At 42.0% G+C, this 143,170-nt stretch overlaps 6 protein-coding genes, 1 non-coding gene and 1 pseudogene across 13 annotated transcripts in view; 5 read left to right on the top strand and 3 right to left on the bottom strand.

Moving 5' to 3' along the window:
• Positions 1–25,077: 25,077 nt before the first annotated feature.
• On the top strand, positions 25,078–28,953 carry Lrat (lecithin retinol acyltransferase). The gene is made up of 2 exons (XM_048333698.1): positions 25,078–25,617; positions 28,801–28,953. The coding sequence occupies exons 1-2, from the start codon at positions 25,078–25,080 to the stop codon at positions 28,951–28,953; spliced, it is 693 nt and encodes a 230-aa protein (XP_048189655.1).
• Positions 28,954–37,598: 8,645 nt separating this feature from the next.
• On the top strand, positions 37,599–61,496 carry Rbm46 (RNA binding motif protein 46). 2 transcript variants are annotated; one of them, XM_048333573.1, is made up of 5 exons: positions 37,599–37,718; positions 41,980–42,141; positions 43,302–43,769; positions 44,184–44,966; positions 61,159–61,496. In XM_048333573.1, exons 2-5 carry the CDS (start codon positions 41,991–41,993, stop codon positions 61,356–61,358), a joined length of 1,602 nt encoding a protein of 533 aa, XP_048189530.1. In that variant the 5' UTR covers positions 37,599–37,718; positions 41,980–41,990; the 3' UTR covers positions 61,359–61,496. The 2 variants fall into 2 exon arrangements, with proteins under 2 accessions (XP_048189530.1, XP_048189531.1); XM_048333574.1 differs by lacking the exon at positions 61,159–61,496 and adding an exon at positions 53,182–53,243.
• Positions 61,497–67,417: 5,921 nt separating this feature from the next.
• Herc5 (HECT and RLD domain containing E3 ubiquitin protein ligase 5) lies at positions 67,418–101,691 on the top strand. 2 transcript variants are annotated; one of them, XM_048333638.1, is made up of 23 exons: positions 67,418–67,766; positions 69,786–69,906; positions 70,753–70,829; positions 73,180–73,401; positions 74,909–75,000; positions 75,212–75,342; positions 77,698–77,843; positions 78,712–78,788; positions 79,784–79,887; positions 81,406–81,465; positions 83,833–83,926; positions 85,434–85,623; positions 86,421–86,575; positions 90,093–90,206; positions 90,655–90,765; positions 91,380–91,550; positions 93,263–93,406; positions 94,430–94,596; positions 95,322–95,388; positions 96,754–96,824; positions 99,178–99,361; positions 99,449–99,551; positions 101,435–101,691. In XM_048333638.1, exons 1-23 carry the CDS (start codon positions 67,460–67,462, stop codon positions 101,638–101,640), a joined length of 3,114 nt encoding a protein of 1,037 aa, XP_048189595.1. In that variant the 5' UTR covers positions 67,418–67,459; the 3' UTR covers positions 101,641–101,691. The 2 variants fall into 2 exon arrangements, with proteins under 2 accessions (XP_048189595.1, XP_048189596.1); XM_048333639.1 differs by lacking the exon at positions 99,449–99,551.
• Positions 101,692–105,524: 3,833 nt separating this feature from the next.
• Positions 105,525–105,925, top strand: LOC125341492 (annotated as a pseudogene).
• A 739-nt stretch (positions 105,926–106,664) lies between these two features.
• Positions 106,665–107,351, bottom strand: Pigy (phosphatidylinositol glycan anchor biosynthesis class Y). The gene has a single exon (XM_048333665.1). It carries the CDS (start codon positions 107,349–107,351, stop codon positions 107,136–107,138), a length of 216 nt encoding a protein of 71 aa, XP_048189622.1. The 3' UTR covers positions 106,665–107,135.
• A 91-nt stretch (positions 107,352–107,442) lies between these two features.
• Positions 107,443–109,053, bottom strand: Pyurf (PIGY upstream open reading frame). The gene is made up of 2 exons (XM_048333664.1): positions 108,815–109,053; positions 107,443–107,584 (listed from the first exon to the last, which is right to left on the bottom strand). Exons 1-2 carry the CDS (start codon positions 109,018–109,020, stop codon positions 107,443–107,445), a joined length of 348 nt encoding a protein of 115 aa, XP_048189621.1. The 5' UTR covers positions 109,021–109,053.
• A 6,247-nt stretch (positions 109,054–115,300) lies between these two features.
• Positions 115,301–115,404, bottom strand: LOC125341726. Its single transcript, XR_007209065.1, has one exon. It is a non-coding gene; the product is annotated as a U6 spliceosomal RNA (small nuclear RNA).
• Positions 115,405–135,995: 20,591 nt separating this feature from the next.
• Herc3 (HECT and RLD domain containing E3 ubiquitin protein ligase 3) overlaps positions 135,996–143,170 on the top strand; it is a 79,851-nt gene continuing 72,676 nt past the window's right edge. For 3 of the 5 annotated variants that reach the window (XM_048333831.1, XM_048333834.1, XM_048333835.1), the window contains exons 1-2: positions 136,026–136,123; positions 138,275–138,332. The gene's annotated coding sequence lies outside the window, so the exon portion shown is untranslated. Of the gene's footprint in view, positions 136,141–138,274; positions 138,333–143,170 lie in introns of all 5 variants that reach the window. The other 2 variants (XM_048333832.1, XM_048333833.1) reach the window with 2 other exon arrangements.

The raw sequence follows: 143,170 nt of genomic DNA, 5'->3' as shown, positions 1-143,170 counted from the left end.
ATTTTAGAATAAATATAATGCTAATACATTGAACTCATGGTTTAAAAAAAATAACTTTTTAGCCATTATAGAATAATAGCAGAAGACATAAAATTTAGATAGATGTGCTAAGAAAGTACATATGTCTAAGCACGTGTGCCTAAATATAATAATGCATAATACAATACATATAAATATTATACATAATGCAAATTTTATCCAGTTTTCTTGCTTTAACAAATGCTACTGGAGGATGTATAGAGACATTATTTCTATTAATAAAATGCTAGTGTTTAAAACAATAAAAGAGGGGCTTGGAATATGGCTTAGCAGTAAAGTGCTTGCCAGCATGCACGAAGCCTTGGGTTTGAGTCCTTAATAGCACATAAACAGAAAAAGCCAGAAGTGGCGCTGTGGCTCAAGGGGTAGAGTGCTAGCCTTGAGCAAAAAGAAGCTAGGGACAGTGTTCAGGTCCTGAATCCAAGCCCCAAGACTAGCTAAACAAGTACATACATACAGACAGACATGATTTTAAAAAGAACCATATAATTTCAGGTTTCTGCAAAGCTTAAAACCAAATTAGCATGATGTACACATCATAAGAAAGGGATAAGCTAGGTTATTACCCGCTCTTTAATCACAGCATGATGCTATTATTATTTATTTATGCTATTTAGCATAAATGTGCCCTTAGAAGAGACAGATACTGTACTGCAACACTATTCTACTTAGTGGTAAGTCGGTTTTTCCCTTATAAGGTCATTATTTTTTAGTGTTTAATATCAACATTTTATCCTGTAATAGAAGTCAAAGTACATAGATTGCATTATTTAGTATGTTTTCATCAAAGATAGAAAAATGTCTGGAAATTAAGGATGGAGATAGTACCAATTACAATTAACACTAGTTGAAAGATCAGCATATGACAAGCTCGGCCATAAGGTGCTTTATTATTTAGACAATTCAGAGTCTGCAATAACTTTTTTTTGGGGGGGGGGGCAGTCCTGGGCCTTGGACTCAGGGCCCAAGCACTGTCCCTGGCTTCTTTTTGCTCAAGGCTAGCACTCTACCACTTGAGCTACAGCGCCACTTCTGGCCATTTTCTGTATATGTGGTGCTGGGGAATCGAACCCAGGGCTTCATGTATACGAGGCAAGCACTCTTGCCACTAGGCCATATTCCAAGCCCCCCCCCCCCGCCGCAATAACTTTTTTAGGTGAGTTTTGTTAGTGCTATATTTTCACTGAAAGAAAACTGAAGCACAATAATTTTCCTACGGTCACACAGCCAATGAAGGCGGAGCCATATTTCACTCTTCAGTCTAGCACCATCATGTGTAATATTAACCAGCAAACTCAAAGAGGTTCATTTAGTATAGAGAGTCAATTAGAAAGAGACCAGAATTGTAAAAACTTGCAGAACATAAAAGAAAACGTCCGGAATTTTGAAAGAGAATAAAGAAGTATTTGTTGAGAGTAATAAAGTAATAATCGCAGGGAACCATGGAAAGGGTGACATTGATCAAGATGTATCTATCCTACTCATAAACTAATATGTTGAATTCTAACCCCTCTGTACTTTTCTTAAGATAATAAAATTAGCCAGGCATAACAGCTCATGCCTGTTTAATCCTACCTACTCAGGAGAATGAGATCTGAGGATTGCAGTTCAAAGCCAGCTCATGCAGGAAAGTCTGTGGAGACGCTTATCTCCAATAAACTACTCAGAGAAAACCAGAAGTGGTGCTGTGGCTCAAGTGGTAGAGTGCTAGCCTTGATCAAAAGAGCTCAGGGACAGACCCAGGTCCAGATTTCAAGCCCCTGGACTGGCTAAATAAATAAATAAGAAAAATAAAAATAAATCAAGTTTCTGTATTCTCATCTTTATTGGGATTTTTTTTTTTTTTGGTCAGTCATGAGGGTTGAACGCAGGGCCTAGAGTGCTGTCCCTAAGCTTTTAGTCCAAGACTAGCACTCTACCACTTTAAGCCACAGCTCCATTTCCTTTATTTTTGGTGGTTAATTGGAGATAAGAGTCTCATGAACTTTCCTGCCTGGGCTGACTTTGAACCATGATCCTCAGGTCTTGGTTATTTAGATATTTTCTATGTAGCAAATCTCTCTTCCATATGAAATAGTAAGTTCATCAGGATATTGGCCAAATATGTTATTTTGAGTACTTTTTCAAGAAAGAATTCTTGGTTTCATTATGTTCATATTATTATTCATTTTATTTTATAAATCCCAAATAGTGACCAGAACTTCTTATGTTTTATTTTGTAGACTAATGTGTGATAAGGTCAGATATAACTTAGGGGGATATTTAGAATTATAAAGAAAATTTTAGATGCTTGATAAAATTTGAAGAGAGACATTTTGCTATACATAGACAATGTGTTCTATTAGTTGCTATATTAGTTGTATTAGTTGCTTTATTCGGCGTTATATCCAGGATGTTAGTCCATGAATTAGAATTAATGTATATAAAACTTAAAATGGAAGGTTATTGTGAAAGAAGGTTATTGTGAAAGTAGTTTATAGTCTGTTATTTCCAAGGGATCTTTATTACAAGATGTTTTAAAATAGCATATTTCATGGTATGACCATGAGAATCAATTTAGTCATGTAATTAAATTATCAAATGGGTTCATTATGTTGGTTTTTGAGAGAGAAGCTGATAGTAAATATGATGAGAAAGGTAGAAAGTCACTTTAATTGTTGGCCTTATTAAAAGTAATTACATCTAGCATTTGTATTTAAAGAAGTGTTTCACATCTAATGTCCTAGTTTTCCTTCATAACAGCACTAAGAACTAGTTAGGGGGCTGATATGATCTATACTCTACTAAGAAGGAAAATTAAGTTATGAAGAAATACATTGACTTAATTAAGGACAGGCAGGTGTTTGGACTAAGGTGCAGAATTAGACCTTGGATTTCTACTCCTTTGACTCTCTCTAAATGTTTGCCCGTTTCAAAGATCATTTGTGAATTATAAAAGTTTTGAAAAAGGACATTTTAATTACCTACTTTTAATTCTGTTTCAAATTTAGAAGAATTGATTCATCCTATTAAAATCTATCCATTGGAGATAAACCATTCTGCAGACACACTTTAGAAAAAGTTGAAGTATAGGGAAATAAGTTGAACTATCTCAATTATGCACACTTAATTTTGAACCACTAGTCATTCGAAGAAAACATTGGGTATCATTAAATAAAACAGGAGAAATGGGGGAAAAAAACAAAGGAATTTGACAAGTACAATTTTGGCAATTTTTCTAAGCCCCTGTCATCATCTACCAAATTATGTTCCTAAGACAAAATTATTAATTTATGTAAAACTAAAAGGGTTTTCTGCTATTTTTAGTAAACTGTGTATTTTATATGTACATATGTGGCAGAGTTACAAAATGTATAATAACTTTGTTGTAGTTAATCATGTAAACCAGACATATATATGTGATAGCAGGCAAACGCAGATTGGTGCCTTATTTTCAAGCAAGTATTTGTTATGCATTTCAAGAAGATGCTTCCTGCCCTTTGATATACCATAAATGAAAGGTGGTGGTAGAAATTAATTCTACAGAAATTATACTGAAGATGGGAGAAAAATGAGGGAGGGAGGGGTAACAAGTTTGACAAGAAATGTACTCACTACCTTACGTAGGTAACTGTATATCACCTTGACAATAAAATTAAATTATAGAAAAAGAAATTATACCAGAAGAGACTAGTATGATACCTACACATATATTTTCATTCCCAGCTCTCAGAATGCTTACTTTCTCATCATCATCATCAATTACAGTATTAGTTAATTAGCTTTTCTATATTTGGTAATGTTTGCTAAGCTACTGGGTTTATGCAGTTTTCACTACCTTCTGCCTTTAAGTGTTTTAACAGGAATTTGTTAATATGACCTTTCATATAATATTTGTCTCTGTTTATCAAAGTGTTAAAATTCTGGCATATAACCATTATAACCAGGGGTATTTATATTCTGTGCATGTCAAAGAGTGAAAACGTTTAGTCAAGTTCACTCTGCTCCTGCCACCATCCTTGACCTGTGTTACGGTTCCCCCAACATTAGACACCCCCTTATGTCCCTACAATGGCCTCTTAACCTCCTCACTGAAAAGATTCATGTTGTCTTGGGCCTTGAAGCCCCCAAACACTACAATTGAAACAGACCTGCTCGCAATTCAATCACTAAAGGCCCGGGTCAAAGGTTTCACTTCCACTAACCAAATGAACTTTTTTTTTTCCAGAGAGATATAAAATTTCATATATCTTGTGTGCTATACATTCCCATAGGGAGAAATTGAGTCTCAGGCAGGTGAGCTAGAAAAATGAGACTTGTCTCCTACAGCTCCAGGAAGAAGGTAAAAAATTCCAGAAAGGTTACCATCGTGTGGAATTTTTCTGTTGCTCCCACCTTTTCTCTCTTCTTCTACCTATGATTACAAATGGAATGGCTCATATAACTGTGGCTTTGTCAGACCTAGGTTTTAAAATTAAAACAAGAAACCCATCGCAGAAAAAAAACAGAGACTTATACACCACCAAGTGAACGCTGCTTTAACATCAGGACTCTTCTTAGTATGAACTCTCCAAGACTACCATTAGGATCCTGTTTTTAAGAATAAGATATTTGAACTGCTGTTTCGTAAGGCCACAATCCCTCACTACCTTGTCTCTCCTTCCCCAAACTCTTACACTGAACTTCTTCACACTCGGCTGATTCTGCGCAAACTCAGCTCCCCCAAGACACCCCTAGTAGCTTACACCCCAATGTACTCCAAATCCCAAATTCTATAGAAGTGCAAGTGTTTGGTGTATAAGAAGGTAGTTCTTGGCATACGTGTTCTTTAATTATAAATGCAAACAGCTGTTGTATTTAAACATACAGAGACAGTTATGAGGTGATGGTTTCTAGAGGCCTCACAGAATTCAGGAGAGCCATTGAAGTTGTTTTGGATGTTACTCCCAGCCAGAAGAAACCATAAACACAGGAAGTGGTGGTGAGGGCTGGCGCTGCACTGGGCAGGCAGAATGCTATGGAAGATCCAGAAGATTGAAACTGCCTCTCCTTGCTCACTTCATGGAAGTCCTGGGAAGGCGTCTCTGCTGGCCAGCAACCCAGGCCGCATGCCTGTGGTAAGTTGTTAGTTTCCACCTCTGGAGTGCAGTGCAGCAAGGCAGCAAAGGAGCCAGTGTTAGTGCAGGGGGGAGCACCCCACCCACCCTGCTGAAGTCTGCAGCTACCGGGCACATTCACCGAGGGACTTGGCAGGATACTTAACCTCTTTAATTAATCCATGTTCCTAATACCCAGCCGGAGGATTTTGGGCCCTTTGAATGCCAAGCGTCCTTAGCATAATACAGTCGTTGGTCTGTACTTAGAATTCTGGCTTCTGGTGATGGGATCCTTACATGAACTCGGGAAAGGAAGTGGTGGGATTTATTGGCTGTCATAACTCAACTGTGGGAAGACCAAGGGGGAAGCTGGCATTCGGGGCGTCTGGCTCATCTGGGTTCTCACTATCTCCCCAGCCTGTTTTCTCTGAATGTGGACTAGAGAGCCCAGCTTCTCTCTGGAGTGTGGGGGCAGTCCCCCACCCCCCCAGAGCTGTAGAATGTCCACAGAGCTCCGAGATGCCAGAATGAAGAGCTCCCCTTTCCCAGGATAGCTTCCCATGGGCCCACAAGCTCCAGGAGGTAGCCAAGCTTGCTGACTGACCCCACACTCTAACCAGAGAGAGGGGAGTCATACAGGTCCCCAGAGAATCGTTGTGATGGAGTCAGCAAGGGTGATCTGTGGTAAGTGCAAATCTAAAATCTAGTGTGCCACAAAGTGTGATGTGGCTTCACGGTGGAAATTTCTGTGGAAATTCACAGATGAAAATGCCATGATGACCTGCATGCAGAGATAAAATTTTAATTCTAGGTAAAAAATAAGCAAATACAGAAGGATGGGGTTCCATGGGGGAAATAGGCTATGGAATGGTTTTAGGGGAAGATCTGAGTCCAAAAACAAAGAAATAACAGAGTTGCCTGCAGTGTTTGCCAGGCTTTGTATCCCAAATAAAATCATTAGTAAAGCACAAGCCTATCTTTTTTTGGAGCTGTGTGTGTGTGTGTGTGTGTGTGTGTGTGTGTGTGTGTGCGCGCTCTCTCTCACACACACACACCTGCCAATAATGTTGTGTTGCATTATACAACTTTTTTCTTTAGAAAGTTACTTTATTGCACTCAAATATAGTTTGCTGTAGGCAGTAAATATGTAATCCCAAACTTTACGAACTTTATCTTGAATAAAAAGAGTAAAAAGTCTACTATTTCTCCCAATCAAGGAATAGGGAGCTCACCCTGAAGTTTATCCGGACTGCAGATAGCATTTTGCATATTAAATCTTGTTTCATAGGTTGTTGGAAATGGGGGAGACGTTTCAGCCAATCTGTGTTTCAGACATTGCTTCCACATGCAAATGTGCTTCTTAGTTTTTATAATCTGAAGCACATGCATATTAAGTAGAGGAAACTAACTGCAATAAATCCTGACTATAATCTTGAAGCTTCAATAATGTCACATTGTGATTTCTGAACATACTTAGAACACGGTTACATAAGGGTTTATTTTTAACTTGTTTTTAAGACTTGTTGGCCTCTGCTTCTCTGATAATTACTAAAAAGTAGATGATTCACTTTGATTGTATAATAATCAAATCAAGGCTTTTGAGTACAGTTCATACCTTTGAACATCATTGTCGACGAAATAAAGTGTTTTATACTACTTGTGTGGCAATATTATATACAATATGACATATAATAATATATTGAATAAAATATATTATATAATTTTATAATATATAATATATGTTATATAATATTATATAATTTATATAATATTTTATATAATTATGTTACATAATAATACTATATATTATATATCTGCAGCAGAGAGATAATGGGGTCAGTCGAGAGAAAGGTACTGGGCAGCTGATGGCTTCTAGACACCAGCAAGACTAGTGAATGGGCAGGTTCAAGAGACGCTCGGGAGATAGAATTTGCAGGTCTTTCTGATCGATTAGATTTGAGAACTGTGCGAGAAGATCATCAAGAGTCACTCTGGATGTTTTAGACTGGATGTGGTGCTGCTCACGGAGAAACAGAGCATAGAAGAAGCAGGGAGGGGAAGGACATCTTAAGACATCCAGTAAGGAGCCTCTGGGGACCCAAAGATGAGGAGACATCAACCTCTAGACGCTAGTGTCATACTGTCATGCAAAGGATTTGCAAAAGAAGATCCCTCAAAGAAGGCTAAGAGAAGAAATGGCTAAAAGAGAAAACGCTAAGAGAATTTTTTTTAACTTCATGAAAAGAATGAATTTCAAGGCAGATTGAACGGTCAGGTCATGATGTCAAATGCTACAAAGAGGTCAAGCAAGATAAAAACGGACAACTTCCCATTGGGTTTTGCAATAAGGATGTTGCTGGTGACCTTGGCATGAACCTTCCGGTCAAGTGGCCAGTGCTCAATCCATTTGGTGGAGGAAGGAGTAGGAAATAAGGAATTAGAGACAGTGGATGTGGACAGAGCCTTTAAGAAGAATGTTGGTGAAAAGCAGGATAAAGATAAGGGAATCACTAGAGAAAGATGGGTGGCTTAGGCCAGTTTCATTTTTTATTTACTAGGAGAGAGATCTGAGTGTGCTTAATGATTATGTGAAATAAACCTCAGGAGAGCAAAAGGTTGCAGATATTGAGGGGACTGAGGGAAGGTTGCAATGAATGCAGTACAATTGCTGTTCTCCATGCTACACTGTTCACCAAGACAAAGCGATTGCCCTGTTCAGTACTTTTCACATTTCAGTCTGTATAGGAAATTCATATTGTTCATTCTACATGTAGAACATGAGCTACTTGATTTGTTCTAGGAGTGTCTTTTAGATTTCTATAATGAAGAAGATCCCTATAGCTATGCAAATCTGTACAAATGTCAGTTTATGTATGTACAAGTGTGTATTCATGTGGTTGTTATTGTGTAGCTCTTTTTGGGTGGAGGTGTCACTGTGGGCCAGTGTTCTACCACTGAGCCATACCTCCATCCTTGCATGGTATTTATTTTGAAAAATAAATTTCATTTTATATAGAAACCTTTATAAAGGAGCAGACCTAAGCTATTAGTACTGAAATTCACAAACACTTTTCTGTGTTTTCCATCCATTGTCTTTCTTTATCTGTCTCCTCTGCCTCTCTGTGTTCTCCAGCACACACACACACACACACACACACACACACACACACACACACATTCCCTTAAGCCCTACAAACTTTAAAGTGTAAACAGTAAGATACAGCCCTATATATTTCTGCATAGTTCTCTTACTAAATGTAACACTCTCCTATGTGACTACAATCCCATAACCGTGCCCCTGGAGAATTAACATCAACATAATCTTTAGTCCTGGGGCTTGAACTCAGGGCCTGAGCACTGTCCCTGGCTTCTTTTTGCTCAGGACTAACACTCTACCACTTGAACCACAGCGCCACTTCTGGCTTTTTCTACGTATGTGGTGCTGAGGAATAACCCAAGGCTATCAGGTATGCAAGGCAAGCACTTTACCACTGGACCATACTCCCAGCCCCAGATCTCAGCCTCTTGAGCAGCATGAGACCCTGGTGCCTGACTCTTTTGCAAAAATGAATTGAACAAGTTTGACATCAGTGGCTCATGCCTGTAATCCTAATTACTCAGGGAGACTAAGATCTGAGGGCCACCTTAGTTTAAAGCCAGCTTGGGTAGGAAAGTCAATAGAACAGTCATGGCCAATTAACTCCCCAAAAGCCAGAAATAGAGGTGTGATTCCAGTGGTAGAACATCAGTCTTGGGGGAGAAAAATCTAAGCAACTGGGCCCAGGCCCTGAGTTCAAGTCCTATTATTTACACAAAATAATAACAATAGAACAGAATTTGAAATACTTTTGAGCAGCAGGGCTTAATGTTGAAATGTGTGCCAAGACTTTTGCAATCTTTCTAGGCTTTCACCTAAGATGTACACAGAATTGCACGTATATACGTATGGCAAAGACTTACATTTCCATCCACTTTTACCTTTAGCAGCACCATCTTCCTTCTTTCATGGATGACCAACCTTTCCATCCTCAATAGTTTTCCTCTGGGTGAGTATTATGGGGTAGTTTTAAGGCACCTAACATTACCTGCTCTACAAACCAATGAAAGCCTATACTTGAATTTAGGTTATAAACTATTTCATATTCATATTTGCCTAACTAGAGTCGCTATTTTATGGGCATATTATAACTGTTTATTAATGAACTAGAACATGGTGATTGCGATGAAGGGGTTGTGTACAGAAATGAAAATGATGCAGAATTGACACTGCTTGTCCTTAATGTTCCCTGGGTGGGGAGGATACTGTAGGAAATATAACAGAACTCCTTATCAAGGCACTGGGATGCTGAAATAACACAGAAAGGGACATGTAAATAAAAGACCAGATAAAGAACTGGAGCATTTACACTGAGGCAATTTGCCAAACGCGAGGGTAGGATTGAGGATATTTCAATGAGAACAAGTTTCTTGAAGATTTATATTATTTCATTTAATGTTCATGCTGACTTCATTTGCTGAGAGGGTGATTACGGATTTAGTCATTTTATGGGTGTGATCACAATCACACAGAAAACCCAGATTGTCACATGCGGTGCTTTTTGTTCTTGCCAGAAGGCCAAGCTGCCTTCTGTGATGTCCTGGTCTGTGCCTGCGTGTGGCTCGTGACGCATCCCATCACCCCTTGCTTGTGGCCCTTGGGGCTGAGGGCACACATGTTCACTGTAGTTGAACCCAAGATGTCTGCCAACTGTAGTCTGTATCCAGCAGCCAAGCCAGGCTGGAGAAAAGCATGATGATCCTCTAAATTTGATTAAATTTACCACTGACATGGCTCTCCAAACCAGCCACTCACCTATGGGACCAGGTCCATTTGTGTGTGTGTGTGTGCGTGCGTGCGTGTGTGTGTGTGTGTGTTATACCTGAGTGCTGGGGCTTGAATGAAGGCCCTAATGTCCTTTAGCTTTTCTTGCTCATGGCTGACACACTATGACTCAATCCATAGCTCCACTTCCGGTTTTCTGGTGGTTAATCGGAAATAAGAGTCTCATGGACTTCCCTGCCTGGGCTGGCTTTGAACTGTGATCCTCGGATCTCAGCCTCCTGAGTAGCTAGGATTACATTACAGGCGCCCAGCGTGGCACAATTTTCCATTTGCCTTCTGTCTCCCTGCCTTCAATCTCAGTGGACAGTGTTGCTTCATGAGGAAATAGCAATGGCAGAGAATTCCTTGGAGTCCTTCCTAAACTGCATTGATCCAATGTGGTGCCGTTGGCTGTGTCAACACATAGGACCACTGCTCACTAGCTCCAGACCATTCAAGTGTTTAGTTGTCTCCTGCCAGTACTTATGGCTCCCATCTCTCCCCACCTCATCCCTAACCCCCCACATACGTGTCCTCATGTGTGCATGTATGTGCATACACATACACACATACCGCACACACCATCTATCAGCAAAACAACAGCCAAGTGATCTTATGAAGACACATTAGTAAGAATCTACTTCTTTCCTCTTCCACTTAAAGGCCATAAGCCCCATGATTTGGCCCTCCACCCCTGGCTGCTGATTTAAGTTCCACCACACACTCCTCATCTTGCTTTCCCACATCAAGCATGCTGCCCCTACAGGACTGACCTTGGTTCAGGGACACAGCACTCTCTCTGAATGACTTGCTCCCCCAACTAGAGTAGTAGTTCTCACTACTCTAGACCTTCTTCTAAGACTTCTTCGCTGCCTGACATTTTACTAATTAATTTATCCATGCAGCCGGGGGGTTGGGGGGAGGGGAGTGTTGATCGCTGCTGTCTCCCCAATGTCTAGCACCTGTGAGTGTCAATAAATACCAGTTCTTATTCTTCAACATCTCTAGATGAAGATTATAATGTCTTTTAAAAAATAAAATATTCAAGACCAGAAGAGTAGCTCCCATGGTAGAGCACTTGCCTAGCAAGCCTGAGGTGCTAAATTCAAACCCAAGTACCAACAGAAAAGACAAAGATGTTCACACTCCAATTTTTAAAATTGGAGCTGTAAATATACACACTTTAAAATGTAATAAAGCCCAGCTCAAATACATGATTTCCATGTAGAATTTTTTCCATCAGTTTTGTAATTACTAGAGCCATGATATGAACTTTGAGAAATTATGAAGCTGATATTCTGTGACATACTAATCAGGTTTCAAGGTAAAGATGTGCTGTAAACACTCAAAATGGAAGGAAAACGTTTAGCATGATCAGTCCACGGCTATTTTAGAAGTCTAGGCTCGGGCTGGGGATATAGCCTAGTGGCAAGAGTGCCTGCCTCGGATACACGAGGCCCTAGGTTCGATTCCCCAGCACCACATATACAGAAAACGGCCAGAAGCGGCGCTGTGGCTCAAGTGGCAGAGTGCTAGCCTTGAGCGGGAAGAAGCCAGGGACAGTGCTCAGGCCCTGAGTCCAAGGCCCAGGACTGGCCAAAAAAAAAAAAAAAAAGAAGTCTAGGCTACTGGCAGAATTATACTGTGTCAGTAAAATTTTATTTTGCTCATCCTGAAAGTTTATTCATCCTGAATTTCTTGTAAACCTAAACTATGACTTGCTGTTTTGACACGCGTGTACAATAATGACAGCATCAATGGTCATTTTCAATACTGCACATACACAAGCTATACTTTCTCCGAGTCTACTCAGCAAGCTGTAGGGACAGCAGGTACTAGGTCCCATCCCGCTGTGATCCACTCCAGTCCTCACTTTTTGCAATCCTCTGCTGTCAGTCAGTGAAGTGCTTTAGAAAGGCAAGATTATATACAGCATTGTAAGCTCTTAGGACCTCAGCTTCAGTGAAAGCTGCCTGAGTGTGAGAAATATCAAGCCTCCTCTCTCCCCTGGGTAGAGTGCTCTCAGCACTGCCTCCTAGCCTAACCATGCTGTACCGCAACCATGCTGATGAATGCAAGTCTAGCTCAGTCTCCTCTCCCGCATCGCAGTCTTGAGAACAGCTGTCACTCCTCAGGGCACCACAAAGCCTCATCCTGAACAGCCTGCCCAATCATGGCGCCGCTTTCTCCCTCTCACCCCTCATTCACTCCATCTTCCTGCTCCTAGAACATGCCACGCTCATGAAAAAGCAGAGCTCCTTAAAAATCTGTTCTGACGCCCCTTCATGGTTTGAACATCAACTGAGATGGGGCCTCCCCAGAGACGCCTTCCTCCATCGGCACAACCAAGGTGGACCCAACCACTGTCCAGCCTGCTAACTTACTCCTTTTAGTTTTATTGCTTCACCCCCCTACTTACTCCTTTTAGTTTTATTGCTTCACCCCCCTACCACCACAGCTTGGTATTTTCGTGTCTATGTAGCTACTGCCTGTCCTTTCTCTCTAAGTTCTCTGAGCTTAAGTGACTGTTTCCATTATTAATGTCTTTCCAGCGTGAAGCATAGGCCCACAGTAAATACCAACAGCTTTCTTTTCATTGAGTAAGGAAGCCAGGTAGCAGAGATACTGAGAGAATGTATCACTCCGAGCGTCTAATGCTCAGCTAAAGGGAACGGAATGGATGTCTTGAAATACTGTTCCTCATGTGGAGTGCTTTTTGTGCAGCATTATCATCCTTTCCCCTTCCCCGAGTACTGGGGTTTTAACTCTGGGCCTCCCACTTGCAAAGCATTCTACTGCTTACGCCATGCCTGCAGCCCTTTTGCTGGGGTCATTCTTGTACTTTTGTGCCTGAAGTTTAGTCCCCTATTTATTCTTCCTAGAGAGCTAGGGTTACAGCTACACAGCCTCACACTCAGCTTTTTTTTTGTTTGTTTGTTTAGATGACATCTCACACCAACTTTTTTTGTCCAGGCTGCCTTCCCAATCTCGCCTCTCAAGTCGCTAGGATTACAGGTATGAGCCACCATCGCCCAGTACGATGCATAACTCGTGTAATGGTTCTGGTTGGGCATGGAGATAAATCATCTGTAACCCTAGCATTCAAAAGGCTGCCATCTTGTTTAAGATCACTAGAGTGGAACTGGACTCATGAACATACTGGAAATCAATCTTTGCTATATGACTTTAATAATGAATGCCCAACATATAGGCAGCACCAGATTGCATATGTATTTGGTTGTTGACAATACTTTAGATAGGAAGTTGACACTCTTCTCTGTATTTTGCTTGAGAACAGCCATAAAATGCTCTTGGCGCTACTAATGAGACTATGCAATAGGGACTCTGTTGCAAATCTAAGCAGAGTCAGTAGCAGGCAAGAAGACAAACCCTCTGTTGACCTCTGTTTCACATTAAAATGACCGGAATTTGACACCAAAATGACAGCTGGCTAAAGCAGCTTGAGATTTCAAAGTGCCTAAGTGCAAGTAAATATTATGACTGAGCTTCTAAGTGTGTTGGAAGACATTTTAAGAAAGGTCCTGAGTTTAACAGTTGGCTACATTCCGCCTTTTGGATTGAAAGGATACATCACACAAATTTTATCTTCTGAATTTAGAAGAAAGAATAATTAAGATCATGTAGTTTACACTCAACAGAAACAAGGTAGGAGGTTAACACTGAATGCAAATTGCAACTGTAGACACTTTCCTAGGAGGTCACCCCAAATGACCCATATTGCTCCAGATGAACCTCAGGTAGCAATAGCACAGTATAGGCAAAATGGATGTTTTCTTCCTCTTTTTCTACTAGGGCAAGCTAGAAAAGGTGGGGCTTGCAGGGGTCAAAGGTTCACCATGCCCAACTCACTCCTGTACTGGGGTTCAACTACTTTCTCACCTTGATCCTTTAAAAGTATCTCAATTTTATTTTTGAAAGCTCATTTATATTACTTTTCTTTTATATCAAGACATTATCTTTTGAGTCTTTGGTGTAGTTTTCCATGGCCAAGAAAGATTTGGGCTGGCTGAGCAGAAAGAATGAGAAGCTAGCATGATAAACAAAAGTCACAAGGACATAATTTGTTATTCGAAGGACTAGATTAAAATTATCAGCATCACAGAGTTCAAGTAGAAGCTTTCCCATGCGGCTTGGAATGCTTCTTGAAGGCATTAGCATCAATTAGGGAAGAAATAATTCGGAAAGGGAGAGGTTGACTAGGGCCACGCAGGCAAGCACTGAGTTCAGATCTTGGGGTAGAAGTTGCACAGCAGACAAACGATTCCTCTCCAGCAGGCAAAGGGTACAGGCAAATGGAGCAAGGTGAAAGGTTTTATTCCTATGTTTGCTTTCTCATTTTTAAGTAACTTTAAAAAATTATCATTAAAAAGTTCTACAAAGAGGTTCCAATTCAACCTGTCAATTTTGTTGTACAAGCCAGGCGCCAAGGAAGCACACCTGAGATCCTAGTTACTTAGAAGGCTTGAGATCTAAGGATTAGTTTGAAGCCCAAACAGAAAAGTCTGTAAGACTCTTATCTCCAATTAACCACCAAAAAGCTGGGAGTGGAGAAATGGCTCAAGTAGTAGCGTGCTAGAGATCATAGACCTGGACCACTGAGCCCATCCACAAACTGAATATTTTAATGGGAAGAATAGATGACACAAATATTATGTGATTCACTAAGTGTGATGAAAATTGTTTACCCTCTTGGGTTTTAAGTTTTCTCAGTTATAATCATAATTTGTCCCCTCAGAGATTTCATTAGTGAATTGTTCCTCTCCTTAGTAGTTCCTGCCTACGAACTGTGGACACTTCGTGGTTTTCAAAAATCCTTCCTAATTTAGCAAATTCATATTGTAAAAAGAAAATGGTCTTATATATTTTTCTTCACGGCAGCTGGAGGGCATCCAAAACAAGGAGTTTTCTGACAATAAACATAAAGCCAATCTTCTGTAGCGAGTTCCCTTTTGCTTTGCTGGACAGGGAGGTAGCAGGGTAGTTCTAGGAGGTACGAAAGTCCCGCCCCCTGGTAGGTCATCTGAAGCTCACAGAAGCTTTCAATACTCCTTGAATTATAAGCTTGCCTTATCAGAGAGTCACCTGGGCTGATCCTGTGTGAATTGAGGGTAAAGTCCTTAGGAGGTAAATGCTGAGTGAATCATTTGTTTTAAGCCTCAAGTTTACAATGGAGAAACTTGTGATTCATCCTCTCACTTGGTAGCAGAATTGGAGGAAGGTGGTTATCTCCTCCAGGTGAGTACTTGCACTGGACAGTTCTGTTCATAGAGTGAAATAATTTCTTGTGACTCCGTACAGCTTTCTAGCTGCTTTGTGTTCTGTTGTGTTTGAGATGAGATAAGATAATGTGCTTAGATTTCTGGAATCCAGTATGGATTGGTGTCAGGTGTTCATGAACCCTAAGTCATAACGCATAGACAGATTAGAGAGTTTTCTGGCCTGCTGAGTAAGTGATCTTTTGAGGCAGCCTTGTACAAAGGTTCCAGCCCCACCTCTATTCCAAAGCTGCCCTTGAAAAGATCTTCATTAACATTTTTTAAAAAATGACAATGGTTCATTGGGACTATCATGAACCATGAGCTTGGATCGGGTCACCATGAACTTGCCTGGGTCATGAGCATAATTTGGCATGGTCTGTCACTTCCACTTAAATCCTTTCTTAACTTAGTTTCCAAGGCCCTACCTGTGTATAGATTCCTACAACCTGGTTGTCCTTGTTCCTCCCTCTCCTCTACTGGTCTTCCTTTTCCTTCCTGACTTCTATAAATTATAGCATCTGGAGTTGTGGCCCTGAAGTCTCTCTTTGCTCACAGTGTTTGTCTTTATGTGACTTTGTCCTGGGCAGACTTGTAAGAGCTGAGATATTCTTCTTACAACAAAGATTTGGGGCCACCCATTTAGTACTTTGAGTATGTAACTATTCTGCACATATATTTAAGTCATTGTGATGTACTTACTATGATATAGAAATGTAAGAAACATAACAGTAATAATAGGTATTTCACTATGTCAGTGGCCACAGACATAGTATGCTAAGTTGTGTGACATAAAAATGTACAAATACAGACAGACAAAGGTTTGTCTTATAGCTCACACACTACAAGGCTCTTAATAAGGTTCCAAACAAAGCAAAATTCAATCTTCTCTTGTTGCATCCATGACTTTTTTTTTGGGGGGGGGGGAGGTTTGGTGGGTTGTGGGGCTTGAATTCAGGTGATGTCCCTGGGCTTTTTGCTCCAGCTAGCACTCTACCACTTTGAGCCACAGCACACTTCCAGTTTTCTGGTAGTTAGTTGTAGATAAGAATCTCATAGACTTTCCTGCCCAGGCTGGCTTCAAACCACGATCCTTAGATCTCAGCCTCCTCAGTAGCTAGGATTATAGGTGTGAGCCACTGGCATGTGGTGAAATTTTTGATATATAATAAAACTTCACGAAAGTACTTGACATTTCCCTCTGACACAGAGGTACATTATACTCTTAATTATAAATAGGTTTGTCATTTACATGAGTATTCTACTAACTCTCTGAAGTCATGGAGGACTCAGGACACCTCCTTTCTGACGGAGAGCATCCCTTACATTTCAGGCCATCAGGACACAACACTTGGTTTATCTAAACTGGTATCAACACCTCCCCAACTCCCGTTACTATTATAAGCAAAATAGTCATCTATCACTTACACTCAGGTGTGGTGTTGGTCCTATTGAGACCCTTTGATCTATTTAGCAGCAAAATAACAAGGTCCTATAAGGCATTTTCCACTTTACTGAATATGTATATTCTCTAAAGTAACTCATGTTCTAAGCATTTGTACCAACTTAACTCTATACCTATTTTATGTAAAATATACCATTTTGTCACATACATGTAGCTCTTGCCTCTCTAACATTACACTTGTCCTAGTTTATAGCCCTTTTAAACCACATAGTTATGTTAGAAAACATGTATGTAGATCCTAAATCTGTATGTACCTCTCTTCAAGATAAGGGCAGCTCCTACCATGTGAGTTCAGCCGGAACAGCCCACCTGCTAGCATGAATGCAGGTGTGGTCTCTTCTGCCATTTTTCCAAGGGTCACTACAGTCCAACAAGTATCTAACTGATCCTAAATCCTCTCATTAATTCAAGAACATCTATCTCCATCTCCTACCAACCCTTTCAAATTCTGAAGGGGTGTTCAAAGTCATCTAGGTATTCAAGTTTTCCACTAACAAGTCTTGAAATTTGAGTCACTGGCTGCACAGAGTGCGGTCCATTACTATTGATGGAAGTGAGAATGAGCTAACATTTGCACTTTCGATTGTAGCGGGAAAACAATTATTGCTAGCATAATGGCAAAATTCTCTACAACCCAGGGGTCACCTTGACATGAGTTCATTCTCACTGCGGTGGTTGATTTCAGCTGCAATGAGGGACTCTGCCCTGAGTTTCAGGTCAGCTCCACCTTCGGAGCAAAGGAAGGACAGAGGCCAGTCACTGTCTGCTCTTTTCCAGGCAGCTCTCGAGAATTACAAAAGCCTGAGCCTCCCACTCAAGCATGATGAAAGCTGCTGCTGCTGCTATCAAGCCTGCTAAGTCTCCAGAGGCTCATCACATGGCTTAAGCCCCAAAGCAGTAAGGCATATTGCGCTCCGAGAATGACATAGAAGGGACTGAATACTTGCTGAACAGTATACAGTATCCCTTCCAACTCAACCCAGCAACTGTTGTTATATATATATATATATTAGAACATAGCCTGTGATTGATTAATGCAATGTTTTTGACCAAAAATGTTTGGATTGTGACTTTGGTCATAATTCAACCTGATGACCAAAAACACAGCAAAGTGATCAAAAACCAAAACCAAGAATTAATGGATTAGAGAGAGAGAGAGAGACAGAGACAGAGACAGAGACAGAGACAGAGACAGAGACACACAGAGAGAGATGACAGAGACAGAAAGAGAATGGAAAACTGGAGCTGTAGCCCTTTGTTATGAGTCTTATCTCCAATTAACCATCAAAAAGCCATAAATGGAGGAAGCACAAATAAGCTTAAACCCTGTATATTAAAATCACAGTGGATCGTTTAATCAATCACTTTTGCCTTCATAAACCATAAGCAAGGAAACCCTGGCAGACGTTTTAAGTGAGTGGGGTAGGATGGACGGAGAGTAAGCACCCCATTTGTGAAGATGGAACCCCTTGGAGACAAAAATAAACCTGGCATAATATGCAGAATTAGTGTCAATATGTATTGCTTGTCTGTTCTGCACATAGCTTTAGTTTTCTTAACATTTGCATTGGTCATGAAGATGAAAAGTTAATTGCAAGGGCCAGTCTTGAAAATATCAATTAAGAAGCCAGTAGTTAGCTGGGCACTAGTAGCTCACACCTATAATCCTAGCTAGTTACTCAGGAGGTTGAGATCAGAGGATCATATTTTGAAGCCAGCTGGGGCAGAAAAGTCTCCTAGAGACTCTTATCTCCAATTAACCTCTCCTAAACAGGAAATGGAGCTCAAAGTGGTAGAACTCTAGCCTTGAGCAAAGAGCTCAGGGACAGCTCCCAGGCCCTGAGTTCAAGCCTCATGACAGATAAAAACAAAAAGCCTGTAGTTTAAACATTTACTGGAAGTTTATATGTTGTATGTCCTAACTATAGCAGGTATTAGAATACACACACAATGAAGAAAAAGACATAGTCCTGCCCTTACATAATTATAGAAGCAAATACAGCTAAAGAAATTATCTCCCAAGACATGCTATCATACATTACCTGTCACTGTGTGAGTTGACAGCACTGTGGTATTTGAGCCAGGTTCACCATACCTGCTAAGTGAAGATACAGAGAGCTTCATTATAATCACCTGGCCTTTGGGAGAACTGGACTCCTCCACCTGCCTGAATTCTTGGAAGTCAGGGACAGGCAGCTGGAAATGCTTTTCTAGGGATTGTGGGCTCCCCAGGAAGCCACCAATCTCCAATCTCCAATCTCCAAAACACAATAACTCTTTGATTTCGAGGCAGCCCCTGGGCTACAATAAAGTATTGCTTCAGCTTAGTTTTCACCTGACCAGCAGGTAGAGTTCATTATCATGTTTTCCTCTTTATCAGCAAGCAAATACTGAAACTCAGAGGAGCAAACAACCCAGCTTTTTCGCTGGGGGTAGAAGAGCAAAGAAAGCCCCACTCTTCATGTGATTTTGCTAAGTTGCAAAACACAACTTCTAAGTTGGGAGTGAAGAAATGATCGGTTGCTTCTAAAATCATTAGTTCCCATTTCCCCCAGTGTGTTTTATTTTTAAAATTATCTTTTTTGTGGTTGTCCACATTAGAAGACTCAAATCCTTCACAAAGATTTCACATTTATACAGAAGACAATGTCTTCACCAAATTCATCCAGATAGATGATGGACCTACAAATTATGTTCACTTTCTCTACCTGATATATTCTAATAGAAGCAGTTATGGATTCTTTCTTCTGGTAAATCTTTGGCAGATATAAAGTTGACATCGAAAATATGTACAACACTTTGGCAGGAAATGCTGATGTGGTTTGTTTGAGGTCTGGGCATGCTAAGAACTTGGGTGTGGCATGCGTGAGCAAGCTAGATTTTAGCCCATGAAAGGTACTGACTAAACCCCGATTCAGAGAGAAAAATGATGATCTTACACTTCCACTTAGCCAAAGCAAATATAAAGATTATCATTGCATAAATTAAGGACAGACCATGAGAAACCAATATTTCAGAGTGGATTTAGGGAGACAGACTTTCAGGGAACCAAACAATCTTATCCTAGCCTGGGAGACTTAACATTTAAAATGAAGGTGGGGGGCTGGGAATATGGCCTAGCGGCAAGAGCTCTTGCCTCATATACATGAAGCCCTGGGTTCGATTCCTCAGCACCACATATATAGAAAACATCCAGAAGTGGTGCTTTGACTCAAGTGGTAGAGTGCTAGCCTTGAGCAAAAAGAAGCCAGGAACAGTGCTCAGGCCCTGAGTCCAAGTACCAGGACTGGCAAAATAAATAAATAAATAAAATAAAGGTGGGAAGGATACCAAAAGGAAATCCTTGAGGTCGAAAATGGCAACAGAAAGAGGGAAGAGTTTTGACAGTCAACTACAGGAAGCTAAAATAAATCCACAGGTCTAGTCTGACATGTCCTGTTCTTTTTGTGTTTGGATCAGATTCCAACATTTTCTATATCTTATATGTTTAGCGCTGTGAAATGTTGCCTAGAAATTCATTGACTGTGCAGTTTTTGTTATTGTTGTTTTGGCTGTCATTACTTCCTCTGCAACATCTACATGCTTTTAGTCACGAACTCTTTCCTCATTTATGCAAGAGGTTTGCCTTCTCTCTAGAGTTTCTCAAATACCTGAAGAGTCATCATTCCTACCCTCTGCCTTTCAGCTGATTTGAATTTCACTTCCAGTGTTACCACTTACATTCATTCTGGTGCACTTTTACCTTTCTTGGCCAGTGCTGTCATCCACTTTTATCAGATGTCATGAGGACTTATCATTGAGAAACAAGGAGGTAACACAGCCACAGGTTTTGGTGTGTGTGTATGAACTGAATAATAATTATGCAATTATACCCAGTTAATATGCTATGATGTAACTCAAAAACTGCTTTTGCTCAAAAGTACTGGCTCCTTACCTAAGCCTACAAATTAAGGGAAAGCAAGATAGGAGCTTGACCTCCCTGCCTCCGTTCGGCGAGCCATTCTTTCCTGCAGTCACTTTGGAATCCAAGACAGACAGGAATGATGGATCAACTTCCCGTGACCCCAAACTAGACCTCCCTCTGCCAGGCTGCATTGACTTTCTGATTGTAACAAAAGGCACCTTTGACTAATCCTGAAATAATGACCGGACCACACCTGACTACACCTCTCACACACCTCAGACTGGGGCTGTTTAATAATTTATGCTCACAGCTCTCCCCTGCCCCCAATATTTTATTTCTATTCAAACCCAAAGCACAAGTCACTATAGGGAAGATGGGTTCAGGTGCTCATTTTGCCTCTCTACCTGTGGTATGCCCATGCTGCATAATGTCTCGTTTCTCTGACCTTCACTACTTCCCACAAAATCATCACAAAGAGAAAAAATTCTGCAATGTTTTGTTCCCCGTATGTTAGCATATCCTGTAAATCTTTCCTAGCAACTATGCCAGGCCGCTCATTTAGAATGGCATAGATGTCTCAACTAGCATTTTACCAGTTTTCCTTCTAGGTTTTGCATAAATATTGAAATGCTTTTTCTTGAAAAACTAAACACATATTTATGCTTTGTATGTGTTAAGTATTCTTAGGAATCTGAAGAAATGTATATTCTAATGTATTGAAGGAAAAATTCCTACCAAAATAAAATTATCTCATTTTGCCCAACTAAACTTCAGCATGTAATTTTAATATTAGAAAATATATATTCCATATGACCATTTTATGTATTTGTGGGAGGGGTAGCATCTGTTTCTTCTCAGCTAGCTTGCTAGCTGAGCACCAGTGGTTCATGTCTGTAATCCTAACTATAAAGGAGGGTGAGTTGTGAGGACCTCTTTGAAGCTAGCCAGGGCAGTCCTTAAACTCTCATCTCCATTTAATCACCAAAAAGCAAAAAAGTGGAGCCCTAACTTCAGCAAACAAGTTGAGTGAAAAAGCCAAAGTGCTCAGGCCCTGAGTTCAAATCCTAGGATAGGCAGACAGACACACACATACACAACATACCCATCCCAAGTGAAGCTGTAGCCTTTAATCTTTCTAAACGAACAGGCAGGAGTGAGGCCCTGCTAACAAGGTGCTAACTAATGAGAAAGGAAACAGGAAACTTTCCTCCCAGGAGCTAATTAATTCCTATGGGGCCTAACCCTCTCAGCAGCACTGTTAGGAGGCTCCATGAAAAGGTGTATCTGCTCTTTCTCCTCTGCCTCCAGAAGGAATTTCACATTGAAAAGCCCTTAGAGGTGGCAGAGTTAGGACACTGCTTGTGTCCAGAGAACTTGACCTGAATATATGTTCATGAATTGAAAACAGTCCAAAAGGAAAACAAACGTTAAGGTTGCTATTTATGATCGGAATGATTTCCCTAAAAAAGACCTAACAACAACAAAAATCTTAGGGTAGAGGCGGCTAAAGAGGAACTAGGAATGTTGAAGCTTTTCTTTCCTTTTGTTTTCTAAATAGCCTGAGAAGACCTAACAACTTGCTGGCATATATTTAAGTCATTTGCACATCAAATTTTCAGCCACACAATATCTGACTTTCAGAAAACCTTAGGAAGCAGATTATTTGCAAAGTAAGGCTGCAATGATGGTTGATCAAGAAAGGAAAGAATGGCAAACAGTTCAGACAACAAGCATTTATTGAATGTTACATCCTGGCATAATTCTGGACAAAAGAAGTCTAGGAGATTTCAGGAATGAGATAATGAAGATGTTTTACTGCTTCCCTCCAGTTTCAAAAAGCCAAATTTCTGGCAGATGGAGAAGGGGAGGAGGACTTATAATGCACCGGGAAAATGTGTTTAATAGCTGAATGCTGAAGCTTAAAAGTCCAGACTTAAAGCCCACACTGTTGGCTCATGTCTGTAATCCTAGCTACTAAGGAGGCTGAGATGTGAGGATCTCAGTTTGAAACCAGGCTAGGCAGGCGAGCCCACAAAACTCTTATTTCCAATTAACCACCAAAAAGCCAGAAGTGGAGCTGTGGCTCAAGTGGAAGAATGGTAATAAAACCTTGAACAACAACAACAAAAATACTTAGGCCCTAAGTTCAAGCTCCAGAACTGGCAGCAAAAATAATAAATTGGGTTTTCTCAGAGGTACAAACAGCAACCCCTGCTTTTTTTCTTTTCTTGTGCCAATACTGGGGACTTGATCTCTGGGCCCTGAGCTCTCTCTCGTCTTGAGCTCTTTTTTGCTCGAGACTGATGTTCCTTCCATCATTTGTGTCACACACCACCACCTCCAAAAACAGTCATTTTGAAGACAGCATGGCCCTTACCCATTCACATTCGTGTCCAAGGGAGCAGAGCACCAGCGATCTTCAACAACCAATATGGGTTTGTGACTGTAACCTTAACTCTCGTCTAGGGAAACTCTCCCTGACAAGGTAGCCAAAAATCTGACCTCATCAGGAGCTGGGAATCTTGAAATTAAATCAGCAGAGAGAGCCCTGGCAGCCTCTCCCTGAGGTCAGGGTGGGAGAAGCTATTGAGGAGACGTATTTTGGATATATTTTTGCCCAGGAAAAGTTTCTCTACGGAGCCAGAGCGGGAGACTATTGCCCGTGCTTTTGCCTCCTGCAAGTTCCCCAAGCCAAGGACAGCTGTAGGTGTTATAAGCTGCTGAGTGATGGGCTTGAGTTAGAAACCCCTAATTAACAAGTCCCCTTCCATCTCCCGATCCATTCTGCCCAGCGCACGCACGAAAGCCCCCAGGATACGCGCTTTCTCAGAACTGGACCAGAAGGACATGGTACAGGGCGTGGAGTCTGACTTCAGGTGGGGTCAGACATTTACGTTTTCCCCATAGTCAGCTGGATTTTTAAGTAGGAGCAGGCGGTGTCACGCATAGTGAGTCTCGAGGAGCTAACAAGTGGCTGGCTAGCTTCAACACCAGCTCCGCGGTTTTCTCGATATGGGGGGGCGGGCAGGGAGGGCCCGCTGGACCCCACTTCCCTCCGTTGGGCCTCGTTTGTGGATCTAGACGGTGTGATGAACAGAAGCTGAGCATTGGGGAAGTGATGGCCGCCCATGGCAGACAGGGGTTGAGAGCAAAAGGCCTGGCCTGGGAGATGAAGTGAGAAGCGGGCCTCCTGGGTGCCTGGGCTGCAGGGATTCCTACACCCCGCAGGTTATGATGAAGGTCACGTCCTCGGTGCTCCCTCCGCAGGCGAGGAACACTCCGAGCCTCCACCTGCGCGGAGGAGGAAGGCTCGCGGTGCGCACAGCCCGGCCACCGGGGGGGGGGGGGCGGGGGGCTCCGGGCAGCTCCTCTGAGTCCCCACGCAGTACACAGCTGCGCGTTTACGAGGGAGTCTGCAGCCCTGGGTCGGGGCGCCGTGACCCCGACAGGATGGAACCATCCTGGCAGACGTTGCGGGCCGCGGGTTTTTTTTTTCATCCTGCCAGTTGGGAAGGCGCGTGCTCAACCGCCACGGCGGCTGTGGAGCGCGGGGAGGCGCTTCGGGATTCCGATCCCGCCCTCCCCACCGGCACTGGAGGCGGGGGGAGGATGCACCTCTGACGTGACTCCCACCCATTCCCCCCCGCCCACGGGGACCCTGGCAACAGCGGGGTTCCTGGGCATTTAAAGAGGCAAGGGGTCGGTTTGGGCGAGGCTCTCCGGGCTTTCCCAGCACGCGCGCACTTGGCGGGGTGTACCGCAAAGGCTGTCGTGAGCCGGGGTCCCCAGGTTACCTCCCCTGTTTGGAAGGCAGCGATCCTCCCCACCCCCTAAAACCTTGACCCCGCGGACTTGGCGCCTAAAGAGATCCCGGAGTTTCTGGGCGGCGTCCCCAATCCCGACAGGTGCGAAACCTTCCCCTCCGCCACGCATTCTACCTCTGCTTCCCCCCGCACCTGCCGCTCAGCCCGCGCGCTCGGGTGATGGGTGGAAGGTGGGGAACGGGACCACGAGTCGGGATCTCGGCGAACTCCCGCCCTCCCTCGACCTCCCGGGCCTCGGCGCCCAATCAGCGCGTGCCGGGGCGGTGCCGGCGCTCGCCCCGCCCCTTCCCCGGCTATAAATGCTGGCGGCTCCGCGCCTCGCGCGCGCTCTGCACCGCCTCGCGCCCCGCCTCGCCCCGCCTCCCAGGTGCGCCCCTGTCGTCTACACCTCGGGGCGCGCGCCCTACCACCACTAAGTTTCCCCATCCTCCCGCGTCCCCGGTGCGTCCCGGCCTCGGGAGCAGCCACCCCGCACAGCGGCTGGCCCGCCGATGAGCCCGGGCGCGCGGCCCACAGGTGAGCCCAGGTGAGCCGCCGTGCCGCCGCGGCGCCGGGGGTCCAGCCAGCTCCGGTGAGAGCGGCAGCCCCACTCCCCCCCGGCCCCACACACACACCTCGCTCCCCCCCGGCAGGATGAAGAACCCCATGCTGGAGGCGGCGTCCCTCCTGCTGGAGAAGCTGCTCCTCATCTCCAACTTCAGGCTCTTCAGTGCGGGCGCCCTCGGGGAAGACCAAGGCCGGCGCCGGGTCTATGAGATCAGCTCCTTCCTCCGCGGCGACGTGCTGGAGGTGCCCCGGACCCACTTCACCCACTACGGCATCTACCTGGGTGACAACCGTGTCGCCCACCTCATTCCTGACATCCTGCTGGCCCTGACCAAGGACGAGGGGCGCACCCGACGGGTGGTCTCCAACAAGCGACTCATCCTGGGCGTCATCGGCAAGGTGGCCAGCGTCCGCGTGGACACGGTGGAGGACTTCGCCTACGGAGCCGACATCTTCGTCAACCACCTGGACGAATCCCTCGAGAAGAAGGCGCTGCGAAACGAGGAGGTGGCCCTCAGGGCCGAGGCGCAGCTGGGCCAGACCCCCTACAGCCTGCTCTGGAACAACTGCGAGCACTTTGTGACCCACTGCAGATACGGCGCCCCGATCAGCCCCCAGTCGGACAAGGTAAACCCCGAGATGCGCCAGGGCGGTGGGCTGGGTGGGGAAGCCCCCTTGCCATCCCGCCTCAGCCATCCCTGGGAGCTTCCGGGACACCGCCTCTCCTCCCCACCATCCCTAAGAGCTCTAGATCAGGTAAGGTCATTTCTGGTTTCTCAGACAGGCCAGGGTAAGAAATGCCTCCCGGGATATGCACAGAGAAAGAAATGCACAGAGAAAGGGCGTGGCCATACTGGATGTGTCTAATGATTCCAGAGCCTGCCCAGTGGTCAGAATCTCCACGCGCAGCGTGGTTCAAATGACAAAGGGCAGGTGACTAAGGAAGGGAGTCATAGGCACTGTGCCCCGTGTCCTGCAACTTTCCCCCTAGAATTGCAGTCGGAAGAAAGATGGCCAGTGTTTATAACATTAGAAACTCACCCTATAGTCAAAGTATAAAGTGTGTGATTTTTCTCTTCTCTCCAAGCTGCAGAGAGTGCATTCCCTTTGCTTAATAGAAGCTGTCAAAATTCCTGGTAGATGTTTAATTCCCGGGTCTGAAGACTGGTCTTTTCCTTAGTGTGGAGAAATCTTTAACTGTCGGCTGATTTCCACCGCCATTTAGCATCCATTACCCTGTTGGTCCCAAGGTCATGACTGACGTGATTACTCATAATTCCCCAGAGATAAAAACAATTGATTTCCAAGTCCCAGCCCTCAAATGTGGGAAGATAATTATTATGGATACTTTGAAATCCAAAGAGAGGGGGCATGGGTCAATTACCCTGTGTGAAACTTAACTTTTTTTAAGATAACATTTTAAGCCTGAAACTTCATTTGTGGTAAGTAGAAAGCTTTCTTGGCCTTAACTGTAGTTGTTTAAGGTGCAGTGTTAATATTCATCCATGAAAACCTGGGCAATCAAACAATGAGCTTTAGTGTTCCTTTTCGTGTCTAGGGTTTGTTTGGGTTTTTTCACCCAAAAGAATCTAAGTCCATATAACCATGCTCTGCTCCACATCTTAGTTGTCGTTTGCAGTACTGGGTCTTGCATTGCTAGCTGGTACTCTACTGCTTGAGCCATGCCTCCAGCCCAGGTTTTTGCTGGTTGAAATAGGGTCTTAATTTTCTTTCCCAGTCTGGCCTTGAACCAAAATCCTCCACCCTCAGCCACCCAAGTAGCTAGGATTATAGGCCTGAGCCTCTGATATCCTGCTTACTTTGTAGATTCCAGCTGCTCTGCATTTTAATTTTTCGACTCATATGGGAAAAAACCTTCATTTGAAAAGTTTCCATTAAAAAAAACCTCAATTTCAAAGCCTGGGACTCTTAAGCTTATCTAGATAATATAGAGAGCCCAAACAGATTCAATCTATGAATTCTTTTCCAAGCAAAGTAAAAATACAGTTAGAACACTGACCAAAATAATTCAAGAATCCAGTCCAGGCCTGTTTAGAAATTAGCTTCCCCACATTTACAAACACTAGCTCCAAAAGTGTACAGCAGGAAAGATGTCAGATTCACTTAAGGACCATGCAAATCATTTTTCTGAGAAAAAAGTCTTTCTGGTTGATTATAAGAAATTACCCTTTCATGAAACACAGGTAATTCCACAGGAAAGCATTACAAGTTTTTCAAACATCATACAACCATTAGCCTGCAGAAAAACTTAGTTTGGAATAGTTGTTTCTCTTGGGAAACTTTTGTCAGTGAAATGTTTTAATTACTGCTGCTGCATAGTACTTCTTGTGAAATGGAGTTTTTGTCTTCATTTTGAATGGTTTAACAATTTGGCCCCAGACTAGATTTCCTCAAGGGGAAAAAGAGTTCTCATCCCAAATTTTCTAATTGTAAAAATTGCCCTAAAAGGAGTAGGTCAGTGGTATTGAAGGATTTCTACTCTTTGAAACCATCAAAAAGTTTATGATTTTAGGGTCAAATCATATTCACAGTTATTAACATCTTAACACGACCATGGCAAAGGCTCTTAAACTCTGGTTGTAAAAGCTCTCAAGAATGCTTTGCTTGAGGAAAACACTGTAATTAGCTTGAAATTGCAATGAGCCTTAAGAGCTTTTTCCTTCTTTGTAATTTCTTGTTAATTTACAAGTTTATAAATGATAAAAAAAAATTTAGGACTTTTTGTGTTGCTGGTGACCCTCAGTATTTTGCAAATTGTTAACCCTTTCGGTGAGGATTCATTATGCCTTTTCTGTGATTCTCCCTGCCCCCACCTCCTTACCCTACCCCCCACTTTGCTAATACTGCTTTTGTATTGCCAAAATGAATGCAATGTCACTTTATTTTCAGGGAATTCAGTGTTCACAAAGTTGACCCTCCCAGCTTCTTGACGCCTTCTCTAAATCTCAATACAGTCAAGCATCTCCAGAAATGTTTCCTGGACTGATGCTTTAGTGATCAGGACACAGACATTAAAAGTAGATAAACCTAAAGGAAATCTTTGGGAGGTAAATGAGTTGACCACAGTTCTGTTTGTTTGAATTACAGCACTATTGGGAAAAAAGAAAGAAAGAAAGATAAGCACAACCCTATCAAGACAACTTACAGTAGGATATCAGTGACTCCTACCTGTAATCCTAGCTACCCAGGAGGCTGAGATCCAGCCCTGGAAGGAAACTCCATAGCCTAGAGCAAAAAAGAAGCTCCGGAACAGCACCCAGGTCCTAAGTTCAAGCGCAGAGCCAGCAAAAAAACAAAACAAAAACAAAAACGTATTCACTTACCTAAATAGATAATTGGTGGAAAATTTCATATATTTAGGCAGAGAATGGGGTATGACAATACTGTGACATTTGCCTCTATCTTTCCCATTTTGAGGCTTTTAAGGAAATGACTAAAATTTAGGGTAATGAATTTACCTATAGGCTAATTTTAACTCAAGATAACTCTTAATTTTCAAGTATGCTCTTAGGTAGCTTTAACGTTTAAAGCTGAGTAATTCTTACGTAGTTACATTCCATAGTTTTCCATAAAATTCTGCATTTGCTAAAACAACTTCTGCCTGCTTAATCTGGTTACCTAAAGCATCATTTCAGGTTCTGTGGGACATAGAATGACCAATGTGGACAGCATACATCTTGCATGAGTTCATAAATCACAAGAAACTTGGATTATGTATGTTTCTTATATATGTGTTTCTTTTTTTAGGTTTAGCCACCTTTCCTAATACTTTTCATTTGTGTGTTACAGTTTTGTGAGTACGTGAAGATCATTATTCGTTCCCAGAGAAGCTTCCTGGTTTCAGCTCTCTTGGGACTGGCGTCCGTGATGTGCATGGGTCTAGCGTCATACACCATTCTTCCAGCCGTTTTTATCCCATTCATCCTGTGGATGGCTGGTTAGCTTCATACCCCCATGGAGGTGTGGAAATGCGTTCTTATTTATAGAGCACAAATCACTAGACGCCTGTTGGGGGAAAAAAATGTGGCCCAAAACACTGTGTTCTGGATACAAATGTGATTAAGAATCACACAAACTGCTTACTGTGTAAGCCCGAGCACAATGGCTTTCTGAATCTTCTCAGGAAGTTCTACTGCAAAGCACATTCAAACCTTGGAAAGGTGTCATGCGGTGGAATTCAGCAAGATGAGAAAACTGGACCCATGTGGATGGCCCTAGAAGATTATGTGCGTGATTTTTTTTTTTTTGTCCTGTAATCATTTTTCTGTGAAGCCTGAATTGGAAGAGTTGGAGATTGAGCAACTGAGATCACTAACTTTATTCTGTTTTTTCCTGTTCATTCAAAGATTTAATAGAAACTGAAAGACTATTTCTCATTCAAATGAAACTACACTTGTGATTAGCTAAAAAGAAACAAAACCCTCACATTCCTGGGTTTTTTTTTCCTCAGTATTACATGTAATCCTAAAAAAGTCTAGGATTTTTTATGATTTGAATTCAGTATAGGCAAAATTAAGGTTTGATGCAAAAACAACTGACCAGAAAGTATAGAAATCTGTAATCCCTGCAGAAAACACAGATATGAATGATATCATTGGCTTTACTTATAAGGAAGCCTGGCATTGTTCCTTTTGCCTTTTATGTGTACCTGTGGCTACTTTAAAATACCCTGGGACCTAACAACTAGAGAGGTAAGATAAAAACAAATTAACCCATTTTCTGTGTCCTTGAATTCTGTAGATTTATGCCCTTGAACCATTGATCTTTCAAAGCATTTGCTCATGTCCTGAATAACTTTAACCCCTTAGATTTGTTTTCTGGTCAGTTTTCTGCACTTCATTTCTAAGTATAGTTTGTGAGTTGAGCAGTACATAAACCCCAGAGGAAATGTCCATTTTGGCACTCTCAGGCATTGAAGCTGATTTCACTGAGGCCATTAAAATACCAGAGTTGAGATGTAGCAGTGTTAAAGCAAGCCTACTTTTGCAAGATCACTAAATTCTAAAATTAGAGCTAGACTTATATTTCAAGTACTATTGGGGCCTAGTGGTACATACCTATAATCTCAGTACTAGGGAGGCTGAAGGGATGTGAGTTCAAGGCCATCCTTGTTATACGCACACACACACACACACGTTTCATTAATTATCAAGAATTACAAGAGAATCATAAAACAATGAATCACGATTGGTATAGAGGTTTTAATTAGTCACTAATACATCTGGAACAAATGAAAGGGTAGATTTTATTTTACCTGAAGTTTTTCCCATGAATTTTCCTACAACTTCAGCTAGAGTGTAATAATTAAACTTCATTTTTAACTATTTAAATGTTTAATTACTTAAATGTTTTATATAGCCAAAAATACAAGTGTCCTATAGACTCATTTTAACCACTAAAAATTACTTATGTATCTATGCATGAAAGCAACCACTATGAGAACCATTATGTTACAAGATTTTTACTCCTTACTGATGTAGTTTTTTAAATAAATCAGTATCTTAAACATATAATGCCCTTGTAAATAACTAACGCTTTTTAGTCTTTTTGCAGATTTTAGTAAGCCCACCATTTGAAATTAAATCTGTATTTAAACACATGATCCCTCATTAAATGCCAAGGAAATTCTTAGGGTGAACATAATTCTTAGAATGAACATAATTAGTCCTGACTCATTTCATGTCATTAAAGCAAGAGTCAATTCGTGCAGAATACCAATGGCTCAGGCCTGTAATGCGAGCTACTCAAGAGACTGAAACCTGAAGATCATGGTTTGATTTTGTTGTCTTCTGTTTGATTAGTTGCTTAACAATGCAGAAAGTAAAGCACACTTTATAGATTGTGACTATGGAAGGAACTCTGAGCCAGTAATTTGTCTGCTCATTTGAAATAGTTCATCTGTTTCTGTAGACTTCATCAGTTGAGGTTCATTATTATAATCCAAGTCCCACAAGTTTCTACTGTAGCTTGTGAAAGGATATCCAGGTAGTACCTGATGATGTGTCTTATTGCTTATTTTCTTCTTTGCTGTAGATGAAGGCCAAAATACTAGTGGGGAATGGGGTGCTAAGATGAGATCATCTAAGTATCAGGTACTTACTAGTCAGGGGTTAAGAATGAAGAGATAAAAGAGGCGTGGTCCACTTCCTTAAAGTGTAGGGCCTAATACACAAGACTTTCAAATGGTTGACCTCTGAATAGAACTAATTAGAGATTCAGAAAGAAAAGTGGCTGGCTTAAGCTGGTAAGGCCAGTTCAATAATGTTTTCCAGGGGACAGACTTGGGGAAGGATGTTGTTACACATGGTGAACCGTACAGCAAATGCATGGAAACTGCCATCACTCCTGTCAGTCACCATGAGGTCCTCTATGGTGACAGGAAGCATAACACTGCAAAGGATGTTCAAGAAAATGCAAGTGATTCAAAGGCCAGAGGAGAGCAAGTGGGGGTAACTGGAGATGTCTGAAAAAGAAAGACTCAGGTGCTATGAGTCTTATATAGATCCCAGTAGTCTGGACTCTGTGAATGAGCAACAAAACTTTGGGTTCCAGAAAGATAACTCCAACAGTATGGTCGGAGGACGGGACAAAGAATGGGAGATTTAGTCAAGATTCTCAGATAAAGGTCAGTACTGGTGAGTATAGAAAGCAAATGTGTGAAGAAGGACCAACAGACTTTGTATGTGTGTGCTGGTCCTGGGGCTTGAACTCAGGGCCTGAGCACTGTCCTTGAGCTGCTTTTGCTCAAGGCTAGTGCTTTACCACTTGAGCCACAGCTCCACTTATGGATTTTTCTGAGTAATTTATTGGAGATAAGAGCCTCTCTCGTGGACTTTCTTGCCCAAGCTAACTTTGAATGGCAATTTTCAGCTAACAGCATCCTGAGTAGGATTGCAGGTGTGAGCCACCAGTGCCCAGCTAAAGTAACTCTTGGTGGGGTATTAGGGAAGAGTCATGCACCCTACTTTCCTGCAAAATAAATTCCTTTACTGACTATGTTCATGTATGTATAAGCTACCTAGACAATTCAATAATTCATTATTTAAGTTTTTTCAGAATATATATCTCTTCTTATTCTGACATTCTATTTCATTTTGTTAACAACAAAGATCAGAAAAGGTTTTCAAGAAATATCAAGCTATGGCAATGGTAAAAGTCTTTTTAGTATAGAAGAGAAGCTTATGGGAAATGGTGACCAATGTGTTTTCAAATCCTTGAGCTCTCAGCTTTTCTGCCTGTTTGGTGTTCTACCACTTGAGCCACACCTTCAGTTCTGGCCAATCTGTTAGAACTTCTATGATGTATCTAGAGAGTTTTACCCAGCCTTGTGCTGTCAGGGCTAACTTTGTATCTGAGGTGCATGAATTTTGAATAAAATCAATTCTTCACATTGTTCTCTGTTGTCTTTGAATTTGAAGTGCATAAAAGCCATACTTTTTGGAGCATGGTAGCCTGAGGAATATTGTCTGTCCGTGCTTCCTTTATTATTTATGAAGTAGTTCTACATGTTCGAAAGTAAACTTGCTGTGGATCTTTCAGACTGATATGCCTGTGTTATATACCTCATGAAGCCTTCCTTGAGTATGTAGGAATCTTTCAATAAACAAAAATCCCTTCTCCATTCTACAAGGTAAAGCAGCAACAACGAGTCAGAGTGATGCTGTGGATTCTATACCTAGACTGTAATGCTACCAAGGCAGCCGGCAGTGTACTCCAGCCATAGGTAGCTTGGGAATGGGGTCTGAGTTCAGAACCTTTAAACCCCAGCTGTATTTGCATATGCAGAATAGAGGGGTTGAAGTGCCTCAGAGCCAGGTTCAGAACTTAGCTTCAGATTTCTTTCCTCTGTACCAACCAAAGGGCTCCCCCAGATCTCCCACAAATTGGACCAGCTCTCTCCCAAAGGAAGTATTCATTTATTTCATTCACTGCTAAGTGTTCTAAGTAGGGCCACATAAGGGTGAACCTGTTAGAATTTTAGTCCAGTAGTTTCTCTGTGTAATGACACAGAATGGCATGCAAATAGATTCTAAAAATATGAATAAGCTTGTACAAGTACCAAGAGCAGAGACCTTTACTTGTCCACTGAAGACAGTGGGGGAGAGGAACATGAAAGGCTATTGTTACACTGAGTACTGCCTAAGTTACTAAGCAGAACTTCTACTATGTCTTATCTGGTTTATATTTGAGGACAGGGAGCCTGTAGATCAGAAGTTTCCCTTCAGGTGGTCCAGCCAAAACAGGTTGGATCGTCATATGATTAGTTAGAACTCTCATATAGGGCTAACTGGCTCTTTCCAGTCTCCACAAAGGCATCTGAGTTTGCCACCAGAAGAACTGCTGAGGAACCAGGCTGATGCTCAGTGGCTAGCACTTATCACTCAAGGTAGACTGCACACCCAGATCCCACCTACCCTCAGGAAGGGTGTACAGGCCATTTACTCCTGTCCTGCAGTGGGGGAATGGCTATTGGTTTATTTGTCTCAGACTAGGGTTCCCCCACTGGTTTTCCTTTTGCAGTTACTTGAAGCTTTTAAAATCCTTTTGGGGTGGGGAGACTGATTGGATGTCAGGTGGCTGCCAGAGTAACTTGTAGACAAAGTCTAACTTCATTACTATCCAATTTGCATATTAGCTGGTACCCTCTCCCCCAGCACCAGGACCATTGCCAGTTACCCTAGTAATGGCAAGTCAAAAGACTGGAGAGGCAGTGCCCAAATTCAGGGGAAATCTCTGCTTGCCTGTTCCCATCAAAGACTCGACTACCCCCCTCCATATTTTTAGCCTATACCTCCACTTCGTTACTTTTACTTTATATCTGTTCCCTCTGGGCCAGCTAGGGTTGAGAAGTTTGACATTTTGGCCAGTTTATCTCTCATTTTTACTGTTCTTGTTTAAGTACTAAAGTCTCTTTCACTGTTCAATTGGTGTTCCATTTTGCAATGATTCAGAGGAAGTGAAAAAGGAAAACGAACATTTGGAGAACAAAAAAATGGTAACAATATGTATGCTGATGATAAAAAGACTTCCTTTTTCTGGGCCATCCCCAGCTCACAATGCAGTAAATACCAAGTCATGGGAGAACCCTTCTTACTGCGGGGTCACAGGACACTGGTCAGTAAGAACCATGGCTTGTGAGAAAGGGGCCTGTCAGGATACTAGGAACTTATCCTTCCTGTGGGGAGGAACAACTCGTGATCCAATGATGCTGGGTAGGTAGAAAGCATTTTCCAAACTTAAAGTGCATCCACTAAGTCTCAGGAAGAATGTGCAAGCTTATGAGACACATGGAAAATAGGGGAGGAACTAGGTTGTGGAGAAATGTAAGTATTTAGAGAGAGGGCTTATTTAAGGATATTTGCAGAAGCAGGGAGGATAGGACTCTTTGTCCCACTGTTCTGGTCAAACTGCTCTGTAGCGTCCTCCTACAGATTCTACATTTTTCTGTGGCCATTTCATCCCACAGAGCCTAGAACTGCTTCTACTCTGGCTTCCTACATGTTAACAGATAGTCAGAACTGTCATATGACTCAGAATGTGGTGTTTTACTTCAAATGCTGCATTATATACACTGCCCCTCATTTCTTTCCAAGATCATACCGCTGTATTTAGCCAGTGGTCAGCAGGTATGCAGAGGGAACATGGTTATTTGTATAGTCATTACTTGTGCACTTAAAAGTTCAGTATGGTGTAAAAGTTCTTAAAGTCTTCAGAATTCAAGGGAAATGGCAAAATGAGGTTACCTCTGTCCCTGTAATGTGAAACATAAGCAGACAAACTGATGGCTGGCTTTACTGTAATTAATGTATGGTCATGGGCCGAATGTTTATGTACTCCTACCACATGTTCAATACCTAATGGCCATGGGATTTTGAGGTAGCATCTTTGGGGAGTAATGACATTTAGAAGATAATGTGATGGATTCTGCTGTCACCTGGGCTGCTGTAACCAATATAATGCAACAGGTGACAATGCCAGTTATATCTCACAGCAAGTTCGTCACATGGTGGAGAGTTGGTCTCTTTCTCCTCTGATAATTACACTAATCCCCCAAAAGTTCCCTTTGTGTGGTTTTCAGAGTTCCCCTTTGTTTTCTCCTTCACCATCTCATGGACTTTCCTGCCCGGGCTGGTTTTGAACTGCAATCCTCAGATCTCCTGAGTAGTGAAGAGTATAGGCATGAGCCATTGGCACCCAGATGTTTCCTTCCTTTTCATTTACAACAAATCCTAACCTGAAATCTATTCCTGAATACGAATCTTGGTTGGCAAAAGTGCTTAAGATATCTTTTTCTAAGAACTTGCAAAACAAAGTGAAATGCTTCCATAGCATTGGACAAATACATCTACTAATGAACTTTATGAAAACTTTAGAAGGAATCTGATCAAAGGAGACTTTCTGTAAATGAGAAGGATCTTTAACACTATCTCATCTAAAGCCTGGCTCCTCTAATGCTTATTAGGAAACAATGGCTTATTCGGTTTTTAAATGTTTTTTATTGTAAAGGTGATATACAGAGGGGTTACAGTTACATAAGTAGGGTAATGAGTGCATCTCCTTTTGAACAGTGCCACCCCCTCCCTCATTTTCTCCCCGTTTTTCCCCTCCCTCCTGCCCTTCCCCCAACTTGTATAGTTCATTTCCAACATAGTGTCTGCTGAGTATCACTGCTGAATTGGTTCATGCTGTGTACTAGCATTTGTGTGCATTCCCTTCCCCTTTATATGGAGTGTGGAGGTGGGGGTAGGTACGGAAATTGCAAGGATTTAGTAACCTTTCTGGCTACCTTCAAAACTTTTATACCGCAAGGGAAATATCACCACCTAGTGACTCTTTAAGGATCCTACACCAAATCTTCCAAATAAATGTTTTAATATCATTTAGGCTAGTTTTACTTTAAAAGTAAATACTGGAGCCTGGCACTAGTGGCCCACACCTGTAATCCTAGCTACTAAGGAAGCTAAGATCTGAGAATCATGGTTCAAAGCCGTCCCAGGCAGGAAAGTCTGTGAAACTCTTATCTTCGATTAGCCACCTGAAAACCAAAGTGGAGCTGTGCTCAAAGCCTTGAGCAAAAAAGTTCAAGGACAGCGCCCAGGCCTCGAGTTCAACCCCATGACCAACAAAAAATAAATAAAAATTAACTACTTGCGATTGAGGAGAAAGCATCAATATGAAAATGAAGACTGGAGGAGAATCTTATTCCAGAGAAATAAGAGTAGTGACAAATACTAAGCAATATGAATCCATAAACATCCTTGCCTTTTCTATGTTTTGTTGGTTGATTGGGGTTGTTTTTTTCGGGGAGGGAGAAAGAAAGGATTAAACTCAGACTCTTGTACTCTACTACTTGAGTTATGCCTTGCCTCTGGTCCATTTTTTACTTTTAGGCGACTTTTTAGAAAGGGTATCTGGGCTAGTCATGCCTCCTGTACAGCTGGGATTACAGAGGGCCTGTTTGTTGGGATGACTGATTTTTAAGTCCACAGCTGGCCTTGAACCTTGAGTCTTAGGATCTCTTCCTCTCTAGTAGCTGATTACAAAGCTGAGCCACTGCTATGCAGTAGAACTTAAAAAAACAAAAAATAAAAGCCAAAGTGGTAAGGTGGTCTGTCAGTTAAGTTTAGGCTTTCTAGTTGCTTTGTGTACACAGACCTACATAAAATGAGAATGCTACCCACTAGCTAAGGGCAGTATTGGTGTTTGAAATCAGGGCTCCTGGGAGGTAGGAGCTGTACCCCTTGAGCCAAGTTCCAGAGGGCTGCAGACTATTTCAGGACAACCTATGTGCAGCTCCATCACATTTCGCTGATTTCCACACAACTTCGCCACCCTGTGCCAGTGTCTATGTCTGTAGCTTTCAGAGCCACACTGAGTTTCTCCATCTGTAAAGTGGGGCTACTACTTTTACCAAAATATTTTGAAACCTAAACGGACATATTAAAATCCCTTGGCCAGCTACCTTGGCACATGAAAATGTTCCATGTGTTATCACTTAATCCCAACAATCTCGATTTTAAAGAGATCTCCTTTTTTTAAATTCTTTTTGAGGCTGGCTCCATGTTAAGCTTTATAAACTAACCACTCCGTGCCCCAACCCTTACTTTAAAAGGTCCAGTCAGGATGTATGATTGTTTTATGCCGTTTTAGATTAAAAAAAAAAAAATCTCGTCCAAAACCTCCCACGATGTACCTCTATCACCCCTACCTCTTCCCGCCCGCAAGAGTGCATAAACTCAATGGGTAGCTGGTGTTCAGATGTCCTGAAGTGTGCAGGACCTTCCCTTAGCATCATTCCCAATCCAATCACTAGCGCGCGAACATTGAAGTTGCTCTTCTCGCTCCCATTGGCTTCAGAGCCTGTCAATCCAAGCCTCTCCCCGCCCCTTTCGCAACCTCCTAGGGGGATTAAGGCTTTATCCCCGCCCCCGAAGGGTGGAGCTTGGCCGCTGATTGGCCAGGTCCTCACTGCACGTGGGGCCGTCTAGGCCGCGCACGAGACGCCGGTATTGAGGCGCGTGGAGCGGAGTGGCGCGCGCCCCGCCCCCCGGCGGAACCCGCCCCCTCCCCCCCACTCTCCCCCCCCACCCCCAGCGGCGCACCCTCCCCCTCGCTCGCACAGACTGGTCTCCGCGGCAGCGGTGGTGGCGGCGGTTTGTGGTCGTTGGTCCCAGGGATTTAGGCCCAGCCCTTGAAGACCCGACGGGGTGAGGAGGAGATGGGGTCCGCGGGGCACCTTCCAAACCGCTACTAACGGCTGGGGGGGCAGCGTCCGTGAGCCTGGGCCCCGTCGAGCGGGCCGGAGGGGGGGGGAGTGTCGTCGAGGCCCCTTCCCTTACTCCCTCGCGCCGCCCCGTCGGGGACTCCCCCGCCCCACCTCACCCCCATCCATCCATCCTTCCGCCGAGGCGCAGCCTCCTCCCCGCCGGGTTTCCGCTCGCCGCCGTCGCCTCCCCTCTTCCGGCCGCCCCTCGCCGCCCCGCGCCCTTTCCCCCCCGCACCCGTCCTCCCCGCTCCGGCCCGCCGGCTGGCCGTTGCGCGTCCGCCTCGCCGCCCGGGGCGGCCTCGACCCTCGACGTCCGGACCGAGGGTGAGACGGGCGGTCGCGGCGGCGCGGGGCTTCCTCGAGTTCCAACGGGGAGCAGCCTCGAACTTCCTCCGCGTTGGGCCCCAGGCCCTCGGGTGGGCGGCGGGGTGGGGCGGGCTGGGCCCAAGTGTCCCCTCCGGCCGCCCGGCGCCTCCCGGGGCTGCTGCTTCCCCGCCTTCCCGTAGCTTTCGGGGGGGTGGCTGGGACGTGTTGATGTTGGGGTGTGGGGGGGGGTGTGCCGGCTCCCCGGGGGGTCGGCCTAGCGGCGGTGCCGGCGGTGCCGGCGGTGTGCGGCGGCGTGGCGGCGCGCCTGGGCCTCGCCCGGGCGGCCGTGGTGTACCGGGGCGGGGTGGGGGGGGACCGATGGCGCGCGGTGGCGGGTGGCGGGTTCGCGGCGCCTCTGGGACGCCTGAGCGTGTGCGGCCGGCCCGGATCCGGATCCTGACCGGTGCGCCCCCCACACCCCGGCTTCCCGGTGAAACGGGGCCCATCGCGGCTGGGGAGAGGCATGGGGGACGACCCCCCGAACCTGACCCTGTGCTCCCCACACACCCCATCAAACAGGGCCCACCGGGGCTGGGGAGAGGCGTGGGGCACCGACCCAAGAGCAGGCGACTGCCGCAGACCCTAACCCTGACCCACGCACCGGGACGCCCCCGCCCCCTTTTTCCTGGAACGCCCCACACATCCCGACTTGCCCGTGAAACGAGTCCTCTGGGGTGTGTGTGTGTGGGGGGGGGGGGGTGGCAGCGGGGCCCAACCGGGAAGCAGGGGCCTTGCGTGTATAAGTAGACACACGTAGATGCTTAGGCTTTGTGCTTCTCGTTATCTGTAGGAATTCGCTTATGCAAACGACGGAAAACATTCCAGGAGTCACCTTGTATTACTCCAGTACTTTGATTTGGAGCCTTTAGAAGTTAAATTTCCAGCAGGGCTCCCTCGGCTCATGCCTGGAATCCTAGTTACTCTGGAGGCCAAGGTCTGAGGATCGCAGTTCGAGGCCAGTCTAGGCAGGAAAATCCTAGACTCTTATTCTTACCTCTAGTTAGTTAAGCACGCGCACACACACACCCACACACCACCCCACACCACCCCCCTAGCTGAAAGTGGAGTTTGTGTCTTGGCTGGCTTTGAAGCTTAGATCTCAGCCTCCTGAGTAGCTAGGATTATGGGCATGAGCCACTGGTGCCAGACTACTAAAGCACAGCTTTAAATGGTAAATTTCAACGGAGTTGAATTGGACTTGGAGATAACTGCCGAGGGTTATAATACAGCTAGATTGTTAAATTTTAAACGTGTATTACTGGATGAATGTGACGCAAGGGGAGAATTATTAACGAGTGAATATGCATGAGTAAATATACACTAGAATATACACAATTTCTGAAGTGAAATTAAGCCACTTGTTTAATGACATAATTTTTGTTAGTTAAGCAACATGTTTGAGAGGTTTATGAAGTTAACTTCTTTATAAATTACCCCCAATTTCATCAGTTTGTTTCTGTGGACTGCTAGAGTCTTAATAGGTGTTGGAACCCATCAGGTAGGGCTTGTTGCTCTAAAGTTCCATTAGCTGTGGCTGCAGAATTTTCTGAGCAGTAATCTGTGGTGTTCCTAAACCTGCAGCTATCACTGCTGGTGCAAAAAGACCTCTTTGTTTTAAACAAACTTGGCAGTGCAATCTTGCCCTGGACAGCTATGGAAGTCAATTAAATTGGTTCTTCCTGGTGGAATTCCAGTCAGTGACTGGTTAAATGGTTGCTTTGGGAAGAGTAGAGTTGAATGTTAGAAAAAAGGAAAGAAAAAAAGAAAGGGGAGAAGGTTGAATAGAAATCAAATAATGATGTAAAATGCACTTTAAGCTAGGTATTACTCTCCATATTACTTCCTGGTGGTGAGGTAAGGAAACCAAATGTGATCCGCTCTACAAATTCATGTCATTATAGCAGACTGGCCATAAGATACAGTAGTGTATTTAATTTGGCTAAGAATATGTGGATATCTTTGTCTTAAATTCAAGAAATACATATACTTTTTTTTCTTTTGGTGCTGGTACTGGCTTGAATTCAGTGACCTCTCTTTTGGCTGGGTGTTTTTTAAAGTACTTGAGGCCAGTATGTGAGAAGAATCTAAAAACAATGAAAAGAGATGAGATAGTATCTCTTATACTTAAATAAGCAAAGACAGAAAGGCAGAGTTGTAAAGTGATTTCACAAGGCTTTTTTTTTTTTTTTTTATCCAGTGCCTGGGACTGAACTCAGGCCTCATATTCTTACTCTGCTTTTTTGCTCAGGGTTCGGGTGCTACCACGATAGCCATGTCTTTACCAGTCCAGCATTTTTGTAGGTAATTAGAGAGGGAGTCTCAGACTGTTCTGCCCTGGATGGCTTCGGACCATGATCCTCCAGGTCTCAACCTCCTGCATAGCTAGGATTTCAGGCCTGAGATGCTTGACCAAGGTCTTTTTACCAAAGTGTTGGAATTAAGATCCATGTTCATTATTGTCATTTAAATCATGATGTCCTTTCTGGCCCAGTGAATGTGGACATTCATCCTGTCAGGGAGTCTTCCTAGTGCTAGGGAAATGAAAAGCTACATCTTTCAAAGAGATAGAGGGGAAGGGCAGACTGACTTTCATTACTTTCTCAGATAAACTGTGATACTAGATGATCCAAATGAATGCTTAATTTAGAATTAAAAGGGTTTCTAAACAATAATAGAAGTGAGAAAGGTCATGAAAGTAGGAAAGGTCTAAGTACGGGCACTACATGAGAATATGGCACATTTGAGAATTCTCAGTAGGTATGAAATACTGGTGTTGACACAGTAGACTGAGCCAGAATATGAAAAGACTTTTATGACTTTCTAAGGAGTTAGCATTTTATCGGTTTGAGTTTTCCATTGTTTCCTAAAGAGTTTTACAAACAGTACATACCTTCGATAGTCACAGGAAAGTAAAAAAAGTGCATAAACTCTTCACTAGTGCTAGCTATTTTTAAGGTTTCTTAGGAATTGCTCCACATTTTATATGTAACTGTACAGCATCTATGAATGTGCATACACAGTTGCTAGTACAGTACATGTTCTCCAGTTTACTCTTTCTTGCGTTTTGAGTATTTTTCTGTTACCATCATGCATAAATTACTGAAATTCTTTGTCACTTTCACAGTTTGAGTCGTTCCTGTGTATGTGTGTGTATAATCTAGGAATGTGTTCCATATCTGGAACTTGTGAAAAAGTTTCAAGATTGTAAGCCAAATGATCTTTGATCTAGGTTATATGTAGCTTAGAAGTATGTAACAGAAAAAATTCAATTGATGATGAAACTATTTAAACCTTGGGTCATGTGACTGGAATATTCATTGATGGCAGTATATTTTGTTACTCTGTTGTGTTTTTCTGTTTCATGTCTGTCTTCAGATTCTTGTATTTGTTCCTTTCTGTTTGACATTTTTTTCTCGTCACTTAAACCTTTTAAAGGCACTTACTTAGATCCAACAACATTAAAAGTAGTTTCCAGTGCCTTTTTTTTTTTTTGCCAGTCCTGGGCCTTGAACTCAGGGCCTGAGCACTGTCCCTGGCTTCCTTTTGCTCAAGGCTAGCACTTTTGCCACTTGAGCCACAGCACCACTTCTGGCCATTTTCTATATATGGGGAATCAAACCCAGGGCTTCATGTATAGGAGGCAAGCACTCTTGCCACTAGGCCAGCCCCTCCAGTGCCTATTGTAGGGAAGAGCTCTGGGTGGAACGTGAAGGGTACAGTGAAGAGTGACATCCTCACATGGCAGCCCCAACTTTTCTTTGTTTCTGCAATCCAAAGAAATGCTCTTAAGTTCTTGTTGTGTTATGGACATACATTGTTCTTCAACTTTGTTTTAGGAACTGCAACCATGAATGAAGAAAATATAGAAGGAACAAATGGGTGCAGTAAAGTTCGGAGTGGAACCCAGAATGAAGCAGCATTGCTTGCTTTGATGGAGAAGACTGGCTATAACATGGTTCAAGAAAATGGGCAAAGGAAATTTGGTGGTCCTCCTCCAGGTATGAATTTTATATTCTTTTAAGTTAAATACTTAATGTAGTTATTAAATTAGGTATACAACCCACAAATATTCCAACCAGTAGTTCTTACCTTGTAATTTCTTTAACACCCCAGCAATCATTTTTGAGAAGAAAGAGATGGTAAAAGTTATGCATGTTTTACCCATATGTGTTTTCAACCGTGCTGTTTATTGCTTTAAGAAGCATTTTTTTTTTTTTTTTTTTTTTTTTTGGCCAGTCCTGGGCATTGGACTCAGGGCCTGAGCACTGTCCCTGGCTTCTTCCCGCTCAAGGCCAGCACTCTGCCACTTGAGCCACAGCGCCGCTTCTGGCCATTTTCTGTATATGTGGTGCTGGGGAATCGAACCTAGGGCCTCGTGTATCCGAGGCAGGCACTCTTGCCGCTAGGCTATATCCCCAGCCCCTTAAGAAGCATTTTTGAAAGAAATTGAACTAACAAAGAAGTCAGGTTGGGCAGTGAGAAGAATTGTACTGCTAGACTTAAAGCATTAATCGTAGGGAAGAAATATTTTTTTGCCCACCCTCAGGTACATAGCCATATTGCCTCCTCATTCTATTTTGTTCTGACTTAGAGAACTCTTGCCTTTTCTTCCCGAATATCCTCTTCACAGGTTATCTTCCTAACTTACTCATTTCATTCAGGTCTCAGCTTAAAGCTTGTCTTGCTTTTAAACCTAATTTGTTTTTTTTTTGGGGGGGGGGTGGCAACTGGGTGCTCTTCCTGAACTCCTTTGCTAAAGACTACAGCTCCATTCTGGCTTTTTTTGGTAGTTTATTGGGAATATTCGTGGGGATATTTTCCCTAGCTGGCTTCAAACCATGGTCCTCAGGTCTTAGCCTCCTGAGTATCTAGGACTACAGATGTGAGCCTTTGCAAGGGCCAGCATAAACCTAATTATTTGAGAGAGTTGGTTTACCATTTAACTCATGATTAACTTGACTATTTTATTGAAGATAAGCTTTGTGAAGGAAGGGACTTTATTTTGTTCTCTGTCATATACTCTGTCATATACTCAATAGCTAGAATAGTACATGTCACATAGCAAAGAATATATTAAAAGAATATATGATTCAATAATATATGTATATATGTATACATATATATTAGAATTGTTTTAAATTTATTTTTTGTCTTTCAGGTTGGGAGGGTCCACCTCCACCTAGAGGCTGTGAAGTTTTTGTAGGAAAAATACCTCGTGATATGTATGAAGATGAATTAGTTCCTGTATTTGAAAGAGCCGGGAAGATATATGAGTTTAGACTTATGATGGAATTTAGTGGTGAAAATCGAGGTTATGCTTTTGTTATGTACACAACAAAGGAAGAGGCTCAGTTAGCCATTAGAATTCTTAATAATTATGAGATTCGACCAGGGAAGTTTATTGGTGTGTGTGTAAGCTTGGATAATTGTAGATTGTTTATTGGAGCTATTCCCAAGGAAAAGAAAAAAGAAGAAATTTTAGATGAAATGAAGAAAGTTACAGAAGGAGTTGTAGATGTCATTGTTTATCCAAGTGCAACTGATAAAACCAAAAATCGTGGTTTTGCATTTGTTGAATATGAATCTCACAGAGCTGCTGCTATGGCGAGGAGGAAGCTAATTCCAGGTAATCTCATCATTTAAAGATCAAAATAGATGATGCCACTTAAAGAGGAATAATGACTTGTTTTAGTGGAAGTAGATGATTCTAAATGAGAAGATGTTGCTTCCATAAAATAAGTCATGATAATTTGCCAATTATTAAACCTACGTACTGTAATTGAGCTGTTAATTATTCAGTAAAAATGCATTACTTCTTTTAATAGTGGTCTAGCTTTTAAAAAGCTTGTGCTTTAAAGTAATGTGTATCATATTGACTCTTAAATTTTACTGTAAGTTCTAATTAGGATTGCTAAGTTTTTGAAAACTTGTGATGAGTTTGAAACAAATGTTCTTGAGTTTCTACTTCTTTGGATAAACAATTTTATATTTTCAAACTTTTATTTTGTTTCAATTACCTTCAAATTAATCTCGTTTGTAGGAACATTTCAACTATGGGGCCATACCATTCAAGTAGATTGGGCTGATCCAGAGAAAGAAGTTGATGAGGAAACCATGCAGAGAGTTAAAGTTCTCTATGTGAGAAATTTAATGATCTCTACTACTGAAGAAACAATTAAAGCTGAATTCAATAAATTCAAGCCTGGTGCCGTTGAAAGAGTAAAGAAACTTAGAGATTATGCTTTTGTTCATTTTTTCAACCGAGAAGATGCAGTGGCTGCTATGTCTGTTATGAATGGAAAGTGCATTGATGGAGCAAGTATTGAGGTAACACTGGCAAAACCAGTAAATAAAGAGAACACTTGGCGACAGCACCTTAATGGTCAGATTAGCCCCAATTCTGAAAACCTGATTGTATATGCTAACAAAGAAGAGAGCCATCCAAAAACTCTAGGCAAGCCACCAGCTCTTCCCACTCGTCTCAATGGTCAGCATAGCCCAAGCCCCCCTGAAATTGAAAGATGCACTTACCCTTTTTTTCCTGGAACAAAGCTTACTCCAATTAGTATGTATTCTTTAAAATCTAATCATTTTAATTCTGCAGTAATGCATTTGGATTATTACTGCAACAAAAATAATTGGGCACCACCAGAATATTATTTATATTCAACAACCAGTCAGGATGGAAAAGTACTCTTGGTGTATAAAATAGTTATTCCTGCTATTGCAAATGGATCCCAGAGTTACTTCATGCCAGACAAACTCTGCACCACGTTAGAAGATGCAAAAGAACTAGCTGCCCAGTTTACGTTACTTCATTTGGGTAAGTTTAAAAATACTTTAATATTGTAGAATGTATAATTAGAAAATACGATAGATTAAAAGTTTATTTATTGCTGGGTACTGGTAGCTTATGACTGTAGTCTTTGCTACTCAGGAGACAGATCTGAGAACAATGCTTTGAAGCCAGGCCAGGAAGGAAAGCCCTTGAAACTATCTCCAATTAACTAGCAAAAAGCCAGATGTGGGTCTGTGGTTCAAGTGATAGAGCACTAGCCTTGAGCAAAATATCTCAGGGACAGTACTTAGACCCTGAGTGCAAGCCCCAAGACTAGCACCAAAAAAAAATCATTACTTTGAACTCAGCATTATGGTAAGTATGTAACATGAATTTTATTTCAATTATAGGAGTTTATGAAAAATTATTGAAACTTGGCTACTGTATATGTCTACTTTTTTTCCTAGTTCTTGTGTTTTGAACTCAAGGCCGGCCTCTTGTTTACAAGGCAGGTGTTCTGCTGAGCCATGGAAGCTGCCTTTTTTGGCATTAATTGTTTGATTGGTAGTTTTGCTCTTGTACTAACTTGAGCCTGTGCCTATGATCTGCCTATTTCAGGCTTCCTGTCATAGCTAGGATGACAAGTGACAGCACTGTACCCAGCTTCTATTGAGGTAGGGATTTAAGACTACTTTGATTTGTTTTGGCATGGAGTGGCTTGGAATCTTCATCCTCTCAAATCTCAGCTTCCCACATAGCTGGTATGGTAAGCATGTGTCAGCATATCAGCTAGTGTTTGAGAAAGGGTCTCATGTATATATACCTGAGCTGGCCTCAAACTGTGATCCTTCCAGTCTCAACCTCCCAAGTAGCTAGAATTACAGGCATGAGCCACTGGTACCCAACTTAAATTTAGCTTATTATTTTTTTTACATGATTAAGGAAACATTGGTTTTGATTTCCTATAGAGTTTAGACCTTGTGTTTTCTTCATTGTTTTTTAATGGCAGATCCTTATTTGATAATGTCTATATAAGTTACAGGATTTGTTTGTAAATCAAAACTTCAGTGTTCTGTTTTGGATGAAGTGATAGGGAATTCATATGATTAGAAGAATTTATAGGCAGAAAGCTTACGCTCACCAATCTGGAAATTAGTCACTACTACTTATGAAAGACAAAAAGCATTGCTAGATATGTTTATGACTATTCTCTTTTTTTTACAGTTTCATACTTTCAAAATAAAATTTAAATATTGGAGAGATCATTAAGAAGGACTTTGGGCACATAAACCTGCCAATTAAATATTTGACATTTAAAAAAATTACTCTGAACAATTGCTTAATTTAACTGTTATGTTAGCCCTACCTTGATTCTTACATGGTGGCAGAATTATACTACTAAAATCCATATTTATCTAAAGTTGATATTCTCAAGTGTGTTTGAGAGAAGTAGTTGAGAAGGAGAAATACCATCCACGGGAGAATTATCTTTACTCATCTATTAAAGCCACCGAGGTGTTTAAGGAGATTCGAATCTGGAGACTTCATTACAGGTTTTGGACTAAATGTAGATTCTTCTGCCAAGAAAAATTTCAGTAGTGCTCCCCATTAATAGTTTGGAGATAATGGAGAAGTTAACTATCATTGAAGTTAATTCTTAGGCATGATTTTTTGATGTACAAAATAGAAGCCTTCCATTTTTCTTTTAATATAAAGCATCTGAATAAAAGGTAAAGTAGTTATTTGCCTACCAAATGATTCAGATTTCAGTACTTAGAGAAAAATGGGTCAAAATTCTTTTTCTGAGTAGAATATAGGTAATTATTTGTTGAGAAAGATTTTCCCAGTTACGTGTGTCTGACCTACCATCATAATGCTAAAGAATTTTTATTTCAAATTTAATTTAAATATCTAAGATTATTACAGCATAACAGTCCTGATCTATTTCATAGAAGACTGATTTTTAATGTAGATATGGTTTGCTCATCTTGTTATCCCATAAGGAAGATGTAAATTTACATGGAGCTGAAGGTTTTTCTTCAGGTTTTAGCTTCCTCATTAGGATGCTTTTAATTTAAGTACTACTAGGACCATAGTTGACCACTACTGATCTGTAGATTCCTAAGAAACTCAATTTGATTTTGGTTAATTGGGGATAACATTAGTTTTAAACATTAAATTCCTAGGCAGCACAAGATGTTTGTCAGCCTGGTATTAAAGTCCCTTTTTAATAAAAAGTTGAATGATTTATATTTTATGTATTTTGTCAATCCTTCTTCACCAGGGAGAAGAGCCAATAAAATGTAAGCAGTATCTAAATATAAACAAACTTAGATTATTATAGCAGTGTTCTAGTTTCTTCTCTAACAATATTGGAACCTCTAAAGATCTTCAGAGAGTTGATGCTTTTTCAGGTTCACTTCCCTTCAGTAAAGGTTCTAGGGTATCTTGTGGTAGTTGACATAAGATCACATGATTGTACGGATGTGTTCCTGGAGGGGCAGAAGTAGTATATACTCTTATCTTCTGTAAGGTTTTGAAGGTTGCATTTTTCTAAGGTCTTGATGAGTTGCTAGTGGTTCCTAGCTTGCTTCCTGTACATACCTTTCCTTACATACCTTTGGCTCTATTAAAGGGTATGAGAAATTTAATCTTCCAGATAAGGCATTTAACCATTCTTAAGCTACTTTCTTTGGATGTAATAATTTAAAAAAATACCTGGATACTTTTAGATGAATCCTTTAACTTTGGTGCCTTTTTCATGTGCGTGAATCCCCATCCTGTTGTACAACTACTATATACCAATCTAAAAATCTTTTTTTTTTTTTTTTGCATTCCTGGGGCTTGAACTCATTGTCTGGGCACTGTCCCTGAGCTTTTTGCTCAAGGCTAGCACTCTAGCCACTCTGGCCTTTTCTGTTTATGCGGTACTGAGAAATTGAACCCAGGGCTTCATGCATGCTGGGCAAGCACTCTATCACTTAAACCACATTCCCAGCCCTAAAAATCTTTTTAAACTTCCCTTTATATATTTAAATGACCATCATTCATATTTGTGGGGAAAGATATAGCTTTTAGGGGATAGATGAGTATTGGAAATTGGGTAGTTTATTTGTGGTCATTAATGTTCTTACCAGAATCCTCAAATTTTTTTAAGTACCTTAAAATAAGCATTTATCTCTCTCTCTCTCTTTCTCTCTCTCTCTCTCTCTCTCTCTCTCTCTCTCTCTCTCTCTCTCTCTCTCTCTCTCTCTCTCTCATTTGAAGGGAAGTCTATTTAGGCAAAATTCCAATAATGGAAGGCTGAAAACCAGGGTTAATGCCAAAATTGAAATCCTGTATTTGAGAATTAGGCTGCCTCCATCTTCATAATATCACTGGGAATTGATGGTTAAGCAGGAAGTTCTATATTCACTAGCTATTAGTGAAGTAGGTGTGTATGAGTGTGTGTGTGAGAGAAAGAAAGCAAGAGAGTGAGCGCCAGCAAGAGAGAGAATCTTATTATGTAGCCCAAGCTGGTCTTGAGTGGTGATCTTTCAGCCTTACCCTCTTGAGATCATTGAATTTAGGATGAGTAGAATGAAGAGTCAGGGCTTAGGATAGCTGAATTCTAAAACAAACTTTTCAAATATGGAGACATCTTGGATCACTTAGTATTATTTTTTAAATAAATATTTTGTTTTGTAGTTTTGCATCTATTTGTAGTAGGTGAGACTTACCAGTATGAGTACTTTTTATTTTAGAAGTTTGACTCCATTTGGAATCTGGGTCTTTCAGTATTTTTATGGCTTTCCTAGAAGATTCTTTTCCATGTAGGAATAGATTAAGCCAAATCAAAGAGATAAAGGAAAGTTCTGGAGAGTCAGAATATCGCCATAAAACAGGTCCTGGTGAATATAGAGTGGAGCAAAGAAGTAATCTTCATATGTGTTATTGTATTTGACCTTACTAAATAAATAATAGCAAATAATTGTAGGCCAGACATCTCTTGTTTCTATGTGGAAGATTTTTAAAAAGAATTTTTACCACCTAATCTGTTTTGAGATAAGAACCTTTGTGTCACAAAGGTTTGCTTTATATCCTGTGGTGGCCAGAACTGATGAAGTTTAAATTGAAGACCATTTTTTTTTAATATCTGGGTGCTTGCTTTCTTTTGCATTTGCTAGCAAAACGTGTTTTGTTTTGAGCCAGGAGCTAACAGAGAAGTTAGGTACTCAAATTCTATGACAGGTTATAGGTTATTTGGGGAGAACAGAGGTGGGTGCACCTCCTACCTGCTATGAATTGTGTATCTTGCGGGGAATCATTTAGCTTGCTGCTAGACAGAGTCCATGTACACAGTTTAGGGAGTGTTTGGCTTTGGTCATTTCACTCTAATTTTAAGAATTACTTAGATGGAAAAGGTAGAGACATTGGTTAATTAAACTTGTATTAGTCCCGTAGTTTTTTAGTGAACTATGTTTTCTGTACTTGCTTTTTCCTCTGAGCAAGTAATTCTAGATTAATCTGTCTTGATTTGTAGAGACCATTTTGTATGTGAATAAAGATCTTTTTAATGTTTCTGTTTTTAATGTTCTGTTTAATGTTTTTAATGTTTCTGTACTTTTTCCAATGTGGCTGACTTAAATTCTCATGTTTCATTTGGAATGACCATTTTTTTCTAGCCATTGAAGGGGGTTTTATTTAGTATATAGTTATGGTATTTATTACTCCCTTAATATCATTTAAGTGAGGTTTTGATTTCTGCCACTGCTTGTAACTTTGTTAAAAGTTATGAATTAGAAGCTGGGTATCTAGCTCACACTGTAATCCTAGCTGAGATTGCAGAATATCTTGGTTCAAGGCCAAGTGGGGTATATATGAAAGGCCCTTTCTCAACCATTTCAACCAGTAGTATCTAGGTGCAGTGACATGGGCCTATCATCCTAGCTACGTAGGAGGTTGAGATTGGAAAGATGTTAAGTACCATGCCAGTTTTGTCAGAAAAGTCTGCAAGACTCCCATCTCTATAAAAGGAGAAGATGGGTGTGGTACTGCCTGCTTGTATGCCCATTGTCCACTTACGTCAAGAAGCAAAAAACAGGCTCTTGGATCAGGCTCACTCCAAGATGGGAAGTAAGACCTTATCTCAGAAATAACCGGTGGGAAAAAGGAACTAGAGATAAGGCAAGGCTCAGCAGTAGAGTACCTGTAGCACCTGTAAGGCCCTGAGTTCAAAAGTTATGGACTAATAGCAAGGTAAAAGTATACTGCAAGACATTTTAAACAATATGTGTGCTTTTTCTCTTTTGAGTTCTTACTATTTCCAGATTGATGTTCAAGAGTTCAAAAATAAAGTCGTTAATATTTCAAAATTTATCAATAAAATGTTTTGATATAAAGAAAACTCAGATTTTCTAAATTTCTATATTTTCAGTAGACATGTATATGTAAGCGTAATATAAAATAAGGTTATATAATAGTGTGTTTTAAAATTATAAATACTTTCTAAAAGGTAATCTTTTCAGCTTTAATTACAAATTTGTTGATTAAGTATCTCAAGTTGGTATTTTAATGAATGAAACAATTTGCTGAATTTGCTTTCAAATTTACCTAGCTTAATGAGAAATAGGCATCATTATCAACACTTTATACACATTTGTTTGTTTTTATATGACCAAATAATAAGACCAAAAATTCCATTAACTCAACTATGTGTTTTTGACCCTCTGAGAGGGACCAGGCCTTAGGAAAATGTATTTATGTATACTCTTGTAATTTTCTTTCTCTGTAAGATCCTTTACATGATCATCCAATATTCTTCATAATTCTCATCTTACTGATGTTGTACCAAAAGGTTGTAAGTATTGTGGAGCTAATATGGTTAGGAAGGCAGCATAATAGAATGAATAGTACTAGAATAAAAATTACGTAGCTTTAGCCAACAGACTGTGTAGCCACCGTTAGAATGGCAAATGAATCACTCTTTGTGGACTTCAGTGCCTTCTCCTTTACAATATCAGAGCTTTTTCTTTTTTTTTTTTGGTTGTTCCAGCGACTCAAATTTTATCTCAAAAATGCCACATTTAAATATCTTGTGTAGGGACAAAAATAACAGTTTAAAATATTTGTTAAAGTAAAAGTGATAGGAAAGTTTATCAGAAAAGAAATATGGCAGAGAAAAAGCACGTGGCATAGAGATGCACAGGAAGACAGCACTTCATCTTAGCCATCTTGTGCCATTTAAAAAAAATGTTCTATGTCAGTTTAGATAGTTGAGTTCAAATAATTTTGAGTCTTTCTAAAAGTTAACTTCATCAATTTAAATATGCCTTTATATGACAGCATAACAGTAACAACTGAATAGACCCATGTAAGATTCAGTCATGCTGCTGATTGATTTGCATGGTGATGCACATTTGCTTTTTCATTATATAGGTCTGCAGTGTCTAAAAAAACATCAACTTGTTGTTACTGTATTGCCTGATAATTTGGTGAATGTATTCCAGTTTTTCATGTTTAAACTGTGTAACTTGGTGATTTTATACAAATTAATTCATGGGATTGATACTTAAGTAAATATCTAAGGGTGTTATTAATAGGGCTACTTTTCTTAGCTTTTTAAATTTGCAATCCTATTTTGTTTGTGGAAACAGGTTAAATAAAGTAAGTAGATGAAGTAATTTCCCCAAGATTCTTCTAATAGGAGTATCTCTTTTACTATTATTCATTCCATAGGCTTTTCACTTTCATGTTAACTGGCAGCTACCCGGTTAATCCTAGTTAAAATGTGCTTGTTCAACAAATGCGTATGCATGTTAACTTAGTTGTTTTTAACTGTCTCAGTACTACATACTCCAGTCTGCTTAGTTAATAGACTGTGATATAAATGAATGTAAAATTGTAACTTGTGAGCCAGCCATATATGTGGATGGTTTTAGTTTCTGCTGATACTGCTAATTTTAGTTGTAGTTTTAGATTGAATAAAATATTTATGATTTTAGGGCACAAAATTTATAAAGCTCCAAGTGAGCCATCATGAATCTTTGATCATCCTAACTTAACATGCTCATCTGGTAGTTTTAGGCTTTTCATAGTGCTGCCTGTCCTGCTTTGAGTATCTTGCTTACCTTCATCAACTTATATTAAGCTTTTCTTGGATATAGTAACCAAAAATGACTTATTCTCTATAATATTACTTGGTAATGATTTTTTGCTACTAGGTATTCACTGTTATACTTATTTTTTTCTAAGATAAGGTCTCAACTGTGTAACCAAGCTGTCCTTGGACTCACACAGTCCTTCTGCCTCAGCCTCTTCAGTGCTGGGATTACAGGCATGTGCAACCACACCCAGCTACCTATTATTAAATGTGTGTGTATACACACACACAAACACACACACAAACATATGAGCAATCCTGCCTGGCAGTTTTGATTAACTGCCAGATACTGTATTTGAAAAACTGTATGATCCTATAATGTATTACTGTCTTGGCTGGCCTCAAAGACAGATGATTTTGTTTTTAGTGCTTAAAAAAGAATAATGTTGCCTACTTGTTGTGTAAAAAAGGAAGATATTATAACTTCTTTCTACTGAATTATCTTTAAAATGTTACCTTAAAATCTACAAAGTTTATAGGTCATCAGACATTTTTCACTGGCTACTTTCACTCACCATTTCTTAACAGTTGGATATATCCTTAAACAGAAAAGTTCAAGGCATATAAAGAAATCATAGATATTTGCTGTTTTGTATATTTAAACGAAGTTTCAAGAAAGATTTAGTTTTTGGAAACATTTTTAGGTTAGTATTTTTTAAAGTTAGTAGAAGTTTGACCATATTTTCCTAAAAATAAGAAAGAAATGAGACTTGATATGCAAAATAATTATACTTCATGGCAACGTTTATATTTCCAGAATTTTAAGTTCTTTGGCTTTCTACCTCTTTGAAAACAGACAGTCTTATTAAATAATGTTTATTTTAGAGGGCTAATATTTCTTAGAAGTACTAATATGAACTTAATTGGCTTTGAATAATAAAAGTTCTTTCTGATGGTGTATTTAGTCAGTTTTCATTTAGATAGCAAAATAGTATTCACTTAGTTCATCTTTGCAGAACTTCAGAAATGATAACTATTTGCCACTTGTTTCTTTTTCTTTGTTTTCCTGTGTACTGATCAGAAAGTTTTTTTTTAAGTTTTCAAGGATTCCACGCACTTCCAAGATAGGGTTGGCATCAATATAAAGACTCAATTCTTTTCTGTCTTCACTGCTTACAGACAGGGAACACAATCCCTTCAGCCTGGACCTCTGTAGAAGAATTTGGAGGAAATAAGCAGGTAAGAAAAAGTGTCATAGGAATATTGCAGTAGACTTAGTTTTCAGAAAACCAGCATACACATTGTTATTCTTATGGTTACAAAAAATAGATATTCAGAAGTGGAGCTGTGGCTCAAGTCATAGAGCACTTGCCTTGAGCAAACAAGCCAAGGGACAGCACACAGGCTCTGAGTTCAATACAATAAAATATTTAGAATAATAAAACCTTGTGAATTATTTTGTTTGTGATAGCTTTGTTATAGACCCATTAACTGGAGTTAGTTGTTAAATTGTTTTCTATATTTCAAGCCCTCTCAGAACTTTGCATATGGTAATGTACATTTGAACCCCTGAGATGATAAACAGTATTATAAATTATATGTAGTTGGAGCGAGAGTTACACTTTTATTATCTAGTATTTCTCAAACATATCTCAAATTGAGAATTTTTTCAACTTTGTAGAATTACTTAGAATGAAATACTAATACTGTAGTTTTTCCCAAGATACTAAGAAATATATAGATTAGTAGGAATTTAAAGGTAGTTGGTCATTTGAATACCAACCAGACTCTTTTTACATGTACAGGCAAAGAGAACTGTATGGTTCCTGGGAAGCAACTTACCTACTGGCTCTGGGTCTTAGGAAATTACCTCACCTGTGTGTGCTTCCATTTATGCTTTGTCAGTATTTAGTCAAGAGAACTGAAAATGTTTACACAGACTTTTATACATGATATTCTTGTACAAGAAATCCTTTACAATATTATTCATAAGAGCTAAAAGATAAAAGCAAACTAATAACGACTAGTTGACACATGAGTAAAAAAAACATGGCTAATCCATATGATAGAATACTATTCAGTGGGATAAGGGAGCAAAGTTCTGATATATCTTATAGCATACATGAGACTTGCAAGTAGTGTGCTAAGAAGCCAGTTCCAGAGGCCACTTAAATTGTTGAATCCACATAAGTTTAAATGAAAATTGCAGAATAGGAAAGTTTCTATTAGATTAATATTTGCTGAGGTTGAGGGAATAGTGAATGGAAAATGACTATTAATGACTACCAGTTTTCTGATTAAGATGATGGATGTGTTCTAGGATTATATAGAATGGTTTTAGTTGTGCAATTTGGGGAATAAACAGATCAACAAATTGCACAGATAGGATGCATCCAGGGAGTGTGGATATGGCAGAACTTGGATAGCTACCTAGGACAAGAAAGAAACCATTTGTGAGAAATACACTTTTTGATGGAAAATTAATATCTGAAAGATCATGTGCTCAGAAACCAATATATTCTAAAATTAATGAGAAGATACTTTGAAAGTCTCTACTAAGAGTTTTTTCCCTTTATTTAAGACAGAAAAGCAGCTATAGTTAATAGAGTTTGGTCTGTATATGTACCAGAATTGGAAACAAAGGAAAAACATGTGGAGTAAATCAGTATATCCCTTGCTAGTATTTTTACTGAGAAGCCTGTTAGTAATTGTGTTAGAGAAAGACAGTTATAAGGAGCACATAAACAGGTGGTATATGAAATGCCTGTCTCTGCTTTGAGATGTGTTACTTTCTGGCTCACTCCAGATACACCATCTGAATTGAAGATTACGATTAATCATTACTGCCTGATTAATTATAAACTAAATGCCCTTTATAGAGATTAGATTTGTTCTTTTAAACTATATTCATTCAGGATATATAGGTCAAATTGTAGAACATTTGATCCAAGTTTAATATATGTTAGAGCAAGTGTTCTTTTTTTTGCAAAATAACTTTCAAATAAAATATTACAAAAAAAGTTTAGCATATAAAACAAGGCAATGCAGAGCTCTGTGTGTTAAAATGAGGGGTGTGGGAATGCTGAGGTAGTTTAAATGGGCACCAACAACTCTACTTCTGTCCGTTACTATCTCTTGAGCCACTTCTTTCCAGATGTTTGATGTGTGAAAAAACTTGGTCAAATGGAAATAATGCATTCTGAAAACTTTGGAGGCTTAATTTATAACTTGTTCTTCATTCAGCTGTGAAAATACAGATCAGTTACTGGACATACCATCTTAACCTGTTGTTCATATGAATTAAGGTTATTAGATCTCTACCTATTTCTGGGTTGTGAAATGGAATTAGAGAGTTTGATTAACCAAAAACTTTATTAGCATCATTAACAAATAGACAAAGCCAATAAAATGAGCAAAGGTGTGTGGTGGTTTTCATTTCTTTGGGGTTAAACATGGGAATGGGATATATGGTAGAATTTTCCACTGTGACTATATTCTATATTATACTCACACTGGTAAAACACAAGAACAAGATACACACTTATAATCCTAGCCATATGGGAGGCAAAGACTGGAGGATTTTGGTACCAGGCCATTGCCAAAAAAGTTAGCAAGACCCTATCTCAAAAAACAATCAGTTATGTTAGTTCACACTTGTATTCCCTGTTACTAGGCAGACAGAGGTAAGAGGATTGCAATCCAAGGCTGGTCCCAGGGCAAAAGCTTTGATTGACTCTATCAGAAAAAGAAACCAAAGTACAAAGGGCTAGGGGTGTGGCTTGCCTAGAAGTGACAGTCCCAGAGTTCAAATTTCTGTACTGCCAAAAAAGGGGTGCAGAAAACGAATAGGAACAAGGATGGTCTGATAGGCAATAAGCACATTATTAGTCATAAAAGAATTAAAAATTATAATCACAAGGAGATAAATATTACATGCACTAGAATAGCTGTGACTGAGAACACTGGTAATATCAAATATTGGTGAGAGTATAATGTAGCAACTGAAGTTCTTCTGTTTTACCAGTGTGAGTATAATAAAGAATATAGTCACAGTGGAAAATTCTACCATATATCCCATTCCCATGTTTAACCCCAAAGAAATGAAAACAAAAATGATTTACATGCCTCACATGTTCATCAACAGATGACTAGTTAACATAATATATTCTTACTATGGAATGACACTCAACAGTAAAAGGGAAGACTGCAGAAATCAATACTATGAATGACTATTTGGATGTATAAATTAAGAGAAGCTATGCATAAGACATACCTGAAGCAGGAGGTGGTTGTTCAAGCCTGTAATCCTAGCTACTTGGAAGATAGAAATCAGAGATTACAGTAGAAGGACAACCCTGGGCATAACAATTCCCAAGACTAGCCTTAGGGTGCTGGTGGCTTGGCACTGTAATCCTTGCTACTCAGGAACTGAGATCTGAGGATTTTGGATAGAAGCCAGCCTAGCCAGGAAAGTATGTGAAATGCTTATTTCCAATTAAGCACAAAAAAAAGTCAGGAGTGGAGATTTGGCTCAAGTGGTCAAGTGCTTGCTAGCTTTGTGCAAAAAAGCTTAGAGGGCTGGGGATATAGCCTAGTGGCAAGAGTGCCTGCCTCGGATACACGAGGCCCTAGGTTCGATTCCCCAGCACCACATATACAGAAAACGGCCAGAAGCGGCGCTGTGGCTCAAGTGGCAGAGTGCTAGCCTTGAACGGGAAGAAGCCAGGGACAGTGCTCAGGCCCTGAGTCCAAGGCCCAGGACTGGCCAAAAAAAAAAAAAAAAAAAAAAAGCTTAGGAACCCAGCACCAAGCAGGCCCTGAGCCCAAGCCACACTACCCCAAAAAAAAGAACCCTGAGACTATATCTCACTTAATGGCTGGGTGCAGTGGTACATGCCTGTTATCCTGAACAACAGGTTAGCATGAATAGGGGGATAGCATCCCAGGTCTTTCCAAACATGTGAGAGAGACCTACCTCAAATGTAATCAAGGCAAATAGTCTGGTGCTTTGGCTCAGCTAGAGTACTTGCCTAGCAAGCTTGAGGACCTGAGTTCATTTTCCTAGTACTGCCAAGAAGAAAAGAAAATACTTGGAAAGTAACATATGAAGTTAAAACCAGGAGAAATTCATATATAGTGACAGAAATCAGGAAGTTGGAGGCCTTTAAATCTCATTTTCTATAGAGACCAGGAAATGTTTTCCTGCTTCTCCCTACTTTAGTCCTGTTAAATCAAAATCCTTGCCAAAGCTTTAAAAGAAAATCAGGCATCAGTGACTAACACCTGTAATCCTAGCTACTCAGGAGGCTGATATCTGAGGAACAAAGTTCATAGCCAGCCTGAGCAGGAAATATCCATGAGACTCTTAACATCCAGTTAACCACATCGTCATCGTCATAATCATCACCACCACCACCACCATCATCATCATCATCATCATCATCATCATCATTGTGAGGCCAGAAATGGAGTTGTGGCTCAAGCAAAAAGCTCAGGGATAGCACAACAATTAGGCCCTGAGTTCAAGCCCCAGGCCTTTGCATATGTACACACACACACACACACACACACACACTATTGAGAAACTTCTGGATTTGATGTGCATATTTTATGTCTTATTTTTAGTGTGGATTATACAAGTATACAATTATCAGAATTTATATGGACTGTAATAGCATTAAGAATTGAATAAGAAATGGAACAGTTCTGAATAATAATGGAAAAGTTAAGTTCTGAAGTTTGACTATCTTTTATGAAAAATATCTTTTTAAGTAGTTTTACAAAGGGGTAAAGCATCTTGATCAATGTCACATCTTCCATCACTATCCCCCATCTTTCATGTACCCTTCTTTAAAAGGGGGGCAGGAAAGTGGGAAGTACAGATTCTAGCCTGAGGCAGAAATTGGGTTGAAGAATTTAAGGGGCTATTCAATATTTTCTTCATGGAGAATTAAAAAACAGGTGGGAATTTTTTTCCATTTTCTGTATATAAATTATGAGGAAAACATGGTTAACTTTTAGGTTTATCCCAATAGTTAAGTATTTTCTGGTTTTATTTCCTTCATTATCTTGTTTTTTTTTAATTCTTATTTGATATTTATTTTCAGTCACAGATACTTTTTTGAATTTGTTTAAATTCTTAATGGATCTAGGAATATAGTTTATCTGTGAAGTGCTTATAACATCTTTAAAAAAGATCTGGAGTTTTTGGATATAATCTTTGTGGTAATCAGGAAATCTTTTGCATCTTGATGTATCCTGTATGAATAAAGTCATCAGAGTCAGCCTCTTAAATTTTATATTTATTTTTCTTAAAAATGTGAGAGTATAAAGTAGATTAGTGTTTATTTAAATTGAATTTAAGTTTATAGCTAGGAACCATCAGAAAGCAGATATGCTAAGCACTGGCACTGTGATTGCCTGTAGCCTGCTGTCCTGTAGCTGCTTTCTGAAGCCTTCTCCTGATAGTATCTACATTTCACAAATAGGCTATTACCTCTTAAATGAATGTAAACCCAACAAAGTGACTGCTCAATGAAAATATATCTCCCTCAGAACTCTTTTCTTCTAAACACTGTTGTAGAGTACTACATTTTTAATATTGAAAGAGCTAGGTGTACCAAAGGTGCACAGTAAAGAATTGGCTATATTTGTGTAATATTCTCCAGGGGAAATGAATCCATATTTTTTCAAATATAATTATTTAGTAGTCGCTAGTACCCCTAATGCTTCATTCTCTACTGCTCTCAAGTGAAGTGGATATTTTGTTCTTATTATTCTAAGTTTGAGCTTGGGGCCTAGGTGCTGTTCCTGAGCTTTTGTGTTCAAGGTTACCACTCTACCACTTGAGACACAGCTCTACTTCTGGCAGCTTTGGGTAGTTCATGGACTTGACTTCCTAGAATGGCTTTGATCCTCATAATTCAGCCTTCTGAGTAGCTAAGACACTGGCATGTCAAGTAGATCTTTTTTAAAGATTTAAAGAAAATATTTGGAACTGGGCATTTTAAATGTTTTCCTAGGACAAGCTGTTGTATTGCTCTTATAGTGGTTATAATTCATAAAAGTTAAAAAGAGGGCTGGGATGTGTTGGGCTCGGGTACTCTTCTTTCCACTCTCCCTTTCACTCCCTCTCCCCTAGTCACCCGGCCCGCAGATGAAGCTAGGGTGAAGTGGGGGAGTCAGCACCGCCTGCCACGCGTGTGGCCTGGCCGAGAATGTGTGCCCGCCTCCTTACCAATAGACGAAGTCAGATGTACGCACGTCCAGGGGTCAGCTTCTTAGAGCGAACTAACTTTATTGAGACAAGGACAACGGGAGATGATTCTGAGGGAAGGGGGTTGGCCAGGATGCCGACGGGCTGAAAGGTATCACCTGACCCCCATGAGCTATCATCACTTGAGAGCGCTGAGCCAGGGCGGGGTTGGTAGGCGCCGGGCTGGCTAGGCTGGGTTGGGGGCTGGGTGCAAGGGCAGACCCAGAGAGGGCAGCTTGCTTCCGCATTCCCCAGGGCTGGGGGAGGGGCATCAAGCCCCCCTCGACAAGGCTAAAGACCGGATCCCAACAGGGATGCAGCTTAGTGGTAGAATGCTTGCCTAGCATGCATGAAGCCCTGGGTTCAATTCCCGAGTACTACATAAGCAGAAAAAGCCAGAAGTGGCGCTGTGGCTCAAGTGGTAGAGTGCTAGCCTTGAGCAAAAGAAGGTCAGGGACATTGCCCAGGCCCTGAGTTTAAACCCAGGATTGGCAAAAAAAAAAAAAAAAAAAAAAAAAGTTAAAGATATTTTATTCTAAGGAAAGTATGATTGTCAGCTGCTGGTGGCTCATGCTTGTAATCCTAGCTACTCAAGGAGGCTAAGATCTCATGGTTCAAGCCAGCCTGGGTAGGAAAGTCCATGAGACTCTTAACACCAGTAAACTATTTAAAAAATGCTGGAGCTACTGCTGTGGTTCATAGTAGAGTGCTAGCTTTGATCAAAGGAAGCTCAGGCCCTGTGCCCATGCCCTGAGTTCAAGCTCCAGGACCAACACACACACACACACACACACAATTTATAAAGACTAAAAGATTTTAACTTATCTTAGTAAATTTTGCAGTGCTAGAAATTAAATGTATATTTAACTGATTTTTTTTCCATTCTCTTAACTAGGTCCTTTCTGACGTTGCTTGAGCTTATTCTCCTGCAGTTGATCCCATTCCTGTTGGCTAATCATTTAAATCCATGACAACATAAGTTAATGCTCGTGTTGTAGGCCTTGTTGATGGTAGCAGGTCAAGATTACAGGGACAGTTAGTTTTTACCTGTACATTAACTGACCTAATTCCTTTTGTCCATCCCTAGAGTTACCACAGCTTTTATAAAGTAATTGCTTTGTAGTTACACTTTTGACTTGCACTACACACTAAGGAACATAGTTGAGTTTTTGGAAAGTACAGGACTTATAAATTTGGTCTTATACACACATACAATTAATGAAGCAGGAAATTGTTGGTGCATAAGATGAATGTTTATGGTGGAATATTAACATTTCAAATATAATTGTTCTTTAAATTTCTGGTTTAATTTTTTGGTATTTTTCTAAACTGTAAGTTGATAATGGTTTCTTGACGTTTATAAAGATTCATTTTACTATTTTGTGGTACCAGTAGCACTCTAATGTTTAAATTGATATGTTGAGTTATATAAATGTCTACATTAGCATCTACATAATGAAATATCAGACAGTTTGTTTATAGCAAAGGTTTTGAAGTCCAGAACTAAATTTTTCTTCTGGCTTGATGACTTAAAGCATTTTCAAAAAAAGAGCAGCAGCTATGAATTACCATTTTTTATCTTTTTTTTCATAAACTCTTAGTGTCAGAACCAAATTTAAAAGAAGCTTCTTTGTGGAACAAGAGAAATCATAAGTTCTCTTTTTCTATTTTAAAAAGGTGTCAATAAGATCTCTGAAGCAGTGTCAGTGAGGGAGACAACACTGACTCAATAAGACGACAGGGAATGTGGAAATCATCTTTACACCAATGTGTAGTTATCAGGGTTTTGAATGTTAGGGCATTATGTTAAAGTGTGATCATAGTTTTAATGTTTTGTGTCTTTGAATTAAATTTGTATCCATAAGGATGTGCAGCATAATTGTTCATGTATTTATTTACAGACTACAATTTCCGTCGCTGCTCAATAAGTAGTCTTTCCCCTGTTAGTGCTACCCTCTCTTCTGGGACTCCCAGCGTGCTTCCTTATACTTCACGGCCTTATTCTTATCCAAGCTATCCCTTGTCACCAACAGTATCACTTGCTAATGGCAGCCATGTTGGACAACGACTATATATCTCCAATCAGGCCTCATTCTTCTGAAGAAAATCTGTAAACATTAGTATGAAGATTTGTTTTATGTAAAACATGCAAATTAAAATATTGTCTTATTTTGGAATTGGATATGCACATTTGGCTTTAAAAATAATATACTTATGCCAACATATGAAATAGAGTAATAGAGTGATAGCATAAAGGGCAAAGTTTAAAAAGTCAGTGGTGTAGCAAACTACTGCTCTTTTAAAATTTAGCAGATTTTCTTCTAATTTCTAAGTGGGCAGAAGATCCCAGTAGTTTGTGAGGTTTTTATATCAACTTTGTGAAGTAGCACTTGACAAATATTGAAGTATTTGAAGGCAACAGTTATACCAGGTTTGATTACAAAGATTGCTGTCTGAATTGGAGATTGAAAAAAAATATATCACCAGAAGCATCCAACTATTATGTGGAAACAGATAATGAGGCAAAAAGATTACAGTGAAGATTTTATTCAGTACTAAAGAGAAACTATCCTACCATTGTGCTCCTTGAAAGCAACTATAAATATTTTAGTTAATTACTTGTTACAGATATAAATTGTCATTTTACTGTTACTATATTTAAGGTTTTTATAGTTATGCTTCATGTTTTTTGATATTCACTACATTGTTTAAGTGTTGCTGTTTTTTATGTTGAATCATGTGTTTAATTTTTGTACTTGAATTCAAACTATTTGACATTAAATTGTGATGCTTTTACATGTGTGTTTTATTTTTATTAGAAATGCACACAATTATATAATTACGTTCACCTCTGAGAACTCTGCAAGGGTTTGTCTTCAATAATGCTAGTTTTGTAAAACAAAAATTATTTCCAGGATCAATATAAATATTTTGTTGGATGGCCCACTGATATTTTCCCCTTTTACTTATGTAGAAATAATGATCTGTGTCATTTCAATTTAGCTTAGTAGAGTGCATTGATGTTTTCATAATTGGTATCAAATATATTTCCGGTAGCAACAATTACTTTAGCTTAACTCAATTGTGCAGCTGTAGACACAGGATTTTCGTGTAACCATTTTACAAATTCTCCAATTTAATTTTTGAGCTTCTATCAAAAACTATGAGTAAATTAATCAAATGTAATTGTTTTTGTCTTGTAAAGATGGTTAATTCCACAGAAATTTAATACCCTTTCAGTATATTGCTTTGGATTTTCTAATTTAAATGAGTGCAGACACTATTGTTAACCAGCATTGTTTTTCTTTGTGGACACAAACTCATAGATTTGACAACTTCGTTGCTGCATATATCACTTGCATGTATATCACTTTCACGTACGGTGCTACCCACTTGGCAAACCTGCGGTGAGTGTTTGTTGCAGTTGTGGAAATACCCCAAAATACAAAAGTGACTCCAGCTCTTAAGCCAGAGGAAAACAGACACAATTCACTTTTCGTAGAAATGTTTCCACATGACTTTTTCCACTTTGTAAAACATAAATCCCAACAGTGGTGAACAGCCAATGTATCTGAGGACCTGTGGTAATACAGTGGGAAATGTATAAGCTTTGGTACCAGATTTAATAATTGCTACTGATAAGTAACAGTTCTTTGAGATTGGACTTTTTAATCTGAATTTTACTTTTCATCTCTAAGAGGTGATGTAATGTTAAAACACCTGCAAGTAAGCCAGACGGTGGTGTCTCACACCTCTAATCGTAGATACTCAGGAGGCTGACATCCGTAGGATGAGGTTTGAGGCAGCCTAGGTAGAAAGGGCTTGGGGATATCGCTTAAGTGGTAGGGTGGCCAGCCAAGCAAGCCCAAGTCATGACTTTAAGCACCACAGGTCAGCCTTTACAGATTTATTTTAAAAGATGCTTTATTATATGTAATAAGATAAGTGCAAATTAAAGAATGGAAAACTGGGAGAAAGCAAAGGAAGGGGTGACATTGTCCAAAAAGAAATTACTCATTACTTGACTTAGGTAACCCCTCTGCAAATCACCTTTATAATAACAAGAAAACAGTAAAGAATGGCAGAAATTTGAAATTTTAATAAACTTTGGCCCAGCTGTTAAAAAGTGAGTAGTCTCATAGAATGTCCATTACAAATTAGCCAAGCGTTGGGTGGCTCTGCCTATAATCTGAGCTACTCAGGAGGCTGATAATCTGAGGATCACAATTTGAAGCCATGAGGGACAGACAAATGAGTGAAAAAGGCAAGGAAGAACGCCAGGTCCTGTGTTCAATCCCCAGTATTGGCACAAGAGAGCAGTTTGGCAGGTGTTACGTGTAATTGCAAATATATCTGATGCAGCTATTTGGGTTTTAGTTCACGTGTGTCTGAAACAATATTTGTCAAAAAGCTGTTCATCAAAGGCTGAATTGGCCATTAAACCATTACTATGAAGTCATATAGGCAAATGAAAACCCCTGTTCTTGATACAGTACAGATCAGGCAGATAGACCAGTGCAACTTTTCCTAATGTATTTTGTGTGTGTATACATGTATCCTTATGGAATTTCATATGCAGGTATGAACATAGGTAAGCATTCTTCCCATTCTTTTTACCCAACAATAGCACACTGTGTTACAATACATGGCTGAACCATTTGATATCTCTACTTTCTCCCCAAGGTTTTCTCTACCGGACAAAATTCCAGATGTCCCCTGACTGTAAAACATGTCTATAGTCACCTAACCATCTAAGCCAATAATTACTTTTGTCTATTAACTTATCATGTTAATCAAAATCTTTATCATTGTGACAAAACCTGAGAGAAACTACTCAAAAGGAAGATGGTTTCTTTTGGCTCGGGGCTTCAGAGTTCGCATTCCATGGCTGGCTGGTCCATTGCCCACGGGCCTGAGATGCAGCTGAGGCAACATGGTGGGAAATGCATGGTGGAGCAAAGCTGCTCACCCTACAGCAGGCAGGAAACAGGAAGGCTCTGGAGACAAGTATGCTCTTCCAGGGTACATCCCCAATGCCCTAGTTTGAACTAAGCCCCACCTATTAAGCACCGGGTTAAAAACATGGCTGAAGTTACTCTGCAGTGCCCTCTGGGACCACACCTTCACCACATGAGTTTTGTGAGGGGCATTTCATACCCAAACCATAGCAGATAGGATTCCCTTCATCCTTCACTCCTTTGGGGTTCAAAAATCCTAAATCCAGGATTTAAAAAGTCTTCCATGTTCTAACCTGAAATTGTCTTAGGGAGGGGAAGGAAAGCAACAGAGGGAGTGAGATTAATTAGAATACATATATAAATGTGGGGAAAGGTCACAGTGGAGACTGTTATGCTAATTCATATGTTAGTGCTGATTTACAATTTTTTTTTTGCCAGTCCTGGGGCTTAAACTCAGGGCCTGGCTTCTTTTTGCTCAAGGCTAGCACTCTACCACCTGAGCCACAGCACCACTTCTGGCTTTTTCTGTATGTGTGGTGCGGAGGAATTGAACCCAGGGTTTCATGTATATGAGGCAAGCAGCACTCTACCACTAGGCCATATTCCCAGCTCCTGATTTACAATTTTTAAAAGAAAAACAAGTCTGGGCTCTTCATGTTAGTGATCATTCCCTAACAGTCATCAATGGAAAATTTGGTGATTGAAATAGGTATGTGAATATCTTTTGCCTTCTATCTTTTTTTTTTTTTTTTTTTGCCAGTCCTGGGGCTTGGACTCAAGGCCTGAGCACTGTCCCTGGCTTCTTTTTGCTCAAGGCTAGCACTCTGCCACTTGAGTCACAGCGCCACTTCTGGCCATTTTCTGTATATGTGGTGCTGGGGAATCGAACCCAGGGCCTCATGTATATGAAGCAGGCACTCCTGCCACTAGGCCATGTCCCCAGCCCCGTTTGCCTTCTATCTTGATGGTACACTTAAGAACCCACCCCACATTGTAAGGAGGTCTTAATAATTTGCCAAATCTTCCCCTTTTCTAGTCACGGTGGAGGAACAAAGAAGCATTAATCACTTAACATTTAAATCCTCCCCCCCCCCCCATGGCCTGATAACTATTATGATACTCAAACTCAACCTCCCAAAGTGTTAGAATACCTAGATTTTTCTGGGCAAGATAGGTCATCTGATTTTTATTTTATTTTTTATTTTAGCACCTGTGAACTCTAGCTTGGTTTTGTGTAGGTGACCCCCCTACGGCTTGAACCATGCTGACAACACTCCTGGCTAAATGGAGCCGTCTTGGTTTTCTCTGCTGGGCTGGCTACAACACTCAATTCTTAGGCCTGTGTTAGAATATATTAGACATTGCCAGAAACCACGCAGACATCCAGGTACAGAAGAACAAAGGAAAGGTTCATTACCTGCCAGACCCCTTCTCACCAGAAGTGAGAAGTGCGGTCTATTGTCTGGGGTGACATATATGACCTAGGAGGTCTTGGAGGCCGGGACCTCCTCGTAGGTGTGGGCAGTGAAGACTGTCAAGGGGGTCCTGCAGCTGCCTTGACCCTGGAGGTCCCTTGTAAGGGGATCTTGTCGCCCTACATGGTCATAACATATGCTAAAGGAGTGCCATCTCAAGGAAGAGGGGGTGGAGGCTAATTATTACTAGATGGGCTTAGTGTTACCTAGGGAAGGAGCATGCTAAAGCTATGGGAGAGGGGGCTTTCACACTTACAACCTGAGTAGCTAAGATCACCGTCTGGAGCCACCAACACCCAACTTTCTCCATGGGATTTGAATTTAGGCCTGCGCTTTGCCACGTAAGCCACACCCTCAGCTCTTTTTTGCTATTTTGGGGGTGCTGGCTTGTGTTAACCGTACAAAACCAGTGTGGGGCTGCCTAGCCCCGTGGAAATGGTAATCTTAAATTACTAAATGACCACAGAATGGGTGACTCCCCAATAAACCGACCAGGTGTCCCCTCAGGCTTTTCATCAAGGAGGTGACTTTGTCTAATGCAAATGGATTTTTACTAAAGGTCTATAGAAGAGCGGATGGAGGGGGGGACTTCTGAAGCCAAGCCTGCCCTGGAACCTGAGTTACCAAGGCCTCAGCCTGGCGGGGAGGTGGGGGAGGTTGGGATTGCAGGTTTGCATCACTCCTCCTGGCTGGGATCTGTTGGGAAAATGGAGGAGAACGTTAAAGGAACAGACCAGACTGGATCATCACAGCGAGCGGCACAGAGCTTCCTGCGGGGTTGGAGGTTGTGGGAGGGGGTGAATTTGGGACCGGGAATACATGGGGTCTGAGGTAGAAGGCAAGTCCTTCAAGGATCAAGTCTTCAAATAGCCCCGTGGGGGAGGCTGAGCTCTGAAGTTTGAGGTTCAAAGTCAGCAGGGACAGGACAGCCTGCCAGCCTCTCATCTCCAATGAACAGCCAAAAAAGGAAACCCGACGCCTGAAGGGCAGCTGTGGCTCACGGGGTCGGGGCAGCGCCCCCTTCCCTGGGTTCGAGCCCCAGGGCCGGCACAAAATGAAAAAAAAAAAAAAGGGAGACCGGATACGCCAGCACAAGTGGAGGGCTCGTGGGAAGGCCGAGACCAGAGGCTCCCACGGTTTCACCGCACGATGTCCTCGAAGGGACCCCCCCCGCCCCCCGGCCGGGCCACCACGGCGTCCGCGCGGCGAGGGGCCTCGTGGGGGGCCGCGAACCTCGGCCCGGGCGCCACGCCGGCCGCTGCACCCCGAGCCGTGCGGCACGCGTCCCGGCGGCGGGCTCCCTTCAGAGTCCCGGGACGGCCGGCTGGGTCCGGCGCGCCCGCCGCGGGGGGGGGGGGGGGCCGGGCCGGTTCAGTCCAGATGCTCTCGGAACTTCTAGAACCACCGCGGGATTTCCCTTTCGACTCTCGCCTTCCCCCTCCCCCCCCCCGCTCCCCCGCGGAAGACTGGGAACCAGCAGTTTCTTTTCTGGCTTGAGCCGGATCTGCCCCCGCCCCCCAGCCCACTCACGGAGACTCCCGCTCCTGGATGGGGCGTGGCCTCCGGCGGGGGGCGTGGCCTGGCGTCGGAGCCTCCTGGACGCCGCCGCTCCGCAGCCCCCCTGGCCCCCCTCCCTCCCCCGCCCACTCCTCCGCGCCACACTGCGGAGGTGCGGACGCGCGGTCCTCCTCGGAACCTCGCTCTTCCCTCCCCCCCCACCCCCCGTTCCCGTCACCGCCTCGCGGTCTCCGAGCCACGCAAACCCAGCCATGGAGCCGCGGTGGAAGAAGTCGCGGGGTTCGGCGCGTTCGACACCCGGGGCCCGGCCGGCCGCCTCGCCGCCGCCTCGGACCCCGGCGTTCCGACCCGCCGCTCCCCGCGCCGCCGCCGCCTCCCCGGCCGCGCAGGTCTGGTTGTTCCCGGGCGCCGAGGAGCTCCGCCACGCTCTGTTCCGGAGGTTCGAGACCCTGCGCCAGGTCTCCTGCACCCGGCGGCGCCTGCTGGTGCTGGAGCGCGGCGGGACGGGCGTCGAGATCCACCTGCTGCCCGTGGGCCATGATGGCGTCCGCAAGCCCCGTAAGTGGGACGACGCTCCGGGTCTGACGGGGAAGATGGGGAGCGGGCCGCGGGGGGGGGGGGTGGCCAGGCCGGGGTTGGGCGGCCGGGGGCGGACGCTGCTCCTCAGGCGCCGCGCCGTCGAATGTCGGCTTCGGACGCGAAGGAACATTCAAGGAGGCCGCCGCCGCCGCCGCCGCGCGCCGGGCTCGGCTAGGCTCGGCGGAGCTCGCGGCGAGCCCGCGTCGCCGCCCGGCCCCGATCTGCATGGAGGGTGGCGGTCGCTCGCGCGTGCGCGCCGGGCCGGGCCGCCTCTCCCACGGGCTTCCCTCCTTCAGCCCGGCGGCGTTTCGGAGCCCACGAGGCGGGCCTCGGGAGCCGTTAGGCCGAGGGGCGCCCCCCCGGGGTGAGAGCCCGGGGGGGGGGGGGCCGGACGCCGCCTCCCGCGCCTCGACGCCCGCGCGCCGCCGGGAGAACGCCGCCGTCCGCTTTTTCCTTCTTTACATTGAACTTAGGGAAGTTAGGCCGGGGGACGGACACCTCTCCCCCTCCCCCCCCCCCCCCCCCCCCAGCCCGCAGCCCTGGCGACTGAGGGAGACAAATCGGAGCGTCCAAGGATGGGAGCCAGCTTGAGAGGGGAAAAAGTTCGAGAGTGGAGCCGGAAGTGGCGCGGGTGATGGAGCGCTCGCCTTGAGCCGGGAAAGTTCTAGGGACAGTGTCCAGGCCCCGAGTTCGAGACATTGGCGGACGCACGCTTGCACACACACACACACACACAAATATACACACAAATTCGGGGACGTTGACATCTTTTGTTTCCTCTGAAGCCTTTGGTGGATCAACTGCATTGCTCATCCTTTTGCCTCAACCTTTAAAAAATGCAGTTAACGTCGTTTCAGTGTCCACCATTTTATTTAACTTAATCAAAAAAAATAGCCTTTGGCCCAGCATACGTGTGGTAATTTTCTCACTTCTTTATATGCACGATTTTTAAATGTTTAGTGTTTTATTTTAAGAGGGTTAAGGGGTTTTGTTTTGGGTTAGAAAGTCATCATCACGCCTCCTAGGTTATGCTAACTAAATAGGGTGACCTTTTGTGGGTTTTTATTTCTTGAGATGCTGGAGTTTGGTCTCAGTTGCTCATGTGTGCGCTTGCTCGGCTTGCACATAACCACTTGAGACACACCTCCAACAGTTTCTGAAGTTGTCATTAGGTACACTTGGAATTTATTTTGATTTAAGGAATGCGAGGTAGGATTTCGTTGTTTCCAAGCAGCTAGATGAATGTGCCAATACTGTTTATTGAATTCCCATTTTCAATCCATTAGACTTGATTAATCTGCTATATCATCTCCTCTTACCAAATTCTTTTTGGTCCTCAGCCCCCTTTTTATTTATATGTCTTGTATTTTGAGAGTTTTGAATAATTACATTGTTGGGGCTAAAGAATGAAACAAGGTCACCGAACTAGTTTAATTTTTGTGAACAAGTTAAATGAGATTAATAGTAACGGCTGAACAATTTTAAATCTTAAGTTTTGGAAAGGGCTAAATATGCGTTAATGCCAGTTGAAAATTCTGTCACCTCATCCTCCTTAAAAATAGTCCCCCAAACACAATTCTGGCAAGAATAGGGCCATTGTCTTTATTGGAAGCTATCTTAGAGGTGCTCATTTTTTTTTTTTTTTAGTTTGTGGATGCCTCCAAAACTACAATGCATTTGTTGTTATAATGAGTAAAGTTAGATTTTCTCAGACTTTACCACTTATCAGATTTAGTTTCTCTTATTATTAAACTGATTTAAAAGCAGATCTTAAGTTAGCTATTTCAGGATTTGTTCTGTTAAAAATAATCAGTACTTTGTAAGATAGTCTCTGTTAAAGAAGTGACATTTCTAATTACTTTGGTAACTTGCATTTTCTTAAGCTATTCATGTTAAGCGAAAGTTTGTTCCTCCAGATAATTGAAGTATACTAAGATGAATCAATTATATTAGGTAATAACCAGAATGAGATAGTTACTGGTTGGGTTTGTTCTGCAGGGTTCATTAAGTTAGGGAAAAAAATGAAGATACATTCCATGGACCAAGGAGTGGAGCACCTGCTGGTTTTATCGTCGGATGGAAAACCCTTTGAGTACAACTACAGTCTAGAACATGCAAGGTAGGGATTTTTTTCTGACATTAAATGTGAACTTAGGTTTATTCAAAAGGCAAATTGTTTTGCAGGAAAAATATCCGATTCTTGTTCTCTACTTTATCTTGTCCCTTAAGTAATAAATTCTCAACTGGCTAGTAAGTTTTATGAACATGATTATGTTGTGTGTATGTAATACATGACTACCCATAATATGGGACTGAAATTGGGTTATTTGGGCATTTAAATGAAATGGTTGATTAGTCTGCCAAATCTCAGACTGCATTTGATGTTTATAATCCTATAATTGTATAATAAAGTTTTCAAACTGGAAAAAAAGATTAATGTGGAATAATTTGTGAGACTTTATTCTAGATCACTACAATTAGAATGTATTTTCAGCTTGTATTTATTCCTGCATCATAAATTGTTCCTGTGAGACTGATAGAATTATCTTAGCATTATACAGTTCTCTTTTTTTCTTGAAAACTATTTAAATAATTTTTAGTTTTTTATGTTTTTTTTTTTTTGCCAGTCCTGGGGCTTGAAGAACTCGGGGCATGAGCACTGTCCCTGGCTTCTTTTTGTTCAAGGCTAGCACTCTACGTCTTGAGCCACAGCACCACTTCTGTCTTTTTCTTTGTATGTGGTGCTGAGGAATCGTACCCAGGGCTTCATGTATATGAGGCAAGCGCTCTACCACTAGGCTATATTCCCAGCCCCATTTTTATAGCTTTATATATTGAATGTGGAACAATAAATTGAAAAGTTTTTTATTCTCTTGAGCTTCAGTCCTAAATAAATAATAGTTCTGTCATCCATGTTGTGCCTTTCCATATGGTGATTAACATAAAATACATCTTCTTTCATCAGGTTTCAAAGCATTTTACAAGAAAAAAGTATAATTCAGATTGCCTGTGGAGATTATCATTCTCTTGCACTTTCTAAAGGTACTTTTCTGGAATAGTAGTTTTTTAGTAATAGTTGATGACATAATTATAATGCCCGCCGAGCCCTGAGGCTGAGTCAGGAGGATCATGAGTTCCAGGTCAGTGAGCTCTGGGACATCTGGATTGCATAGTGAGACCCTCTTTCCAAACAAAACAAAACACTCCGGGGGGGGCGGGGGGAGCATGTTAGTAAGTATGTGCACATGTAGAAACATCAGAGAAAAAAAAGCCCAGATTTCTATGATTACTATTTGTATATTTTGTTCCATGTTTTGTTTTCCTTATGATGCTGGTACTGGGGCTTGAACTCAGGCTACTCTCTTGTGGCTCACTACTGGCCCTCTACCACCTGAGCCATGTCTCCAGTTTCAACTTTTTGTGAGTTAATTGGAGATAAGAACCTCAAATTTGTTTGTCTGGCCTGGTTTTGAACCTTGATCCTGAAATCTCAGCCTCCTGGGTAGTAACAAGGATTACAGGTGTAAACAGGGCCCAGCTAGTTCTATACTTTTACTTTTTAAATTAAAATAGTGAAAATTTTCTGAAAAGAACTCCTTTTGATTGAGATGTCTTATTTAGCCTCACAGGCACCAGGGTTTATAATAACCTCAGTAGCTGAGATCCTCTTGCCTCAGCCTCCCAAGTAGCTAAGATTATGGATATTACCATTTTCCTAGCTCAAAATCATTCCTTCTGGAATTCAGTCCAGGCCTGGACCATTCTTTTCCAGAGCTGTCTTCCCTTTTCCTGGTACTTTTCTCACTTTTCCCATGAGTGCTTGAAGTAACTTAACTGTGAAAGGAATGATAAAAACAGGAGGTGACAAAAGGGAAATTCAGACTCAGTGGGGGTTTTTATATAGAGCAAACATATTTATAAGTTTAGTAGAAGCTGTAATTCCAAGAAATTAAGCAAGTATTTGCTGAATACTGTTGAAGTTTACGAGTATGAATTTGTACTATCAATATTTCATATTAAACATCTGTCATTATCAGGTTATAATGATGAAGCAAACTGTTTCAAGAAATCAAGTGATGAGTTTGTGTATGTGCTCATGTGGGCATGTGCACATGCAAAGGGAAGAGGATACTCAGTTTACTATTCGTAAATTTATTGGGTGTGTCACACACCTGTAATCTCATTGTCTGAAGCAAGAAGGTTGTTAGAGGACAGCTTGGGATCCGTAGGGAAACCTGACTCAAAAAATATTTTTGGTAAATTACAATATAGGTAGAAAAATTAGACAAGAAAGGTTTCATGATACTCTACCTTAGTACCTCATAGTTTTTTCAGACTCCAGTGCATATTGAAATTCTACTAGGTAATGTCTAAAACCTAGCTTTGAAAATATTTCATATAGCCAATTAATAAAAGTGTGTTTGAAGATACTGTATTGTGATTTTTAAGTGAATTTTTTCTTTGAAACAGGATCATCCCATGTTTCCCAGATTGGTCTCCAAGTAGTAGGTTCAATTGGTTGTCCCACTTCAACTTCCTGAGTAGTTGACTACAGGGTTGAGCTATCCCACTTGGTTCTAAGTGAATTTTTAAAGTTACTTATGTGGAGCTTTATGTAGGTAAAATGGAGGGAGACAGAATATTACTTACAGATTGTGTTTTCTCAGTGGTAGAACATTTCTGTTTTTTATAGAGCAAATCTGTGGGTTTTTAATTAACTACTTTTTTGCGGGGGGGGGGGGGCAGTCCTGGGCCTTGGCCTTTGGCCACTCAGGGCCTGAGCACTGTCCCTGGCTTCTTCCCGCTCAAGGCTAGCACTCTGCCACCTGAGCCACAGCGCCCCTTCTGGCCATTTTCTTTTTTTTTTTTTTTTGGCCAGTCCTGGGCCTTGGACTCAGGGCCTGAGCACTGTCCCTGGCTTCTTCCCGCTCAAGGCTAGCACTCTGCCACTTGAGCCACAGCGCCGCTTCTGGCCGTTTTCTGTATATGTGGTGCTGGGGAATCGAACCTAGGGCCTCGGGTATACCGAGGCAGGCACTCTTGCCACTAGGCTATATCCCCAGCCCCCTTCTGGCCGTTTTCCATATATATGGTGCTGGGTAATGGAACCGAGAGCTTCATGTGTAGGAGGCAAGCACTCTTGCCACTAGGCCATATTCCCAGCCCTATTTTTTGAATGGGAGTAAAATATGTTCAAGTAGTCTCATTTTCTTCCTGGAGATAGGTGGAAGATAAGGTGGTTAACTGTTAATTCCCTGAGAAAAGATTTAAAAAAAAATTTTCTGTGAATGTGAGTGATACACCATATGTGCTCTATATACATAATGCCCTAAGATAATGTTTAGTGCATTTGCAATTTAATAACACAAATGTTTTCTTTGTTTATGTTAAGGTGGTGAACTTTTTTCGTGGGGACAGAACTTACACGGCCAGCTAGGAGTTGGAAGGACATTTTCCTCATCCCCCACACCTCAGATTGTGGAGCATCTTGCAGGAGTCCCCTTGATTCAGATTTCTGCAGGAGAAGCACACAGCATGGCCTTATCCATGTCTGGAAACATTTACTCTTGGGGGAAGAACGACTCTGGACAACTAGGCCTGGGCCACACCAAGAGTATGGAACAATTTTCAAATTTTTGTTATCAAATATATTTGTTAGATGAGCAATGAATCAAACATAGGCCCTGTCATAAATGGCTCAGACTCTCACTTTATAGTGTTCTTTGTAATTTACCTTTGGCTTCATGGTAGAATTATTTCAAAGAAACATGCAGTGTAGTGCCTGTTTTGCTTCTGACTTTGCATTTAATAACCTTATGACACAATAGCACCTTGCCTGTCAACTTTTTTTTAGGCCTTAGTTCCTTTTTTTGGAAACTGACAAACTTGAATAGAATGACCACCCAATATGCCTTTTGCATGATGTCAGGTAATAGATTATTACAAAAGAATACTAAAATTTTGTGAAACTCATAATGTACCAGTCTTTTTTCTTTCTTTTTTTTTTTTTTGGCTGGTGATGGGGCTTGGGGCTTGAGCTCAAGGCCTGGGTGCTGTCCCTGAGCTTTTTTACTGGAGGCTAGCACACTATTTTGTGTCACAGTGCCACTTCCTGTTTTTTGGTGGTTAATTGGAATCTCAGGGACTTTCCTGCCCTTGCTGGCTGTGAGCCTCAATCCTCATATCTCAGCCTCCTGAGTAGCTAGGACCCAATATTATTTCAAAAGGCATCAATTATGTATGTGTGTTTGTGTATGTATATACACAATAAAAGTAATTTCCAACTCTGAACTGTTTCTATTAGACTTGTGACAAAATTTCTCATGGTTCCAAGCAACTTATAAGATTCCTTATGTAAAACTGAGAAGGGCTAAGAGTAAAGAAATAAACTTTGCTAAATCTCAGTGTATTCACAGGAAAAAGAATAAAAGACAGTATGAAGATACTGTAGTAGAAAATTTTACAAGAAAAAGAGACCCTTTGGGCTGGGAATATGGCCTACTGGCAAGAGTGCTTGCCTCGTATACATGAGGCCCTGGGTTCGATTCCTCAGCACCAAATATACAGAAAATGGCCAGAAGTGGCGCTTTGGCTCAAGTGGCAGAGTGCTAGCCTTGAGTAAAAAAGAAGCCAGGGACAGTGCTCAGGCCCTGAGTTCACGGCCTAGGACTCGCAAAAAAAAAAAAAAAAAAAAAAAGAAAAAGAGACCCTTTGTGCTCACAAAGTAATTCTAGGGTGAGGATGTAATGTAGTGTTCAAACACTTGCTTAGACTGTCCAAGGTCTGCAGTTTTTCCACCAAAAATAAATAAGTACATACATTACATTATATATACATCTATACATATAAATACCAAGTATGCTGCAAAGTTGCAGGTGTGTTGAAAAGTTGGGAAGTAGACTTGCGTCTTGAAGGTCCAGGCTGTTAAGTGTGACCCTGTTAACCACTCTTCTACCCTCGCCTTTAGGCTTAGAATTTGGACTTAAATGCTAACAAAGAGCCTTTCTGGCTGAATGGGATGGGAACTGTTGGTGCTAAGTAGAGAAGTAATAGCACAGACAAGTCCAGGCTAAAACTCAGCTTTTCCTTTAAGTCACTTCAACTATTTTTTCCCTGTACAGAGAAAGATTTTCCTTCTCTTATTGAAGCAGTAGACAATCATAAAGTTGAATTTGTTGCTTGTGGTGGCTCTCACACTGCCCTGCTCACTCAGGTGAGTGTATCCTTGTCTCTCCTGACTGCATTTCTGGAAGAGTGCTTTCTGTAGTGAGTTAGTGTTTTCTACCTGTAGATAGGTCTGTCCTAGTGACCTAGGAGCTTTACTACCAACATGGCTTGTATTAACTATTCACCAATGAGAAGCAATAGTGAGTGTGACTTCATATTGCATTTCTATAGCATCTGATATGAGGTTCTGTACTTAGGATGGGCTGCTGTTTACTTTTGGTGCTGGAAAATATGGGCAGCTTGGTCACAATTCAACACAGAATAAGCTGAGTCCTTGTCTGGTGAATGAGCTCCGTGGACATAGAGTGACCCAAATAGTATGTGGGAGGTAAGTTGTAAAGTATCAAAAGAAAAACTGATAAAAATCAATGCAGTGAGTGAATATAATTCTTATCAATTTCCTTTAGATAAAAATAAAACATTTTCAAATCAATAAGTATGCTTAATTTCTGTTACTAGTCATAATCTCCCAGTATATATCTTTAGTATCTTTCGTTTTCTTTGATTTGTGTGTGTTTGTGTATGTTGCTAAAAATCAGACCCAGAGCTTCAGTAATTCTGAGCATATGCAGTAACACTTGAGATACACCCCAGCTTTTTGGTTTTTAGTCAATAAGTATAGTTCAGTCTCTGTTGCCTCCTGAGTGAAATACCTTTGTAAACTGTTCAGGTACATTTTTATCTTGAGGGAAATTTTTAAAAATTTATTTGGTGATCCAGGTACAGAGGCTCATGCCTGTAATCTTAGCTGTTCAGGAGGCTGAGATCTGAGGATCTTAATTTGAAGACAGCCTGGGCAGGAAAGTTTGTGAGATGCTTATCTCTAATTAGCTACCAAAAGAGTTGGAAGTAGAGCTGTGACTCAAGTGGTAGATAGCTAGCCTTGAGCAAAAAAGCTCAAAGACAGCACTTAGGCCCTGAGTTCAAGCCCCAGGACCAACACACAAAGAATTAGGAAAAATAAACATAAGCCAGAAAATACTATTGATTAGTCTAATTCCCTCTAAATAACTGTTGAGTCTGATGAATTTTTTTAGTTACCTAGATACTTAAATTATGTTTTTTTTTTTTGTAATGGGAGCCAAATTAAACTAGGCAACAGTTATTTCAGAGTTACTTGTGGCCACAGAGAAGTATCAAGAATCTGTGGCTGTTTAAATGGAATGTTCCTGAGAATTTGGGGTTCCACAGCTTATTTTAAAAATAAAGGCAAAAAAATTTGCCCAGACTTCATACGCTTAACTATTTTCTTTGAGCATTAGATTCATCAGTTCACTTCTAATGTTTAGGCTTTGTGGGAATAAGTAATTTTCACCTATTCATGCTTAGTTTGGGTAGTTTTTAACCTCACTAAACATGAACAAGCTGAGACTAAGTCTTAGATACTGATTTTGTTTTGAACTTAGGAAAATCATACATACGTTCACTCTATTATAGACATATTCCCTCAGGATACTGGAGCAAAGTTACATAAAAATAAATACATAGACAAAACTCTTGGAGTAAGATTCTCTTAACCAAAGAGATGTCTTTTTTATTTCTGTCTCATACCCCAATCAAAGAAATGTCACTTTGGGGCTGGGAATATGGCCTAGTGGTAAGAGTGCTTGCCTCGTATACGCGAGGCCCTGGGTTTGATTCCTCAGCCGCACATATACAGAAAATGGCCAGAAGTGGCGCTGTGGCTTGAGCAAAAGAAGCCTTGAGCAAAAAAGAAGCCAGGGACAATGCTTAGGCCCTGAGTTCACAGCCTAGGACTGGCCAAAAAAAAAAAAAAAAAAGAAATGTCACTTTGACTCAGTTTTTCCTAACTGTACCCTTTGAGTAACATGTTTATCTTAAGAACCAAGTTGCAGTTACAGGAGCATTTACTGGAAGCTGTGATATACCCAGTCACATTTATTAGTAAAAAAGCATACCAATTAGTAATGAAGAGAATGAGGGGTAGAGGTACAGTCAAAATGCTGAGTCTCCTTTTGAAGCAGTTATTTAGTGTTAACATTTAACATTTTCTGATCTGTTGCTTGCCAAGGAAGTTTAGGTTCATATGCATAATGGATTAAATCATTACCAGCTTGCTGAATTCAGTCTTTAGCCCCTCCCTTCTGTAGGTCTGGCTTATTTAGCAGGCTGTAAGAGATACCCAACAGATAGTCCCAGGGCCAAAGTTATTTGGGAAATTGAAGATTTTGAGGTTACCTCCCTGAGACAAGTCCAAACTTTTTTGTCTTTGAGCAAGGCGAAATTACTTACTATATACCATTGGCAGGGGAGACCCCTGAGTAAAAACATCAATATGATAAAGCATATTTGGGGACTAGACTGGGAGATCAGAGGTCAAGTGATTCGTTCTACTAGGATGGGTTGAAGAGGGACTTAGAGATGGCTTTCAGTGGGTAGAAATTTTCAACCTGAGTCTTGAAAGAGCCCAGGCAAAATACATGATGTCAATGAAGGGAATGCCCTGATAGAAGTGATATCAGGATCTTGAGTGAATGTAGGATTTCTTAAGTTTTCTCAGCCACATAGTAGTGATTTTTTGGTTCCCAGATGGTTTTAAAACCCTTGAGAGTTTCACAGTAACTAGGTAACCTAACCTGGTTTGGGAAACTTACTGTATTACTAAATACTCTTGTCAAATACTCTTCATTGTAGCATTGATGGTGTGTGCTTTATTTAATAGGTGGCACACACTTGCCTACGTTTCTGATGTGGGAAAAGTCTTTTCCTTTGGTTTTGGAAAAGAAGGACAATTAGGAAATGATGGAAAACATAATCAACTGATACCGCTTCCCATGAAATTGCCATCAAATGAAGAACTCAAATTGGGTAAATTCTATAGGCTTATAGGATTTGAACTAATACATTGTTAGAGAAAAAAGTATCCCTTAAGTGTGTGATTTGGTAGGGAGAGCAGCTAGTCTGGAGGGACTTTTTCTGGACATTGGCTTCATGTTTTTGTAAGTAATTTAAAAGAGTCAGCCTAAATTGTGGAGTTTCTGTTACTTTCCTCAGGGCTAATGTAAACGTGAACAGGAAATAAAACAGACTATCTAGATAATATATACTGAAACCAGTATAAGAGGTTTACAAACTCAGAGTAATTGATGATCTTTCCTGTGTGGTCCACAATGGTGTGGACCCCTCAGCTGAGCAGCTGACAGAGCTGGAACACTGGAACTATGTGTTTAGTGTGCTATCAGTCCTTGTATTGGTTATTCTGTCACTCCATTTTACTGGAGGAAATAGACTTGGAAAGCAAAATAGCCACTAAATCAAAGCCAGGAAGTAAGTGATTGGGCTGAAATTGAACCATGCTCAGTGAAAACACAGAAGAAATGCCTTGGAGTACTGAAAGCTTAGATTTAGAATGCTCTCATTTCTTCTGGGAGGAATTTGTTTTTAAAGAACAAAATGCTATCATGTGTTAAATCTTTGCTTTCTTCATATTCTCCTCACCCAACAGTTACTGGTTGAATCTTGAAATGGTTGGTTGTTTTAAAGAATGGAAATGGAATTAAATTAGGCAATAGTAGTTAATGATACATTTATGATAGTGGTATACTAAATGTGCATGTTAAACTGATTCTACATCTCAGTCTTGTGAGTCACTTGTGTTTGTCAATCATGTTGTACCCTGTAGTACACCATATCTACCATATTGTTAGGAATCTTACATTGTATACATTCCTTCCAGAACATTACAATTCAGGAAAGGAGTTGACAATGATCGCTGGAGGGAACCAAAGCATTTTGCTGTGGATGGAAAAAGAGGTAAAAATAAGTTTTTTACATGTATAATTTTGTATTTTTGGTAGATGTAGTCTAGAATTCAGGCTTAGTGAACTTGAAAGTTGTTACAAGGCTTTTAGGGAATATGTGGATATTAGTCCTTTAGTGTCTAAACAAATTCCATGTTTCCTACAAAAACCAACAGGTTCAGTCATGGTGGACATTGAGTCAGTTGAATTTCATAAGGTTAATGACCTTCTGGGTAGGCTCCTTGCCAGAGCTGCTGATCAGTGTTCTCACGAGTTGACATAATCTAAAAAATGATGTTAACCAGGACCGTACTTGAAAGATCTGCTCATAGGTATAAGAATTAGTCTAGAATTTCCATGTGCATTTTGCCAAGAAAAATAATAAAAGTTCTTCCTATTGACATAGGCAATTGTCAGTTGTATTTAATTTGTGTATATAAATTGTTGAGTGTGGGGATACTTGAGACAGATTTGCTCTGATTTGATTCCAAGTCCTCTTTGGCAAGAAATTGTCAGCCAGACAAATAACAGGTAATTTTTTGCTAGAGTCCCTCCTTTATGATTGTCCCAGAGAGCTATATTATATTATCTACATTTAAGTTAGTCTTACAAGATGATGTATGTTAGTAATCCCAGCACTGATAAGGGAGGATCACTAGAGGCTAGGAGATTGAGATCAGTCTGGGCTGATCAGTATGTAGATACTGAGACATTTTTTTTTTTTTTTTTTTTGCCAGTCCTGGGCCTTGGACTCAGGGCCTGAGCACCATCCCTGGCTTCTTTTTGCTCAAGGCTAGCACTCTGCCACCTGAGCCACAGCGCCCCTTCTGGCCGTTTTCCATATATGTGGTGCTGGGGAATTGAACTGGCACTCTTGCCACTAGGCCATATTCCCAGCCCTGAGACATCATTTTTTAAAAATCAGTATTACCCTTTATAATGTACCTAACAGTCAAATATGTGTTTCTGATGTCTCAAAACTATTGTATCTTTTTCAATTATTTACAGAATTCTTACGTAAATCTGAGAAGAAAAATTCTTACATTGAATGAAGGGACTCCGAAGAGATGGATTGCAGATGTGGGAACTAAACAGTGGCAGAATACAAAAAGGTATGTATATGCTCCCTGTGACCTTGGTTTATTGTTAAAGCAGCATTTTCTTTACTGGTTCTGTACAATAGAGATATAAGATTTGGTTTTCTTCTAGTGTGTTGTACTAAGCAAGGATTTCCAAAGAACACAGCCAATAGTATAGCTATAACAGAACCAAACAAGGAACTATACTATGTATAATGACATAGATTATTTTTTTATTTCTTATCTTATATCATTTCCTGCAATTTTGGGAGCTGAGAAGTCTAAAATCTGTATAAGGGAGACAGACTGGAGAAGCCAGGAAAAACTGATGTACTTTGAGTCCAAACATCTGGAGGCAGAATTCCTTTGTTCTTGGCTAGCATATTTTTTTTTCTTTTAAGGCTTGAAACTGATTAGATTTGCCCCACCCACATTACAGAGGGTAATCTAGCTTACTCCAAATCTTCTATCTTGGATATTAATATCTTCTAAAAATACTGTCATAGAGCACATCTACAATGATGTCTAACCAAGAGTCTGGGTACTATAGCCTAGCCAAGTTTTCACCTACAATTAATCATCACAGCTAAAATATAAGCTTCCTGAGGACAGCTTTCTTTATTGAAGGACTTCTCTGGGCCTTAACTTAATGTGTTTACCTATGTTGTGAAATTGAACAGAAAATGCATTCTGTGGCATTTATTAACCTTGTTTGGCTGTGGAATCACTTTTTTGTACACTTCTAATTCATAGCTGAAAGGGTGTCTAGGTCTAAATCATGAAGCTCCTACCACATTGAAAGATTGTAGTCATTTTTGCAAGCATCGTTTCTAGAGATTTCTTTAGATAGGCCTTTTTAATTCTGGAAAATACCTGTTAAGATAGTCACATAGTTTATAGAACATGAATGATCAAGGGGCATTCCTATAGTGTTACATTGTTTTTGAGGTGAAACTGAACATATACACACATTATTAATTTCTGGTAATTTATTTTGTTCCTACTTTCATGAAACAGAAATAAATAAATCTTTAGAAGTTAGATGTGGTGGGACTGTTTACTTTGTCCAAGGAATTTTTTATCCTAAATCAATCAGACCTTTTTCTCTTTTCTGGGGCGTCGCAGAGTCTGTATATCTTTTTGTTTTCCATTGACATTTATTTATTTTTTTGGCCAGTCCTGGGCCTTGGACTCAGGGCCTGAGCACAGGCTGTCCCTGGCCTCTTCTTGCTCAAGGCTAGCACTCTGCCACTTGAGCCACAGCGCCCCCTCTGGCCATTTTCCATATATGTGGTGCTGGGGAATCGAACTGAGAGCTTCATGCGTAGGAGGCAAGCACTCTTGCCACTAGGCCATATTCCCAGCCCTCCATTGACATTTTGAGATTTAGCAAATAGAGTAGACTTTTCAATGTCAAGACATTATGCAAACAAGTAGAAGAGAAATGAAGAAGTTTGAAAGATAATTATACCATACATATTCTGTTTACCATGTTCTAGAAGGAAACATGCTGTTATGATTTAACTTATTCACAATTTGCTCCTAATGTAGAGAAATTCGAGAGATATTTTCATCTCCTGCTTGCCTGATTGGAAGTTTCTTAAAGGAAAGGTAATACATGTTCTATTTAAAAAAATACAAACATGAAAATGTATTTGAAAAAATACAAAGTTTCCTATGTGGTTGTCCTTTTGAAATTATGTCTGTGATTCCAGCACTGGGGAAACGGATACAGAGTTTGAGGCCTATCAGGGTTACAGTGAGACCTTATCTCAAACAAAAAACCTTCTCAACAAAAACAGATAACTGCTTCATGTATAAAATTCTGAAAATACATAAGACTAAGAATGAAGCTTTGTAATAAAGCCCTTTCCCATACCACAAGAAAAAAACACTAACAAGTTAGTGCTAGAAATAAAATTAATATCACTTAAGTAGCAGGTAGTTCATAATGGTATGGTGCCTGTAATCCAGCTTCTGCAGAGACTTAGGAGGCACACAAATTTGAAATCATTCTGAGAAACAAGTGAGACCCCATCCAAAAATAAATGAATAAGAGTCCTAGTTTTTCTGTGCTTGTGTTAGGGTTGGAAGTATGTAGTCCCTGGCACAAAAGGGGATGGTTGGTTTAGACCTTGCTCTATACTTAGCCTTTTCCATCTTACTCAGTTCTGTATTATTCACTATTTTTCTGTAACATTTTAATGTCTATGATATCCCATGAGGTCATATTTTTATTGCTAAAAGATTTTTAAAATATCTGCTTTGTGGTGGGGTAGAGGCATTTCAGTGACAGATACCTCAAAGAAACAGGTTAAAGGAGGGAAGATTAATTTTGGCCCACATTTTTAGAGGTTTTAGTGTATAGTCAGCTGGTTGTATTGATGTGGATGTGGGGTATGGCACATGGAAATGGAGGAAGAAAAGTGCTCTTCTCATGGCAGCCAGAAAGCAGAGAGGAAGATGGGAAATGCCATGGCAAAATACACCCTTCCAAAGTTATTCCCCCAGTGACCTATTTTACCTCATTCATGCCTGCCTTCCTTAGATTCACTACTTCCCAATGGTCTACTCATTTCAAATCCGTCAGTGTATTAACCCATTGACAAAGCAGAACCTTCATGTTCCAGTCACTTCCCCAAAGCTTCATGTATCAACATTGCTTTCATCTAAGACCAAGCTTCCAGTTTCTGAGCCTTTTGGGAGGATGTTCACATTAAAACCATAATGGGTTCTAGGGAATCCAGGGCTACATGTGTGCCAAGCCTGTATTCCACCATTCTGCAGTACCCCTAACTCCGTTTGAACTTTTAATAGAAAAAAAAACTTGCATTTAATTTCATAAACATCTGTATAATGTTTTGTTTCATTAAAAGCATTATTTACATTTGTGCATTTGTTTATTTTTGAAGTAGCCTAAACTGATCTTGAGCTTGTGATTGCCTGCCTCAGACTCCCAAGTGCTGGAATTAAAAGTGTTTTTGGACATTCCCATGCCCAGGAAGAAGTCTATTATCATTCTACAAAAAACATGCCTCTTTAAACAGGATGTCTGTTCAGTTCAGCATAAATAAGTGTAATTCATAGGCTAAGGTTCATTTTAATATTCTATTGCAATATGAAGAATTGGCTGCTCTGAAGTCTCTTCATGAGGTATCCTTACTTTTGTTTCATATATCTTGGAGAAATGACCATTTTTGTTTGGATTGGTTTTAGAAACATGGAAAACCTTTATTTTTCTGTGGCTTTTTTCCTTACTGAAAAATATTTTCCTTAAGGGATGTGTATTTTTCTGGGAATCAAACCCAAAGCCTTGTACATGCTAGGCAAATGCTATACCTGAACTATACCTTTGTCCTTTAATATCCTTTTCGGATAAAACACATCTTGACTCAAAAGCTTCAGGAATATACAATTAATGCAATCTTACTAGGTCTACCTATAATCCTACTATTCAGGATACTAAGATCAGAAAAGATCAAAGTTGGAGGCCAGACTCCAACAGAAGTTAGATTCTGTCACAAAAATAACCATCAGAAAATATAAGTTAGACTCAAGTGGTAGACTACCAGTTTTAGAAATGCAAGGCCCTGAATTCAAATTCTAGTTTTGCCAAAAAGAAAAGTACAACTTTTGTGGGATTTTTGCATTTTAAAAATAATTGCATGCCATCTCTATTTTCATTTGTTTGTGTTCAGTCAAGTTATTATAGTTATTATAATTTGTTGAGTACAAGATAGCTTTCTCTTGATAATGAAGTAGATTTATTAAAATGTAGCAAGCTCTAAAACAATCTAAATAATGTTCTTTTTAATTTATTTATTTTAATGTATTTTATTTTTCTTCTATAGACTCGCAGAAACCATGTCTGTTCATGTGGACTTAATAGATTTATTAAAATGTAGCAAGCTCTAAAACAATCTAGATAATGTTCTTTTTCATTTATTTATTTTGATGTATTTTATTTTTCTTCTATAGGCTTGCTGCAGAAACCATGTCTGTTCATGTGGACTTAAGTAAAGCCAGAAAAACCTTTAAGGAATTAATTCAGAAAGACTGGATTATTAACACGGTGGTATTTTTTGAAAGAGTTTACTATACTAGAACCTTCTAAGAACCCAGAATTTCAGAAGAAATACTTCCTCTTAAGAGACTAGTTTATCCAGGTTAAATCAAACTAAGATAGCACTCAGGAGTTTGTCCATTTATGTTGGTAAAAGTGGTACAACAGTCATATGGGATATAAATAATCTAGTGTGTCTTTGCATACAGACACTTATGTCTACATATTCTAGATAGAATTCAGGGCTTTTAAGCAGCTGTTAAAAGTAATTTGTTGAGTTTTTGGCTCTAAAATCAACATATGTGCAGTTGTTTCAATCACAAATATAGAAATGACCATACTTTGTCTGATATGACCATCTTCTCACCTTTGACTCCTGGGATTTTTCTTTTCTGTTTTGGACCCTTTTTCTGTAGAATAGCCTTGTTCTTTGTGAGGCTGTTGCTTCCTGTTTCAATGCTGTTATTGTTTAGTTTTTCATTTGCATACATTTAAAACATATCCTCTTGATTGAGTGTTTCTTATTTACCTTCTGTACTAGTTGACCTAGGGATGGTATTTCTTGTTAAGCCAGTCTTTTCCCTCTAATTCTTCTAGCTTTGTTTCTGTATTTCTTTCTTTGTTGCCCTTGATCTTGTTCCCATCTCTTATTCTCCCTTCTTGTAATTCTCTGGCCTGCTCTGCCTCAATCTGAATGCTCTTACTGGCAAGTTTTTCCTTATCATATTGTTCTTAAGGGAGTAAGGAAAGTTTAGAGAAAAATGAGGCCCAGCTAGGGCTTCTTTTGCTCAAGGCTAGCACTCTTATAATAATTTCAGCCACAGTGCCACTTCTGGCTTTTTTTCTGTTTATATGGTAACTGAGGAGTTGAACCCAGGGCTTCTTGCATGTTAGGCAATTACTCTTACCACTAAGCCACATTCCCAGCCATTAGCTTCTTTCTGTGGTGAGTTTTTAAACAAGTTCCGTTTGAAGCACAAACAACTCAGAATTCAATTTCAAATTTCCTTTAGCAGTTGGATTCTGACTTGGTAAAACCATAGAAGACTAGATCTAGAAATTAGTGATTGATGGAGACAGGCCTATGTGATGATAATAAGGAACCATGTTGTATTTGTTTGGGTATTTATTTTGACTTGCTTTCTTGAATTCTAACACATTTCTTTCCTCTTACAAAATAATATAATGCTAACAAGAAGGGAGGTTGTAGTACTAATTATCAAGAGGGCTACAAATTAGTTTTTAATCCATTACTCAAACAGTGTCCCTTTGCTTGTGTCATTTCTCTTTATATTCATGCACCTAGCAACTGAATGGGGGAGAGTACTCATCATATAAATGAACTTCTAGTATTTGGTAGGCTAGGTAAAGATTGTCAACATGGGCTTCAGAAAAACAAAATGATAATTTCCTAGTGAAATAAAGCTCCAGGTTTTGTTGAATGCTTTTTTTTGGTCAAATGTCTTTTTACACTTTGTTTTGTTGAATGCTTTTTCCCTGATCTTCCTGACCACAGATAATCACCTGTGTCAAGGACAATCTGCTCAAAACTTTGCCATTCCATTCTTCACACCAAGAAGCACTAGAAGTTTTCTTGCTGCTCCCACAATGTCCTGTGATGCATGATATTAACTACTGGGAGAACCTGGTAGTCCCATTTGCCGAGGCTATTCATAAAATGAGTGACCAATCTTTAAGGGTTATGGGTAAGATTGATTGATGGTTGGAAATAGTTTGTCCATTTTTTTCAGAAGTTCCTAATTAGGGAAAATTTTTGATGATTACACAGGCATTTGTATTTCTTAGCTCATATTTTTAGCCTACTCTGGAAAGATGCTGTAAATTACTGAGGCCATCAAATACAGATAATTTAGTATTTTTTTAGAGTTCTTCAGATAGTGTATATGTGGCTTGGTGATTAGGTCCTTTGTCCCTCACCTTTCATTATGAAAAATTTCACAAACACAAGAAGTTGAAAGAACAAAATATGATTACCTACATATCCTACACTTTAGGACCAACATAAGTTGTTGTAGTAAGTGTACTCTGATTTTTGTACATTTTTTTCAACTTTCTCATTTGGACTAAACTTGAAGACATGAGAATTCACTCATTTCAGTATTGACATTTCAGTATTCAACAAAAATATGTAATCTTAATATTAATATCAAAAGTGACCATAATTCCTTAAAACTCAAGCTGGGAGAACAAAAAAGATTGAAATCACAAGCAATTTTTAACATACTATTTTTTATTTTGCATAAATTAATTAGATCAAGTTTGTGGTTCTCTTTACTCTCAAGGAATTTATTCAGGGTATTAATATTTAACATTTCCAATATTTTTGAAATGTGTGTATTGTTGTTGTATTCACTGAAGGGACTTACACATATGCATTTGTAGTTATGACATTAAAATACTGCATTAATAATAATGAGGAAATAGGAAGCATCTAGACAAAATTATAGCCTAACAATTTTATTTGCCTTTTTGTATTCCTCAGAGATGCTCTGGACCACGCTACAAGAGTCCTTTTTTAGCAACCTGGTGCAGATGTTTAAAAGAGCCTTCAGTGCTCAGTTGCACTACTGGGCTGAAAGTGATGTGATTGACAGCCACCTGAAAGCGCTCCTAGAAATACTGAAAGTGCTGCATAGGGTAAGGAGTTTAAACAAAACCTCTGTATATATTTAGCAACTAAAGTCCTCTTTTAACTGGACTGAACCTTGAGCAACACATAAAATGAATGTAGATGCTACTGTTGTTGTTGTTGTTTTTTTTTTTTTTTTGGCCAGTCCTGGGCCTTGAACTCAGGGCCTGAGCACTGTCCCTGGCTTCTTCCCGCTCAAGGCTAGCACTCTGCTACTCGAGCCACAGCGCCGCTTCTGGCCGTTTTCTGTATATGTGGTGCTGGGGAATCGAACCTAGGGCCTCGTGTATCCGAAGCAGGCACTCTTGCCACTAGGCTATATCCCCAGCCCGCTACTGTTTTGAAAACATTTTTTTATGAATTATCCACCTACAGGGAGGGATTTGTAGTTGTTTATCTTTTATCCATAGGCTCCAAATCCAAGGATCAAATCAATAGTGGATTGAAAATACTGCAGGGTAGGGGATAGTAATAGGATCTGCTGAATGAACACATGCAAGCTTTTTCTTTTCATTATTCCTTAAACAGTACAGTGTAACAGCTACTAAAATTAAATTTGTGTTAAAGTAAATATTCTAAGTAATCTTGGTCTTTACAATATGTAAATTGGTATGGATGGGCTGGGGATATGGCCTAGTGGCAAGAGTTCTTGCCTCGTATACATGAAGCCCTGGGTTCAATTCATGAAGCCCTGGGTTCAATTCCCCAGCACCACATATACCTAAAACGGCCAGAAGTGTCGCTGTGACTCAAGTGGCAGAGTGCCAGCCTTGAGCAAAAAAAGAAGCCAGGGTTAGTGCTCAGGCCCTGAGTCCAAAGCCCAGGACTGGCAAACAAAACAAAACAAATTGGTATGGTTTGCAAATCTATGCCATTTTATGTAAGAGACATAAATGTTTGGACTTTGATCTGAAGGTTGTTCTGGAACCAGTCTCCCATAGATACTGAGGGATGACTGTATGATACCTATATATAAATAAAGTCTGAAAAAAGAATAAAAACATGAATGTATCTGTAAAAGAAAATATTTTCTAATACTTGCGAAATGCTGGTAAATCCCATAGATTGTTCTTGTCTTTTCTCCCCCACTCCCTATAACTCTGAGTGTAGGGTTAATTTATACCCTCTTAATGGCTTGTTAGACAGCCTGCTTTACTTTCCATCTCTTTATCTGTGTCCGACCCCAGATTTCCTTAGCACTACCTTCTACATCATCAGTTCTCATTTCAGTGGTTTTGTTTTGTCATAAATTGCTTTTTATTTTTCTTTTTAAGTATTAATTTTTTATTTATAGGCATTCTGATTTAATTTTGGTCATTATTTACAATTTATTATTCCCTCTTTTTTTCCTCCCCTTCTGTTTCCTTTTTCTCCTTTTCCTCTCTTCCCTTATCTCTTCTCTTTTCCAGCCCCCTTTTACTTAACTATGTGCTGTATAACTCCTGTGTTCTCTTTCCAACTCCTTTGCTTCTAGAATCTTTGAGGTGCTTTGTGATAATTATGTGAATGACTTACCATTAGAATTCACTTCTGTCATGCTGCTGGAAAGAAATTCTTAGTTTGAAGCTTTTCAGTTCTCCAAATGGTGGTGGTGTACATACTTGTGGAAGAGGAGGGCTCTTTTGTAGCCACAAATTCTATAGGCACGTCTTTTCCAACATTGCTGGTCTCCCTGAGGATCTAAGGTGTGGGTGGAGAGCTGATACAGGGGCTTAAATTTAGGGCCTGGGTGCTGTCCCTTACCTTTTTCTTTTTGTCTTCATGGGGCTTGAACTGTGGGCCTGGGCGCTGTCCCTGAACTCTTCAGTTCAAGGCTCTACCGCTTTGGCCACAGCACCCCTACCAGTTTTCTGGTGGTTAATTGTAAATAAGAGTCACAGGACTTTCCGGCCTGGGCTGGCTTTGAATTGTGATCCTCTGATCTCAACCTCCTGAGTAGCTAGGATTACAGGCATGAGCCACTGGCACCCGACTTCCCTTAGCTTTTTTCACTCAAGCCTAATGCTTTATAAAACTTAAGTTGTTTTTTTTTCTTTTGCTTGTTAATTGGAAATAAAGAGTCCAACTGACTTTCCTGCCTAGGCTGGCTTTGAACTGTGATCCTCATATCTCAACTTCTAAGTACTTAGGATTACAGATGTTAGCCACCAGCAACTGATGGAAGAGAGTTTAACTATAGGTTCCTTCACCCTGATGGTTAAGTCCTGTAGGGTCTTATTTGAGTGGGCTTTGTCTCTTTACCACAAAGCCCCAACCACTGAAAAATTGAAGTTCAGGTTTATCAGGTTTGGCACAATGCCCTCAAGATAAATGCTACCTTCATTCACTTGTGGTAGGGGGTTACAGTTAATCAGTTTTTGCCATGCTGGGAGTTGAACCCATAGCCTTGACATACCCTCTACCATTAAGCCACATCCCCAACCACACTTTTTTAAAAAGTCTGATTATTGTATATCTACTTTGGGAATCAGTAGTAACTTTTAAAATGTTTGTTCCAGGTTCTCCTGTATTTCAGTTTTTTTTCTCCTGTGGATCAGGGTTAATCTTATATCACTCAAGAAAAATAAGTGCTTAATTTACTATTAAAAAATAAGGACTAGTTTTAAGATTTTGTACAGAAAGAAAGATAATCAGGAAATAATCTGGGTTTTTAAAAGCTGAGAAATTTAAGAGTTCAAGGAAAGTATCCTTAGTAAGCTTTTGCCATTTTGAATTGTGCAAAAGACTGAAGCAACACTAAAAAAGGCCCTCAGGGATCTTGCTTTGTTCTTTGTTACTTATGTGCAGTAAAAAGTTTGATATTTGTTGTAGTCTTCTGCTTTTAAGGGGGGCTTCTTAAGGGTGAGATGGGAGTTTAGAGGACCACAGTTGTAGGTGTTAACACTGGGAACCTGGAATCCACTTGGGGTTGAGTAACCATCAGTAAGGATATTGTAGACTAATAGTCTCTGTACACCTCCAGATGGGCTTTCAGAACAACTGAAAACTAATACAATTCAGTGCTGTGCTGCTTATCCAGCTCAGTTACCAAGAAGAGTCACTAATATCTAAAGAAAGCATCGAGTGTGTATGTGGTTCAACACCTGCACTGACAACAAAATGGCTGTATGTGAATCATAATCTTGATCATCAAATGGAATGGAAAACTAGAAAATCCCTCCATAAATATCCTGCTCTTAGCTTGTGAGGGCAAACATCTCAAACTGGGAAATTGTTAAACTCTGAGGTCTGACATATCAAAATGAACTAGGCCCTAGACTACTTAAGCCTTATACCACACTGGTTTTTGCCTAAGCACTTACAGTTGTTTAAAGTTTTTTCTATGAATTTAAAGTGACTAGAAGTTTATTATCACGTCATCAGTCTGAAGTATTTTTATATCAATAAAATTTTGGCCATTGGCAATTGAACAGTTTTTATTCTGGTGACTAAAATTATTTAACTTACTGTTGAATTTGATCATCTAGCAGACATAAAGCAAAATTGTCTTTAATATCCTTATTGTCTAAAATATCCTTATTTAAGGTAAATCAGAATAAATTTCAACTGCCTGAAAGCATTTTTGAAGTAGATGAACTCTCAGAATGGCTCAATTTTTATGGAGAAGCACATCGAAGATCCTCTTGGAAAATGAATGGGGTAAGTCCAACATGATGAACTGTTAAAGGGCTCCTGCGGCCTGTGTAGTAGCAGGCCTAAGGTGCTTTTCCTTTTCCATAAGGTTTCCATTCTATTTCTAGCATATCAGCCCTTGACTGACAGTGTGTATAGGCTAGCCAACTATCCATTTTACATTCCTACTTGCCAAGTGTGTCTAGCTAATTCACATGACCAAAACTCAAATTGCGACAGAAATGACTTTAGAAAAGTATCCTAAATTACAGTTAAATTGTATATTAAGTAGGCACAGAAAATACTAGGTAATATGCTTTCCACTGATGCATGTTAAATACATTTTCTTCCAGCACTAATGACCAGCAATTTGAATTGTTTTGGCTAGAAGTACAGAGACCTTAAAGGCCATGAGACAATGTATAAGGTTTCACTGTCCTTTAACTTATCATAATCCTCTTCTTTTCTGTTGTAGGACACTGCAGCTAATGCACAATATCCTATCATATTCAGTCAATACCCATTTATTTTTAATATTCTGTCGAAAATTAAACTGCTGTATGCAGATTCACTTCTGAAAATACAGGTATGTTTGTGTAGTTGTTTCATCTTCAGAAACATACCAGATAAATGCCACTGATTGTGGCCTTCAAAGATACTATACTTGAATGAAGGCCAGACAGACTGTCAGAGCTGGAGTTGGCTCAGCCTTAAGACATTAGGGTCTTAGTAGCAAAGGACAGACCTTGGCCTACAGGTGTGGTTAGAGGATCTTTTATGTTGGTAGCAGCAGCGTATAGTCTGCTGAATAGTGCTCAAGAAATTAGAACATGTGGGCTTGTTTAGAATTAGGTCCAGTATTTAAGTTGTATTCTGGCATAGAGGTGGCAAACAAATCTTGAAATTTGGACTCCCATAAATGGCTGATGTTCTGATGGTGACTTTAATAATGGTGAGAAGTCACTCTGTCTTAGTACTGTCAACACCTGTGGCAGTCAGTATGTAGAGCAGAGGAGTTGGGGCTTAAAATTTGACAATTGAAAGTGTCTAAGGAGTTAGGGGTGGAGCTCAGTAGTACAGCATTTGCTTAAGACTCTTCAATCCTCTGCATACCCACCAAGTTTGGGAAATAAATCACACTTCATAAATTTCTATTTAAAGAGGACAAATGACAAAATGAATTGTTTTTTGTTTTCCTAGGAGAGAAAAATAAGAGCTTGTATGACTTTGGCAGGAATTTTGGTACAAGAAGAGTCAGAATTTGCTTTGGTGCCCACCGTTAATCTTCGAATAAGAAGGAACCATTTGGTTGAGGATGTTTTACATCAACTAAGTCAATTTGAGAATGAAGACCTAAGGAGGGAGTTATGGGTAAAATATTCTCACTTAATGTTCTTGCTATTGGGTAACAAAATCATGGAAGGGACAAAAAGGGTCTCAGAAAATGATTCCCCTTTGCCTTGAAAATAATCTGTTGGGGGCATTTTCTTTTCTTTTTCTTTTTTTTTTGCCAGTCCTGGGCCTTGGACTCAGGGCCTGAGCACTGTCCCTGGCTTCTCTTTGCTCAAGGCTAGCACTCTGCCACTTGAGTCACAGCGCCACTTCTGGCCATTTTCTGTATTGTGATGCTGGGGAATGGAACCCAGGGCTTCAAGTATACGAGGCAAGCGCTCTTGCCACTAAGCCATATCCCCAGCCCTGTTGGGGTCATTTTCTAACTTCTTAGTTACTTCTAAGTTTCAAGTGGGAGCCATAGGCTCTTATCTCAAACCTTTGGGTTAAAGCAACATCAGGTGAGATGGGTGTTCTCCCCCACCCTAGTGAGGCAGATGGCCCTATACAGCCCAATACCTCCTTAGTTCTAATCTATCTTGGCTAATCTCCCACTTGTAAGCATGTTAGACAACACAGAATGAAGATATGTCTCCTGTCTTTCCCTTGTAGAGGTGGGTCATCTTAGAGTTAGAGTTAAGATGTGTCTGCTATCCACTTTGTAAGAGTATCAATGAGATGTTTTGTTAGGGGGGTTCATGAGATGGTCATCTCAGAGTTAAGGTGTGTCTGTTCTCATGTAGGAACACAAACACAAATTGCCTTGTGAAAGAGAGAACTTTCTCCTTATTGACTAGTTGAATAGAGTTGTTTGGGGATAAAATTGTAGATTGAGCTGTGGGCTGAACACCATATAGTTTAATTACTTTATTGATTGACTTTCTAGACTATATTTGACATAGAGTAGTAATAACAGCTAGATTTGTGGAATACTTTCTGGTGACCAAAAAAAATTTTTTTTTAAAAAGTGCTGCACAAGAGAGAGCTAAAATGAAGTATAACCAAAAGTGGTCATACTGTGCACTAGCAAAATGATGAGATGGGAGGGGAGCATCCTTGAAAGTAAAATTTATAAGTTTTTCTTCCTCCAGGACCATTTAGGCAGAGGAGGGGATGTGGAAGTTAATCTGTACTCGGTGTAGGGCATCTTAGAATAGTCAGAGCCAGATTGAATTGGAGGCAATGTGTTGGGACTTCTTTTTTTTTAACTTTGAGAATAAAGGAGACCTTAACATGTATCAACAGAAGAGAAAAATTTTTAAAGGGAAAGGCAGGAATGAAGGAGAAAGATGGGCTATGGTAGAACCTTCCAGGAAAGGGATTGGTGTTAGCGGGAGATGCTACTTCCTCAGCAAGTGAACAGCCCAGGCCACAGGTACCTTTCACAGCTTCTGGTTTTTCAGTCCTCAGAAAATCCTTATACTTGCCTTTTTTTGTTTGTTCTCATTATATATAATGGAGCTGGTGATTATAATAGTGATGCCAGTTGAGGTCATTAGTGGAAAAGATTACAGGCTCTGAGGTATGACAGACGGATTAAATCTAGGACACATCATGGAGCTGTTGTATATACTTGGGAAAATTACCTAAGTTCTTGAAGGCTCACAGGCATCAAAGAATTAATGGAAAGATCTAGCGTGATAAAACTATAGTAAGGTGCCTACCAAAAGCTTGTGTCTATAATTGCTACTTTTAAAGGAGACAATAAGCAGTACAGAAGCCTAAAATGATAAAATGTGGTCTTCTCCTAGATATCATTTAGTGGAGAAATTGGGTATGACTTTGGAGGAGTCAAGACAGAGTTTTTCTACTGTCTGTTTGAAGAGATGACCCGGCCAGAATATGGGATGTTTATTTATCCTGAAGATGCTTCCTACATGTGGTTTCCTGTCAATGTAAGTCATGCTTTCTTAAGGGACTTCATGACAGAAAGCAATATAGCACATACTGTAGAAAACTAGGCCTAGACTCTTTTCATAATAGGAGAGAAGTTATTGATACAATAATTTCCTCCTTTTTTTATGCCAGTACTGAGGCTTGAACTCAGAGCCTGGTGCTCTTAGCTTTTTCACCCAAGGCTGATGCTATACTACTTGAGCCAGTCTTCCACTTTTGGCTTTTTGTTGGTTAATTGGAGTTGGAGATAGGACTCTCACAGACTTTTCTATTCAGGTTGACTTTGAACTGTGATCCTCTCATTGCAGCCTCCTGAAGAGCATGAATTACAGGCATGAGCTAATAGTGCCTTGCATTATTCCCTGGGTTGCTATGTCTATATAGGAGAACTGTGTGTGTATGTACATGTTCGTGTACACGTACACACATTTATAGGATGTATGAATTAAAAAAAAACCTTTCCTTAGCCATGCATCTTTGCTTTTGTGTGTGTGTGTGTGTGTGTGTGTGTGTTTTTTTTTTTTTGCCAGTCCTGGGCCTTGCACTCAGGGCCTGAGCACTGTCCCTGGCTTCTTCCCGCTCAAGGCTAGCACTCTGCCGCTTGAGCCACAGCACCGCTTCTGGCCGTTTTTTCTGTATATGTGGTGCTGGGGAATCGAACCTAGGGCCTCGTGTATCCGAGGCACTCTTGCCACTAGGCCATATCCCCAGCCCGCATCTTTGCTTTTTCAAACTATTTTTCAATGCATTTGAAAATATAACAGGGGAAAATATTGTGAAAACTTTGTAACTTTCCAAGCTTTAAACTAATCCTGCTGTGTTTACTCCAATTACCTATTACACTGTTAGTAGCTAAAACTATGGCAGGGGGTTACCTAATTTAACGACCAAAATAAGCTCTTAACTCAGGATTTTTTGGGGAGTGGTTGGCAACTTGTGTGACGGGGTCAAAAAATTTATTATAAGTATTCCATTGTAGTAATGAGAATTCCTAACACCTGGAGGTTATTTTTCTGTTTCAGCCTAAATTTGAGGTGAAGAGATATTTCTTGTTTGGAGTTATCTGTGGACTTTCCCTTTTCAATTGCAATGTTGCCAACATCCCTTTCCCGTTGGCACTCTTTAAGAAGCTTTTGGCTAAAACCCCATCATTGGAAGATTTAAAAGAACTTAGTCCTGTTATGGGGAAGTAAGTAAATGTAGTCTCTTCTTTTTAAAGTTCTTTAGCATATAATTAAGTAAATGTTTAAACATATATTGATTTTTTTTAATGTTTGACATTAGTATTTTAGGTACTTAAACCAGTTTTAACTTCAGTGAAAAGAGTTGTTGGGCAATGGCTTCATTTCTAAAATTGTTTTTTCCCTGGATCTTTATTGTTAAAATAACCTTTTGATTTTTTTCTATATAGAAGCTCTCAGAGTGATAGTTGATGTTAGGATTTAATGCAAAAATCTGTTAAGTCATGCCTATAATAAATGCTATTTCATGATTGATAGTTCTAAAGTAAAAATGTATTATTATCTTCCTTGAGGGGGAAGGTCAGTACTAGGAAGTGAATTCTGGCTCAGGTGTTCTATTAGGTAGGCACTCGACCACTAGAGCCACACACCCCCAGCCCTTTTCACTGTTGTTTCATTTTTCCCGGTAGAGTTTCATGCTTTTGCCCAGGCTAGCCTTGAACCATGCTTCCTCAAGTTTTGCCTCTCAAGTTGCTGGGATAACAGATATAGGTCACGGTTCTGGCTTGTTTATTAGGTAAGGTCTTGGTGTTGTTTACACCTGGGCTGACCTTAATTGATATCTTCCCATTTACCCTTAGGTATGAGGAACCCTCACATATGGCCAGAATTGATGTGGGTGTGGGTTCTAGTATTACAACTATTGCATTTTAAAACAAAATTATTTGTTTAGGAGTTTACAAACACTTCTGGAAGATGAAAGCGGTAATTTTGGAGAAGCACTTTACGTCTATTTTAATGTGAGTAACAGTTAAAACCAGATGAAAAATCAGTTTGGGTTTTGACTAATGTCTATATATTTGCCTATATATGTCACCTTTTATTTTAAAAGCAGTACAAGCTTTTAAATTATGCTAGGGTTCTTCTTCCTCATTTTTCTCATGATCTTGATGTATCATTAGATTTTACTATGAAACAACCTCCAAATTTATTGGCTTCAAGCAACAACTATGATTCTGTTTGCCTACTGTGTGATTCGCTTGGGTTTTGACAGTCTGCAGTAGCCTCACATATACCTGGTGTTCAGAAGGATGTTTGGTTGGTGAAATGTTAGAACTATTTTCTGTTCCACGAAGTCTCCTGTGAGCCAACTGAGGTTACTTCATGAGACAGTTTTAGGATTACAAAGAGTGGAAAGAGGGTAAGCCCCAGCACACAAGTTTTTTTATTCAAGTTTCTGTTTCTCGCAGACTCATCAGCCAAAGCATATAGTGTTGACTCACGAAGATTCAAAGGCTATGGAGATAAACTCACACTGTACCATTCGTTTCCTTTGTATTTTATCTTTTGTACATTTTAATGGACTTCATGGCATGTTAATACCTATTCATTCTTCCTTGTCATTCTTGCCAAGCTGCCCCAAACAGGCTCACTTCATCTTCCGCCAAAAGATGGAGTCTTCCTCCTTCACCATTTTGTTTGGCAAAACTAATGTTTGAAGTCAAGGCCTTGTGCTTGTTAGCAGGTGTTTTCCTGTTAAGCCATAGCTCCAGCCCTGCTTTTCACTGGTTATTTTTAAGATAAGGTCTTGCCTTCTGCCCAGCCATGCATCTGGACCATTATCTTCCTGGTTCAAGGTTCTCATTCTATCAGGAATGACAGGCGTGTACCATCATGCCCAGCATCTTTCCATTGATTGAGAAAGGGTCTTGAAAACTTCCCTGCCAAGACTGTTCTTGAACCATATTTTTCTGTTCTCATCCCCAAGTAGCTAGGATTACAGGTGTGTGACCCACCAGCTCATGTGTGAGCTCCCCTCCTGATGAGAGTATGACACAGTCACATTGCAAAGTGGAGGAATGACAGTAGGGTGGAACTGGTGATCAGTTATGCATATCTAATACACTGAAGCAAATACTGAGATATGGTAATTTTCCAATCGATATGATAAATCAAGGTAGTTTAAAAACATGGTTTCCATTTATAACATGGCAATTTTATTTTTATAATTTTGTTTGTATGTTTTGTGTATTGTTTAGTTTTTTTAATAACAAAATTATGCTTTTAAAAATCCCATAGGAAAAGAGGTACACTACAGATTTTTTGTTATTAATAGATTTTCAGAATTATTTTGGAGATGTATCTGAATTCATTTGTGTTTACAGGTGCACTGGGACAGAACTGATGTAGACTTAATTCCTAATGGAAGACACATAGCTGTCAACCAGGCTAACAAGTATGTACAAAGAAATGACTTACTTTAGTTTTTACATAGATTGTGTTTATTTCACTGAGCTCCTTTTAATTGCTCTAATTTTTCATTCCCATTGTCACTTTGCAGTAAGCAGAGAAGCTGGTGTGTGTTGTGCGAATATGATCGACATATATAGTGCAGTTTATGCTGTAATGAGTGAAAATGGCTTTCTCAGAGAGGCCTCCCTTTTCCAACCCACTTTTCTCTACTTCACTTTATCACCTTATTCTGCTATCCTTTTTCTGTTCATCCTACTTCACTCATGTTTAGGACTATTACATGTTGGTTTTCACTGCCCCCCATAATGAAAGCTGCCTGATGGCAAGAACTTGGTCTGTGTTCTTCACCCCTGAATGCCCAGTACCTGGAGTAGTTGAGTGGTTCCCGGTAAGGAGTAGGCCCCTAGTGCTTGTTGGGGAACTTACTGTGGTGACTTGACTTCCTAACACATAGGGGAGACCATTGAAAGACACAGAGTTTAGGATTATAGAACATTCTCTTGATGTTTGAGCAAATGACAAGAGATTTAACAACTGTGTTGTTCCAGTGATAAAGGATAATCTTTCATTTCTTAACTTGGTGATGAGGTATAATGATGTAATAACAGATAATTGGACACACCATAAATTACAGGTTAATGAATTTGACAGTGAATTTACTAATAAGCAAATTGGGAAATAAAACATTTCTATATGTATGGGTACATACTGTATGAGTATGCCACAACTGGTTTATTCATAGTAGTGTTTATGGATAGAATGTTCAGGTTGGGCTACTGTGAATAATACTCCTGTGAATATTTTTGTGTTTCTTGTTGCTTATGTATATGCACATCTATTGGTATGTGGCCAAGGAGATATGCTTTGTGTCTTCTTGCCTTATGTGAGATGGGATCAAAACTTTCACTAACAAAAATTAGCAAGTTTCCTTAAGGCCAAAATTGCAAGCATAGTGTCGAGTTCCTCTCAGTGAGCTTCCCCTTCTCCCTAAAGTGTTAAGCCTTTTGAGGTTTGTGTACATGCATGCACATGTACATGCCTGCACATTGGTACTAGGACTTGAGTGCCAGGCTTTGGACTCAACTGGGTTTTCTTTCACTCACAACTAGTGCTCCACCTCTTGCACCACATTTCTACTTCTAACTTTGTTGCTGCTTTATTGGAGATGAATCAGATTTGTCTCTCTGGGCTGGCTTTTGAAGTTTGATACTCACAGTTCAGCCTCCTGAATAGCTAGTATTACAGGCATGAGCCACTACTAGTACCTGACACCATTTGAATCTTGACTAAGGTTTGGAAGGCTTGAGCTATATGTGGGGTTTTATATGTTTGGTTTTTTTTTTTTTTTTTTTTTTGTGTGTGTGTGTATGTGTGTGTGTGTGTGTTTTGCCAGTCCTGGTGCTTGGACTCAGAGCCTGAGCACTGTCTCTGGCTTCTTTTTGCTCAAGGCTAGCACTCTACCACTTGAACCACAGCACCACTTCTGGCCTTTTCTGTATCTGTGATGCTGAGGAATCGAACCCAGGGCTTCATATATGCAAGGCAAGCACTCTACCACTAGGCCACAATCCCAGCCCTGAGCTAGATGTGTTTTTAGATTTTACTTGGCACTTGAGATTCTTAATGGCAGCATGTTTGCTACCAGTTGCTTTATTATATAGTTAGATGTAGAAACTACCTCTTTATTTGAGTCTAGCCATCAATAATATTAGTTGCTCATTATCACAAACTTAGGTTATTTATAGATCATAAGCTAAAATATGAAACCTATCCCATCTCTTTTTTTGTTTTTGTTTTTATGTTTTTTGCCAGTCCTGCCTGGGTCTTGAACTCAGGGCCTGAGCACTGTTCCTGGTTTCCTTTTGCTCAAGGCTAGCACTCTGCCACTTGAGCTACAGTGCCACTTCTGGCCGTTTTCTATATATGTGGTGCTAGGGAATTGAACCCAGGGTTTCATGTATATGAGGCATGCACTCTTGCCACTAGGCCACATTCCCAGCCCCACCCTATCCCATCTCTTAAACCCATTCCCCAAAGACCTAATTCTGTTAGCAGTTGAGACCTCATTATCTCAAACATTTACTGTTCTAGTCTGTGTTGATTCTCTAAACTTTGTGATATTGAGATCAATCACTTAATCTCGTGGTGCCTCTGTTGCTTCTTAAGAATTAATGAGAATATGCCTGAGAAGATTAAATTAAATGCCTATAATTCCAGTTACTCTGGTGGCTAGGGCAGGAGGATTGCAGCCCGTGTCAGGGTGAATCCTCAAAGGTTATTGAAGCTTTTTGATTTACTCTTCATTTTGTTCAAGTTGTTTTGTTGTTTCATTAAAGGACAGACTATGTGTCTAAGTGTGTTGATTACATCTTCAACACCTCTGTAAAGGAAGTTTTTGAAGAATTTCAGAGAGGATTTTATAAAGTGTGCAACAAGGAGATAATAGAATTTTTCCAGCCTGAAGAACTGAAGGATGTGATTATTGGAAACACAGATTATGACTGGGAAACATTTGAAAAGGTGCGTCATCTTAAAGGCCAAATTGATGAGCTTTGCTTTTCTTTCCTATTTCCTGAATGTCTTGGGGTTTTTTTGCATTTTCTCTAGAATGCAAATTATGACCGAGGATACAGTAATTCACATCCCACTATAGTGATGTTCTGGGAGGCTTTACACAAACTGACTCTGGAGGAAAAGAAAAAGTTCCTTGGTGAGTATTATGTCAAGGAATACTTCTAGTGCTATAGGGATAAGATTCTCCTTTAAAATGGGCAGCATTTCCAACAAATGAGTGCGAAAGTCACTCCTTACACAATCAAAAGTCCTCTCTGAGGCAGCATAGAAAAACCAACCAGCCACGTGTGCTGGTGGCCCATGCCCGGAATCCTAGCTACTCAGGCGGCTCCAGGGCTTTTCTGACATTCCTTCCCTGGTTTAAACTTCACCTCACTCCTGCTTCTTTCGAGCTTTTTCTCCTCCTTAGAAGTCCAGCATGGTGTGTGGACACTTGGAAGTTTCCTCCTCAGACATCCCGGCCTGACACCCTTTCCCTTCTCTGCAACACAGCATTTATACTTAGATGCCCCTTGATTCTTCCCTGGCTACCTTTCACCTTACACAAGAATCTCAGAGTAATCCTCCTTTACCTGTAACTTGCTTTGTAATCTTAGTTAACCGTGTTGAACTGTGGTCTAAAAGTATGAAGTAGAAAATACTGGAAAGAAACATACTATGAGTTTTAAATGTATGCCGTTCTGTTTGGGGGAGTGGTACAGCTTTTACAGTAGAAAATGGTACAAATTCATCGTATAGAGAAAAATGTCATTTCAAAGCCTATTTCCAAAATCAAAATGTAAAACATTAATACAGTGTATTAGCTTTTTAGCTGCTCTAAATCTATAACTTTAAATATTGTGTAAATATATATATTTAAGTAGTTGTACATTCAACAAGTTAGTTCATGAATATAATGCATCTTGATTGGTGTCACCCCTATCATTCTTCCTTTTTTCTACTTAACCCTTCCCCTCAATATTCTTAATTTCATAGAATATACATTGAATATCATGACTGTGTTGTTCCCTTTCCTCTCTTTATTCATCTACTCCTCTTTCTCTACCTTTCAAATACCAACATCCTGGTATTTATTTTGTTGGACTGTGAGTTTTTCTAATGAAATACACTGAATTCTCCCCTAAAAATACCAGATTTCAGTTAATACATTTTTGTATACTTGCATAAACACCATGTGTGTTTGTTTATACGTTTATTAATTATTTCACCTGGGAGAAGAAACATGTCTTTTGTCTCTCTGAGCCTGTGCTTTTTTTTTTTGGCCAGTCCTGGGGCTTGAACTCAGGGCCTGAATACTGTCCCTGGCTTCTTTTTGCTCAAGGCTAGTACTCTACCACTTGAGCCTCAGCACCACTTCCAGCTTTTTCTATATATGTGGTGCTGAGGAATCGAACCCAGGGCTTCATGCATGCTAGGCAAGCACTCTACCACTAAGCCACATTCCCAGCCCTGTGCTGTTCTTGAGTAGTGTTATAAAGTCTTGTGCCATCCCATTCTGTCCCCCGGGATATGAGTCATCCTTCTAGCATGTCCATGCTGTGTATATCATTTGCTCATTAGTTGCCTTGCAGATAGCTCACTTCAGAATGATCATGGAGGTATTACAGGGCTTGTATCCAAACAATCCTTATTTTGCTTAATTATTGCCTCAACGTGCAGGAGTGGTGGTGCTGGCAGTATAGCCAAGAAGCCCCATGGTGCTTCCTGGAGTGGAAAGTGATGGTGATGTTTACCCTACCTGTATGCATATGTTGGAAAAAGCAGAGTGCAGGTGGGGTTTGGTGCTGCCTACGTTTTGAGATCCACTGGGATCTTGGAACAGAACCCCTGTGGATAAGAGGTGCTCTTTATTCACCACCCCAACTTCAGGCTGCTCAAGGCCACTAACTCTGAGGTTGTCCTAAATCAACTCCAAGTGCACTGTTGACTATACGACTGCACAAGGCTTCAGGAAAGTTACACATGAACAGATTTATCTACCTTGTGAAATAGAGCACTCAGTTTTCTTCTTCTTTTCAGTGTTTCTTACAGGAACTGACAGATTACAAAGGAAAGACTTAAGAGATCTGAAAATAACATTTTGCTGTCCTGAGAGTTTGGATGAAAAAGATCCCATGAGAGCCCAAACATGCTTTAGTCTTCTCTTCCTCCCTAAGTATTCTACCATGGAAAGAGTGGAAGAAGCGCTTCAGATAGCCATCAACAGCAACAGAGGTTTTGGCTGATCTTCCACTATACTCTACCTCTTTGTTTCTAATAAAATTACACCAAAAGTTGACATGAAAGTCTTAGTCAGTGTGTCTGATGTTTGAGTTGTTTAATGCATGTAAGGAGTGTTAGGAAACAGACCATAGCTCTGTATTTGCCTTACTTGGCCTGAAGGGAGAGCAGCTAGCTTAGGATATTTTTCTTATGGTTTGCTAATGTACCTCAAGACTGATCTGGAACTCCAGATCTCCCATGCTGGCCTTGCATACCCAGCTGTGTGTGTGTTGATGAGATGAAGCCTTGGGCTCTAAGCATGCAAGACATGCCCTGTGCCATGGAGCTGTCTCTAGACACTGATTTTCTAAGAGTTTCATTATGTCTCTCTGGCTTGCCTTGCACTTGCTATGTGGCCAGTCTGGTTTTGTGGTTCTCCTGCTTCTGCCTCCTCAGTGCTGGAATTACAGGTATGTGCCACCACACTGGGAGCTTAGTATCTTTTAGAAACAACAGTACACTGAAATCCGAATTTTCTAAAAAAGTTAGACATTGTCCCAACCATCTGAACCAGCTGTTCCATTCCTTGGAATTTACCTGAAAGAAATAAGCTATGGTACGGCCATGCCACCCTGAATGTGCCCCATCTCGTCTGATCTTGGAAGCTAAGCAGGGTCGGGCCTGGTTAGTACTTGGATGGGAGAAATAAGCTATGTCCACTCTCAGACTTGATATGTACCAAGTGTGTGCTCATGGCTGGTTTATGTTAACAACCCCAACCTGAAAACATGAAATGTCCTTCAGCAGGGGTGCAGAAACATGGCCTGACAACCAGAATAAGGAAGCAGTTATTAATACAACATCTCAAAATAATTCCTGTAAAGACAGACAAGAAAGACTACATAGAGTATAATTCCATTCATGGAAAATTCTAGAAGACACAAGCTCATGTAGAACAGCAGCAGATGGTAGCCTAACAGGTGGAAGGAGGGCAGAGCAATTACAGAACAGCACAAGTTTGGGGGATAATAATGTACATTGTTTAAGTGGTGGGCGTGTTTATGCAGGAGTCCATCACTAAATCGTACACTTCACATTTTGGTGTTTTACTTAAAGTGTGTCTCATAACTACTTGTGTGCTGATTCTGGGCTTGAACTCAGGGCCTAGGAGCTCTCCTTTGGCATTTTACCATTTGAGCCACAGCTCCACTTCTATTTAGTGGTTAATTGAAGATAGAGTCTCAGGGACTTTCTTGGCTGGGTTGGCTTCAAACGATCATCCTCAAATCTCAGAGTCTTGAGTAGCTAGGATTACAGGTGTAGTCACTGCTTGGCTTCCTGTTTTTCCTAGCTGAATTGCTTCACCACGTGGAAGCATTTGAGAAATCTCTTGTATTGTAAAATTCATTTCCATTCCATTTCCATTCCTGATTTTTTCCCCCATAAAAGCCTACAGCTGGCGACCTTCTAATAAATGAAATGTTTTTGAGTATCTACTGGGCTCAATTGCAAATGTTTGGCTTCTTTCTGAGCCCTCGTTTGCAGCTGTCTGATAAGCCCAAAGTGCCATCTAGTGGTCTGTAGGACAACCTACAGATTTCACCAAGAACTGTCTAGTTTCCTAAAATTTGGGGAAGCAGGCTTCTCACTGAAAAGTAGTGACACTCTTTTTTTTTTTTTTGGTCAGTCCTAGGCCTTGGACTCAGGGCCTGAGCACTGTCCCTGGCTTCTTCCCGCTCAAGGCTAGCACTCCGCCACTTGAGCCACAGCGCCGCTTCTGGCCGTTTTCTGTATATGTGGTGCTGGGGAATCGAACCTAGGGCCTCGTGTATCCGAGGCAGGCACTCTTGCCACTAGGCCATATCCCCAGCCAGTAGTGACACTCTTAAGACGGTTGGCTATACTAGATAATTTCATACTTTTGCATCACTTAAGACTCATCTGGTAGTAGGTCTCATCATTCCCTATAACAGATGTAGAGACCGACACAAACCCCCTCTGTGAGACTGAAGGTGAAGGAAGAGGGAGAGTAGATTGTGAGGGTTCTTTTGCTCCCCCAGATGGGAAGTTCTCACACGTCTTGGGCTTTTTCCTCAACTGTTTTATTGAGCTATAACTCGCATATACAGTGGTCTCCTATCATTGTGCTTTCAGATCCTATAGTTTTGGTTACATGTGGTGAGCAGTGGTCCAGGAATAAGTCTTTGACACTAAAGAGACCACATTTGTGTAAATTTCATTACATTTAATGCTAAAACAGTTCTGTTTGTAATCGTTGAGTGTAATTCAGAAAAAGCACAGTATATACTATCCCTGTGCTGGGGTCCACGCCTGTCCACAAGTGGCAGCATCCAGTGTGGGGCCTCGGATGTATCTCATGGGGGTAAAGGCACAACTGTGGCTTGGCCCCGTAATCTTTTCAACTCTGGCTTTTAGTGTGTTCCCAGAATCATGCTAGAATACAATTTCAGAACACATCCTCAAAGAGAAGCCCTATACTCTTAACTCCACAGTCATCCTTAATCTCTGGCCCTAGGCAGCCATTAATATACTTAGGCATTTTTATTAGTGAATGTATTTTTCTACAGATTTTTGTATATCTCATGTGGATAGTATCTTCTATAGTTTTTTTCGTGTGTGTGTGTGTGCGCCAGTTCTGAAACTGGAACTCAAGGCCTGGGTGCTGTCCCTGGGCTTTTTTGCTCAAGGCTATTGCTCTTCCACTTGAGCCACAGCTCCACTTCTAGCTTTTTGGTGGTTAACTGGAGATAAGAGTCTCACATTCTCTTCTTCCCTGCCCAGGCTGGCTTCGAGCCATGACACTCAGACCTGCCTCTCTAGTAGCTAGGGTTACAGACCATGAGCCATGGGCCCTCATCTATATATAGTTTTATAGTTATTGGCTTACAATAGTTGCACAGGAAAGTTTCACTGTGACATTTCTACATGTAAGCAATGTGTCACAAGCAAGCTGTCATACTCCTCTACCATTGAACAAATCTCCCCCCCCCCCGACTTAGCATGGGCTTAAGGTGAATCTGTGTTGTAGAATCTGTTAGTACTCATTCCCTTATATTGTCAGGTATATTTCATCCATCACGGATGGGACTTGGGGGTTACCATTTTACAAGGGCTATTAAAGAACAAATTATGCTGCCATAAATATTCACACACATTTCTGGGTGGACTGTGTGTGAGTACACACATATTCCAAGTATCTCAAGCTTGCTTGCTCACAGCTGGTACTTGAACTACACCTCCAGTCCGGACTGCCAAACATATTCCTTAGAATTGGAGCATTTTATATTGTCCCCAGCAGTGTGTGAGGACCTGGCACCTACTAAAACTGCAGGTCAATTCCTAAGTGCAGGGAAGGTATAGAAATTGTTGTTAGTACTGGAGATTGCACTCAGGGCCTCACACTTGCAAGGCAGGCCCTCTACCACTTCAGCTGTGCCTCCAATCTTTCTGTGTAGTTTATTTTCAAGGTAGCCTGTTCTTGCTTTATATTCAAGCTGGCCTGAACTATAGCCCTCCTGTTTGTGCTTCCCTTTTTCACAGTGACAAACAGCACACTCCCCTGCCCAGGCATTGGTTAAGATGGAGCCTTCTAAACTTTCATATTTGGTCTGACCTTTAATAGCAAGTGTTCTGCAATAGCCAGGCCCCGACACTATGTGCATAATTTCCTGCAAGTGCTCTACAAATGTTGAGAACATGCATTTATACTAATTGTATCACCACCAGAGGGAGTGAGTCCTGTGTTCTGGAGTAGCTGGCCTGCACGAACCTGGTATGTTTAGGAAGTGGTTGGTGAAGACTATAATTCACTGTTCCCACTGAACATTAGCAAATTTTAAAAACTTTTGGTGATTCAAGACTGTCTCCACCATCTTTCTGTGCTGCCATCATGGTGCGCATGAACATCTTGACTGATGCCCTCAAAAGCATTAACAGTGCTGAGGGGCAAACGCCAGGCTGTCATCAGGTAGTGCTCCAAGGTTTCTCACTGTGATGAAGCATGGCTACACTGGTGAATTTGAAATCATTGTGATGATCAGAGCTGGGAAAATGATTGTGAACCTCCCAGGCAGGTTAAAGTGGGGGAGTCATCTGCCCCCGATTTGATGTGCAGCTCAAAGACCTTGAAAAATGGCAGAATAATCTGCTCCGGCCCTGTCAGTTTGGCCTCAGTTGTACTGACCACCACCACAGCTGGCATCATGGACCATGAGGAAGCGAGACAAACACACAGGAGGGGAAATCCTGGGATTCTTTCTTTCTCTAGGGACTAACACATGCACATAAATAAAATGCCTCAGTGGACAAAAAAAAACAAAACACTTAAGATTGCATCTACAGAGCCACTGACTGTTCTCAAAACACAGCTTATTAATAGGTAATGTGTTTAATATTCACTGGCCCCCCAGTTCTCAGATGGCTCAATGTGACACTGGGCCAATTTCAAAATAAAGCTCTTCTGCAAGAGATGACAAAGGACCTCTATAACATAATTGATACATCAGTGAAACTTAAGAACCTGACTTGCATTTATACAGTTAATAGGTTAAGCACATCATGTTTTAGTTGTCTCTTGGTAGAGAAAACCTGTCTTAAACCTGCTACTATTTTAAGATGGTAATTATGAATCAAGAAGGGCTGGGAGTGTTGATGCAGGCCCGAAACTGCAGCAATGGGGACACGCATGAATGCAGACTAGGGGTTAAAGCACTTGCCTAAGCAGGCACAGGCTCTGGGTTGGGTCCCTAGCATAGGAGGAAAAAATTACATATAAACTCTAGCTGCTTCACCCTACGCTTCCAAGGAACCCAGTGTACCATGCTCACTCAGTCCTACTGACAGCTTAATAGGACACAATCAGCTTCCACCAGTCCTACCCTACTTACCTACCAAAGGTATGGTTCTCTGGGAAATGGCTCTGTATGTGTATTCAGGTTCTCTGTAAACATAACACACACTTCTCATTTAGAGTATTTTCACCTTTCCTTACTTTAGGATGTACTACTGTGACAAACCCCAAACCTTTCACAATGAGCTTTTTCATGGGCAAAAACATTTTATTAGTAAGCATTTGATATCAAAGAAACAAATAATATTATAGACTCAGAATCTATGTGAACTTTACAATTCTTACAGTTTTATATCACACTAGTTCTACTTTATTTCTCTGCAAGTACTACAGTACGGCTCCAATAGATGGCTTTATCATGCACCTTGAAGTTAAAACTCCAAGTGATATAGCTGACATAGTGCCCGTAGGTGACCACTCGCAGTTACTCTCCATCAGGACATTTTGCTGAAATGTTTCTTTAAATAGCCAGAATCTCCGAACACAAGGGCAGAGCTGAAGTACAAGGAAGCTGCAGCCTAAGCTATCTAGAGCTTTCCTGAGCCTGAGAGAAATAGCAAAGCAGCTTTCTCTCAAACCAAATGGGACTCCAGGATTTCCAGAGCTGGATGCATAACACCTATCTATCTTTATGCTTGGCTGCTTGCACTAATTATGCCTGAAGAGTTTAATGCCCATCCAGGTCCAAAGGTGGAAAAACACATACACTGGTATGGTGATGGGCAAGAGCAGACTGTAAAAGCAGAGGCTGGCGGTGCTGGTGCAGCCCTGAGGGAAGTCGTCTTCCACAGATGCAGAGTAGAACAGTCCTGCTAGAGAGATTAGTGGGATAAGAACAGTCAAGGTGGGCAGAGACACAAACATTCTCCCCACCTAGCCTGACACTCTGTTTTATAAGACGTATTTAGAACATTTAGGGGAGGTGTGTGTGTGTGTGTGTTTTTAAGCTATCATCTTAGTGTTGCTCCATTTCTTCTTGCTTCTTATTTTCACGTGTTGTCCTGGCTGCCTGGGGTATCATATTAGGAATCCCATCAATGATTGGATAGGCTATTCCCAAGTCTTCATTAATCAACTCATTTGTTGATGCTTCGTATCTGAGGAAAAAAAGAAAAGTGAACTGGAGAAACAAAATGAATTGGTCAACAAATAGCACTTATCCGGTTCTTCAGGCTTAATTCTAAAAGCAATAATGAATTCAACCATTATTCTCCAAAAAGTCTTAGAATTTGTCATTGTTCCTATTATTTCTCACAGCTTTTGTGTGTGTGTGTGTGTGTGTGTGTGTGTGCACATGTGCACGCAGATACTGGGGCTTGAACCCAGGGCCTTATTCTCTCCTTTGGGTTCTTCACTCAATCAAAGCTGGCATTCTATCATTTGAACCTCAGCTCCACTGTTGGTTAATTGGAAATAAGGATCTCTCCGATTTATCTGCTTGGATTTGCCTGCTCAGGCTGGCTTTGAACTGTGATTCTCAGAACTCAACCCCCTAAGCAGCCAACCTTAAAAAGTCTAAGTACAACACTGCCCTACTATGTAACTGCACCCTCTTTGCACAACACCTTGTAAAAAAAATTTATGTTCAATTAATAAAAAAAAAATAAAAAGTAAAAAAAGTAAGTACAAGTGCCTATCTTTTTATTTTTTTAAAAAAATTTTACTCTGCAGCTACATCTTAAATCTATCTTTTTATGCCAGCGGAAACGATTTCTCCCCTCTTGACCTCACTGTGCCTTTGTGACTTCACCTAACCACAAATCCACTCCGGTTAACGTGCTCCTGCCTAGACCACAACCTCGAGAGAAATCCCACGCACTCCTTTTAAAAGCAAATGGCAAACGAAACCACAAATGTACCATAAAAGCTCGGGGAGGACGGGGGGAGGCGAGGAACCTCTCTGGAAGAGTTGTGCGATTAGTTAAAAGGCCAAAGTGGCCATTTCGCACGCAAGGAACCTGCGTGTGACAGTGGAGGCGGCCGGCGATCGACTCCCCAAGGGACAGCCAAGGATCGTCTCTGGTGTTGACACCGTTTGTTATTCGAAATGGGGGGGGGGGGGGTGCCCAGTTTCGCTAGTCTGGAACCGTTAGAGCTGGGTGCCCCACAACGGGGCACAAGGTTAACGCGGCCGTTGGGAGAGCCGGCGAGGCCGCAGCCAGGGGCCGACGGGCGGCAGGCGGGGCTCCAAGGCTCCGGCCGTCGGGCCCCGTGCTGGCCGCGCACCGCCCATTCACCATCCCCACCGCCCCCCCCGCCGGCCCGGGGCGCCTCCCGGAAATGGCCGCGGAGGAGCCCGGGTCCCGGAGCGCGGCCTCGAGTCTCACCGGAGCGGCTTCTTGGAGAGGGGACACACCAGGAACTCCAGCAGCGCCGGATCGAAGGCGCGGGACAGCTCCTCCGGACGCTCGCCCCGACCCGCCGACGGCTGCGAGCCGGTGACGCGCAGGCCCCTTCGGGCGACCGCCCAGGGCGACGCGCACGGCCACCCGCGCAGCGCTGCGGCCAGCGTGCGGCGCGCCGCGCACAACATGGTCCGCGCCCGCTGCCGGCCCCGCCGCCGTCTGCCGTGCGCGCCCGCGCGCCGCTCCCCTCCCGCCGCGCCGCGCGTGCCGTGCGCGTGCGCGTGCGCCGCGTCGCCCGGGCACGTCCGCGCGCCGTCTGCCAGGCCCCGCCTCCTGGCGCTACGCGGAACGCCGTCCTCCCGGGAACAGGCGGCGCTGCCGATTTGGGTACCGGGAAAACGCTTGACCCGACGGCTTTACCCGCGGGGAAAGCGTTGCCGGACGCCGGTCCCGGGTTCGAAATTACAGTCGACGCCGGAGAGTCTCCGGTATCGGACCGCTCTGCGGGCCCGTGGCCGCGGCGTCCGGAAGGCTCGGAGGGGCCCTGTCACGGCGCGGCCGAGCTCCGTGAGGTGACCGCCGGTCACGTCGACGTCGTCATCTTACCGTAAATCTTAGTTTCTCCCCCCACCCCCACTCCCCCGGGGTACCGAGGATTTGACAACTGGAAAAGCGAGGGTCACCCCCGGGAGGAGGCCGCCCCTCTCCCGGGCCCCCGATTGTGAGTTCACAAGGCCAGCCAACACGATCCGGGGGGATGGGAGGGGGGAACCCGGAGGCGGGCAGGGCCCCGTCGGTGCGGCCGGCCCCCAGCTCGCGGGCCTGGGTCTGGGACGCCCCGCCCAGCTCCGTTTCCTGGTCCGCATAATCGGTTGATAATGAAGTCTGCCCCCAGATTCCACCCCCGACCCCCAGCGAGGGCCGAACTGCGCCTGCGCCTGCGCGCTGCGTGGACCGCGTGGAGGCTCTAGAAACGTCCGTGGCAGCGCCCCGTCGTGCTCAGGTCACATGGATTCGCATTTTAGCTCCTCTAGTTTTCCCAGATCCTCAAGCTTTCTTGCTGGTAGCTCGTGGGCTCTCTACCATTTGAGCCATGCCTCCAGCCTTACTTTTTTATTATTATATACTAGTTAACTGGAGATAAAGTCTCCTGGACTTTTTTCCCCTCCTAGACTTGGCTTCAAACCTCAAGCCGTCTGATCTCAACCTCCCCAAGTAGCCAGGATTACAGGTATGAGCCACCAGAACCACCCAGCTCCGAGAATTCTTTAGGTTAGTCATCCATTTTCCCTTGTTTATAATGAATATTTACTTCCGTCAATTTTAAAAATTGTTTTTCCTTCCCCGTCCTTGAGATCAGGTCTTGTCGTGTAACTCAGGCTGGCTTTAACTCCAAATCTTACTGCCTTAACTAACGTTGCTCCCTATTGCTGGGATTACAGACACGAGCCGCTACACAGCTGGCATGAAATCTGATTTAGATCCCATTTAGATCTCATCAGTTCAGCCTTTGAGTTTTTGGAAGTTAAAGGTGGGATTTAAGGATACACAGATACAAATGTATATTGTTCAAATTCCTCTTCTATTAGCAATGTAAAAAAATACACTGTGAAATGTTTATGTCATTTCAAAAGCCCACTACATTATTTAGTGCCTTTTATAAAACTCAACGATCTTTAAAGCCTAAGAGAGCTTATAGATTACTGAAAAAGACACTCTCCTCTAGGTACACAGATATTCAAGAGATAATGAAAGTCTTAAGATATCCAAGCCCTCTGTTTACTACCAAGAAATCTTTCACATAACTTCTTTTATTAGAGTAAGAATCAGGGCAGGGGTTAGGGAAATGCCTCCAGACGGGGCTTCTCTAAAGTGCCAATGTTACCTTCACAGTTTCTAAGCAGGCAGTAGTGGGAATTGAATTTTCAGCACAAGTTACTGATACTTTGCGCCCAGGGGAGGGAGAGGAGTAGAGGACAGATCTATTTCAGCAGGAGGTGGTGAGGCGGAGGTTGACCTCTGCCAGAGGGGTGGCTTTGGCCTTTGGGCCTTGTGCAGTAGAAGCAATGCCCCCACCCCCAGGCTTAAGGCAGGCTTGATGAGCCCAGCCTGTGACAGATCCCTATCAGCAAGCTTTTCTAACCACTCATAAATAAATTAGTTTCAGCTTGCCTCACACACAAGTTTGAGGCAGATCATTTTACTTTGCATTAGTTTGGGAGAAGAATGAAGAGAGACAGTATTGAAAATGACCTTGAATTTTTAACACTAAAAGTCAGCAACCAACATTTAAAGGGCAGCAGAGTGTGGGGCTATGTTGGTTCAAATCATGTGCACATTATGTTGGCAGATGTCCCTGTTAGCTCTTAGTAATTTAGGTATATGACTGGTTTCTGCAGGTTGTAGACTAAACGATGTAGGTGGCTGGCAGTGGCCTTTCTGAGGTCAGGTAGCTTTTTATCATGGGCAAGATGTGTGTCACTCACAATCTGTTAGTTATGGGCTTGGTTACATAATTAGCTATGTGACCTTGGGGAAATTTAACTCTGCCTCAACCCTCTTACCTGTGAAATAGGGTAATAGTAGAATTTACTTCCCAGTTGGTAAGTGGTTTAAGTGAAAGAATATAAGTAGAGCAGGTAACATGATTGGCACCCAGGGAAAGAATGTTTAGAGCAGCCAAATAACTTCTTGTGGTGAAGTTGGTGAAAATTCTGATGAAAATGGAAAGTCCTGTGTACCTTCATCTGTTGGTTAGTTTATTCTGGGATTTGAATGGAGGGCCTGGCACTTGGCTGCAAGAATGCTCTACCTCTTGAGCCATACCTCCAATTCTTTATTGCCTTATGTTATTTTCCAGATCAGGTTGCTCACTTTTCACGGGATTTGGGCCTCAGATTGTGACCCTCCTATTTCTGCCTCCCTTGGATACTCTGTGTGAGATGTAAGGACAGAGCTCCACTGAAACCTCCCCTCCAGTTCCGAGGCTGTTAGGCAGCACCTCTGGACCCTGACAGGCTCCGTAGAAGCCCTTCAGTCAGGATGATCTGTTCCTCTTCCTCCAGTCGAGCTCAAGACCCTTCAGGGAGGAGGGAGCCAGGCTGCCCCCAGCCCCCTCCTTCACAGGCTCTGGACTCCTCCTGCCTCCACCTGCACACTCGTCCCCAAAGGAACACAGTGGCACACAGCCTCTGAAAACACGGATGCTGCATTTGAGGAGGCTCATTCTATCTACAGTGATTTTGAGTTGGAGGACAAAGTTCCCTTCACCGATGTCCCTTCACTTGAGCCCAGGCAGAGTTGGTAGGCAACCAAAGCACCATGCACAAGTCACCCAGAAAGCCCCTCACAGCCGACTCCCAGTACACTGGTGACTTGTGGGGACACAGGGCCCTACGCCCTACCCTGCCTGCCCCGTGACAAACCTGGACCCCACACAGGCGCAGCTGGTAACTGAGCCCCACTTCCAAGTTTTAGCCAAAGTTGTAGCTGTACATGTAGTAGGCAGTAGTAGTCATGTACCACCAGGACTAGTTGCTTTGTTGAGATGAGGTCTTGTCAACTTTTTACCAGGTGAGGTCATTTCTTGATTTTGGTTGGTACTGCAAGTATGTGCCACTGATCATTTTTATAGTTTTTGTACTTTCCATTATGAATACTATAAAGAAGTTTTATATCATACATATAAAATGAATTGGATACTCCAGGCAGAGGAGGAGTCATTATATGTTAACAAAGTTCCAAGAAAACATCAAATTTTAGGGCATTGAAAATTGGAAATCTCTAATCCAGAAGCTGAAGATGAAATATATTTCCCACTAGATGGCGTCATTCCATATTTGAATTAACATGGTGACTTGTTTTTGTGATTGCAAAGATTTACTTTGATTTTGCTAGTTGTCGCCCTTATTTGATGCCATTCACTTTAGGAAAAAAAAATCACAAAGGCATTATTAATAAATGGAAATTATGAATTCCTAGAAGCAGTATTTCAGTAGATAAATGGGCAGGGCCTCACTTTTATGCCTGGGTTGGTATGACCTGCAATCCTCCTACTCGTGCTTCCCTGTGTTGCTGGAGATGACTGGCATCGTTGTGCCCAGTCACTGTGCTGCTCCCCGCAGCTGGGGTGGCAGGGGTGAGCCACCTTACCAAGCAGTGGTTTAGACGGCATCCCGGGAACGTTTCTGCTCGGACTGGGCTTAAATCTTGATCCCCCTGATCATGTAGCTCCCATGTACTGCCTCCCATGTAGCTGAGATTCCGGCCTAAAACCAGGGAGCCCAGTTGAAAATTCTCATCTGAGCATCGTCTTAAGTGGGTAAACAGCACAGGATAAAGGCACAAAAATCCAGGTTTACACGTAATATTTTGTGTGTTCATTCCATGTTTACTGAGTTCATACTGCATCTTATGCACACAAAGAAGGGAGTAAAGTCTCTACTTAAGGGTGGCAGGAGTGTAGGTACTGACACCCATAGGGAGACATCTGAGGCAGGATATCTGGGCTAAGGTGACAAGGGAATCAGAAAATACACGTAAGGGAGTAAGCCAGGTTCGGGAGCTGAGTCAGAACCAGGAAATAAGGCTGAAAACACCAGAACAGCAAGGAATTGAAACAGCTGTACCAGAATGTACAGAGCTGCATTCCTTCTAACCTTCTCCCCTCACTTCTGGATGTTAAATGAGAGGCACTGCCCCCACAGGAGTGGTTAGGCCTCAAAACAGGAGGTGTGTGCTTTTTATAAGCCCATGACTGAAAGAATCCCTAAAAAAGGACCATAAAGAGCAAACATCCATCCCATGGGACATCTGGGTTGCAAGGCCAAGTCAGTCAGACCCTTTGTCTCCAGGCTTGAGTGATAGTACCAAAACAGGATAATTGGGAACCTCCCCGTACCCATGATGGGAAGACAACTCCTCGGGCTTGTCTTGTAGGGGGTTTGTGGTGAATCCATTTCATAGGCATGATTGCTCACACAGGTGGGCAACCCGGCAAAGCTTGTGTACTCAAATTCTTCCTGGCTCCGTCTACAGCATTCTTTTGGAATGCCCTGCTGTCAGGAAAGAGCAGTTTAGAGCAGGTTTTCTTTTATTTTGTACCAGTCCTGGGGCTTGAACTTGGGGCCTGGGTGCTATCTCTGAGCTTCTTTGGCTCAAGGCTTGTGCTCTACCACTTTAGCCACAGCTCCACTGCCAGCTTCTTTTGGTGGTTAATTAAAGCCAAGTCATGGGGACTTTGCTGCCCAGGCTGGCTTTGAATCACGATCCTCAGATCTCAGCCTCCTAAGTAGATAGGATTAAAGGTGTCAGCTATCGGCTTCCAGCTCAGAGAATGTTTTTATGGCTGATTTTTAAGATAGAAAGTTGGGGGAAGATAAGAATTACAATGACTGGTCTTGGACAACAGAACTTCTAATTTCTTTTCTTTTTTTTTTTTTTTTTGGCCAGTCCTGGGCCTTGGACTCAGGGCCTGAGCGCTGTCCCTGGCTTCTTCCTGCTCAAGGCTACCACTCCGCCACTTGAGCCACAGTGCCGCTTCTGGCCGTTTTTCTGTATATGTGGTGCTGGGGAATCGAACCTAGGGCCTCGTGTATCCGAGGCAGGCACTCTTGCCACTAGGCTATATTCCCAGCCCAGAACTTCTAATTTCTATAGCCTGCTTGGGGATAAAGTTAAAAGCCAAGAATTGTGGATAAAACTTCAAATATATGTGTCATAATATAGTATCTGATTTCAAAGTAACCATAAAAATGACCCAAGTGTGATCTTAATCTTAGCACTTAAACATGATGCCACGTGAGCATATGGGAAGAAGAATTGTATTTCATAAAGGAGCACAGTCACCACTGTGCTGTGTGCAAATTTCCATATATACATGCTTTTAGAATATTTAAAAAAATAAGAGGTCACTGCATCTGTAAGAACATCAGAGGAAGTCTCTAGATAAGCAAGCTACCATCTTAAATAATTTAGCTACTTAAAATAACAGAAATCCAGGCTGGGAACATGGCCTAGTGGTAAAGTGCCCGCCTTGTATACATGAAGCCCTGGGTTCGATTCCTCAGCACCACATACATAGAAAAAAGCCGGAAGTGGCGCTGTGGCTCAAGTGGTAGAGTTCAAGCCTTGAGCAAAAAGAAGCCAGGGACAGTGCTCAGGCCCTGAGTCCAAGGCCCAGGACTGGCAACAAAAACAAAACAAATAAAAAACAAAACAAAACAAATCCAGGAAAAATGGCAAAAAATGTTTTCCAACTTAGTTTTATGTTAGGGATATTGCTAAGTCCCTTCTGTAGGGGTGATTCTGGGCTCTTTACCTGAATTTCCAAAGAAAATATTTTTCAAATGGTTGCAGCTCAGGTTAGATGCATGCATGTCAATCAAAGGGAGGCTGAGGTGAGTTCCCTGTATTGGAAGGAGCTTATGAGCTGGTTCTGACAGACTGGCCTGGGTTAAGTTCATATAGTATAGTATGGAACACTTCACAAATTAGCATGTCATCCTTGAATAGGAGTCATGCTAATCTCTATATCAATGCTAGTTTAGTATACATGTCACCAAAGCAGTCAGTCAACTGTGGCAGCCCCAGCAGTGATGGCAACAGCAATTTTCTGTTCTCTGGTCAAAGAGGGAGCCAGTAACCCTAACACCACACTCCAGAGCACTAGTGTAAGAATTGAACTATCTGGATAAATCAGTTTGAATTTACTTGGCGCTTTGTGCTTCATACATGCTAGCTATTTAAACTTTTATCAGCAAAGTGAGCTTGAATGGAAAAGAATAACATTTCCAGATCAAAGATAGCCAACTGGTTTGCAGGCCAAATCCAGCCCACTGCCTGTTTTTGTAAATTTCCATTAGAACAGGGCAACACAGGTTTATGTATTTTCCAGGACTGTTCTTAAACTATAAGGAAGCAGTTGCAAGCAGAGACTGTATGGAACATAAACCTTAAAATATTTATTATATGTTTATATTTATATTAGGGCTGGAGACAGAGAGAGGAAGGAGGGAAAGGTAGAGAGAGATTGAGAGAGGTGGGGGACAACTGATTATGTAGGCTGAGGAATTCCACAACCTGTTAGCTGGAGGATGGGATGCAGAAGGCTGGGGATATGATTCACCTCAGTCTGAAGGGCTGAGGAGCAGAAGAAGGTGGATGTCTCAGTTCAAACTCGAAGAAGTCAACCTTTCTCGGCCTTTCCTCTCTTTAGCACTTCCAGGGGTTGGGTGATAACTCACATCACCCAGTGAGGGTATCTCTCCTACCATGGTGTATAGAACCAGATGCTCATCTCTTTGAGAGACACCCTCAGCCCAGTCAAGCTGACACAAAACCATCGCACTGGCCCTTTACCGAAACTGTTAGCCAGTGATGAAAACTATCAGAAAGAATAATAAGTGAGAGAAGTCCTCCCCAAAACAACATTCTCTTGATGGAGAGTTAGAATATTTAGGAAAACAATTAGGAAGATTCTTTCTGCAAGGAATCAAGATGACACAAGGGAGGGGCAAGATAATTTACTATCTCACACAAAATTTAGATTTTATAAATACAATTGAGTAGGCAAGAAGCAAAATTAACCTAAAACTAAAATGATAACCCAGTTGGTATCACAGCACTGCATGCTGTAGGCTAGGGTTTTCCATGAGGTAATGCAGCCTGGCTTGATCATGTGAGAGACCCCGCCACACGCCCAAGTATTCCTCCTTCTACATCCAGTGAGCCACTTTTGTTTTTGGAGACCAGTATATAGCCTAGGCTATCTCTGTACACACAAAACTCCAGCCTCTATCTCCTGAGTGCAGGGATTACAAGCATGTGCCACCATGCCTGGCTTTTTCATTCGTTTTCTGTCTTAGTGATGCCGAGAATTGAACACTTGGCCTCACATGTACCAGGTGAGCATTGTCCACTGAAATACAACCCCCCCACCCCACCCTGTGGGTACTATTTCTTACAATTATTTTTCTTTAGAAATCTGGCTTTTACCAACGGTTAGTATGTCCTTTTCCAATTGGGGCTTGGCAGTCTCCATCCTAGGCCCTCAGTGTGGCATCTCTAGTCCTCAGCGGCATCAGCAGAACGCCCTCCACCCAGAACTCAACTCCACCCTGCCTCTGGGTTATCTTCAGCGTCCAGCTACCCATGCAGAGGACCGCCCACATCTAGTCCTGTGAGTGTGGAAATGCCCCTGAACAAAGACAGGCGCCATGCCTCCCTCTCCACTAAGAGAACTGGCCTTGTGGGCCCCTGCTGATAAGAATATACTCCTTTCGCGGTATGTGTGTCTGCATGGTGTTCTGGGATGGTTGCTTTCACCAACTTTTATCATGGAGGCCCCGGCTGGCTTTCAATTCATGATCCTACTGACTCAACCTTTTGAGTGCTGGGGTTATAGGCATCTGCCACCACACCCAACAAGAGTCAGTGTTCTAGTGTAGGCTTCAGTGATTCAAAATTGTGACTAACCTAATATAGTCCCAGCTTCCTTATCTCTTTTTTCTGTTACCTTTCCTATCAGCAGCTTAGTCAAGTATTTCACTTATAGCTTATGTTGGATTAAATTCTGTGTGTCTTCAATTTTAGCCCAGTTTCCTGGGTTTGTATCTCTTTTACTCCCTCTCTGTCGCCCACTTCCAATCTCCCATACTTGTTTCTTGGCTACTCCCCTTCTGCTAATAGAGAAATATGATCCAATAATCTGATCGTTTTTCTAACTTTAACATTCCTGCGAGTGGCCTTGGAATCTTGTTAGAATACTGACTCAGGCTCAGTCAGCGTGACAGATCATCCTGCCCGGTCTTGACAGCCTCTTTTTTTTTTTTTTTTTTTTTATAAAAGCTTCCAGGCATTACTGCTGAGTTGTAGGCTACACTTTTCAGTTACAAGAGGCTACAATAAGTCACTTTCAAACTGGGTTGATTTCAGCCTCCATGATATCTGGCAATGTGTGTAGACATCCTTGATTGTTCTGACTAGAGCAGTGCTGCTGGGTAGAGGATGCAGCTTGGCCTCTCACAACAAAGAACGATCTAGCTTAGAAAGTCAGTAGCACCATTCCTGAGAAACCATGTTTCTAGAATATTCTAGAACATTCTAGATCTAGACCATTCTGTGATTTAGAAGGGTCTAGAATTTCTAAATGTCTATGTGGTATCTCCCTTCCCTAAGGGGGGAAAAAAATCCTTCCCAGGAAATTGTTTCCAGCTCTTTTACTACTTTTTTTTAGCCAGTTCTATTATACCAGGAAGATAATTCTTTCTTTCAAAAGTCAATCAACCCTTAATCATATCCTTTTCAGTTTGTTAAATGAAAGTTATGAGTAGACTATTTTGTGGGAGGAAAATGTTAAAAGTCTCAATCTGGGAAAAGAATGAAAACTTAAGTCAGTGAGTTGATAGCCTTGAAATGTGGACCAGGTGACTTGTATTATCTCTCTTGAGCATTATAGAACCCTAGCAAACAACGGAAGCAATTCTCAAAATGATCATCAGTAGCTGTTTTACTCTGTATTTTCAGATTGTAGCTGTCAAATACTCTGCAGTGTGAAAGGAAATGAGTTATCACAGAGGCTTTTTCCTTATTTTTTTTTTTATGAAGAAGGTAGGGCTCTTAAGAGTTCAGCATTCTATTGTAGGAAGATGTCTTCTATTGTTGAAGAGGTTTAGAATCTGACAACTCTAAACTGATTTGACTTTCCAGTAAAGAAGCTTGACTAAGAGAGATATTACATATTTAAAAAAATAGGATAGTTAAAAAACAGAATCATGATTAAGTTCTAAGTTCTTTAAACTGTGGTCACAATTCCCAGTTCTGAGAGGTCTTCTTTTCCTGTCAGGCACCTTTGGCTGACTCCTGCCTGCAGTGTAGACACCAGAGGCACGGTCTCTCTGTCCTGGCTTCTTCTTAGTTTCATTGCTATGGAGAACTGAAGTTTGGATTAACCACTGAGCACACCTTTTGAAATGTAAGATCTCATTAAGAAGTACTTTAATGGGCAGGAGATGCAGGTTTATGGTAGAGTGCCTGCCTTGACTGCTTGAGACCTTGAGTTTGATCCCCAGCACACAACAAAAATAGGCAAAATTGTATTTCTCGTTATGATGTTGCCCACTTAGCACTTGGAAAGAGGAGGAAGGAGAATCTCAAGTGTGAGGCCAGACAGGGATATATATATGGCTCTGAGGCCAGCATGGGCTTATACAAAATATTTTATAAAATGGTTTTATTAGAAAGAATGATCCTCTTAAAGTTATTATCACCCTGCATTCTCCCTCCCCTTACCCCCCTCTCCCCGCTAATTCTGCCTTCTCAGTACTAAACTTAGGAAGTGACACACCATTCACCAAGGTGAGGGATCCAGAGCTAAAGCATCCTCTACTTCTCCTTTTCTCAGTCTCACATTTATTTGATCACTAGGTTCTCTCTTTGTCTCATGCATGCCCACAACTTATGACTTACCTAAGCTCTCATGATTTCTGGCTCATTCTTCAGTAGTCTTATAACCATTCCTGCCTCCAGTGTGTTCAATTCCAATTCATCTTTGCCAAAACATCCCTTTGAAAGCAAACTAAACCACAAAACTTATTAACTAAAGGCCTTTACTTAAAATAGTGACTTATTTTTTCTTTTGGGGCAGGTGTGGGGGAGGGGGGAGGTTCATAGAGCTTGAACTCCAGGCCTGGGCTCTGTCCCTGAGCTTTTTCATTCAAGGCTAGCACTCTAACACTTTGAGCCACAGTTCCACTTCTGGTTTTCTGGCAGTTAATTGGTCTCACAGACTTTCCTGCCTGGGCTGGCCTCAAGTTGTGGTCCTCTGATCTCAGCCTCCTGAGTAGCTAGGATTACAGGTGTGAACCACTGGTACTCATCCAGAATGTGGCTTGTTTAGGAGACTCTTTGGATTTAACCCTTCTGGTCAGTGCTCAAATTTACATTTGTGTATATGTATATTAAATGAAGATGCCTTTTTAAATAGACTTTGTTCAGGCAGTGTTCAGTTTTAAACACAAGGCCTAGCACTTGTTCAGCACACACACACACACACACACACACACCTTGAGCCACTCTACCAGCTGTACTTTTTATTTATTCATTTATTTTTAGTGCTAGGCATTGAACCTAGGGGTTTGTGCATGCTAAGTATGTACTTTACTGCAGCCCAATAGGATTTATTTTTTTAGAGCAGTTCTAGGTTCACAGAAAATTGAGCAAAAAGAAGAGAATTCCATGTACCACCTCCCTAGCCCCTCCAGCCCTCCACTCTCAGCACCGCAGGCCCCTGCAGTACATGTGCTGTCACTGATGAACACGCCATTATCCAACTTTACATTATCCATACTTTACATGGGGATTTGCGCTTTGGGTTGTGTACTTTGTGAGTTGCATGATGATTTGTGTCTACCATTACTATATCACATAGAATAGTTTCCCTGCTCCATTTATTTGTTTCTCTCTCCTTCCTCCCAGACACCTGGCAACCCACTGAGCATTTTAGTGTCACCAGTTTTCCAGAATATTCTAGGTCAGACATAAAGCTAAAAGAGACAGAAAAGTGATCCAAAGGGAAATTGAGTAGCCCTCTGTTATTCTGACCTTCCTTGAAATTATGTACAAAAAAATAGAAGGCTACTTAAAATGGTGATTTTGTGACAGTTTTAGAAAATGGTTTACAAAGACAATCTGTAACTCTGAATTCCCTAGAGTTGACTATTACAGCGTAAAGGAAGTGGGCGTGCTGTAGCCAGCAGCTCCTCAGGGAGTGAGGAGAGAGCTGTCTATGATGCTCTGTACATGTGGCTCACTGTTGGATGACTCTTCAAAAGCCCTCTGACAAGAAGATGACACCTCACGTTGTTAGTCATGCTTGGTAATCAGAAGAACCGGTTTACGTTGGTACTAAAGCTGAGTTTTGACTTCCAGCTTCTTTGTTCAACCCATCTATTCCTTAAGGGAGAACGTCACTGACACCGAATTGAGTGAGTCCATGTGTTCTTGCTTGTTTTCTGGAGTTTTAAATCTAGGACAGTAATAGGCTGCTCTCAAACTTTGCTTTCAAAGGGTCTACACCATAGTGAAGTGATCATGCCTTCTGAGTGTACTATGTCTTCTTTATAGCTCCAGCTGCAGAAAGATCTCTTTCCTGTTTGGATAGTTTGGGGAACCCCTGTGCAACATGAGACCACTGCCTAGGTCAGCTTGCCACAGCCTGGTTAGCTCAAACAACAGAAACTAATGTTCTCTCAATTTTGGGGGGACAACAGGTATGTACCACCCTGTTGAGCTTCTTTCTGTTGAGATGAGGTCTTGTGGTCATTTCTCTCCAGCTGGCGTGGAATCATAGCCCTCCAGATCTCAGCCTCCTATTTGCCTGAGGATGACAGTCATGCAGAGATTTTATTCTCTTTGATCTAACTACAAATGAAATTGTCTAAAAATTTCACTTTTGGTTTACTCATTGCTTCTATATAGAGCTACAGTTGGTTTTTGTATATGATTTATATCCTTACATCTTGTAGAACTTGTTTATTAGTTCTAATTAAAAAATTTTCTCCACATATGATCATGCCATCTGCAAATACAGATAATTTTACTTTTTCTTTTCCAGTCTGAATGCCTGTTATTTTATTTTCTTGCCTAAGTGCATCTCCTATACCCCTAGAACAATGATCCAACAATACCACACTTGGGTATTTACCCAGATTTCTCTGTTTATTGAGATCTTTTGCCCATCTGTGACTGCTGTGTTTCCTCTAAACTAAATGAAGTTGGTGAATTTCATCTTCCTAAAATTTGTATGCTGACTTCTTAACCCCCAGTACCTGAGGATACGATAAGGCAGTTAAAAACAGATCATTAGAGCGGGCACTCATCCTCTGTATAAAGAGAGGAGATTGGGACACAGGTTCAGAGAGAAGGCCACGTGGAACGTGGGAGAAACAAAGCCCTGGATACCAAGGTTGGTCTCAGAAGAAACCAACCCTGCCAATGTCTGAATCTTTGACTTCTAGCCTACAGAATAAGAAGAAAACAAACTTCTGTTGTATGAGCCTCACAGTATGTGGTGCTTTATTATGGCAGCTCTAACTAATTTATTTACCTTCTAATGATGTGCTGAAAGAAATAGGTCATATAATGCAGGACCTAGGAAGGAATCTTCCAAAATAAATTGATTTTTTGATTATAGAATTTTCCTGGGGTTATCATCGGTATTCCTTTAACGAGTAACCACCAAGAAATTCAGTGTTAAGCTTTTTGTTCAGTTGATGGTAGTTAATGAAATCTATCTGGCTTTAGGTCATCTAACCCCAGATCACCTGACAAATATGTAACATGAATGAATAAATCTTTTTTCACCAAGTCCACAATGAAGTTACTTAAGTAGGAAAAAATTTTATCAAAAATTCAAAATTTATAAATTCATAGTAATAGTTCTGAAAGATGCATCAGTTCATAATGATTCTGCAGCTTGAACTCAAGGCCAATGTGAAATTTTATAATTTTAAACTTGCTGCTCCCTGGGTGTCAGATACTAGAGGAAAAGAACAGGAAAAAGCATCTCCTGGCTGTTAGTGAAATTGTTCCTTGTTGAGTGCTGTACTTTTCTGCAGCGAAACACATGTGCATGTTATAGAAACTAATTGAGACTACTTTTTTGTTCACAAAGAGAAACAGCTGGGTTTTCACATCTGCATACATTCATGATCAGTATTTACTGAGAAAAGAAGAATCCATAGCCACTGGGAAAAGAAAATGAACATTTAGTTTCCTCTTCAGTCATTTAAAAACATTCTTTATGTGAACATGGAACATAAAGCTCATCACATTTAAAATGTAGCCACTCTTCTAGTCATTATAAAGCTTAATTTCTTGATTAGATGCCATCTTAGATGAATATTTAAAATCTGAAATTAAAAATTTGCATAACTGTTTGCACTGCCATCAGGCAGTGTCCCCAGGGAGCTATGAACTGGACTGTTTGCTTACTCTGACTTCGGTAATTCTGGGAAAGGATGGTAGGATCATGATCCAAACAGTCACCCTATCCTCTCTGCCTTGGTTTGAAAACCAGTTTAAACTTCTCTGAGAATCTGAGGCTATTTGCTGATAAGTCCTAGTGGAAGTCGCCATGCCTTCTACCACAAATCAGCACAAGGAATAGAGACAAAGTGATGATTTCAGTAGCCCTTGGCTTGCAGCCCTGACAACCTTTCCTAATTAGTGAAGAGACCCATGGTGTTTCAGAAAAGATGAGCCCCAAAAGTTCTCCCCATCCAAATGGAAGGATCTCTCAATCTACTGCCTGGATCTAAAAGCATTAGCATCACCCACAAAGCAGCAAAACACTATGGAACCATGAGCACAATTGATGGACCACCCAAAGTATGCTTCCAAAAACAGTGATGCTCCCTGACTGAAAGTAGCCATAGAGGCTCTTCCCCACCCTCCGTGCCATGCCCTGAACACGTGAGCACTGCCTTTGGGAAGCAGCCGGATTGTTTGTTTCCGGGGACCCACCCCTTCACTGCCCAAATCCAGCAACTCCCCTAAAGGAGAATCTAGGGAGAGCCAACGTCCCAGCAGATCCTGGAATGACTAAATCCTACCACTCAACTGCAGAGCACTACATAATAATTTATTGCAGGGAGCAAATGTGTATATTATATGAATTTAGCAGCACTTTGGCCCTGACTCACTAGATGCTCATGGCACCTTCCCCACTAAGCTGTCACAACCAGCCAGTCATAGCACTAAGCACAACAGCACATTACATATCTCAGTTAACGTAAGGCTAGCCTATGAAGTAAGATCTATTACTATCTCGTTCTTAATATTGAAGAATAGAGGACAAAGAAAAGTGAGGCAGGGCCCCACTCTTACATGACAAATCTCAGTCCTACATAATGTGGCTTCAGAAGCAGCTTTCTAAACAATAAAAACAGACCTTCCTCAGGCCTGAAGTTGCTTGTCCCTCAGCACTGAGTACTGGGGTCATTGGCCCTCCCTTGTACCCCGGAGGCAAGGCCTGTAATGGTTCATGCTTCTGGTTCTGGTTCTCCATGCTCAGGAACCCACCCACCTCCAGAGTTCTCTACTAAGGCTTATCCATGGCTCCTGGACCATCAAGATGGGATATCTTTTGCCTTCTTGTTTTGTTTGGTTTGCCTATATTAAAATGTTATTTGATCTCCCCAAAAAACATGTAGCAAGAAGGATGCACATGATAATCCCAAAGAATTGGTGTCACTTCACTTAATGTCACAGTTGTTCCAAAGTGGGCAAACCCATAAGTGACAAAACCATAGATTTTCAAAGCTCCAAAGGCTTCTGAAAATCATCTAATCCAACCAAGAAATGAATTTCAGCTCTCCTGAACGTATCTCTGCCAGGTAGCTTGCTAACCCTCCCTTCCCAGGACAGCTCAATTTCATCTTTGGCTAGTGCTGACAGGCCTTTGTTTAATCATTCGTGTGCTCTTCATTCAACAAATCCTTCCTAGAATCACATGTGCACCAACAGGTGCTATTTGAACAGTGAGCTCATTTCTGGAAATAACTTTGGTTAAAGATAGAAAGTGGAAAATTTTAACCAAGAGTGATGACACACACCTCTAATCCAGCACTTGGATGGAGATTGAGGCAGGAGGATCAGCAATTTCAGACTCCATGTAGCCTGAGTTATGTAGAGATTGTGTCAAAGGAAAGAGAGGGAGGGAAGGCGAAAAGAGAGGAGAGAGAGAGAAAGAGACAGAAACAGGCAGAGACAGGAAAGTTTCATAAGAGTAATAAAACTCACAAAGTTATGAAACTGTCTTAGAGTTATTCTATTGATTGGATGATCTTAATTCTATTGTATTGCAAAGATACACATCACCCCTATACATTACAGCTAGTCTGTTGTCCTAAATGCTTTTTTATTTTATTTTTCTAGTCCTAGCGCTTGAACTTTAGGCCTGGGTGCTGTCCTTGAGCTTCTTTTGATTAAAGTTAGTGCTCTATGACTTGAGCCACAGTGCCACTTCTGGCTTTTTTGAATAGTTTATTGGAGGTAAGAGTCTTATGAACTTTCCTGCTTGGGCTGGCTTTGCATCACTATCCTCAGATCTCAGCCTCCTGAGTAGCTAGGATTACAAGGAGTGAGCCAACAGTGTCTAGCATCCTTTAGTTATTTTCCAGGTCCTTTTTGCTTCCTGGTTCACCCCCTTGTATCTGTTTTTCACCTGAGCTATGGTTTCTCTGAAAGATTTCCCAATAGCCAAACAGAATTTCATGTAGCCTGGTCAGAAGAGAAGAGAGATGCACTGCCCTGTTTTCGTTCTATATAAAATAATTCTCTGGACACATAAAAACTACATATGCTTTCCTGTGTTCACTCAGAACTTACCAGTCTCGACCCAACTTCCTATTATCTAAACCTCATGGTGCCAGGCAGGAAGACAACATTATCACCAGATCTGAAATCTTCAATCTTGTGATGTCAGATGATTCAAGAAGCTAATGTGACTGAGTAATTATGCCTAAAAATCAATAGTCCTTTAGTTGTGGGAAAATAAACCTAGTGTAACATTTGCCATCTTAACCATCTTCAAGTGTAAGTTCAGCGCTACTAAAGACATTCATATTGTTTAGCCATCACCACCATCCACCCCCAGGATATTTTCATCTTGCAAAATAGAAACTGTGTGCTCATTAAACAACAATGTCCAATTCTTCCTTGCCTCCAGCCCTAGCAATCACCAGTCTACTTTGACTCCATGAAGTTGGTGTGTTCATAGGAAATGGAGTCAGACAGTAGTTTGTTCCCTTTGTGAGTTGTATTTCTCTTGGCATGGTATCATCTATGCCATAGCTTGGACGTGATGCTCCCTGCCTGAGGATAAACAGTCTTCCATTGTGAGATTGTATTTCCTTGTACTTAGAAAGTCAACAGTTGGTGGACACGTGAGCTACTTCCATCTTTGGGCTCTTGTGAGGAAAGTTGTGAAAACAAGTGTGTAAATATCTCTGAGATCCTGCTTTCAATTCTTTTTGAGTTATAGCAAGAAATAGAATTGCTGGCTCCTAAAAAATATTTTTTAGCATTTTCAGAATATTGAAAATTATTTCATTTGACTATCCTAGAGTGTTCTTTTTCTTGAAAAACAATTCACTTAGATAAAATGTATAACTTTCACTCTAGATATATTTAACTGAGTCTGATAAAAAATTTCAATGATAGTCAGTGCCCATATCTGAAAAGCCTTTATAGGAACAGTAAAGACACTAGATGCTAATTTCCTACTGAAAATCTTAAACCTTGATACCTTTCCACAGAGCACCAGCAAACTCATATATTTTTCTATCCTTTTGTAAAGGACTTCTTCTCTTTCATGAAATGAATAAATCACAGTCTAGCAGAGTCAGGACAGGCAAATAGCATGTTAATGTGATTATGCCGAGACTATGCTGTCCTCGAAGGTTAAAAGCTGACTACCGATTTGTCTCCCTGTCACTTTAGAGCTCTCCTGAACCTGTCAAATCTGACAGGCATCAACAGCTGACACAAAGATGATGTCATTTGCTCTCTTGTTTGCTCCCTTGTCTAATAAAAGCCAGTGGGACAAAGCTGCCAGTGTCTTTAAGAGTCAGCTCTCTAAAACAATAGAATTGAAGTATTTCAAGTAATAACAAGGAACCTTGCTCTATAGCTAAGTTTTCAGGACTGTTTTCCTTTCTAAAGTACCTGTTTATAGTATCAAATACTCTTTCTATCAAACATTCTATAAGAACATTTTTTGTTTTACTTGCAAAACTGGTGTAAATGAACTGAACAACTCATGGGGGGGAAGGGAAGGGGGAGGGAGGAGGGGGGAATGAGGGAAGAGGTAACAAACAGTACAATAAATGTATCCAATGCCTAACGTATGAAACTGTAACCTCTCTGTACATCAGTTTGACAATAAAAATTAAAAAAAAATTTTTTTTGTTTTATATGAGGGTCATATAGTAGAGGTCATTAAGTTGTCTCTGTCATTTAATGCATCAGTTTGAAACATGTGGTCCTGTAACTATACTCCATTAATATTTCATTGAAATTTACTGAATTCCCTTTTCTTTTTTCCAATCCTGGGGCTTGGACTCAGGGCTTGAGCACTGTCCCTGGCTTCTTTTTGCTCAGGGCTAGCACTTTGCCACTTGAGCCACAGCGCCACTTCCGGCTTTATCTATCTATATCTATATCTAGATATAGATATCTACATCTATATCTATATATCTATATATATGTGGTGCTGAGGAATCGAACCCAGGGCTTCATGTATGTGAGGCAAGCACTCTACCACTAGGCCTTATTCCTAGCCCCTGAATTCCCTTTTTTAAAAAGCTAAATGTTTGGGGGTATTGTTGGATTGCTATCAAAACAAGTTTAATTCATATCTATTAACTTAAAAAAATATATTGTGTGTTATGCCAGGTTCTGGGTATAGACTGGTTGGTGATGTTCATACATAGATGATCCCCTTAGGGACATTACCCTTCAGAGAACATTCTTGATTTATATTCTAAACTTATCTTCCCAATTTTCTTCACCTTGGTAAATGACATTACTATCAACCCAGCTGCTCAAGCCTGCCTGGACGTTTGTCGGATTTCCCCTCTCCTAACTCTATTCCTAGCTCTCTTCTACTTCCAGCCTCCTTTACTATTTCAGCTATTACATCAACTCAAAACACTATTGTGTGTTAGTCAATCTTTACACTGCTGTAACAAAGACCTGAGAGAGGCAGTTTTAAGCAGAAAATACTTATCTCATGATTTCAGAGGTTTGGATCCCTGGTTATCTGGCTTCCATTTCTTAATTGGCTTTGTGGGCCTATAGCAAGTCTGAAACATCATGGCAGGAGGGCATGGCAGAGAAACTTTACCGCATGGCCGCCAGGAATGTGCCAGGGAAAGTTACATCTTCAAAGACACCCTCCTGCCACCCACTTCCTACCTTCAAAGGTCCTCCACCTCCTAGTAATCTGTGAAAAATTTAAATCTATCAATGGATTAAATAATTCATTACCTCGGCCCTCCTGATCTAAACCTCTCTAGAGACCTTCGAAGATAATGTCCAGAGGTGTGTTTCTCTATCTACCAGTTGAGCCAGAGCTCCTCTTCCAGCTTTTTGGTGATTCATTGGCGATAGGAGTCTCCTGGACTTTCCTGCCTGGGATGGTTTGTCCCATGATCCTCAGATCTTAGCTTCCTGAGTAACCAGGATTACAGTTGTGAGCCACCAGTACCCAGCTCCTCATTCTTGTTGTTTGTATCAAAACTTCGGGACGCAGGGGCTGGGAATGTGGCCTAGTGGTGGAGTGCTTGCCTAGCATGCATGAGGCTCTGGCTTCAATTCTTCTGTACCATGTAAAAGAAATATTAAAAACAAAGAAGAAAAAACTTGACAAAGCATACACATGGCCCTCTCGGAGGAAGGGAACTCTGAAGTAGGCTGCGGAGCACTCAGGCCTGGCAGTTAACCTGGTGACAGATGCTACAGCCATGCTACATAAAAGCCTCCAGCAGATGCCTTCTGTAGCATTTTCCTGACCATTCATATTAATTTGCTAGGGCTACTCTTTGAAAAACCCATAAACCTGCCAGCTTAAAACATCAAGAATTTTGTGTCTCACAATTCTGGAGTACAGAAGTCCGTCACTGAGGTGTCAGCAATGTTGCTTGCTTCTGGAGGCTCCCAGGAGAGAAATCTTTCATGCCTGTCTCCTAGCTTCTTTCTACTGCTGGCTTGGTGGTTTGGGGCTTTCAGATACAATACTCATCTTAATGCAAAGATTGTATTTTCTAATAAGTTTACATTTGGAGATTCTAAAGCAGACATGAATTTGGGGGAGGGGATTTAACCAATCACATATTCTGAGCCATTTACCTTCAGAAGCATTATCACAATTCCTTAGAATACCAAGATAACGTTTGTGTTCCTTCCCATATATTAGGAAAGTCACTTTAACTGTTTCTGGGTTGACCAGGATATATCATTATGTCCTGAAAGTCTGTGTCCTCCAAAACTCACACTGACATTTAGCTTCCACTATCCCAGTATTAAAGAGCCTTTGAGAGGCAATTAGGCTTCTGGAGAGTAAACACCATTGCAGAAGGGTGCTTTGGGGCCTCTTTTTACCTCCTTGTCCTTCTACCCTTAAGGACAGAGCTTCTCTCTGTCCACCTGCTGTTTGATGATGCAGCAAAAAGGCACTTGCCAAACTCCAGTCCTCTGATCTTGGACATCTCAGCCTCCAGAAGGGTGAGCCAAAACATTTCTATTTATTCTGAATTATCCAGTCTGTGGTATTTTTGTAATGGGAGAACAGAATGGACACCTTACCTTGAAATTTGTTTTCCAGTTGGTCTAAAAGGGAACTGGCCAAAAACCTTGGATGCAACAGTATCATTGTACCCCTAAAGGGTATGTCTTAGTCTGTACAGGCTGTCACAAAATGCCAGAGACTGAGCAGGTAGTAAATAAGACTACATATCTAGTAGCTCTGAAGGCTAGCAAGTTCATGAGGGTGGTAGCAGATTGGGAGTCTGGTGAGGATTTGCGTCCTGGTTCATACATGACTTGGTGCCCTCTTGCTGTGGCCCGTGATGATGATGAGGGGCTAGCTAGCTCTCTGGAGTATTTTTCTTTCTTTCTTTTTTTTTTTCAGTCCTTTGGCTTGAACTCAGGGCCTGAGCACTGTCCCTGGCTTCTTTTTGCTCAAGGCTAGCACTCTGCCACTTGAGCCCCAGTGTCACTTCTGGCCGTTTTCTGTATATGTGGTGCTGGGGAATTGAACCCAGGGCTTCATGTATATGAGGCAAGCACTCTTGCCACTAGGCCATATCCCCAGCCCTCTGGAGTATTTCCTAAAGGCAGCAGTCCTTGTCTGGAGAGTGGTGCTCCCATGTCTAATCATCTGCCAGAGGCCTTGTATTCTGTCACCATCACCCTGAGCTTGGATTTCAGAATAAGAAGTGTGTGTGTGGTGTGTGTGTGTGTGTGTGTGTGTGTGTGTGTGTGTGTGTGTGTGCAAGGCCACACACTGTCGCTTAGCTTTTTTGTTCCAGGCTGGTGCGCTGAGCTACAGCTCCACTTCCCGATTTAGGGTGGTTCATTGGTAAGAGTCTCATGGAGTTTCTTGCCTAGGCTTGTTTCAAACCACCATCCTCAGATCTCAGCCTCCGGGTGATCTGGGCTTCCAGGCGTAATCCCCCAGTGAACAGCTCCCAGCAGGGCAGCTTTGAGGAGACTGATCATTCCCACCACTGCAGGTTACAAAAGAGCCGAACGCCTGTCTCAGGAAGGTCAGGAAGGTCGTCTTCCTGTGCAGCTTGGACCCCAGTGGAAGCCACACGGGACGATGGGCAGAACCACACAGGTGCTGTGAATCACAACACAGATTGTTCTCAGGGAGACGAACACTAACCTACCTTCTCTGGCTGCTGTTCTATTGCTGGTGGCAGACACACTGAATCGATCTGCTCTTTATTTTGCTGTGGAACTTGGTGAAACACCAACTCATTGTTACTGGCTTATGCATGTGTACCGAAGATCAAAATGATTAATAACAGTTTGACTTGGTACAGAACTTCCTCTCTGGAACCATTATTTTTGGCAGGCATGTGGGAGGGAAAACACATAACATAAAACAACAAACCAACAGCCTCAATCAAAAACTTTTAGACATTTAGGTAATTTCTGAGATGAATATTTAGAAACATTACCTAAGCTAATGTTTAGATGTGCGTACATTGCTATTTATCAGAAGATTTTTTTGTTTATATCATATATATATATATATATATTTCAATAAAGACAAGCTTCCCCCCGAATGGACACAATTAAAAGCATTCTAAAAACTGGCAAAGGCGCTAGACAGAAGCCAGATTGTGGGCTTGGCTGGTGCCTTTCGGGGGCGGGGGCTAAGCTGGGGTTTGAATTTAGGTTTTTTATGCTTGCTGTACCACTGAGCCTCACCTCCAGCCCTTTAGCCCACTGGCATTTTGGAGCTAGAGTCTCGTTTCCTGCCTGGGTGCGTACTCGGGTTGGTGCTGGTGATAGATGTGTACCCTCGCTTCTGGTTATTGGTTGAGAAGGCGTTTCACAAATGTTTCTGCCCTGCTGGCTTCAAGCTGCAGTCCTCCCAATCTCAGACTCTCAAGACTTGTGCCATCTCTCATTAGGGAAATTGACAAACTACAATTTAAACATAAATTTCTTTTCCTGTTGTGGCGCTTGAACTCAGGGCCTGGGCCCTGTCCTTGAGCCTCTTTGTGTTCAAAGCTAATGCTCTACCATTTGAGCCACAGTGCCACTTCTGGCTTTTTCTGAGTAGTTTACTGGAGATAAGAGTCTCATGGACTTTCCTGCCTGGGCTGGGCTGTATTTTCTCCACTCAGCTATGTTTATAATTGTTTGTAATGGTAAAGTAGTGAAAACAATTTATTACCATTTAGTCAGAGTCTATGCAGTTCTAAAGTCAGGAGGAGAATAGTACTTAGTGCTGGTGAAGGTGTTCATGTATGAGTAAAATTATATGTAAAGAAAAATTACTTAAATGTTGCATGTAAGCTGAAGCCATGACACAAATTGTAGAGCCCCTGCCTACCAAGTACAAGGCCTAAATTCACACCTCAGTATACAAAAAATAAATAAAATCAGAGGGAGAAATCTTCCAAGGGTTGGTAGACTGTAGCTGATATAGCTGGGACTGAGGAAAACATTGGAATAAAGCCCCATGCTTAGTGTAATATGAAGTATGCATTGTTATTTTATATACTATGTAAAAACTAGTTATTACATATATTTTCCTGTCTCTAGATTTTTATGGCAACCTCATAAAGCTATCTAATCTTATTATACTTATTTCCTTTTGAAATTCCACATACTTCACTTTAACGTCTCTAAGATACAATAAAATGTCTTAAATTTCATTTGACACAGATTCAATAAATCACCACAAGAAAGGAGTCTTTGATTTTTAAGATTCTATTTTGGCTTTACACACATAAATTTGTGAAGACTTAACAGAGCTGTCTGGTTTAGAAACCTAATCTATGTGAACTCGATGCAGTTACATGATGATATGATCATTGCAAACTTCCCCTGCATAAATAAAAGTAAATAGCCGCACTTTGGTCCCAGAGAAAAGTTTCTCTACACACCCCAAGGAGGACTATTTGGCAGGCTGCAATTTTTCTTACCAACACAAGTCAATTTTGTTTGACTCAGTTTTGTTTATTGTGAACTCAGTTCCTTGCACTAGCTAAGCAGGTGTTTTACCACTAAGCCATACCTCCAGTGGTTTCTAATGAAGGTTATTTTTAAGACAGTCTTGCATCCTGATAGGATGTCTGGACCTTGGTGACCCCTTGTCTATTTTTGGTTCCCCATGGTAGCTGGGAGAATATGCACACAACCACCACACTCAACTTCTTCTATTGGCATGGTATCTCTTGGCCTTGTCTGCCCAGGCTAGCCTCAAACTACAGTTCTCCATTCTCAGTCTCCCAAGCAGCTAGGCATATGGGCACAAGCCACTTTTTGCTCAGTGAGTCTCAGTCTTTAACTTTCGGATGCTTTTGTTGAGAACATGCATGCATGCAAGATTACAGGGTTTGACCATTTCTAGTCTTGTGACCTGCTGTCTTGATGTTTTAAAAGATTTATTGCTTACCAGTGACGCCCTCAGAGTAGCTTCCCTTGTAACCAAGACCCCAGCATGAACCTAAGTCATTCAAAACAACTTGTGCAATGGTCAGGGCCAAAGTTGCTCAAAACAAGTTCCTTCAAGTTACCCTATTGTTCTTTTGATTCCTTTAAGACTCTTAAGTCCTCCAAGAGTATAGGGGTCACAAGGCTCCAGCATTCAGGAGGCTGAGAAAGGATCACCAGTTGAGGTCAGTTTGGGCTACAGAGTGAGAACTTGTCTAAAAAAAGTCCACTCTTCCCTACTCTTTTTTTCTTGCCAGTCCTGGGGCTTGAACTCAGAGCCAAGGTGCTGCCTATAAGCTTTGGTGCTCAAGGCTAGTGCTCTACTAATTGACCCACAGTGCCACTTCCACTGTGTCTGAGGATTTTATTGGAGGTAAGTGTCTCATGGACTTTCCTGCCCAGGATGGATTTGAATCATGATCCTCAGTGTTCAGCCTCCTGAGTAGCTAGAACTACAGGTATGAGCCTGGCCAGGCTTCCTCCCTCTTAATGGAAGTTATTTGGTTTCTAACTTGTCCTATGTTGCCTCATTTTCAAGTTCTGTATCTGAATAAAACTGTTCTCTGATTTTAATCTCATTTCAGATTTCTTGGTTTATAACCCAAGTATAGTGGATGCCATTTCCAGGAGTATAGTTTTGGGGAATATTTAGAAAAGAGAAAGCTTCATGAAAGATTTCACTTCCTAAAGGCATTGTTCACCTCAGATAAGCCACTCCCCAACGTTAAGGCTTTCACAGAAAGTGCTAAATATAGCCAAATACTGAAAATATTAATACATTTGAACTAAGATAATGATGTCATTCTTATATTTAAGATAAGGTTCTGTGTCATATCCAAATGCATTAAGAAATCAAATGTGGAAGAAGAGAATTTAAAAGAAAGAAAAAGACTGAAAAAAGGAAACAAGCTCTAAATCATGTTCAAGAAAAATATAAGATCAATCCTAATGGCTGTAAGTCTTTGTGGATAAGAATGAGCCAAGCCCATACACAATACAATAAAATGATGATGGGAAGGGAAATATAGCTTTCCTAGACATGAAGAAATAGCTTCAACAAGGGCTGAGAGTGAGGCTCGAATGCAGAATTCTTGCTTAGCATGTACAAAGCCCTGAAATCAACTCCAGTAACCCCCCCCCAAAAGAAACCAACAAAACAACAAATAGTATATCTTAGAGCTGAGCCTGGTAGCTTATGCCTATAATCCCCACACTTGAGAGGTGGAGGTAGGAAGAACAGTTCTAGGCCAGCCTGGGCTACACAGTGAGACACTGTCTCAAAAAAAAAAATTAAAAAAACACAAAAAAGTACATCCAGACACACAATCATGACCAATCTATTTTTCCCACCAAGATAGCAGAAGTCCATCCGTCCCTTTCTAAATTCACGAAGTGAATGTGCAGGCAATTGAAATACACAGAGCAAGACAGAAGAAAAACACTGATCGTTAAATGGCATTCAGGGATTCTATAGAAAATTTTGCTTCCATTCAAAACCAGGTATCCACGTTTGAAGAAGGAAGCCGGGAAGGAGGGAGCACGTGGGCCAGTGTCAGGGTGGCAACACAGCAGGCCAGGGCTTCTTTCTGTCCCTTGACACTGGAGACCCAGCCATCTCCTGAGGAAGCCGGCCCACACGGCCTTCTGTCAAAAGTTATGCGCGGAATGTATCGTTTCTTACTGTAAATACAAATACCTCTCATCCACACAATTTTCTGTGGTCCCCTACCCCGTAATTCTTGATGCAGTAGTTTGGTTGATGTTCACTTCCTGCTGATGGCAACAGGGGTTATGCTGTCCTGCTCACCCAGATATCCGCAGGGATGGGTAAGGGTTCCCACGGATGCTGAAAACATTGTATGTGAAAATACATCCGGAAATACAGTCGGAAAGGAATAGATTTTAAAAATAGGGCTATTAAGATGGAATGAAAATGAAGCAATGACCTTGAGATATATGTGATTAGGGCTACTGTTGGTGCTGGGGGCCATTTAAAACCATTTTGGTAAAGGGGACAGGGCTTGCTTGCTGTCACAATCACTATTCCACATTGGCTCTATTAAGGAATTAGGTTGGGCACAGTGCCTTATGCCTGTAACCACAGCCAATTGGAAGGCAAACGTAGAGGGGTCACTGTCTAGGGTTATAGCCAAGTAAAAGGTGAGAGAAGGGGCCAAAGCTGGGGTGCAAGTGGTAGAACACTTTCTTGCCTAGCAACTTGAGGCTTTTGAGTTCAAACCTCATTATCCCCGCCCCCTCCCCCAAAGAAAACCCAAACAAAAAACAATTTTTTAAAAAAAGAAAATGTAACATCATTTTGTTTTACCTATGAGTAAGTTTCTAAAGTTCTCACTCCTTTTGGTAAGGAGCATGGTGAATTGGATTTCTCCCCTCCCCAGTGTTTCCGGAGGTAGCCAGTGTGCTTCACACTTCACAGCTTTGTATTCTGTCCTCGGGTGCCCACGGCCGCCTGGTAAGCGGGGTCCTGGCTTTCTTACCCCCCTCTGTCTGCCCGTTTGGCTGCGGGCTCCCCAGCAGCCGGGATGCACGGCTCAGATGCACTGCTGGGCGAGTCTGTCCGCCGCGGGCTGACCGGGGAGAGCCGCCCCGGGTTCCCGGGCTGTCACCTGTGAGAAGGGCGGACCCACGGCCACCTGGGCCAAAACGTTCTCTTCGGGATCGTCTGTGGATCCTAAGGACCAGGGCCCTTCGTGAAAGCGCTTGTGACCTTGGGAGTTGGTGCCAAAGCTAAGGGGAGGAGGTCAGACTTTAAAGAAAAAAAGAAATCGTCTTGTAGTAGGTTCTAGGCCCAGGGCGTCCTGCAGACGGCGACTTCAGATGTCAAGTTCAGTGTCTTTTCCCACCCTCCTTTGTGCCCTCCCTTCTCCTAGTCACAACTCTCCAGAAGGGCGCTGGCAGCCCGCAGCCCCGCAGCCCCGCAGCCCCGCAGCCCTGCGGCTGGGCAGGGCACTTTGCACGGCTCCCCGAAGGCGAGGATAGCGGGGGGTGGGGGGGAACTCCCGCACCCGCCGCCAGCTGTCACCTCCACGCCCCCGCGCCACCCCGAGCCTTCCCGAGGCTTTCGGTCACTTCTGCATGGATGATGAGATCCAGAGTCCAGAAACCGCCCACCTCCTCCACCTCCCCCCCCCCGCAAAAGGACCCGCCAGCGACCTGCCCAGCAGAGAAAAGCAATGCCGTTCCGGTCCCACGCTCCGAGTCGGCCAGCCCGACCTGGGCCCACGTGCGGGCGCCGCTGCCCCCGCGCCCGGCCCGCGGGTCCGGTCCCCGCCCGCCGCCCGCTCCGGCTCCGGCCTCTCCCCGCCTCCCGCCCGCGGCCCGCACGGCCCCGCCCCCTCTCGAGCTGCCGCGGCCGCCATTGGCGCGTGCCGGGCAGTGGCAGGCGCTCATTGGTCAGGCGGGAAGTCACTCAGCCAGCGCATTCCGCCGCCCGCAGGCTTGCGGGGAAACTTCCTTATTATTGTGACGCCGAAAACCGAGAAACCCCGCGCGCGGCCGGAGGGGCTGTGACAGCCGGAACCCCACGCTGAGGTTCGAAGGCCGCCGAGGTGCGCGGGCCCGGGGCCGGGTTCCAGGGGGGGAGGCGGCGCGGAGCTGCGGCGCTGCGGCCGCCGCGTTCCGCCCTGCGCGGCTGTCGGCGCACGGCTCCCCGAGGGGCGATGCGGGGCGGAGACCCGGGGCCGGGGCGCGGGCGGCGGGGTTCCCCTCGGGGCTCGTGCACATCCCACTGGCCTCCATGTCGGGGAGCCCCGCGGCGGGGACGGGCTTGGCAAGGCGGGCACCCGGGAGCGCCCCCGCGGCGACGGCGCCGCCCGCTGCCCGGGAAAGACTGCGGCGCTTCTAGTCCAAAGGACGCCTCTCCCCGCTCCCCTCCCCTGCTCCAATTTAAATTTGGGGCGTCGGCGACCAGCTTGCAGTGCAGGGGCGCGGGCGCCTTGCGTGCGCGCCGGGAGCTGGCGAGGCCTTGGCGTTCTGGAGGGGAAGGCGGCGGCGCCGGGAGTTTGCGCCGCGGACGCGGGGCACCGCGACCGCGATGACAGCGCGGGTGGGGGCGGTGGCGCGGGGTGGGGCGGGGCCTGGTTGGAGTTGGGCGTGGCCAAGGCGCCAGCCGGGCGTGGCCTGGCGTGCGGGGGCGGGGTCATGGCGACAGCGGGGCGGGGCCTGGTGTGGGACCGGGCCTGAACGGGCGGGGCGGGGCGCACACGTGTGCGCGGGGGCGTGGCGAGCGCTGGGTCCCCGGTGGGCGCGTGCCCAGGACCTGCGGGGCTCTCCCGGACGCGAGCCCCTGCGCCCGCGGGGCTGGGGTGCTGGGGTTGCAGCGCGGGCTCCAGGGGACCCCCTCGAGCTCGGCTGTGTCTGGTCACATTTTCCTTTAGATTCCCAGTCGGCCCGGGGAGGACCTCCCGTAAATCCGTCCCCGGCCTCAGCTGCACACCCGGGAGTGCTTCGGGAAAGACTATTCCAAGCGCCCTCTTCCATTTTCATGTGCCTTCTGGCTCTTTCCACAAATAGGCAGCTATTTCTAGAGCCTTTCATTGCATGATTTGATAACATGAAGTGAGCTGATTTTTTAACTCTACACTGGGAAGAAAGAAAAGTGAAGTAAAATAAGGTTTAACAGCCTGTGCCAGTGGGCAGATGACTGCGAAACTCACGTTTTCTGTCTTTGCCTCCTCCTTGGAGAAAGAGGGAGCGGTATTATAAAGCTGAACTGCAAAATGCATGAATTACATACTCTGAATCATTGAAGCGCCCTAGGAACCCTCTGGAAAGGCATCATGCAGGAATCAAGGTTAAAAACCCAACATTTTACTTGTTCATTGAGCAGTCAGGATTCAGTTTTGTTAAAAAAAAAGCAACAAACTAGCAAGAATTCCATACTATTCAAAATGGCTCCATGGAAGCCACGTTTTATTCTAAGGAACAAATTTAAAATTCTTACAATGCCCGTGACCAATTTAAAGCACTTTATGCACAATGGAAGGTGTATCCATACTGGAGAAACAAGCTAATTCTGCACCAGTTTCAGAAAGGAGAAGGCCATATTCTCCAAAGCGAATAGGATTTTCTACATTCTAAAAGCTGGCAGGACTTTTTTTTTTCTGATATTTCTTCTGGGTGCCTGGAGGTATATCTCTGCGTTTTCTTGTTTTGCATGAAAAAGGAGGTGGTAAGGAACAGAAATGGAGGAGAAAGTCTTCATAACATTTGTGGCCAAAATAAAACCAAAACCAAACCAAACACACACACACACACACACACACACACACACACCTAAGAAGAATGATATGAAAAAATAAAAATTGAATTATTTTGCAAAAACTTCTCTATCTGACCAAAATGGAAGATTTATAAATAATGCTAGTTTTTACTACCCCTTCCAAAGGGCAGGAATTTTTTTTAGGTGGTATAACTGTAGTTCAAGGTTATCATAACTTAGAGGTGTCAGGCTTAGATTAGAACTCGTTTTATTTTCATACACTTGCATTTCTCCCTCATAGCATGAAATCCCTTTGCACTGTTCTTTTTCTTTACTTATTTTGTTAGCATGTATTAGTTGCTCAAGGGGAGTTCATTGTGACATTTCCACGTGTGCATGCCATGATTTCCATCAAGTTTAGCTCCTCCATCACTCTGCATGGTCCTTGCCTAGGTCCATAACAGCGTTGTTTTTCTGTGCAGCTGTTCAGGTGAGGAGGAAGTCCTGGCTTCTGTCCCTGTGCCAGCCGTGTGATCTGTGGTGAGTTTCTTCATTTCTCCGAACCACAGATTTCTCCAGTTGTAAGTGCAGATGCTATCTCACTTCACAGAATTGATAAAAGGCTTTAAACAAACAAGATCGTGGCTCTGCCTAAAGAGGGACCTTAACCAACCTTCATGTCTTTTTCCTGCTTCTAGGTAGTGTAGAGAACCGGGTGAGCCCAGGAGGTAGGACCAGGCTGAGGTCTTTGTTCCAAATAGTGCCGCCTTTGAGGGCCAAAGCTCTCTGTCCACTCCCCCAACTCCTTTTCATTCTCTTGCCTAGAAATTCTCTTGCCTAGAGGTTGGATGAAGTGGACTGTTTTGGCATCTTTAATAAGAGTCCTTTGATGACAACTCTTTTACAGCATTCAGGAATAACGCTTGGTGGTGGCCGGGGTGGGTTTCTGTGTGTCTGCACTGGTTTTGTGGTAAGTCAGGGTGAACATGGAGGAAAGTTGGCCCAATTCTGTTGAGATTTCTTCACTCACCCCCCCCGGGCTATGGCTAACCCCAGGTTCTTGTGGCTTATAAATACTCTCAGTGATTTGACTCACACGACCTCATCTACAGCATAAACTTTCAAAATTGGAGAAAGGGTGTGGCCTTTGTGGTTTGACTTCCTTTGGTTTGAAAGTACAATGTAAAGTTTAAGAACCTACTCCTTTAAAAAAATTTATTTTTAATTTTGGGTGCTGGTCCTGGGGCTTGATCTCAGGCCTAGGTGCTGTCCCTGAACTTTTGTGTTGTCCATTTAAACCACAGCTCCACTTCTGGCTTTTTTTGGTGATCAATTAAAGATAAATGTCTCATGGACTTTCTGGCTGGCTTTGCACCATGGTCCTCAGATCTCGCCCTCCTGAATAGCTAGGATTACAGGAGTGAGCCACTGGCCCCTAGCTCAAGAGCCTACCTTTGGGCATGAGGTGGAGGAGATTTGAATCTGCCTTTGACTTAGTAAGTTTCCATTTCGGCTACTTATTTACATGTTCTTGGGCAAGTGATATAATCTTACTAATCTTGAGGGTTCTAAAGCAGTGATGCCAATTTTCACTCCCACCAGTTGGGTATAATAAGAGTTCTGGCTGTTCTATATCCTTGACTTATCATAGGGTAAATTAAATAATGTAAAGTCTGTAGCACAGATCCATGGCAGGCTTACAGTCACAGCAAATAATACTCCCTGTTTTGTTCAGAAACTGTTTATCAAGCTGGGCACTGGTAGCTCACGCCTAATATTCTCCATACTTGGGAGGCTGAGATTGGAAGATCTTGGTTCAAGGGTTGCTGGGCACACAGCTGAAACCCCTTCTCAACCAGTAGCTCTGTGTGTGTGTGTGTGTGTGTGTGTGTGTGTGTGTGTGTGTGTGTGTGAGAGAGAGAGAGAGAGAGAGAGAGAGAGAGACAGAGACAGAGAGAGAGAGACTGAGAGAGAGAGAGATGTTTGAAGGTGTAGGTCAGAGTGCCTGCCTAGTAAGCACATGACTTTAAACCAACGTGCCACCATAGAAAGAAAGGAAAGCCATATTTGAGCCCCTGCTCTGGGTCAGATACTAGATTGTCGAGATAGACAAACAAGCAGGGAAGGCTCAGCCCTTCCAGGGGCTTGTAGAATTCCCCGCCGTCAGTGTTCTGGCAGGTGCTGGCTGGCCGAGTGACCCCCGCCCAGCCCAGCCCAGCTGCGCCTGTGATTCACGCGGTAATGATAGCTGCATTTGTCAAAGGCATCAACCTTTAGATCTGCTAAATCGTGGCCGGGGAGAGGGCATTTCAGAAGGGAGGAGATAACGCTGCTGTAGTGGGTTGCTTTGGTATCTCAGGTTGGGGTTCAGCTCACTGGGGACCTCCCAGGCCTCTCTCTGCTCCTGGGCTTGGCTGAGAACCAGAGATGCAAAGATGAGAAGAAGCCCAGGGAACGGAGACTGGGAAAGCTTCCTCAACAACACTTTTTATTCTGCTTTCCTTTATAATTTCACCAGCTAGCATCCATCTCCAAACAAAATGTCACGTTGTGTGTCAACTTGGTCAGCATGCATCTTGCTCTGAATTCTGGGACTCAAAACTGTGTTTAAGGTTTGACTGGAGTGAGCTAATAGAGATAATGTATTTTCGCTGTGGCATAGCTTTCTATTTGATGCATGTGGTACAGTGTACATATTTCCTTATTGGTGAATATTTGGATCTTTTTTGAGACAGGGCCTTGCTGTATAGCCTCGGCTGGCCTTGACGCACTACGTAGCCCCAGGCTGGCTCTCAGCTAGAAGATCCTCCCACCTCAACATCTTGAGTGCCGCCATTATATGTGTTCACTACATACCTGGCTCCCCCCTGTGTAATAATGCTGAACCATTCTTACATGTGCACCTTGGTGACTATGTGCCTGAGCTTCTCATTGCACTGTAGGGCTGGGTGGCCGTGTGTCTAATTATATTAAAACAAGAATACGATTTCAGTTCTCTAGCCCTTGTGAAGTTCGGGAGCCTCAGAGAGTCTTTTGTTTGTTGGTTTGTTCGTTTGCTTGTTTGCTGAGACAGTGTCTTCACTGTAGCTCAGGCTGGCCTGGAACTCTCGATCGGACCTCGGCAGCCTGAATGCTGCCATTATAGGCATGGGTCATCACGCTTCTTAATGGGTGGGGCAGACTGTAAAACGAGTTGTAGGCCCTGGAATAAAAATAGCTGTGTTGTGTAGTGCTCATATCTCCATCTTTGCTGGATGGTGCCAACTGGTTCCCAAAGGTGTCATGCCAGCTCACACTCTCAGTGCTTGTGTAAGGGTTCTGCATGTTCTCCATTGCCACTTTTCAGAAGCCCACCGCTTGGGGGACAGTGGAGTCCTCCCGGAACCGCCCTCCCCAAGCCTGGCACAGGTGGAGAGGAAGACAGGCCAATGGGAGGGAGGGTTCCTGAGACTCCCGAAAGCTCAGCTCATGGAAGGGAGAGGGAATGGACAGCAGACCAAGTTTGCTTTTTATGTCGCTTCTGTGGTTGGTAAATCCTTAACAGAAAAGTGTGTCATTAGAGCGACTCTGGTTGCTGGAGTTAATTATGCATCTAGGTCGGCTGCAAGCAAGTTTCCAGCTCCGGTTTGGGGAGTCCCTGCTAGGCACAGAAGCTCCGGGCACTGCCCAGGCCGCCGTGGAAAAGACAGACCCCTGCACACGTACACACTCAGGTATTTGCTCCTAAGCCTGTTGAAAGGAAGCTTATCTCTATTGTAAATGAGATTACAAGTCCCGCCTGAATGTCATTTAGCTTTCAGTGACTTTCAAACAAAGGACTGAGAATCGGTACCGGGCTGCTGAGGGTGTGCACTGGGAGCTAGGGAGGAAGTCTAGGAGGTGAAGGTTGTCTTTCGGCAGTCAGCTCACTAGGACTGGGAAGAGACCGAGGTGCACACTTCTCCTCCACTCCAGAATTTTAAAAAAGCCTTTGCTAGCAGCCTGCCCCTACTTGAGGAAGAGGCAGGGTGGTGGGAGTGGGGGGCGGGGTTGGGGTGAGCTGGTGATCACCCGTGTAGGGCGCTGCTCAGGCTAAGAGGGGAGGGAGCACCGGGCAAGAAGGACAGTGGTTGGCCACAGCCGCTGAGGGGTGTCACCTTACTGTGGCCCTCCCACCATCTTCCGCAAAGGGGCGCATGCCTGCTGTGGTTCGCCATGCTCCTCTGGTCCCCAGCCAGGCCGGGCATGGTGGTGAGGGGCACTGCAGGCCTTGGGGCAGTGAAGGGCGTGGAAGCGCCCTCTCTTCCTATGGTGATGGAGTGTGGGCGCTGGGCTGGAGGAAGCGTGGGCTGCCCGGCCAGCTAGAGGTTTCCTAAGCATGCGCCTTGACGGGAAATAAGACTCGACCTCTCTAGAAGCAAAGGAGCGGCCAGTGTGGAAAGTGGGTGGGGAGGCCCAGAGGTCAAGATGTCCAGGGGTGCAGGCCACCGCAGCAACCCCTGAGACGCACTTGGAAATTCACACTCACCGTGACGGGTTGAAGTGAAAGCCGCATTCATCGCTGGCTTGTCCTGAACGTCTCCCCTGAACACCACGTGTGTTTAGCGTTGCTTGTCAGTCACCAACACTTCACCCCATAACCCCATATTATCTGTGCTCTGTCTAGACGCCCTGCTTAGGACATATTGCTTACAAATAATTACACATTTCTTTAAACACCAGTTGAGAGAAGTTGGTGTTTTATTTCTGGCCCCGGGTAATAAGATAGGAAACGTTTTGGCTTTCACCACACCTTCTTGCTGTAGCTGGGCTTTTGTATTTTCCTGTAGGTTGTCCTCTCCTGAGGCCATCTAATATAGTTGTTCTTCCATCTTCCCTGTGTGTTCGTTATGCATTCCACATGTTTTGTCACTTTCTGGGGTAGCTTCATGCAAGCTTATTTCTTCTTCCTTTTAAAAGACATATCCTGATATTGATTCATTAACATTAAACTCACAGCCAGCACCATAACTTATGCATAAGAAAATGGATCTAGCATACATAGTTCTTTGTAAGGCACAGCCTGCTGGCATGCAGGAATTTTAAGCAGGACTTCAGCTCTGTGCTCAGGGCTATTTCACACAGCAAAGTCACCAACAGAAAAAGCACACACATACACATACACACATACACACAATGCAGGAGTTAGGGAGGCCAAGTCACACTTGTTCACAAGTGAGTGTGAAATGGGAGGGCCGAGCATCAGCCTGTTTATCTTTAGCCAGGAGAAGGCCGGTAGGGTGCCTCCAATTGCTAGTCTTTAGTCATGTGACCACAAGTGCTCGTGAACTGCTGCTCTTTCACAGGAGTCAGGCACATTTACAAGCATGGAAGAGCGCCACCATGAAGATCAACTGCGG

The sequence above is a fragment of the Perognathus longimembris genome, chromosome 24 (genome assembly GCF_023159225.1).
Source record: "Perognathus longimembris pacificus isolate PPM17 chromosome 24, ASM2315922v1, whole genome shotgun sequence".
Taxonomy (NCBI): Eukaryota; Metazoa; Chordata; class Mammalia; order Rodentia; family Heteromyidae; genus Perognathus; species Perognathus longimembris.
This window is presented reverse-complemented; position numbering and strand designations above follow the sequence as displayed.

Excerpts from the sequence above, each read along its gene's own strand:
- Rbm46 (XM_048333573.1), top strand. The coding sequence starts at position 41,991 with ATGAATGAAGAAAATATAGAAGGAACAAATGGGTGCAGTAAAGTTCGG. Across the intron at positions 42,142-43,301 it reads ATTTGGTGGTCCTCCTCCAG|GTTGGGAGGGTCCACCTCCA; the intron begins GTATGAATTTTA and ends TTTGTCTTTCAG. Across the intron at positions 43,770-44,183 it reads GAGGAGGAAGCTAATTCCAG|GAACATTTCAACTATGGGGC; the intron begins GTAATCTCATCA and ends TCTCGTTTGTAG.
- Pyurf (XM_048333664.1), bottom strand. The coding sequence starts at position 109,020 with ATGTTGTGCGCGGCGCGCCGCACGCTGGCCGCAGCGCTGCGCGGGTGG. Across the intron at positions 107,585-108,814 it reads CTCTCCAAGAAGCCGCTCCG|ATACGAAGCATCAACAAATG; the intron begins GTGAGACTCGAG and ends TTTTTTCCTCAG.
- Herc5 (XM_048333638.1), top strand. The coding sequence starts at position 67,460 with ATGGAGCCGCGGTGGAAGAAGTCGCGGGGTTCGGCGCGTTCGACACCC. Across the intron at positions 69,907-70,752 it reads TACAGTCTAGAACATGCAAG|GTTTCAAAGCATTTTACAAG; the intron begins GTAGGGATTTTT and ends TTCTTTCATCAG. Across the intron at positions 99,552-101,434 it reads GGAAAAGAAAAAGTTCCTTG|TGTTTCTTACAGGAACTGAC; the intron begins GTGAGTATTATG and ends TCTTCTTTTCAG.
- Pigy (XM_048333665.1), bottom strand. The coding sequence starts at position 107,351 with ATGTTTGTGTCTCTGCCCACCTTGACTGTTCTTATCCCACTAATCTCT.
- Lrat (XM_048333698.1), top strand. The coding sequence starts at position 25,078 with ATGAAGAACCCCATGCTGGAGGCGGCGTCCCTCCTGCTGGAGAAGCTG. Across the intron at positions 25,618-28,800 it reads TCAGCCCCCAGTCGGACAAG|TTTTGTGAGTACGTGAAGAT; the intron begins GTAAACCCCGAG and ends TGTGTGTTACAG.